This window comes from Mobula birostris, chromosome 6, assembly GCF_030028105.1.
Source record: "Mobula birostris isolate sMobBir1 chromosome 6, sMobBir1.hap1, whole genome shotgun sequence".
NCBI lineage: Eukaryota > Metazoa > Chordata > Chondrichthyes > Myliobatiformes > Myliobatidae > Mobula > Mobula birostris.
The window spans coordinates 31358622-31502800 of record NC_092375.1 but is presented as its reverse complement, the minus strand read 5'-3'; the positions used below and the strand labels follow the sequence as shown (position 1 = coordinate 31502800).

At 40.5% G+C, this 144179-nt stretch overlaps 3 protein-coding genes across 6 annotated transcripts; 1 reads left to right on the top strand and 2 right to left on the bottom strand.

Annotated features, from left to right (window-relative positions):
- Positions 1 to 12691: 12691 nt before the first annotated feature.
- On the bottom strand, positions 12692 to 23227 carry vgll3 (vestigial-like family member 3). 4 transcript variants are annotated; one of them, XM_072262224.1, is made up of 5 exons: positions 22890 to 23227; positions 21091 to 21331; positions 19397 to 19879; positions 16537 to 16641; positions 12692 to 14143 (listed from the first exon to the last, which is right to left on the bottom strand). In XM_072262224.1, exons 1-5 carry the CDS (start codon positions 23007 to 23009, stop codon positions 14100 to 14102), a joined length of 993 nt encoding a protein of 330 aa, XP_072118325.1. In that variant the 5' UTR covers positions 23010 to 23227; the 3' UTR covers positions 12692 to 14099. The 4 variants fall into 4 exon arrangements, with proteins under 4 accessions (XP_072118325.1, XP_072118327.1, XP_072118326.1 ...); XM_072262226.1 differs by having other exon boundaries at positions 19397 to 19876; XM_072262225.1 differs by having other exon boundaries at positions 21091 to 21328.
- Positions 23228 to 90804: 67577 nt separating this feature from the next.
- Positions 90805 to 116587, top strand: LOC140198900 (charged multivesicular body protein 2b). The gene is made up of 6 exons (XM_072260112.1): positions 90805 to 91107; positions 99186 to 99277; positions 99612 to 99806; positions 110091 to 110193; positions 113589 to 113695; positions 113819 to 116587. The coding sequence occupies exons 1-6, from the start codon at positions 91074 to 91076 to the stop codon at positions 113927 to 113929; spliced, it is 642 nt and encodes a 213-aa protein (XP_072116213.1). The 5' UTR covers positions 90805 to 91073; the 3' UTR covers positions 113930 to 116587.
- A 6056-nt stretch (positions 116588 to 122643) lies between these two features.
- pou1f1 (POU class 1 homeobox 1) lies at positions 122644 to 131560 on the bottom strand. Its single transcript, XM_072262223.1, has 6 exons — positions 131461 to 131560; positions 129501 to 129572; positions 126810 to 127055; positions 125021 to 125185; positions 123484 to 123544; positions 122644 to 122857 (listed from the first exon to the last, which is right to left on the bottom strand). The coding sequence occupies exons 1-6, from the start codon at positions 131525 to 131527 to the stop codon at positions 122644 to 122646; spliced, it is 825 nt and encodes a 274-aa protein (XP_072118324.1). The 5' UTR covers positions 131528 to 131560.
- Between the last annotated feature and the right edge of the window lie 12619 nt (positions 131561 to 144179).

The window sequence follows — 144179 nt, the reverse complement described above, 5'->3', positions numbered from 1 at the left end:
AGGGTAGGGTTTTACCTGAAATTCGAGAAATGGATGTTCATGCCATCCTATGATGGGGAAACAGAACTGAATGCAATACTCCAGATGTGACCTAATTAGAGTGTTGGATAGCTGCAACATAACTTCTCAACTCATGAACTGAACTCTGACCAATAAAAGTAAGCATGCCACGTGTCCATCAGACTGTGCTGCCACTCTCAGGAAGCTATCAGCTTGGTCCCCAAGATCCTTCTACTCATCAGCACTTAGGGATCTTGCCTTCACTATGTACTGTCTATTGTATTTGATCTCCCAGAGTATAATATTTCACATTTGGCCAGGTTAAATTCCATCTGCCATTTCACTGCCCATATCTGTAATTGATCTATATCCCAATGAATCCCCTGCCGGTCTTCTACAGCATCTAGTGCACCAACAATCTTCATATCATCTGAAGATTTACTAGCCCACCCATTTACCTCTTCAAAGCAGTGGTCCCAGTACAGTTCCCTGCAGAACACTACTGGTCACATATCTGAAAAGGAAGGGGGAAGAAGCCAGAATAAGAGAGTGCATGGAAGAGAAGTAGCTAGAAAGTGACAGGTGAAGCCAGGTGGGTGGGGGAGGAAGTAAGAAGCAGGGAGCTGATAGGCAGAAAAGGTAAAGGCCTGGGGAAGGAGAGGACAGTGGTTTGTGGGAGAAAGGGACGGAGGAGGGGCACTGGGGGAGGTGATAGCCAAGTGAGGAGAGGAGGAGATGTTGGAGGGGAGTGGGGAATGGATGAAGAGGGAATGGGAGGGGAAAATTACCAAAAGTTAGAGAAACCAATGTTCATACTATCATGTTAGAGACTACCCAGACAGAATACGTGGTGGTGCAACTCTACCTTGGAGTGGCCACATCGTGGTAGTAGAGGCCACTTTGAGAGCATCGGATATCGTAGTCAACCCAAGCAGACTTGCAGATGAAGTGTTGCCTCATCTGTAAGAACTATTTGTGGCCTTGAATAGACATGAGGGAGGAGGGGAATGGGAAGGTACTCAAATGTAGCCTCCTCTGCATTGGTGAGAGCCAATATAGATTGTGGGTTCGCTTTGTTGAGCACCTTCACTCCACCCGCAAAATGTAGGCTATCCCTGTGGCCAACTATTTTAATTCTAATCCCCATTCACTTTCCAATATGCCAGTCCATGGCCGCCTCTACCGCCACGATGAAGCCACTCTCCGGTTGGAAGAGCAACAAAGTAAGCAGATCATTAACTTTATGCGCTCTGCGGGTAGGTATGACTGGTGTGCTTCTAATGGTATTCTATTTACAATTTATCATGCTTTAATATGCTCTTGTCTGGATTATGGTTGTATGATTTATAGGGAGGTAGCTTGCTGAGTTTTATATAGGTTGGATGTTCTGCAGGCCAATACACTTAAAATCTGTAGTGCTGCTTTCTGGACCACACCTAGAAATGCATTGGGGATTGAACTAGCTGGGATGCTTCTCAACATGTGGAGAGAAAAATTGAGCCGTGCATACTGGACTTCTTTCATAGGGTGGGGACGTCCCATTTGATGTATTCTGTTTTAATAGATTGGTGGGAATATACTAGCAGAGATGGTAAGTGCTTTGGGTAGGTAATTAGAAAATATGTGCAGGAGTATGATAGAAACATAGAAAACATAGAAAATAGGTGCAGGAGTAGGTCATTTGGCCCTTCGAGCCTGCACCGCCATTTATTATGATCATGGCTGATCATCCAACTCCGAACCCCGCCCCAGCCTTCCCTCCATACCCCCTGACCCCCGTAGCCACAAGGGCCATATCTAACTCCCTCTTAAATATAGCCAATGAACTGGCCTCAACTGTTTCCTGTGGCAGAGAATTCCACAAATTCACCACTCTCTGTGTGAAGAAGTTTTTCCTAATCTCAGTCCTAAAAGGCTTCCCCTCTATCCTCAAACTGTGGCCCCTCGTTCTGGACTCCCCCAACATCGGGAACAATCTTCCTGCTTCTAGCCTGTCCAATCCCTTTAGGATCTTATACGTTTCAATCAGATCCCCCCTCAATCTTCTAAATTCCAACGAGTACAAGCCCAGTTCATCCAGTCTTTCTTCATATGAAAGTCCTGCCATCCCAGGAATCAATCTGGTGAACCTTCTTTGTACTCCCTCTATGGCAAGGGTGTCTTTCCTCAGATTAGGGGACCAAAACTGCACACAATACTCCAGGTGTGGTCTCACCAAGGCCTTGTACAACTGCAATAGTACCTCCCTGCTCCTGTACTCAAATACTCTCGCTATAAATGCCAGCACACCATTCGCCTTTTTCACCGCCTGCTGTACCTGCATGCCCACTTTCAATGACTGGTGTATAATGACACCCAGGTCTCGTTGCACCTCCCCTTTTCCTAATCGGCCACCATTCAGATAATAATCTGTTTTCCTATTTTTGCCACCAAAGTGGATAACTTCACATTTATCCACATTAAATTGCATCTGCCATGAATTTGCCCACTCACCCAACCTATCCAAGTCACCCTGCATCCTCTTAGCATCCTCCTCACAGCTAACACTGCCACCCAGTTTCGTGTCATCCGCAAACTTGGAGATGCTGCATTTAATTCCCTCATCCAAGTCATTAATATATATTGTAAACAACTGGGGTCCCAGCACTGAGCCTTGCGGTACCCCACTAGTCACCGCCTGCCATTCTGAAAAGGTCCCGTTTATTCCCACTCTTTGCTTCCTGTCTGCTAACCAATTCTCCACCCACACCAATACCTTACCCCCAATACCGTGTGTTTTAAGTTTGCACACTAATCTCCTGTGTGGGACCTTGTCAAAAACCTTTTGAAAATCCAAATATACCACATCCACTGGTTCTCCCCTACCCACTCTACTAGTTCCATCCTCAAAAAATTCTATGAGATTCGTCAGACATGATTTTCCTTTCACAAATCCATGCTGACTTTGTCCGATCATTTCACCGCTTTCCAAATGTGCTGTTATCACATCCTTGATAACTGACTCCAGCAGTTTCCCCACCACCGACGTTAGGCTAACCGGTCTATAATTCCCTGGTTTCTCTCTCCCTCCTTTTTTAAAAAGTGGAGTTACATTAGCCACCCTCCAATCCTCAGGAACTAGTCCAGAATCTAACGAGTTTTGAAAAATTATCACTAATGCATCCACTATTTCTTGGGCTACTTCCTTAAGCACACTAGGATGCAGACCATCTGGCCCTGGGGATTTATCTGCCTTCAATCCCTTCAATTTACCTAACACCACTTCCCTACTAACATGTATTTCGCTCAGTTCCTCCATCTCACTGGACCCTCTGTCCCCTACTATTTCTGGAAGATTATTTATGTCCTCCTTAGTGAAGACAGAACCAAAGTAATTATTCAATTGGTCTGCCATGTCCTTGCTCCCCATAATCAATTCACCTGTTTCTGTCTGCAGGGGACCTACATTTGTCTTTACCAGTCTTTTCCTTTTTACATATCCATAAAAGCTTTTACAGTCCATTTTTATGTTCCCTGCCAGTTTTCTCTCATAATCTTTTTTCCCCTTCCTAAATAAGCCCTTTGTCCTCCTCTGCTGAACTCTGAATTTCTCCCAGTCCTCAGGTGAGCCACTTTCTCTGGCTAATTTGTATGCTTCTTCTTTGGACTTGATACTATCCCTAATTTCTCTTATCAGCCACGGGTGCACTACCTTCCTTGATTTATTCTTTTGCCAAACTGGGATGAACAATTGTTGTAGTTCATCCATGCAACCTTTAAATGCTTGCCATTGCATATCCACCGTCAATCCTTTAAGTGTCATTTGCCAGTCTATCTTAGCTAATTCACGTCTCATACCTTCAAAGTTACCCCTCTTTAAGTTCAGAACCTTTGTTTCTGAATTAACTATGTCACTCTCCAACTTAATGAAGAATTCCACCATATTATGGTCACTCTTACCCAAGGGGCCTCTCATGACAAGATTGCTAATTAACCCTTCCTCATTGCTCAAAACCCAGTCCAGAATAGCCTGCTCTCTAGTTGGTTCCTCGACATGTTGGTTCAAAAAACCATCCCGCATACTTTCCAAGAAATTCTCTTCCTCAGCACCTTTACCAATTTGGTTCACCCAATCTACATGTAGATTGAAGTCACCCATTATAACTGCTGTTCCTTTATTGCACACATTTCTAATTTCCTGTTTAATACCATCTCCGACCTCACTACTACTGTTAGGTGGCGTGTACACAACTCCCACCAGCGTCTTCTGCCCCTTAGTGTTACGCAGCTCTACCCATATCGATTCTACATCTTCCCGGCTTATGTCCTTCCGTTCTATTGCGTTAATCTCTTCTTTAACCAGCAACGCCACCCCACCTTCCCTTCCTTCATGTCTATCCCTCCTGAATATTGAATATCCCTGAACGTTGAGCTCCCATCCCTGGTCACCCTGGAGCCATGTCTCTGTGATCCCAACTATATCATAATCATTAATAACAATCTGCACTTTCAATTCATCCACCTTATTACGAATGCTCCTTGCATTGACACACAAAGCCTTCAGGCACTCTTTTACAACTCTCTTAGCCCTTATACAATTATGCTGAAAAGTGGCCCTTTTTAATGCTTGCCCTGGATTTGTCGGCCTGCCACTTTTAATTTTCTCCTTAGTACTTTTTGCTTCTACCCTCACTTTACACCCCTCTGTCTCTCTGCACTGGTTCCCATCCCCCTGTTGTGAACTAACCTCCTCACACCTAGCCTCTTTAATTTGATTCCCACCCCACAACCATTCTAGTTTAAACTCACCTCAGTAGCCCCCGATTTAAAGTCACCTCAGTAGCCCCCGATCTTGGGGGCTTGCAGATTAGCTCAACTGTGGCCTGGCCAGGAGTTCCGCTGTGGAAATTCCAGATGTGGCAGTAGATTTTGATGTTAGTGGAGGATAGACAGGGTCTTGTGGGTGGTGTCAGGGTGTCTGCTCATTGATGGCAGCAATATATTTCCTTTTTGCCTATCTTTACTGATGGTTCTACAGACCCAGTTAGTAATTAGGTGGGCTCGGGGAGATTTATGCCCTCGGTAGGGAATATATATATCGAGGTAGGGAAAAGGCTGAAAGATGGGCGGTCTGTCTATGCAGCAGAATTTATGGCAATTATCATTAGTTTGCAATGGGTTGAACAAGTTAAGCCAAACAAAGTCGTGATCTGCTCAGACTCTACTTTGGTGCTGTGGAGCTTGGAACCAAAGCACTCAAGGAGACCTGATCTGTTGACGGAAGTGTATTATAATGTATATGTTCTGGAGAGTGCGAGAATAGTTATTTAGTTTTGTTGGGTACCTGCAAATGTGGATGTACTGTATTGGGTAATGAAAGGGCAGCAAAACAGCAAAACAGGCACTTACAGTACTGGTCTGAAATAGATAGTAGGCAGCTATTGATCCCAGGGGATCATGGGTTTGCATCTCTGGTGGACTGTGTCCTCTCCAGGGCGCAAGCCTGGGCAGGAAGTTTTGAAGAACCGGCTGTTGCCTGTGCAGTGGGTTCTCTCTCTCCACATCACTGATGCAGTCCAAGGAAAGGGCAAGCAACAACACAGCTTGGCATCAGTGTCAACGCAGAGGTTGCCAGAGTGAAGTTGTAAACAACATCAAACTCCCATAGGGACCCTGGCTCCGGATTTCTTCTTTGGGGTTTATTTCCGAAGCCTTTCCCATGGGTGGGTATGGTCGCAAGGCAGCGAATGTTTAAAATCAGAGTTTTCCTTCTCCTGGGCGGGCTGCTGTCCTAGGCTGACGAGCCCCATCTACCCAAAGCAATTGTCTTTGAGGCACCATCTTTGCCCTTTCTCTTGTCAGTAGAAACAGTTCCGCCAGGCCGAGTAGCTAAGCCACATGTAAAGGCCAAGAGTTGGACTTGGTTCTCGGAGGTTGTTAAAGAAACATGCCATTTGGAGCACTTTATAGGTAGTAGGAGCTTATCCCCACTACCACCCTGGCTATGACAACCTTAGGAACCCTGAAGTAGATACGATAATTAATATGGGAAAAGACAAAGCCAAATCTTGCATTAGGTTATCTAGGATTGGGAAATGACAGAATCTGTTGGATAGGGAGGTGGTATTACAACTTGTTTCCATCAGACAAGGGGAGGTGCCTTTTGGGAAGGAACAGGAGGAAGGCATGTGGTTGACGAGACTGGGGTTTGGACGTACCAGTTTGCACTCCACTTTGGCACTTGTTCATAAGCATGGGAATGAGGGGTGTGATTTCTGTAAGGTCCCGGAGATGGTGGAATATGCCACCACAGTGTGCCACAGATACTTGTTGGAACATGGGAAGCTGTTTAGGCAATTATTGGGTAGATCTGGGCTGTCTAGTTTGCAGGATACTCTGGCACCTAAGGTAGGGATGAATAAATTGTGTAGGGACCTGGTGAACTTCTTAATTCAAATAGGTTTATGGGTGGGGACAGGTACGATTTGATCCCCATCATTTCTCCCTTTATAATTCATCACAGTAGGTGGTAGTAATGCACCTTCTTGACAGGTGCAAACTTCATTAGCATAACAGAAGAAAAAGATTTTAATTGCTCCACCACTGATAGCTATGAATTCAGTTGCCAGGAACCTAAGTTCTTGTGTCCTCCCTTTCAATGCATCTGCCTCTCCACCTTTCGTTCACCTTTAAAGTGCCCCTTAAAACTTACTATTCTGAACACGTACACAATTGATGGTAACACCTAATATCTCCATATTTAGGACACTGCAAACTTTTCCTATTAAGAATACTTGTCTTTTTAAAGGTACTAAATAAAAATAAGTTACCTTTGTTCCAGTGTAAATCTGGACTTAAACACAGCAAAATAAAAGGCTTGATTTCATTTCTATTTATTTCACATTATCTTTGGTCCAGCTGCCAGTATTTACATTTGACATTTAATTTCATGTGCACAGATAAATATTTCCACACAGCAGATCAATCTAAAGTAAACAATAAGACAATGATCTTGAGCTTGAAACTAAACATTGAGTAAACCTTGAACATGTTAATTCACAATTATTTATGATTTTTATGTACAAACAGAAATAGAAAACATTAAATGATGGGTGAGATAATATAACAGATAAAATTTACACACAAGTGATTTGTAGAGCCTTGCGCATGGTGAAAATATACACTATATGGACACATTTTTAGGTACACCTGAACACCTGCTCATTAATGCAAATATCTAATCAGTCAATCATGTGGCAGCAACTCAATATATAAGAACATGCAGACATGGTCAAGAGCTTCAGTTGTTGTTCAGGCTAAACATCGGAATGGGGATAAAATATGACCTAAGTGACTTTGGCCGTGGAAAGATTGTTGGTGCCAGATGGGGAGATATGAGTAGCTCAGAAACTGCTCATCTCATGGGATTTTCACCAATGTTCTCCAGAGTTTACAGAGAATGGTGCAAAAAAAAAACAAAAATAAAACATCCAGTGAGCAGCAGTTCTTTGGATGAAAACACCCTGTTAACGAGAGCAGCTCAGAGGGGAATGGCCAGACTGGTTCAAGCTGACAGAAAGGTGACAGTAGCTCTCATGACACACATATTACAATAGAACAGCATTACATGCAGAAGCGCATCTCTGAACACATATGTTGAAGCTTGAAGTAGACAGGCTACAGCAGCAGAAGACTACACCAAGTTCCACTCCAGTACCTAACGAATTGTTCCTCTTATATTATTGTTATAGTATTACTGTTTTTATTGATCAATTTTGCACATTATTGTGTATGTTTGCATGCATCACAGCATATTGGAAATAGATAGTCAGAAGTGATTATATAATAACTATTCTATTATGCAATAGTACCATTAACTATTGTTTGTTCTGCTATAAAACAAGTAACTAAATTTGTATTCTGGATTATTTCGATTCTAACAATGATGCCAGCCATAAGGGCCAAGTTACTGAAGACATTTTTTCCAACTTGCATTTGGAATCTTGCCATAAAGGCAGTAATGACTATACAGTAATACAAAAATAATCTCACCAAGTCATTCATAAATTGTTCTACGATTACATTGTAACTATGTCAAAGCATATGTCTCCTGCCCTGGACGGAATGCAAATTTTTCCACCGTTGTATAAGAATTGACACAAAATTGTTGTTTTTTATTATTGGGAATGTATCTGTCTATTTCTTTTAACTTGGTTTAATGTCCATATTAGTGCAGGGTCTTCTATATATATATATAGCCGTAGAAACAACAGTTAAAGCTCTGTGAAGCAACTGCCGGCTGCACGCACTAATTAATTTAGGGAGCGGTCTTGCAGTCTTTTTGCTGTTTTTGGCCTGCGGATTGGATTGAAGTTATTGGCGCATTAAATAAACCAATGAGAAGTGCGGGCACTAAATACTCTAAACTCAACTTTGATTCGCAATTAGAAGCTAATTATTGTCGGTTTATTAGCTCAATTGATTAGAGCAGTTACCAGCAATGCTGAGAGTGCAGGCCTTGTCCCGAATATTCTGATGTACCTTGGCTGGCTTTGTGGATTCCGTCCATAAACATGCCTGTCTTTTATTTCTCTGCTGAAAGTAAATTAAATTTTTTAAAGAAGTATCCTTCATAGCTTGAGCCTCAAATCAAGAAGAAAAGAGCTTAAGAATACTAAAGTTTCTGCAGCTACTCAAAATGATTATTTAATGAGATCCAGTGTGGAGTGGTAATGAGGCATTTACACAGTACAAGTTGCAGTCAGTTACGGACAGTCTTGGCAATGTGAACTAAAGCGGGCGATAGGTATTTCGACATTCCCGACAATGTAAAATAAAGGAATTGATTTGTTCCCCATTTAAAAGACGTTACAGATCAGTAAAACTGGAAAGATAAACTCTGCCATTCTATTTTAATAGATAGTCGATAGAGGCAAAGGATTACATGACTCTAATACGGTATCTTACTCGAATGAAATTTGTAATTAATTGATGCAAACAGCTATCATATTGTATCGGGAAACAACAGACTGCTACTAAAATAATCTCTTTTTTTCGCTGCTCACCTTCATATCACCAACTGCATACTAAAATGCTACTTAGATATTATACGTATGGACTGTTTACATCATGTTTGTAATACCAACCTTTTTAAATCGTGCCTCTTTAGTTGGTGATGCTATGTAATACCATAGTTTTGCTGCGTGTCATTATCTCCAGCACGATATGAAATAAGGAATTGTGTACACTGACACAAATTTCACCACTAATAGAGCCTTCAGAATATAAAGGAGCATTTAACCGATTATTGAGAGCTATCGGACCTCGACCCCTAGCCAATCCTGGACCACCCAATTTCGGCTCAGCATTTTCTACCATTGTTACAAGGGACAAACACAGTGAGGGGCACAATGGCCATTCCACGCGCAGAGCTCTGGCTTTGCCGATAATTTAAATAGTCTGGGTAAATAGCTCCACACCGATTGGTTGCATTTTATTTTTGTCCAGTCGGGCGATAGTTGGACGTGATGTTTGATAGCAGCATTTTACCACTTGTGACCATGTTCCATTGTGTACGCTATTTATTTACAAATACGCACAAATGAATCTGCGCAGATGCACGCTTCCACCGTGGATCAGAACTGGTTAATCCAGCAACGGCACCTTAGATCATAATTTATTACCGTGCTCGCGCCCATTCTGTCTGAATGCAATTTAGTTACACATTCCACAGACACGTATTAATTCATAGACTTTGCAATAAATTTGACAGAAGTGGGAACTAATATCAGATGTACACTTCAGTGAAAATGCTATGTCAATACAAGGTAACTGCTGGGGCTCTGTTTTAAGCGCAGTCAGTGCGGGGTTGAAACACACAGCTGCACCGTTTACACGTATCTGGATCCGTGGCTTCCACAGAAATTGTCGGAAGGAAATATTGTTCTTTGCTTTGAATTAAGAATGAGAATATGCTGTTCATTCTGCACACCACTTAAGGGTTTGCCCTGTGGTCCGTCCAATTTATTTACTCCCCTGAGGTGATATTCTGCTGTTTCAGGATACCAAAGATGATTTGAGCAAATTCTCAGGATTGTTCTCAAACATTTTAAAAGCCAGTATGATGTCTGTCGGTCTTCAGGTCTCCGTTGGAAGCACGTGCGCCCCGAGATTTTCCCCTCAGAATTTGCATTTATTTGAACAGACTCTTTTTTTCACGTGTCACGGTGCACCTCATCTCCCTTTGAAGGTAAGACACCTTCTCTATGCACAGTTGAAAATAATTTGTTTTTGAGAAGTTCGGAGAATTTGAAATACTTCCAAGAAAGACATTCTTGCGGAATGCTGCGAGATCTAAATGAGAAAATAATGAAACGCCCTTTTCCGTGTAGAAGCTTTGAATCTATATAGCGTTTACTCGCCCAAATGCTGTTGTAAAACAGGGCTCACTGGTTGGAAGGTTGTGTGCGAGTCCCAATAAAAAACTGTTAATAGTACACCACATTCAAGATACTAGAACATTTATGAATGGGAATGTATTTATACTGTTACCAAGCGAATTGTCCGCGGATCACGTTGGTTTTAGAGAACTGACCCAGAACAAATCTCCCTGGACGCAATTTCACTCGCTGGATGGACGTTTGATCATGAGGCGTTTGTGAAAGGCACCACAATGCTCAGAGACATGTGCACAGCTGGAAGTAGGAATATCTGATAAAGCAAGCCAAAAGGGGGGCAAGCGCTGCTTATTTAAATATGTTCAATTTTCTCTGAAACTTCTACTATTGCCCAATTCCCAATGCAGTTCACATCTACCCAGTGCTTTTGAATGTGGCCCGCGGAAGATCACGCTGGGAAACAACCTGTTGGCTCACGTGAGCGTCAACGGTTCCAATTTAAACACGGTCTGAATCCCCATCCACAGATCGTCTCCCATAGAGTACTGAGGCTTTTTCACTTTTCTGAGTGATAACCTTAGATTCGTACGGCGGCTCACTGAGCCGGCGCCGAGCGTCAAACACCCACTTGCACGAGAAACTTCAGAGCTTTAATCCAAAACGTCGACCCTTATCCCCCACAGACGCTGCTCGACCTGTCCAGCAGATGGTTTATTGCTCATATTTTATTCCCTTCACTTTTATCTTTCACAACACGAGGAACGTTTACAAATTTGCCATGGAAGTTTATATGATTATCATTATTTACCTGCTTGTCATTCATATTTCTTCCTTCCAGGTAGTGTAATTTTTATTGTGATTAAGCTGATTTTTCTGTTTAACAGACTGATTACGATGATGAAAACGTTCACGTATTTGAACGGTTACATTGAGAAACAAAGATTTTTGTTCTCCAACAGTGGGTCTGGTCGCGTTTATAAAGAGGCTCCAATTAACCAGAGTGTTCTTGGGCGAGATAATATCCTTAAAATAAATGACGGGAGGGGTGTGGGGCTTCGTGAGAAAATTCGAAAAAGAATACATTAAAAAACTAGGAAGCACATGTAGAACCGAGTAATGGTTTAGTTATAAGAGCAAATAGGTCGAAGTGATAGGGAAAAAGTATGGCGCTGGAGGCTGAGGTAATAAAATGGGCAATGTATAATAAGGATAAATTATATTGTAAATAATACGGATAAACAGGGATACATATATCGACAACAAAATTGAAAGGTTTTTATCTGATAGCTATCGAGGAGATGCGGTTCCAGTACGGTCGAAGGGCAAATATTTCGGAGTTAAATTAATATCGCAGCTGCACGGAGCAATGGGATTATTCAGCAAGTTCGTCACGACGTATTTGATCTCTCTGGTGTACAATACAGGTTTTCCCACGCAGCAAACCACGGCAAGGCTTCCACCAGTATTGTTGGTAAACGCATGCCATTGCATACGGAGCAGTTAGTTGCATCAAACCAATATTAAACAGGACCAACCAGCGTTTTCGGTCCCGGTGGGGTATTCAGATTTGGCCAGACTATGACCAGATCTCAGTTCGTGTTGCTCTGAATACGGGGACTTTACACTTACACGTTACTTAAAAACTCCAACATTTATAAGTCTTCTATAACCTCAGTATGTTCATTGTTGGAAGTTGTTAAACTAAAGGTTATTTAAGTCCGACACGGTGTTCCTTTTAAAATGGTTGAAGCCACGTTACTATGCCGTTTTTCACAAAAATATGCGGCCCTTTTGAGGTTAATTCTTCCTATGTATGGTGTTTAATAGTTTGATCTTCTCTGTCTGCACTGTTTTAATGTAACAAAATACCGCTCATTGACACACAAACCATGGACAGCTGCAGAAATTTCAACGGAGAACAAATTCATAACAAGCTTTTGTACGTCCCGGCAGATGGTTTGAATCTGCTCCGTCAACAATTGCTTCGCCGAGGGAACCACACTGCTTATTGTTTCTGTGTAAAGAAAAATGACTAGATAGTTTTTTTTTCCCCTCTAGAATCGTTTTGATTGGTTTTGGAAAGACCGCGGTTAGCGTGATACTACAGTCTAGAAGAGAATAGTTATTTTTAAGTAAAAATTGAACCAAGGCGCGAAGTTGCTGAGAATTTGTTTTCCAGAGCAGAAGGCTGCAGTTACAATAACATTGTCCGTTGATCAGAAGTTGAAAGATCATACATGGAGTTGTAAACAAAGTTTTCATCATTTTTATTAACGAGTTTTGTATTTTATTATACAAATACTGAAATTCGCAGAAAGAATTTTGCTACAAAATGTTCCTTTTTGAATTTTAATACGCATTTTCATTATAAACAAAGAACAATATATGTAACATCTCGGAAAGAATATGTATAACACAGAATCCTGGCTCCATTCATTAAAAAGTGTCTACTTTCTTTCTTTTATAAAATTTCCAAAACTGATGATAGTGTTACCATGTCATATGTTACAGGGTGTAGTTGGGTTGGGGTGGGGGTGGGGAGAGGGAAGGAGAGAAGGAACTCTGAAACATCATTCCTTCCCGGAAGTATTTTATCTTTGAACTCACTGGCAGATGATTTATCGGTGCGTCACTTTTACTTTTTCTTCTGCTTTTTTTTGTTTTTGGTTCATCTACTGGACCACCGACAGAATGCAGTCCGTGTAAAAAAAATATAATTCCGTGCTCTTCCCTATAGTTGAAAAACATCACGTTGTCATCTCCATTAACGAAGAATGGCTATAATTCCCAAATTACAGATTGATTTTAAAAGCTTATAAGACCAAAATGATTCAATTGTACAAACAGACCAAAGTAAAAACATTAATGATCACGTTATTGGAATGGAAGGTTCCATAGCCTTCTAAAAGATGAATCTATAAGTTTTCCTCTTTTGAAGACGCTATAAAATGTTGGAAATATATCAGAATGTCTTTTCCATCCTAACAATGTAAAATATGCTGAATCTCAAAAATCAGGGCCATTGTGCATCTCCTATGGTAAATAAAGAAAATGAAAAGAGTTTAAACCTGCTTTTTTAAGGACATGGTAAAAGTGCTGTTGCAGTCCACAAATGGTTAAACTATATTTAAATAAGTAAGAAGAAATGCAGAAATCCCTGGTAGTGTCATATTACATTTTTAAACAATCACAGTATTCGAAATTTATTTTAAAAATCCAACACTTCACATAATTCTTAAAACATAAAAATAAAAACATTTTCTGTTGTGCCGCATACAATATTCCAACCAGTGCTTCACCTTCAGAAAATGTACAATGCAAATGTTCACTCCTCTTGTGTTTATGATCCTCTAAGGCCATCAAATATTATGTAACTCCATTATGAAACACATTGTTAGGCACTGAAAATGTGTATTTTTTTCTAGTTGCAATAATAATTATTGATGCACTTCATCATTCTTCAAATACGACACATGCCAACAGTTTGCTTTTCCATTTACTTTAAATAAAAAAGCTGGCAGCTTGTTCAGAATAGAATCCCATTGTTTTTTTCCATCAAAACAATCCTTCTGAAGGTAATTGTTCCAGACCAATTCTATTCCATCAGATATCATGGTTATATTAATTTCTTTAGCGACGGAAAGATCCACCATAGAAGGGGTTCATACCCAGATGAAGTAGAGACATTTAAGAGGTTGCAGAACAAAGTAAGGGAACTATGGGCTAAAACCAAGTGTGCTCCTTGCTTTTCTCTTGATGTAGGAGTCCTGAAAAAAAGAATTGGAAGTATTTTAGCAATTGCTTTAAAATATAATTTTCTAATTTATCAGCAATAATCTTAAAATTATCTATACTCTATTGGAACAAAATATTTTTATAAAAATTGACCCTCAAACTGATTTCAAAAATGAAAATCTTTAAGCATTCATGGGATAAGAAAGGGTTAATCATCAATTTGCATCCTCTCATAAGATCAATCACACAGTTCAACGTTAGTTAACTCCATAAATGGTTCAGAATATAGAGAAAGTCTCAGATTGTATCATCCATGAGTCTGAGTATCAAAGTGATTGATGACTTCACCGTTGTCATTGTGTGAACCTTACTTTAAACTACAAACAAACTGCAGTACAGAGTCATGTAAATTGACCTTATTTATTCCTTATGACCTCCAAGGGGATCACAACCTTAATGACCCAGAGAGCTATATTTGCTGGAGCCAGGGCTTTATGCTTTGGCTCTTGGTAGAGTCACCCATGCCAAACAGATCAAAGGGTAGAGGACAGACTAAGAGTGGTCCACCAGTCCTCTAGGTTTGGGGGTTCAGCTCAGGGCTAACAACCCTGACTGGTAAAGTAAAATGGTTATGGAAACAACAGTGAAGAATCGTTCTGCATCTGAGTGTGATGGTCTCCATTTGGGACTTATGTGACTGACAGTTGTGAAAACTGAGAGGAAGCTACCGACATGAAGAAGGAAGCTCTGAACACCACCAGAGATGAAGGACCATCATTGCTGCCCTAAACGCTGGTGGTGTAATGGGGAGTAAGTAAGCATTCCTTACGAGTTACTCTGTTCTAAATGGGATCTTGAATTCATGAGAAGCAGAAAAAAATAACTAAAGACCAGTTAGGACAGCTAAAAATTAAAAAGGCAGGTGACAGAGCAACTATGCAAGAGAAACTCTTAAAATTTTAAGCTGGAACTTTGAAGGGAAGTTTTCTGTGGGGGAGGGATGAATAAAGCAAAGGGAATATCTCTGATTGGGTGAGACCAAAAGATCGAATGTAGCAGATACAGTAGCAAATAGAATGAGATTATGCTTCTATATATATATATATATATATATAATGTGTTGTGAAAACTATGGTATATGCACTAGTATGCACTAATAGAAAAATGGAAATTTGAGCCAATATCATTTTATCAATATCAGAAAAGATATTGGCCCAAATCTGCAGAGAACCACAGCAGAAAATGTAGAATTTCCACACAATCTGATAAAGTGCAAGATCCAGACGTTATGTTGAAAGGGCCAAAGCTGAGTTTTCACATTACACTGAAGAAATACCCTCTGGGATCTTGCCCCTGGTCAGACCCAGTGCTGGATTTGATATCCCATAACTTTTCTGGGGATTGTGGATCTATGGGTCAGGAGGCGATGGGAAAATACAGCATTGTGCAAAAGTCTTAGGCACATATATATAGCCTAAGACTTTTGCACAGTACTGTATATTGGTTAAAATAGGAAGGACTTGAGAAACAGAAATAAAATTACTTAGCTTTGTATTAGCTCAGTAGCATTATGAGTTATTTGGTAACTGGAAAGTCATAATATACAGTACTGTAGATGGTTTTAGTTTTGTTTTGAATTCAATGTTTTCATTAACTTTAAAAAATTTATTCACTTTAATTTTTCAAATGTCTTGGAATATGTGGAACACATAAAGACAATTAGAAATTGCTCGCAGATTTACTCTGAAGCCAAGGCTTTGCCAGCATTCAGAACTTTCAAAATAATTTTAAGATGGAGCTTCTCATTGAACTGCAAGGGCTCTGCTGCTGCTGAAATCAAACCACTGGAATTCTGGGCATCTAGATCAGGTAGGAATGGATATGAGGAGACTTTGGATAGTGATTCCAGGTAAGAGGAGATATTAGCAAGACTCGCATGGATAATTCTGCAAATCCTCATAGTCTGTCCCTAGGCAACTGAAGGAAATTGCAAAGAATAGACTAAAGCACTGGAAAAGCTTTTTTCCTAACATTCTTGGATATCTAAAATGTGCTGTAATGGTTGGAGGGCAATTTTTCATTCTTCTGTTGAAAATAGAACAGAAATGTAATTTAGCTTGTTATGACATTGATAGTAACATTTAATTTAAGAAAACCTATAAAATCATAATTTTAGAGAATTTGTGGAACTTTGAGATTTAGAAATATAAAGTGATGTTGAAATGCATTATAGATTTTTAACACCTGCTGATCTTAATACTCTAAAACTATATACTAAATGATTTAGATTGCTAAATGGAAAACAGGAGGTGGGTGTAAATGGATTTTCTTGGGAAGCTCATTAGAAAAGTGCATGATATTATTATGGATGCAAAAATCAGTTGTTAAGCAGAAAATAGAGATAGTATACAATTTAATTCTTAACCTGAAATGTGAACTCTGTTTCTCTCTCCACAGGCACTGCCTGATCTGCTGAGTATATCCGTGTTACTTTGCGTGTGTGCATGATGCCAGTATAAATGCAAAGTATCTAAAATGAAGAACAATTGCAAAAGTTATAGTCCAGAGTCATTGCTTTGTTACGGTATTTCTGTTTCTTAATTTGGGCTTGGACTTTGAGTTTAATATTAACATCTAACAATGAGCCAAATCAAAGTGGTTGATAAACAGCAAGAAAAATTATAAAAATCTTTAGGACAGCCAGCAGATGGACAGACTGCTGGTAAGTGTAAAATGGAAGAGTGTGATTTATGGTGTAGAGAATTGATCTGAAAGTTTGGTGTAAAAAATTATAATATGTGCAGAGGAACAAAATGAAACATGTTCAATATGTACTGTCAATATTTGAAAGTGAGAATTTAATTATCAAAATGCATTGAACATTTTGTTTTAAGATGAATAAAGTACAAGACTGATTAGTGTAAAATTTGTAGAGCATAATTGGCTGTAGCTATAATAGTTTGCAGGGAGGTATTCACTGAGGACAACATAATATTCAGATTCATTTGAGAGAGCTCAAAAAGGAAACAGCCCATGCTTGTGTACAGTAAGATCCAAACTACATTCAATCTTAGGCTGATAAGTGACAAGTAACATCTATACCATGCAAATGGCAAACAAATTACTATTTGGAACATGACCCATGGTATTCAATGGCTTTTACTGAGTCTTCCACCACTCTTGGTCATCAATGAACTGAAACTCATTTGGGCTACCACATAAATATTGTGATTGCAAGAGCAGGTCAGAGTTTGGGTAGCCTGCGGTGAGTGCCTGCTCTTCTCATTCCCCAGCACTTATTCACCATCTATAGGATACAAGTCAGGGATGTATGTATGCTGCTCCAGCCATACAGAAGAAACATAGCACTATCTAAGACAAAGCAACCCACTTCATTTACACCGATCTCCACACACCAAATATCCATTCCCTCTACCAACAGTGCACTGTGGCTACAGTGTAAGCCATCTACAAAGTGCACTGAAATTATCTGCGTAGGTTTCTCTGAGAGGGTAGCTATGGTATTTACTATCAAGAAGGTCCACGGTGCATGGAGACATCAACACTGCAGAATCTGCTCCAACTCATTAATCATTCTCGGGTGAATTTCATTGTACCTTTATCATTCTCTGGATCAAAATCATGGAACTTCTCACACAATTGTATGGTGGGAGTGCCTTCACCAGAAGAATGACCCATCCCTAATTGTTAGGGTAGTCGAAACTGACTTTGCCTGGAAAGTCCACATCCTAAAAGACGGTGAATAAAATTTGTTTTGGAAGGATATTAACATATTACAGCATAACTATGTGAATCTTGAGAGGCCAAAATTATGATTTATAAGGGTTATTTCTATTCAACTGGTTATCTGAGAGTTTTATAAAATCCTTAAATGTTTTAAGTGAATTGAATTGACTTTATTTCTTACATCCTTCACATACATGAGGAGTAAAAATCTTTATGATATGTCTCTGTCTAAATGCGCAAACATAGTAATTTATAATAAACAGAACAGTCAATAGAGGTGGCATGAATCCAAAAGTATTCTCGCTGGACAGAAGAAACAAGGGCGTTAGTTTAAAATAAAGATAAAATGATTAACAAGGGTTGTAACAAAAAGCAGTCAGGATTGTTTGAAAAAGACTGTAGGATGTTGCCGGGTCTTCAGAACCAGAGTTACAGGGAAAGGTTGAAAAGGTTAGAACTTTATTCCCTGGAGCGTAGGAGAATGAGGGGAGATTTGACAGAGTACACAAAAATTATGAGGGGTATAGACGGGATAAATGCAAGCAGGCTTTTTTTTCCACTGAGATTGGGTGAGATGTTTAAGGGGAACGTCCGGGGGACAACTTTACCCAGAGGTTTGTGAGAGTGTGGAATGAGCTGCCAGAAGAAGTGGTGAATATGGGTTCGATTTCAACATTTAAGAGAAGAAATGGAATGGAGGGGTATAGTCAAAGTGCTGGTCAATGGGATTAAACAGAATAATAGTTTGGCATGCAGTAGATGGGCCAAAAGGCTTACTTCTGTGCTATAGTCTCTGGCTGCAGGATGGTTTGTGGTAAATCTGGATAAAAAGGAATGACATGAAGCAGAAAAGTCGCAAACATGATTATGAAAGCACAAATCCAGATAAGTTACGCTGAATGGATTTTGAAGTACTGTAAACTTTGATTCATTTTATAACATTGATTGCAGCCTGTACCATCTCATTTTTGCTATTCTGTGAAAATATTTAAATAAATGTCTTTCTGATAAATAAATTCAGTTTCCATCTTTCATCTGCAACTATGAGCAGGAGCACAAATTGAGATTGACACTGCAATAAAATATTGAAGAAATGCATCTGAAAGTGGTATCTTTCAGATATTAAATCCCACCAGCTCTTGCTCTCCCGGGTAGATCTGAAGTAATATTTCAAAGAAAAGTAGTATCTTATGGTGGACGATCTTTCTCCCTCATCAGCATCACTAAAACATCGTCTTGTCATTTGGATGAGTGGAGCTCTTAGAAATCGGCTGCATTAATCCCTTACATTATAAGTGATAGAATGTGTAAAGTGATTGGCTCTAAAGTACATTAAACCGTCCAGAGGACAAGCGGAGGGGTTTGGGCAGGGTGGAAGGCAGTTATGCTATGCAGAGAGTTCAGAATATAAGCATTTCTTTTTTACACATTCCATGACAGCTTTAATGAAATGTAATCTTACGTGAAATAATATATGAAATAACAACTGAAAAGGTACTGTTAATATTTCGTGCCACTAATTATTATAAGCTTCTCACCTGCGTCAACTCCCTGCGTAACGTCCAGGGTTCCATGAAAGGCTCCAGTCCACGGCGAAGAAGCCGCTGCGGCGGTGGGGTCTGTCTTTGTGATCTCGCCTGGCCCTGCAGCAATCCTAGCTGCCCTCACCGACGGCACCAACAATGACCCATAACGAGGGTCCAGATGCGGGTTATGATGGTGGGCGTGGGCGTGTGGGTGGTGCACGTGTGGGTAAACGTCGTGCACAAGTTGGTAGCTGGAACTCCCTTGCGTTGCCAACGTGTAGGGCCACGCCTCAGCATTTGGTGGGGGCGCGCTGGGCTGGTGCAGTCCATGTCCAGGCCAAGCCATGGAGTCGTGGGAATGAAACACACCGCCAGTCGCAGCAGAGAAATCGGGATGACTCCCACTCAGACACGGTGGTGCCGGGGCCTGGTAGGTGCTACTCCAAAAAGAAGCAGGGAAACTGTTCTTCTGATTTGCAGAAACCGGTAATCCTTCTGGAGTCGGGGGGGGGGGCGGTGGGAAACACGAAATTTATATGTTTTGTATTTTGTTTGTAAAGTGCTACAATGTAACTACAAAGTCTTGAGCAGGAGAATGAGAATGTATGATAGAGATGATATTCTGTTGAACAAAGGGGCGAATGGATATCTACATGGTGCTTAAAGCTGCATTTTTAAAAACACACACACAAATCCTCGCAAACACGTCTAATCTAAAAATATTTTGAGAGTTATAACGTAATCAAGAAAACAAAAGCTGATCCAAACTCTCTAAATCCTCCCTCCCATCTCTATCGGTGGATGACGCCACTGATGGGAACTGAATTCGAATGAAAGTTAACGTGCAACTACGGTCTTGGAATAAAACACTTCATCTTTCGTATCTATAGTAACTATAGTGTTTAGTGGTCTAATCCAAATCATAATTTGCTTAACTGCTCATTGCCTTCATCGTCCTAAAACAAAGACGTAAAATTTTAGATATATGAACCTATTCGGAAATATTGTTTGCTAAAACTGGATCAGTCCAATATGATGATTGCGAGTTGGCTCTGGGAATTAAGTCTTTCCGGTTGCTACACACAGAATCGGTTGTCCTGGTTGTTTCAATTAATTGTGTAATCTCTTGAGTACAAATTATCAATGGCCCAGTCGCTAAAATACGTTAGCAGAAAGATAGGACACTTTCTGGTTAAGAGTCGTCAGCATAAATGGATCTTTGTCAGATTTACAAATTACAGTCAGGGAAATAAAAACTCCTGAAAATATCAGTGCTATACTTAAAGTACGTGTCCTTTCCAGACACTGCCAGAAGTAAATAATTTTCTGGCTACCTACTTTGTGAACTTGTAAACTAATTGTTGTAAATATTGTTTGGAATTGGCGAAAATAAGTTTTGTCCACTTTCTCGCCTTTTGCTGGATGCGTAATATTGTCAAATGGTGGTAAGTAAGACCACATAATATAATCTCTATCATAGGGATCTGATCTAATGTTGGACCTTATGTATAATTCTAACGATCTTTTTTTTTATTAAACAGACTTCTGGCGCGGAGTATTCCAGGATGTTTTTGTCTCCTACCACCGCTGTAAGTTCGGGTCGACAATGTTTTCTTCTAACTAAAACGTCCATGTAAAATATTTGCCAATGACAGTTCATTGGGTTCGTGTGCTTTTTTTTTGTTTTCATGTGTTGCTGATCCTACCTTTCCATAAGGTGCTGGATGAAGCGCGGGTCTTCGAGCTCGGGTTCTCCGCGTTGAAGTGGCTCAGAGCCCTGCTGAAATGCTCATCCACCACGGCGCCGATGTCTCCCTGGAAATATGTGAGCAGCACGCATCTGGAACTTATGTACTCTGCCTCAGGAGGCTGCTCCTTCTCGTTTTCTTTGCCCTGCGAGTTGCCCTCCATTGACTCCTGCATCTTGCCGTACAGGGCTAACTTCTGCTGCGGGGACACAGGAGCCAAAGGCAGTTCAGGCACAGCCTCACCCTGGCACATCAGCAATATCTCGTCACGAAACTTCCTCCCAGTGCTCCACCGGCCTGCTGCGGGAGCAAGTTACGGCCTTAAAGTATTGCGCCCCCTCCCCACCCACCCACCAGCCAGCAAAAATGGACAACTAATTCCTGGGTATGCACAGCAGAACATTACAGATAACAGGACGCATCAAACTAGAGCGTGAACCTTCTCTATTTCTGAGGTTAAATGGAATGCAGGAAGATCCATAAGCAATGGGTGTTCAAAATATGTCAGTGATCGGTTTTAGTGGAATTCTTACTGGACAGTATTATAAAAGTACTTTCATATAGCCGGTGGATCTGTATTACTGGAAATATACATGAATCCCATATCCCCAAATGAGTTACAACAATGCAAATGTTCAAGGTGTGTCTTTACCTCGGCATTGCGTGTGCACCGTGTTTCATGAGAAACACTTGTTGAATTATTTATTTTTAAAAGGAAAACAGAACTCAAGACCTTAAGTTCCCCTCCTTTCACGTTGAATGCAAGGTTTGCCTGCTTTATGTTATCTGGAATATCGTTTCCCAGAATACCCAATCTCAATCTGTCCAAAATGTGTCACTTTCCCACGGTTTGTTACTGTGGTCCAGCGAGTCTGCTGCCAGAGCCAGTCACATCTTGAATAAGTTTAACGTGGCATTATGTCCGGTGGAACGGTAGCACTATCCACATAGCTCCGCTGTTAAACACCGCCGTGTTATCCTCGTTTACCTCTGTCATTATCCATGTGGACTACCCATTTTAGTTATCTAGATTTGCTTAATCGCCTATTTTGTGTTACAGGGCGTTACTGTGTCCATTTCAACTAAGCTTGTTGATCGATTTCATATTTACTCCCTGTGGGGACTCGTTTAAAATGACTGATTTGAATATCACTGCAAACTATTTGTAATATTGGGTGGCGGGGGGAGGGGAGAGAATTTAAGGGCTCATATCGAATCCATCTGAATTGTGACTTTACACCGCACTATTACTGAAATTGGCAATTTATTTATCCTGTACTTTACTCCATTTCACTGAACAACACTATCTTAAAACTATCGGCCCACTTATCAATTTTAGTGTGACGTTTTGATCACAGAAAGCGCATTACATCAAACTCTTTGGCTGTTATGTCCTGAAATTTGCATACAGGAAGACAAATCAGTTTCTTTCAGTCGGGAATATTATATACACTAATTCTAACTGCCGGTTTTTTTAAAGTTTCTGAAAGTACTTTTGGTCTTGCAGCTAAAACTTTATAGAGAACACACCCCTCCGACCACGGGCTGCTATGCGGAGAATTTCAGCGCAAGCTTGTCAGACATATCAAAGAGATCGCGTAATGTGTTGTCAAACGGAATGAAGAAACCACAGCGGAATGTGACAGCTGACTCGGAGCCAGTTTACAAGGCAGCTGCGAACTCGCCTCTCCTTTTTCTCTGTCTTCCTCCCTTCGGCCAGTTGGTCTCAGTCGGAGGCATTTCAGCTGTTTTCTTACCTGCTGGGAGTGGTGGTGGTGGTGATGGTAATAAGCTGCGGTGTAGGCGGCTGCGGCTGCTGCTGGGAAGTACTGGTGCGCTCCATAAGACTGATGATACATAACATCCAGACAACTCATGACCGACCTGATCACCCGAATTGAACGGTGGCAACAAATGCAGCTTAAGCCTCAGACTGGTCGCGATACACACATCCTCGCTTTCATAAGTTGTACGCTCGAGAAGGGGCACAGAGACACAGAGAGAGAGGGGTGCAAAGTATTAACATAAACACAATGCGAGTACCCTCCCCGCCTGTCGGCTGCTGGGACTCTGAAAAGTTTGCAGCTGATTGATCGAAGCATCAGCAACCCCGCCTGCACAAACTGGGCTCACTTCTGATTGGCCAATACATGATCCTTAATAGTACGTTTCATTGGGCAAAACATCGAGAGGCCCCTCCCATTTGCAATACAAAAGAGTTTCAACTTCATCTTTAGGTACTCAGGGTTTTATTCTAAGCACTAACCGAAACTATTATCACAAACAAGCCCCGGTTCTGTTACAGATGCAGTTACAATTCAGTACAAAACATTAAATGTGTGCTTGTACGTTTAATAAAGGATCATCAGAGAGTGCTCTATGTTTGCCTTCAAAGTTTCTGAAAAGGTGCTGGATGAATGGTTTCGAAAGAGTCGGCAAGTTTAGGGCAATATTGGCAGTTATGATGCGAAGCGTCGCACGATAACGTTGCCGCGAAGAACATTGTTCGTGTCGTAGGTCGGAGTTTCCCGGGCAGCTTTGAATCACATTGAAGACATTGGCATTCGAACTCTGCAGATCGATAACTTCTCGATTCCGATAAAGGGTTTCAGCAACTGTTTATTCCCCTCCACAGATGCTGCCTGACTTGCTGAGTTATTCCAGCATTTTGTGTGCGTTGCTCAAGACCCTTCCCTGAGTCAGGCAGAGTGTCCGCAGCCGTAATTTTACGTATCGGCGCATTTAAGCAGCTTGATTTCATACACGAAGGACCTAGTGCCCGATTTAGGTAAAGGGCCTAAAGATCTCCTTCTTTTCCATTATGACATTGTAAGATTTCCATTTGAAATGCCTAAAACGAAACACGCACCCAACTCATTTCGTTTGTTGCTTTTTTTTGCTCGAACAATGCGATAATTGAATTTCAGGACTTGGTTTCATTACAGTTTAATTGCACCAAATTGGTAACTCAAAGCTACAATGAAATGTTTTGATTCCTTCCTCTCCAAATAAATTCTCTTCCTCGACCTCCCCGTTCTTTGCTGGTATTGCAAAAATGCGTCCTCTCCTACAGCTCTGCCTGGTGGTGTTGCAGCCGAACTATAGAAGAGAAAATCTGCAGAAGCTGGAAATCCAATCAGCACACACACACACAGCTGGAGGAACTCAACAGGCTAGGCAGCTCCTATGGAAAGAGTACTATCGACGTTTCGGGCTGAAACCCTTCGCATAGAATGGTTTTAGCAGAGGAGGAAGTCCACCTTATCTACATCTGTTCTCTCCTAGAGAAACGTTCAAGTTCTATCAACTAGCCGTTTACCCGTACCCGCTAGTATCACATTAGCAGGTCGTATCTTCCAGGTTACAATCATATACTGCACAGAAGTGGTTCTACTTCTGTCATTAGTTCCCACCCGCTATTATACACCAGTCGTTTCTAATGCCTAAGCTCCCTCCACCAAAGCCCCTATGATCCACCCTGGTCACACTTATCATCATTTTATATTCTATCAAATTCCGCCCCCCATCTTTTTTTTTTAATTTCTTCCTTTCTCCAGCGATGCAGGACGAGCAATCCCCGACAATCCCGATTTAACGCTCACCTAATCATAGGAGAATATATTATTCACGGGGCCAATTAACCTATCCGGTAGGTCTTTGGACTGTGGGAGGAAACAGGAGTACTCGGGAAAATGCACGCATTCTGCTGGGAGGACGTACAGACACTTTACAGAGGAAGCGGGGATGGAACTAAAATGCACCGAACTGTAATAGGGTCACACTAACCACTACGCTACTGTGGCGCCCAGTCTCTCAGAAGACAGAACATACAGCACAGTCCAGGCCCTTCAGCCCGCGATGTTGTGTCAAACTTTTAAACTACTACAAAATCAATTTGCCCCTTCCCTCCCAAATACACCTCCAGTTTTCTTTCATCCACTTGCCTAAGTGTATTGTGAATGTCCCTAATGTATCTGTCTTTACCACCACTCCTGACAGTGTGTTCGATTAACTTATCACTTCCTGTGCAAAAAAAAACTACCTCTGACATCTGCCCCATACTTTCCTCTAAGCGTCTTAAAATACAAGTATGTCCTATTCTATCAGCCATTATCATCTTTGGATGGTGGTTTTAGGGGTAGGGAGTGTCTCTGGCTGTCCACTTAAAGAGGATAACTGCACTCATTCTATTTCTGGTGCCCCACAACTGATGGTCTCACCTCAAGGATTCTTTATCTTGTTATTTCATGCTCTGGTTATTTATTGCTATTTATTTGCATTTTCACTGTTTATCGATCTGGTTTAGAGTTATTGTTCTATAGATTGGCTAAGTATGCTGTTCAGAAAAAGAATCTCAGGGTGACATGTATGCACTCTGATAATAAATTGTACTTTGAACTTTATTATCTTGTATACCTCTCATCCTCCTTTACTCCAAAGAGAATAGCCCTAGCTCACTCAACCTTTCTTCATAAGACATGTTCTTTAATCTCTTCTCCAAAGGAAACAGAACCTTCTCTTACTTAGCCTTTTAACTGCAGTACCTCATCTCATTTTCTAAAATCATCTCTATACCCTTTCTTACACCTTCACATCTTTCATATATTGTGGTCACTAGAACTGAACACGGTCCATTGTTTGAGGCAGTTTTATAAAAATTCTGCACAACTTCCCAGCTTGTATACTGTTAGTTCAGCTTATAAGGTACAGAATGTGTCTGTATAATTCACTGATTCCTCAACTTGCCCCACCTCTCCCAATGATTTCTGCTCCCATACCTCCAATTCCTTCTGCTCCTGCATCCCTTTTAAAACAGCACCCTTTACTCTGTATTGCTTCATCTCATTTTTTCCTAACAGAATGCATCACCTCAAATATCTCTGCATTAAAATATTTGGTACGTGCCTCCACATTCCAGACGACCATAAGTCACAGCAGCAGATTTATAGGCCATAAGACCATAAGACCATAGGACATAGAAGCAGAAGTAGGCCATCTGGCCCATCGAGTCTGCTCTGCTATTTAATCATGGCTGATTCTTTTTATTTTGCATCCTCAACCTCAGTTCCCAGCTTTCTCCCCATAACCTTTGATGCCATGTCCAATCAAGAACCTATCAATCTCTGCCTTAAATACACCCAATGCCCTGGCCTCCACAGCTGCATGTGGCAACAAATTCCACAAATTCACCACCTTCTGGCTAAAGAAATTTCTCTACACCTCTGTTTTGAAAGGGCACCTGAGGCTATGCCCTCTTGACTGAGACTCTCCCACTATGGGAAACATCCTTTCCACAGCTACTCTGTCCAGGCCTTTCAACTTTGAAAGGTTTCATTGAGATCACCCATCCTTCTGAATTCCAGCGAGTACAAACTCAGAGCCATGAAACGTTGCTCATATGATAACCCTTTCATTCCTGGAATCATCCTTGTGAACCTCCTCTGGACCCTCTCCAATGCCAGCACATCTTTTCTAAGATGAGGGGACCAAACCTGTTCACAATACTCAAGGTGAGGCCTCACCAGTGCCTTATAAAGCCTCAGCATCACATCCCTGCTCTTGTATTCTGGATTTCTGGAAATGAATGCTAACATGACATTTGCCTTCCTCACCACCGACTTGACCTGCAATTAAACCTTTAGGGTGTTCTGCTCAAGGACTCCCAAGTCCCTTTGCATCTCAGATTTTTGGATTTTCTCCCTGTTTAGAAAATAGTCTGCACATTTATTTCTACTATCAAAGTGCATGACTATGCATTTTCCAACATTATATTTCATTTGCCACTTTCTTGCCTATTCTCCTATTCTATCCAAGTCCTTCTGCATCCTGCCTGTCCCCTCCACCGATCTTCATATCATCTACAAACTTGGCAACAAAGCTATCTATTCCATCATCTAAATTATTTATATACAGCATAAAAAGATGTGGTCCCAACACCGACCCCTACGGAACACCACTAGTCACTGGCAGCCAACCAGAAAAGGATCATTTTATTCACACTTGCTGCCTCCTACCAATCAGCCAATGTTCTAACCAGTAACTTTCCTGTAATACCATGGGCTGTTAACTTGACATGTCCACAGATCCCTGAAAGTTGCCTCACAGGTGGATAGGGTAGTTAAGAAAGCTTATAGGGTGTTAGCTTTCATAAGTCGAGGGATAGAGTTTAAGAGTCACGATGTAATGATGCAGCTCTATAAAACTCTGGTTAGGCCACACTTGGAGTACTGTGTCCAGTTCTGGTCACCTCACTATAGGAAGGATGTGGAAGCATTGGAAAGGGCACAGAGGAGATTTACCAGGATGCTGCCTAGTTTAGAAAGTATGCATTATGATCAGAGATTAAGGGAGCCAGGGCTTTACTCTTTGGAGAGAAGGAGGATGAGAGGAGACATGATAGAGGTGTACAAGATAATAAGAGGAATAGATAGAGTGGATAGCTAGCACCTCTTCCCCAGGGCACCACTGCTCAATACAAGAGGACATGGCTTTAAGGTAAGGGGTGGGAAGTTCAAGGGGAATATTAGTGGAAGGTTTTTTACTCAGAGAATGGTTGGTGTGTGGAATGCACTGCCTGAGTCAGTGGTGGAGGCAGATACACTAGTGAAGTTTAAGAGACTACTAGACAGGTATATGGAGGAATGTAAGGTGGGGGCTTATATGGGAGGCAGGGTTTGAGAGTCGGCACATCATTGTGGGCCGAAGGGCCTGTACTGTGCTGTACTATTCTATGTTCTATGTTTTATAAGCAGCCTCATGTGTGGCACCTTGTCAAAGGCCTTCTGAAAATCCAAATATGCAACATCCACTGTTTCCCCTTTATCGATCCTACTTGTAATGTCCTCAAAGAATTCCAACAGGTTCATCAGGCAGGATTTTCCCTGAAGGAAATCACACTGACTTTGTACTATCTTCTCCTGTGTGTCACCAAGTACTCCATCACCTCATCCCTAACAATTGGCTCTAACATCTTCCCAACCACTGAGGTCAGTCTAACTGGTCTATAATTTCCTTTCTGTGGCCTTTCTCCTTTTTCAAAGAGTGGTGTGACATTTGCAATTTTCCAGTCCCCTGGCACCATGCCAGAGCCCAATGATTTTTGAAAGAATTTGGCCCATCCAGTCTGCTTCACATTCCATCATTGCTGATTTATTATCCCTTTCAACCTCATTCTTCTGTTTTCTCCTGTAACCTTATCTTTACTAATCAAGAACGTATCAACCTGTGTTTTAAATATAACCAATGACTTGGCCTCCACAGCTATCTGTGGCAATGAATTCCATAGATTCACTACCCTCTGGCTAAAGAAATTCCTCCTCACCTCCGTTCTAAAGGGATGTCCTTCTATTCTGAGGATGTGCCCTCTGGTTCTAGATTCCACTACTATATGAAACATCCCATCTATCTCCACTCTATCTGTGCTCTTAAATATTCGATAGATTTCAGCAATGTTCCCTCTATTTTTTTTTTACAGTTGAATGAACCAACCGTTGCTCTGCATAGCAATTTTTTATACATACTGAAGACTGTGCACCACTTTGAGAAAGCATTATCTAAAAGAGAATTCCAGCTGTGCAGCAGGAAAGGCTATGTGTGCAGGAGCATTTCAGTTACTGTGCAGCCATGCACCCGCTCAGCTTTGAAGGAACAGTGGATTTCAATGAGATCCTTCTCGTTCTTCAAAACTTCTGTGTCTATAGGTCTTGAGCTATCAAATGCTCCTCATACAATTAAGCCTTTCATTTCTGGAATCGTTCTTGTGAGCCTCCTTTGGACCCTCTCCAATGAGAGCCCAGAGTTTCTTAGATAAGGTGCCCAAACCTGCTCACAATATTTGAAGTGTGGTCTGACCAATGCCTTGTAAAGCCTCAGTATTACACTTTGCTTATATATTCTAGTCCTCTTTAAATGATTGCTAATATTTTATTTGGCTTCCTTAACAATCATGTATTTATATCCTGCTGCGGTTTATCATTATCCTCTTTGCAATTCGCTAAGTATTGTGTCATCGTCAAATATAGAAACTGTGGCTTTACCCCTGCCCCAAGTGTGGGGTATTAAATAAATCAGAAAAAGAAATGGTCCCAACAGTGATCACTGGAGAACGTCATTATTCACCTTTTGCCATCAGAAAAACAACCATTCACCATGACCCCAAAACAAAAATGCCTAAAGATCTCAGCCAGTCAAGCAACATCAGTGGAAATAGATTGCAGTAAGCATTTCAGTTCATGGACACATTTGCACAGTTGGTCAGTTCCACATACCCATTTCAGAAAAAGCCCACCCATTAATTGGATTGCTTTTCCACTGGTGCAGCTTGATTGGCTGAGTTCTTCCAGAATTTCAGCTTATGTTGCAGATTTCAGAATCTCTAAGTTCAAAGTAAATTTATTATTGAAGCATAGCAATGTCTCCACATATTACCTTGAGATTCATTTTCTTCCAGGCATTCACAGTAGAACAAGAGATATAATAGAATCAGTGGAAAACTACACACTTGCAAAGACCAAAACAACCAATGTACAAAAGAGGACAAGCTAGGCAAGTACAAAAATAATTAATAACAAACAATCAGATAAATAAATTATGCTGAGAACATGAGTCATAGAGTCCCTTAGAAGTGAGTCCATAACGGGTGGACCCAGTTCAGAGTTGTGGTGAGTGAAGTTGCCCACACTGGTTCAGGAGCCTGATGTTTGGTGAACTGTACAGCCTGATGGTGTGGGACTCCTGTATGTCCTTCCCGACGCAGCAGCCAGAATAGGGCATGGCCTGGATGGTAGGGGTCCCTGATGAATCTGCAGTTTTACTTCTTTTCTCTTCAGCAGGGCCGTCTGTGGTCTGTTAATTAGTCAACTTTGTATCCAGATTATATTACTTCTTTTGTGCTACACACCTCTTGTTGCTGTTAAGTCTGTGATATGGCACTGTATCACATGGTCCCCTACTTGGTGAAATTGTGTGAAGGGATCCATTAGGGAAGCCAGTATAATCAGGTTTATAGGGCTACCTATTAAAGCATTGTTGTAAACTAATATGCCCAGGTGCCAACAACAAACAAAAAACACAATTACAACTCTGCTCCCCATTAATATCTATTGTTGGTAGATTTAATAATATCTGGTTAACAATATCTATTATTACATTGTGTGTGATTAATAATGTTGCATATGATTGATACTAAAAGGGAAATTAAAACAGCAAATAATGGGGAAATTAATTAGTGCTAATTAGAGACAAATGATTTTGTTTTAAGTTAAAGTGATGGTTCTTTAATAGTTTTTAAAAACTTTTCCTTCTCAAAAATAATTCATCTTTCTGAAGGCAAATTCATTCTGAATTTGACATTTTATATATTATTATGCTCAGCTTAATCTTCCTAGGTACTTGTGACATATTTCAAATAATTAAAGTAATGAAAATGGAAATCTAAGCAGAAATATGATAAATTTAATGTATCAATTGTTAAAGCATTAAATATATAAGCAGGACAGAACGAAACAGGTGAATAAATAATTACATTATGAAGTTTTTCAACTGGTGCTGGAAATGTTAAGCTTTAAAATAGGGGATAGTTAATGAACTTTAAAACACAAGAGATTCTGCAGATGCTGGAAATCTTGATCAATACACCCAAAGTGCAGGCAGTACACAGCCTGTCACACTAACAAACTCATGTTTTGCCTGACATGTCCTTGGCTCAAGTTATGTTAATATTTTAATTATCCTCACCTTGCATTTATCAAGATTGAATTACATCAGTTTATTTCTTCATCTCTCTACTTACCCTTTGAAATAATTACTTATTTTGTAGGTGGTATCAGGGTTTTGCAGGCTGCTATAGGATGCAGGAGGAAACTAAACTTACAACTTTTAACTTGGCATTGGCAACTTAACCACTTGGTTTATGACCCATCCAAAGTTTACTTCAGTTTTGGAAAGGAAAATAGTTGGGTTGTTACACAGGCGGGCACATCACAAATGTCTGTTTTACTATACACAAGTAAAGTCTAGATTTACCTGAGGTAAGTTAAGCTCAAATGCTGTCAAAAGAAGAAGCAAGGGTGGAGGTCACTGTAAAAAGATGGTGGGAAGGAGGGGAAGTCAGACCAGGATGAGGAAGAGGGATAAAAATGGGATGGGTGTCAGGGGAGGCTGGAAAAAAGGAGAATACGGGAAATGGCTGGAGAGTAAAGGATAAGAAAAGTATCACTGTAAGGAATACAATAATATTTTCTGCTAAGATACTTTATATACTTCTCTGCCTTATACCTGGAGATTTCTCTGGCCTATCCATCCCACCTGTCCATCCCTTGCTTACTTTCTTTTTTGTACTTTCTCTTTAGATATTTTTCAATATTTCCTTGCAAATATGGAAGAGAAATTAATAGCAACACTTTCAATGTGACAGGCTGATTTTAAAAAAAAGGAATATTGGAAAAATATTGCAGAAAAAGGGAATATTACAGTGGTATGAGAGAGGAACAGGCCCAAGTCAATTGGAAAAGTAAGCTAGATGGAGGGACGGTAGAGCAGAATTGGATGAAATTCCTACAAGAAATAAGGAAAGTGCAGGAAAAATATATTCCAAGAAAAAAGAAAATCATGAGTGGAAAAATGGCACAAATGTCATAAATGTAGTTCTGCTGTTTAAGAAAGGCGGGAGGCAGCAAAAAGAAAATTACAGACCTACTAGTCTGACATCGGTAGTTGGAAAGTTATTGGAGTCGATCCTCAAGGACGAGGTTATGAAATACCTCAGGTGCATGACAAGATAGGCCCAAGCCAGCATGGTTTCATGAAGGGAAGATCCTGCCTCACCAACCTATTGGAATTTTTTGAGGTAATCTCAGATAAGATTGACAAGGGAGAGGCTGTGGATGTTGTGTATTTGGATTTTCAAAAGGTCTCCGATAAGGTACTGCTTAATAAGATGAGAGCCCATGGAGTTACAGGAAAGATATTGGAATGGGTGGAGCATTGGCTGATAGGCAGAAAGCAAAGGGTGGTAATAAAGGGACCCTATTCTGGTTGGTTGCCGGTTACTAGTGGTTTTCCGCAGGGGTCAGTGTTGGGGCTGCTCCTTTTTACAATATATATCGATGATTTGGATTATGGATTAAATGGTTTTGTGGTTAAGTTTGCGGATGACACCAAGATAGGTGGAGGAGCAGGAAGAGTTGAAGAAATGGAAAGGTTGCAGAGAGACTTGGTCAGTTTAGGAGAGTGGGCAAAGAAATGGCAGATGAGACACAATGTTGAGAAATGTACAGTTGTATATTTTGGAAGAAGAAATAATTGGGCAGATTATTATTTGGATGGGGAGAAAATTCAAAAATCGGAAGTGCAAAGGGACTTGGGGGTCCTCGTGCAGGATACCGTAAAGGTTAACCACCAGGTTGGATCAGCAGTAAGGAAAGCGAATTCTATGTTGGCATTCATTTCAAGAGGAATAGTGTATAAGAGTAAGGAGGTGTTGATGAGGTGCTATGAGGCACTGGTGAGACCTCATTTGGAATAATGTGTACAGTTTTGGGCCCCCTATCTTAGAAGGGATGTACTGATGTTGGAGAGAGTTCAGAGGGTATTTACGAGGATGATTCCTGGAATGCAGGGGCTAACATATGAGGAGCATTTGTCGGCTCTTGGACTGTATTCGTTAGAGTATAGAAGAATGAGAGGGGATCTCATAGAAACATTTCGAATGTTGAAAGGGTTGGACAGAGTAGATGTGGAAAGGCTGTTTCCCTTGGTGGGTGAGTCCAGGACAAGAGGCCACAGTCTTAGAATTAGAGGGTACCCATTTAAAAGAGAGATGAGGTGAAATTTTTTTAGACAGAGGGTCGTGGATTTATGGAATTCGTTGCCACATACAGCTGTGGAGGCCCGATCATTGAGGGTGTTTGAGGAGGAGATTGATAGGTACCTAATTAGTCAGGGTATCAAGGGATATGGGGAAAAAGCCGGAAATTGGAACTAGTTGGGAGAATAGTTTAACTCATGATGGAGTGGCGGAGCAGACTCGATGGGCCAAATGGCCTGCTTCTGCTCCTTTGTCTTGTGATCTTGTGAAATGCCTATGGAATATATGTCAATATATTCAAAGGAGAAAAAATAATTAAATCAGCCACATCAGAAGTTTTGGAAATCAAATTCAGCTTAATAGGGTTCATATCTCTCTGTTAGGTTTGAAATGTTGAAAAAATTGTAAGTTTAAAACCAATCCATGATGTAATTTATAATTTAAGGGTCTACTTTGAGATTTTAAACTGAGGCCCCACCTACTTGTTCATGGGATCACCAAAGATTTCACAGTACTGAAACAAAGAAGCAAGACTGACTGGTTGTCTTGCCCAGCAATTATCCTTCAACAAGCTGCACCATGAACAGTGATTAGGCATTTATCTCATTTCCTTTTTAGGACTTTGTATGCAAATTTGGCTGTTCGGTTTGTCTTAAAAGCATAATACATTGAGAAAAGAAAAACTGATTTAGGTAATTAATTTTTGTCTTTGTTCCCAAGTTATTGAAAACTTCCTTAAAATAGAAAACTCGCCAAATAAAAACCATGAAAGACACAAAAAAATCATTTGTAAAAATATTTATGTATGCCATTGAAATATGCCAAAATGCCATACTTGCTTGTAAGTCTTCGAATTCCTTCAAATATTTCAGCAGTGCTAGTCACCCATCAGTGTCCAAGGGAATTACTGAAAACAACTGGAAGATGATGTAATACAATTCATACTAATTGAAACCTCATCAGAGAAATATTTTGAAGCATCATGTGTTTAGTTTTGAAGCTACTTTCACTAAAAAGCACAATTTATATTCGTTTATGAAGTATCATACAATTATTATTTCTAATTTGATATATTTTAATTAAATACTGAAGTTTAAAGTTTAGATTTCTCTAAGGACCTTCTCAGATTGGATAGTTCCTGACAGACCACGATTTTTCATTCGTTTTATTCATTATTGGGATGTATGTGCCAATTTTAAGACATTTATTGCTAATTCCCGATTGGCCTTGAATTGATAGTTTTGTCAGACCAGTTTCAATGAGGCATTTAAGACTCAACCACTTACTGAAAGTATGAATAAATTACTCAAGCAAGGTATGCAGATTTTCTACCCCTATTGGGTTTTAATATCAATCCAATATTTTCATAGTGAATATTATTAGTAATATATTTCTGTTCAAATTTCTTTAACTGATTGAATATAAATTGCCTAGATATTTTCGGTTCTGATGCAGGACATTAATCTGAAACATTAACTCTGTTTTCCTTTCCACAAATGTGGCCTGATCTGTTGATTATTTCCAGCAATTCTTTTTGATTAACATTCCACCTAAGGTTTCATTTAATGTCTCTAACTCATAGGCTGCATAGACTAGGGTTGCTGGTTTAATGTAACAAATGGCCATACACTATGTGATAAGCAAAGATCAGTTTAAAGAATTTTCTTAGATATTATGAAATATGGCTCTTTTAAATTGAATTTTCTAGAACAACGAGAAGGAATTAAGATTAGCATATCTTCAATTAAACACATTACTATCGTACTCTTTGACATGACTTCATTAGGAAACAATTTTTATTTCAAAATTTAAAGTTAAATGATAAAAGAAGAACATAAGGGTTTTCGAATCTTTGGCATTATTTGGATAAAGTAGACCCTAGTTCAACAGACATTGCTCCTATTTAGTATATAACATGCAAATCTTTTTCTTCAGGTAATTTTTATTATTTAGCAATATCTATTCTTACTTAAAATTTCTCTTTAAACTTGGACTTTAACCAAATACGCATGAACATGTGTAAAATATTTTAAAAATGCAATTATAGGTTTGTTTGTTGAGTGTTCATTCCCCACCCAAGAAAATTAAACACAGAAGAAACAAATCTATTTTTAAAATGGAACTTTTTTTTTCTCTGAAATAATCTTCCTGGGGCACATCTGACTACTGGCTACTGTCTAAATATTAGTTGATTCAAAATTAGTTACACCATATCTTAGTGTTAAGGAGAAAGCTATATAAATTCTTTGACTAGCTTTATTTGTAGTCACAGGAAAGCAGCATCCATCAGCAAGGACCCCCAAGGCCATGCTCTCTTCTTGCTGGTGCCATCAGAAAGGAAGTACAGCAGCCTCAAGTCCCACAGCATGAGGTTCAGGAGTAGTTACTACCCCTCAGTCATAAGGCTCTCGAACCAGAGGGGATAACTTTACTCACCCCAACACTGAACTGTTTCCACAATCTATGGGCTCACTCCTAAGGACTCTCAATGTTCTCAATATTTATTACAAATTTATTTTATTTATTTTGTATTTGCACAGTTTGGTGTCTTTTTGGTTGTTTGTCCATCTTTATTGGGTGTGATTTTTCATTGATTCTACTGTGTTTCTTTGTACTTACAATGAATGTCCTTCAGAAAATGAATCCCAGAATAGTATATGGTGACATATATGTTCTTTGATAATAAATCTACTTTGAATTTTGAACTTTCCATCATTGTATTCATAGAATTCCTGAGATTTGGAAATGAAATAGGAAATTGGCTTGGAGTGGTATTGTATTTAATTTTAAAAATACACTTATGTACATTCAGAATTTTATTGCGATAGAAATACCAGAAAATGCATCATGTTAAAGTCAAAATTCTTTGGAATTTCCTTCGACTGCCTAGCCAATACATCTCATATTTTACAATCACATCCAGTAATTTCTAATTCAAAAACTGCCAGTAATTATACTTATGCTTCTGCAGTAGAAGTGATTAAATACGTAAGTATTAATCTAAAGTTTAAGTATGACAAATCTATATCCCTTTGCAGATCCATTGAGAATTTTATACAATGGATCATTCAACCTTCATTTCCTATGCTTAAATACTTGAAGAAAAGTTTTCAGGGCTATGGTGAATGAAAAACTGACCTCTTCTGGATAGTTCTGTGGGTGGCAAATGGTACAGATGGTAGAACCACTGCCTCACAGTGTTAGAGACACAGGTTCAATTCTGAGTATGTGGAGTTCGTGCATTTTCCCTGTGTCCATATCCCTGTTTCCTTCCACGTCACAAAGATGAGTGGATCTGTAGGTTAATTGGCCACCATAAATCCTCCCTATGTAGTTCTACGTAGTTCTCCCTTCTACATAGTTGAGTGTTAGTGTCAGGGGAGAGTTGATGAAAATGTGGCAAGAATCATAAAGTTGGATTATTGTTGAATTAGTGTAAATTGCTGCCTAATGGTTTGTGCAGACTTGATAAGCCAAGGGACTATTCCTGTGCTACTTTTCTCTATGATACAATTACATCTTCAAAGCTGTTATTCACATATGTTGGGCTGACTGGCCTGTGTGCTATGTGATTCAATGTAAGAGTTTTAAAACAGTTTATTTATTTCATTTCATTCCGATTTTAGCATTTGAAAGATATTTTCCTCCTCTCTTTTAAAAGGTGTGATCCATATTATTTTAATTTTCTTCTGAGAAAAGCATGTCGTGTTGTAAGAAAACTCCATGTACCAAAATATCTTTGGCTATGATATTAAAGTAATAATTTATAGTTACATTGCAGAGCCAGTGAGAATAGCTTCCCCATTTATCACATTAGTCTCACAGCGAAAACATCTCAACTATCAGTCCTGATGAAGGGTCTCGGCCTGAAACATCGATTGCTGAGTTCCTGCATCATGTTGAATGCACTACTCAAGATTGCCAGCATCTGCAGAATCACTTGCGTTAGGCATAGATGTTGTTTTAGAGTGTCAGCTTTTTGGGTTTTTGAATCCATTGGTCAGATTTTCTAGATCTGAAAGTCTGCAAGCCATAGACTCATTCTGTTACACCACGTGAGAAAGGCAAGGAAAGGAATGTCTGCTCTAAGTGAGTTTGTGTAGCAAGATATCCAGGTAGGGAATCATAGTTATTTATATTAACACACCTCTTTCCAGTTATTGCTATTAGAAAAACCACTGGGCTCCAAGGGAGTATATTTCTCAGCTACCTGAAAGGACCTCTGTTCCTCCTTTGTCAGAACCCTCCAGAAATCCCAGTAGCCAGCACCTCATTTACATTCTCAACACAAGGAGCTCTTGTGGCTTTCTGCTCATAGCTAACATGTGTAAAAAAAAATCTGATCAAGAAAAACAAAATGCACTAAGGAGTATTTGAATCAAGAATATTACATTGCAACTTGCACATTGAAATCTACTCTGTGGTGAGAAGCTGCATTTATGATTCAATTCAGTTAACAGTATAACTACAAAATGTTACTCCAATTTTCTGAATCAAAGCAGTTAAAGTAATGTGTTGTCCACAGATAGCCCAATGTGAGTTTGCACATCTTTTGATGCAGTGATAATGTAAGTATTCTTGGACAACACATTAATTCAGCTTTACTATAAGCCAGCAGTCTGACCAGTATTTGTAGAAATTGATATATGATATGTAAACCAAGTTGGTTCCATAAGGTTGTCATAGCCAGGGGAAGTAGTGGGGATAAGCTCCCACTACCGATTAAACGTTCCTAATGGTGTGCATCTCAAATAGTCTCTGACAACCATGTCTAGCTCCCAGCCTTCATGTGTGGCTTAGCTTTTAAGCCTGGAGAAACCATTTCTAGTGACAGGAAAAAAGCCAAAGCCGGGTTACTGGCGTCTTAAAACTAATCACTTAGGGCAAGTCAGCTGTGGTTGGCAGCTCATCTGGGAGAAGAAAAGCTCTGATCTCAAACCTCCACTCCTTGCAGCTATGGAGCAATGAGTGGAGAAGGCTTCAGGAGGAAAGCTAAGGAAAAATCCAGAGCTGGGGTCCTTAAGGCAACCCTATATTGAGTTCAATGCTGACTGGCAACTCTTGCGAAGTTGCTGGTGCCAAACTGTACCTGTCTCTGCCATTCCTTTGGATTCATCAGCTTTGTGGAGAGGGAGAGCCTGCTGCATGGACAACAGCTTGCTCTCCATATTGTACTGCCCTGGCCTGCATACTGACTTGCACAGACAACTATGATGCAATATCCGTGGTTAACCCTGATCAACGGAGGGACTACAAACCAAGCTAGAATGCTGGCTCCACCTTTCACTGAGCTCAAAAGACATGCCTATACTGTATGTACTTGCTTAAAAGACATGCCTATACTGTATGTACTCACTTCTATGAGCTACACCATCACACCCCACTCCACTACCACTAGTCATATATTTTGAACCAGGGCAGATACAGGTGGCATATAGACCAAATTTTGGATACCTTAGCAGTCATTTACATTTTTATTTGCCTATTTTCCTAAGACATAGGAGCAGAATTAGACTATTTGTCCCATCGAGCTTGCTCTGCCATTCTATCATGGCTGATTTATTATTCCTCTCAACCCCATTCTCCCATCTTCTCCCTGTAGCCTTCAATGCTCCCGCTAATCAAGAACCTAACAACTTCTGTTTTAAATATACCCAATGATTTGAACTCCACAGCTATCTGTGGCAATGAATTACACAGATTTACCACACTCTGGCTAAAGAAGTTCCTTGATGTTTCTTTTACAATTCTTCATATTTAAACCAATGATTTTTGATAACCATCTAAGACTCACAATGTCCCTGAGCTATATGATGCAATCCTAAACTCCCGGAGGCTGGGGATTTGATAAGGCTCTATGTACATATAAACCTCATTGGTATCAGAGAGCTAATTCATCCCTACCTCTGGGGAGATCACAGCATGGGTTTAAGAAGCTACTGCCTCAATAGCTTACCATAAATCACATTTAAAATGATGAAGAGTATTCAAAATCAAAGGATGGTCCACTTGTAAATTGCAGCAGCCCTGACCACCTAATATGAAACCGCTAATATGGATTTGGTAGGTCCATGAATCTGTCTGACAAACTTTTGTTAGCCTTTTTGAGAATAGTACAAAGGGATTAAGTAATTGTAATTGCCATATTTGGACTTTCAGAAAGGTTGTTAATAAAATTTCATGTGGAATACATTTAATGTAATGGAAGCCACTGGCTTTGCAGAAAATATTGAATAAAGTAAACAGAATAACAGAATAATTTCCATTGGTTAAGTTTCCAACAAGGTCATAAATCCATTCTTTTAGATGTGTTTTTTTAAACCTTTATACTAATATCAGCTTGGAGAGTAGTCTTGAATCAAGTCTCCTAAGGTTTATTGCAGCCAAATCTCATTGTTGCTAATCTGTAAGCCCGTCCACATTGCTGAAGGGGAAAACGTAGAATAAGTTATAAAGCTGGAGAATGTATAAAAGCTTTCCAGAGCAGTTCAGATCAACTATATATCAGGCAGACAAGCAGCAACATTGATAAATGTAAACTGTTACACACTGTTGCAATGGTTTGCATCATAACGACACAATGAATGGAAATGACTTAGTAGAAACATGCATAGAAAAGGACCTGTGGTGAAGTTAGACTCATTAGTTACAATGTCTAGACAAACTCTAGACAACGTGTTGAAATAATTTATATAGTGGTTGAAATGCTAGGACATATACACGTAAAATAACGTCTCTGAAATGTTATGATACAATGACCAGGCTTCATTTGGAATGTTCAATCTGGTTACAACAAAACAAAGAAAAACTTGTAATTGTATACTTCCCTTCACAAACCTTTCAGAATATCCTAAAATAAAGTCCTTTATGAAGTGTAGTCACTATACAGTGAAAACAGTACACAGTGGGCTTCAGTGAACAACAATGTGATGAGAAGTTGTAACACACACACAAAATACTGGTGGAACTCAGCAGGTCAGGCAGCATCTATGGAAAGGAATAAGACCTTCATGATAAATCATCAAGGCACAAAATAAAGTCTTCGAAATGTTATGCCACAATGATCAGGCTTTATTTGCAATGTTCAATGTGATTACAACAAAACAAAACAAAAAAACTAGTATTGTTCCTTCTACATGCCTTTCAAATTAGGTATAAAAGGTATAAGTTCCTCCAGCATTTTATATGTGTTACTCTGGATTTCCAGCATCTGCAGACTCTTGTGCTTAGGATTTGAAGAATCTCTTGTTTTGTGACAAGAAATTGAAGGGGAATAAATATTGGCCAGGAGACTAGACTTAATTCTGGTTTTGTTTATTATTGTCACATGTAGCGAGATAGAATGGAAAGCTTGTTTTGCATACTGTTACAGAGATCATGGTGGACTGAGTGAGAATAAGGTAAAACAATAACAAAACAGAATAAAGTGCAAAAGCTACCAGGAAAGTACAGCACAGGTAAACCATAAAATCCAAGATCATATAAAGTCATCATTTTAATATTTTTTTCTGCTTTTCTTCAAAATACCAGCACAGGGCCGTTTACATCTACCAGAAAGGGCCTTGGTTTTCATCTGAAATACATTAATGTTGCGTGCTTCAGTGCTGCACTCCCTGAGGAGCAGAACATCAACTTGGATTTATAGGGTTAATTTTCTGACTCAGACTTTTTGAAGTAAGAGTGCTACAAGATGTGTCACTGTTGAAGTGTCCATTGAAAGGATGCACATAAGAGTGGCAAGACACAGGTCCACCTTTTAATATGATGATATGGAATAAAACGGTATCCTAAAGTCTGATTAAGCATATAATTAACTGATAAAATTTGCAGCTCTTGATTTAGGATCCGATTTCTATGTTCATTTTGTGAACAATTTCTTGGAATTTTAAATGCAGACAGTATTTTTAACTCACAAGGAATTCCTGCACAAGTAGACATTCAGAAGATCAATTTGTCGGATGACTTTGAGAGGAACAAGTAAAAGACTAGTCAAGAATTGTAATATTTTAGAGAGATTTTTAAAGGTGAAGAGAGAAGTGGAGGTCACATGCTGGGATTGCAAACAGAAGGATGGAATCAGCAGAAGGCTGAAGTAATGGAAGTTGGATAGTCATAGTCATAGTCATAGTCATACTTTATTGATCCCGAGGGAAATTGGATGCAGAAAGAGGCACAAAAAACATTTCGGACACAACATAGGTGAGAACAACTTGCAGAAGTGTGTGTGATAGAAGAACCAAGCAAATTAGAGAAAAAGACAAGGATTCCAATGTTACACACTGTAGACACAGAAGTAGCGTAGGTCAAACAGAATTTGTATGATGATTTTGAGGTTTTAAAATTAATTGATGCCAAAGAGTGAGTAGACTCTACTCTATGCCCCTTTCGTGAGAGATGAAAATGGGTAAGACTGGCCAACAGGGCTCTGGTGAAGCTGTATAGGCCAATCCCCTGTTCAGTGGATACAATGGATTACTGAAACACTGATGAAGTCCAGTCATACCATAGACTTTGTGAGAAGGGGCTTACCATCGAGTGAGCACATGATGCAGTGCAACGAATAACATCAGGATCCTGTGCAGGTGACAACTCCTTTGTCACCAAAGTCCATATCTACCTTGGGCATCTGGTAGTGAGAAGCAACACGCACAACACGCTGGAGGAACTCAGCAGGTCGGGCAGCATCCGTGGAAACGAACAGTCAACCTTTCAGGCCGAGACCCTTTGTCAGGACTGAAGAGAGAGGGGGCAGGTGCCTTATAAAGAAGGTGCGGGGAGGGTGGGAAGGAGGAGGCAGGTAGGTGCCAGGTGAAAAACCAGTAAGGGGAAAGATCAAAGGGTGGGGGAGGGGAGGCAGGGCGGTGATAGGCAGGAAAGGTGAAGAAGGAATAGGGGAAAACACAATGGGTAGTAGAAGGAGGCGGAACCATGAGGGAGGCGATAGGCAGCTGGAGGAGGGGCAGAGTGAAACCGAGATAGGGGAAGGGAGGGGGAGGGAATTACCGGAAGTTGGAGAATTCAATGTTCATGCCCAGGGACTGGAGACTACCCAGATGGTAGATCAGGTGTTGCTCCTCCAACCTGAGTTTGGCCTCATCATGGCAGTAGAGGAGGCCATGTATGGACATATCCGAATGGGAATGGGAAGCAGAGTTGAAGTGGGTGGCTACTGGGAGATCCTATCTGTTTTGGCAGACGGAGTGGAGGTGCTCGACGAAGCGGTTCCCCAATCTGCGTTGGGTCTTGCCGATGTAGAGGAGGCCGCACCGGGAGCACCGGATGCAATAGATGACCCCAACAGATTCACAAGTGAAGTGTTGCCTCACCTGGAAGGACTGTTTGGGGCCCTGAATAGTGGTGAGAGAGGAGGTGTAGGGACAGGTGTAGCACTTATGCTTGCAGGGATAAGTACTGGGTGGGAGATCCGTGGGGAGGGACGTGTGGACCAGGGAGCCGCAGGTAGTGAGAAGAATGTGAGATAGGAAAATCTACCATCATAGCTAACAAGATGAAAAGATACAATCTGTCAATTCCTATATGGCTCTGAAACATGGAGAACAAGAAAGAGGACACTACGGAAACTGCAGGCTTTCATCAACCACTGCCTTACAAGGATCCTAAACACGAGATGGATTGACAAAGTAAGCAACCAGACACTGTAGGAAAACACCAACCAGGAATCCAGAGAAATACAAATACACACACGGAAATGGAAGTGAATTGGCCACACCTTGAGGAAGCAAAGCAACAACAGGCAGAGTTATATTAATGTTCTTTATATAAAATACGTGAACTTCAATGCAAGGCTCACAGATTCATGATGTTGGGTTTGATGCAATATTGCTTACTAATGAGCTGCAGTTGCTAAGATTTAGCTCAATAGGTGTGGTCTTTCAAGGGACAAGACACAGGTCAAATAGCATTCTTGAAGCTACAGGAGAGAGCAGCTATTGAAGGAATAGTTGCTGCAATGATGAGGAGGGAAGTGGGAAATTGCTTCCAAGAGGTTGGAAGGAATTTGACATTGTAGATAACCAGAAGGAGTCACTGTTCAAGGCTGCAGTATAGAGACTTCCCAGGATACTTGGAAGGAGTTTTCCAGGGAGATCTCTGCAAAGAATGAACATGGTCAGAATCAGAATCAGGCAGATTATCACTGACATACATTGTGAAATTTGTTGTTTGTGGTAGCAGTACAGTACAAGACATAAAAACAAAGGTCTATGTGTGCCTGCACGTTAAGCCAATGTCCTTTCCTGCTCTACTTACCCTGCCGGACGATGCTGAGGATGTTCTACGAGTCTGTGGTGGCCAGTGCTATCATGTTTGCTGTTGTGTGCTGGGGCAGCAGGCTGAGGGTAGCAGACATCAACAGAATCAACAAACTCATTCGTAAGGCCAGTGATGTTGTGGGGATGGAACTGGTCTCTCTGACAGTGGTGTGTGAAAAGAGGATGCTGTCTAAGTTTCATGCCATCTTGGTCAATGTCTCCCATCCACTACATAATGTACTGGGTGGGCACAGGAGTACATTCAGCCAGAGACTCATTCCTCCAAGATGCAGCACAGAGCGTCATAGGAAGTCATTCCTGCCTGTGGCCATCAAACTTTACAACTCCTCCCTTGGAGGGTCAGACACCCTGAGCCGATAGGCTGGTCCTGGATTTATTTCATAATTTACTGGCATAATTTACATATTACTATTTAACTATTTATGGTTCTATTACTATTTATTATTTATGGTGCAACTGTAACGAAAACCAATTTCCCCCAGGATCAATAAAGTATGACTACTACTACTACTACTTTATTTACAAACTAGAGTTCTCCTCTTGTTTAATACAGAGTTTGCTTGATCTCCTGAATGCAGCTGTGAACACCCAAATGTGAGACATGGCAGGGATTTGCTGTAACTTGCTGGAATGATACTGAGACTATAAAAATGAGAGGATCCATCATGGGAAAACCAGGCAGGGCATACATATAAAGCTGTATTTCAGGTTGTAAGATTGCAGTTGAGAATGTTAGCCTTAATTAATTAGTATGGCATTAGGGAAAACAATTGATAAAATCTGGTTGAGTAAGAACTGGTTTTATTCAGACTACTAAATTGTAAATATCATTCCAAACCAATTCCACATGCTGCACAACAACCAACATTATTTGGGTAAGTTTAAGAATGAAAAATGTGGAGTTAAATTTTCAGACAGGCTGATCCCAAGAAATGGACGCAAAAGTATTCTACCCTGAGTTAAGCTGAATTTTTATTGAATTCATATATAACCCAACATTTGCAATGCATAACTTGGAACAAGTGAAAAGGATGGGAAAAAATACTCAACAATTGGGGCATCTGTGGTGTTTTTCTATTGCCTTCTGTGTTTGAGATATCTAGTACAGTATCTGATAAAAGTAATAGTTAATAAAGCCAGGAGTCAAATAATTAATCATGAAGAATATGAACTGAAAAAAAGATCACTGGTTTATCTTTTGAAATTTGAAAAACACTGAATGTGAAAGCACAACATAGGTAAGCAATCATTTTCAATTCAGTCACATAATTAAGAGCCAGAGCTGCCTTTTGAAATAAATAACCATACACAAAAAGAACATATAAACAGCAGTCTAGCTGCAGCCTCTTTTATGCCAAAGACCAATACCATCAAGCAAGGGGTCCATGGATCCTAGATTGGGATCCCCTGATCTACATGAATTCCAATGTGCACAAGTAAACTAATGGAAGGAGAGGAGACTTAGACAAAAGATGGATAATCGTTGGTAACTAAGAATGATGAATATAATAAATGATTATATTTTATATTGTATAATTCATATGAATTTATAATTATATAATTTTATATTATATAATTTTATATACATACTATAGTATCTTGGAAAAGTTCTCAGTATGAAACTATTACAAAGATTATGCTGGATGTTAAAATGGGCAGACATTTTATGTCACCTAGGCTATTAATCTCTAACGCTGTTTAAATTTGCAAATTACTTCTTTTTTTCAATTAAATTACAATATAATCTATGGATTTTAGTTTTGCTTTGGGTAGAGTGCAGTCACTCAAAGAGGTTGCTAAGATACGACTTGAGTAGCTTGAGGGAGCAAAGTGGACCTGTATCACAAAATAATATACTAATATGTTTATTTTCTGATCTGTCACATTAATTTATCTGTGTTCAGCCAGATGTTTGCACACACCTAAAGAGAACACAAAATGGATTACCTAAGGGGTTGTTGTCAGTGATGGCAATCTACGTATGTGTCCTTAGTACAAATGGCCTACAAATTCCCCTCTTGATCAATGTAGAAGTGTTGTATATGACTGTACTTGGGGCTGGGGGCAGGGTTGACCCAAAGTGTTTAGCATTGGACTTCCCTAAATTATCCTGTGCACTGAATGATGATCTGTAGACTGTACTCAAGTACTCTGGCCATGATTTGCTACTGGCACCCATCATTATTTAGGCTTATTGTTTATATTTTGTGCAACAATGCTAAGCTGAATAACTCACAGAAATGTAAATGAAATATTTGGGGGCTGAAAAAGCAGGTAAAGCAAATGTACATCTATCAATCCAAACAAGTTGAAGAATGGTGGAATATGCAAGGATTAAAAGTAGGTGCAACTTCAAAAGGGTGCCTTTTGTCAATTCAATTTTAAAAAGAGAGCAGGGACTCAAAGATTTGATGAACAGACAAAGACAAACTGGAAAGGAAAGCAAAACAAAAACTTCTATAATAGGAGTTGTTAAAATTGACACATCATTGAAAGATCTGAAAAATAAAATTAATTAAATATGTGTCCATTTTAAATAATTACAAACACACTCCTTTCATTATCCAGATCAGTTCCAGCCTTCCATGACATGGTCTAAAGGACAACATCAGCTGATCCTAGATGACCCTAAACTCCTGAAAACTATTGTGCTGATGATCTTTACAACCATTATAGTGCCTATACTGATTACGTTTTTCTGTTAATTTTGGTCATACCAAAAGTTCATTGAAAATGTTCTAAGTGAAACAGCGTCTGTAAGCCCTATCTATATTTCAGGCAGGGTTATGATTCCTTGCTGGCACATGGAGATGTGAATAAAACAGGAGGTGTGACCGTACCCCTGCTGTGCAGCCTGATGAGTTTACATTCCTTGAACAACTCCTCCTCATCCTCTTCCTTTTCCTCCATGGAGCATGTTCCATGGCAGATGTGAGCTGATGAAACATCAAGCCCTTGAGCACAGTCACAAGACAGATGTTGGAACAGGATCAGCATTTGAGCATATTGATGTAACGAGAAGTTAGTAAGTAGGAGTAAGCAGTGCATCTACAACTTGCCCTGCCTTAGTGTGTGCATCTAGCATTTATTGATTGAGCCACATTATGATGGCAACAGATGCTAGAGTGAAAGTACATGTGTTAGGATGAAGTAATTGCCTACGTAGAGCACAGCAGCCATCAGGAACTCCAAAGTGATAATTTTTTGGTAGTTGTGTATGGCCGGATCTAGGGATTACCGAAAGTAGCTATGTTTTAATGTATTCTGCATTGAACTTCCTCCTTGCACCTCTGCAGAGTCCATTTACTCTTAAACCTCATCTATTAATATTGGACAATTAGCTTTCACTCTGTTCCATTGATACAATGAAGGTTTGCAAATTACAGTAGGAACGTTTGACACCTCTGATCTTCTCTTTGTCGTGCTCGGATGTGGTGGTTTTGTCTCACTCTTATTCCGCTGACCTGGAACATCTAATGATCAAGTGTCGACTATTCTACTCACCAAGAGAGTTCTCCTTTGTGACCCTGACTGCAGGTTACATACTGTCAAAGGCCTACGTTGAGCAGGTTCTTGATGTATGGTATGCTGCCATCAGCAAACAAGAAACCACCTAACCCACCACCTTTCATATCATCGTTGGGGACTTTAAGCAAGCTAATTTGAAGAAATCTCTGCCCAATTATCATCAACATACCACCTGCACCACCAGGGTCCCAGTACACTCGACCACTGCTATACTCTGATTAGGAGTGCCTGCTGTTCCATGCGTAGATCGCATTTTGGGAAATTTGATCAGTTGGCTGCCCTCCTCCTACCTGCATGCAGGTAGAAGGTAAAAGGGAAGGCTCCTCAGATAAAGACAACAAAGAGGTGTTCACAAGAGGCAGAGGAGTGGCTATGGGATTGTGTCGTCGGCGGACTGGGCCGGTTCAAGGACTCGCCAAAGGATCTGAACTAATACACTACGTTCGTCACAGACTTTATAAAAACTGTCATAGATGAGTGTGTCCCCAGAATATCATTCATAGTCTTCCCCAACTAGAAACATTGGATGAAACATGGGGATCTGCAATCTGCTGAGGGCCAGATTCATGACATTCAGGTCTAGCAACCAAGTAAAATACAGAAGGTCCAGGGATAATCTCTGGAAAGCCATCTCATGGGCAAAGTGTCAATTCTGGGTCAAACTTTAATCACTGAATGATGCTCGACAGCTGTGGCAGGGCTTGAATGCTGTTAACCCCTACAAAGTGAAACCAAGCAACAGAGGTGACAACAAGGCTTCGCTCCCAGGTGAGCTCAATGCCTTTTTTGCTCACCTTGATGCCAAAACATGGAGGCACCTTCAAGGACCTCCACAGTCCCCGATGACCCTCTGATTTCCGTCCTTGAGGCTGACATGAGAACATTCTTCATGAGGATGAACCACGGAAAGCATCAGGCCCATACCTTGTACCTGGCCGAATACTAAAGACCTATGCTGATCAACTGGCTGGGGTGTTCACCGATATCTACAACCTCTCACATTGGCAGTCTGAGGTATCCACGTGACTCAAGCAGGCTTGAATTATACCATTGCCTAGGAAGAATGTGGTAAACTGCCTCAATGATTATTGTCTAGTTACACTTACATACACTGTGATGAAGTGCTTTAAATGGTTGATGATGAAACATATCAACTCCTGTCTGAGAAACAGATTGGATCCACTCTAATTTGCCTGCTATCTCAACAGGTAAATAGCAGTTGCACTTAATTGGCTCTTCACTTAACCCCGGAACATCTGGACAGCGAAGGTGCATGCATTAGGATGTTCTTCATTGACTATAACTCGGTATTCAATATTATCATCCCCTCAAAACTAATCAATAAGCTTCAATACCTCCTTGTGCAACTGGATCCTTGATTTCCTCACTTGCAACCAACAGGCAGTTTGGATTGGCAACAGGATCTTCTCTGTAATCTCCATCAGCACAGGTGCACTACAAGGCTGTGTACTTAGTCCCCTGCTCTACTCATTTTATCCTTATGACTGTGAAGCACAGTTCCAATGCCATATTTAAATGTGTTGATAACACCATTGTCATTGGCCGAATCAAGGATGGTAATGAATCAACATATAGGAGGGAGATAGAAAATTTGGCTGAATGGTGCCACAACACCAATCTCTCACTCAAGGTTAGCAAGACAAAGGAACTAATAATTGACTACAGGAGCAGGAAATCAGAGGTCCATGAGTCAGTTCTCATTGGGGTTCAGAGGTGGAGAGGGTCAGAAACTTTAAATTGCCCTGTGTTATCATCTCAGAGGACACGTCTTGGGCCCATCATGTAAGTGCCGTTACGAAGAATGCAGAGCAGCACTTCTACTTTCTTAGAAGCTTGCGAAGATTTGGCATGGCGTCTAAAAGTTTGATAAACTTTTATAGATGTATGGTGGAGAGTATATAGACTGGTTGCATCACAGCCTGGTACGGAAACATCAATGCCTTCGAATGGAAAAGCCTACGAAAAGTAGTGGATGCAGCCCAGTCCATCACATGTATAGCCATCCCTGCTGCTGAGCACATCTACCCAGACCACTGGCGCAGGAAAGCAGCATCCATCAACAAGGTTCCCTACCATCCAGGCCATGGGCAGTCATTACTGCTGCCATCAGAAAGAAGGTACAGGAGCCTCAAGACCCACACTATCAGGTTGAGTAAAAGTTATCACTCCTCAACCATCAGGCTCTTGAACCATAAGGGATAACTTCACTTGCTCCCAACACTGAACTGTTCCCTCAACCCATGGGCTCACTTTTAATTACTCTTCATCTCAGGTTCTCAATATTATTATTATTATTTTCTTTTTGCATATACATAGTTTGTTGTCTTTTGCAAATTGACTCTTTGCCCGTCCTGTTGAGGTTGGTCTTTCATTGATTCTATTGTGTTTCTTGTATGTACTGTAAATGCCTCCAAGGAGATGAATCTCAGGTTTGCATATGGTAATATATATGTACTTCGATACATTTACTTTGAACTATGAATTTTTTATTCTTCAGTAGTCCTTCAGGATCAAAGGTGACTTGCTTCCACTTCGGTCGGCTCAGAACATACAGAACGAATAAGGTCAATGGGGGATCTGCAAACACTTAAACTAGTGTGTCAGAATTTTCTTAATGGGACAGGCAGTTTGTGAGATGCAGCACCTTTTTGGACCCGTCCTAGCATTGACATTAACGTCTCAGCTCACCAGTGGTACGCTTTTTAAATATCTGTCATATGCTTGTTGTATTTGCATTCAGCACTTTTTGAATATTGGTTATGTAGGGTTCAGGGAAAAAGGATGGTTGGAGGGTGGCATTGAATATTGGTCAGCAACGTTAGCTTGTTGGAGAAGAGTCCTGATGAAGGGTCTCGGCCCAAAATGTCGACTGTACCTCTTCCTATAGATGCTGCCTGGCCTGCTGCATTCACCAGCATTTTTTGTGTGTGTTGTTGGAGATGAACCTGGTCTCTCACAGCATTCTTCTCTATCGAAATAATCATATATTGTGTTCTACTTCATTATTCAGGAAATATACTTCCCCAGGTGTAACAGATAATACCTTACAACACCTTATTACAGCAGTTAGCACATCAACTCAACATTACTATAATTAAATGAGGACTATGTCCTTCCTTATACCAGTGCCACAAATCTGAGTTTGGAACTTTTGAACTGTGAGTAAAACTGCAATGGGAGACTCACAGGTTGGATGAAAGGAAATCTCCACATGACAGTAGCTCAGAATCTCAAGTGTTGTAAAACTGGGAGATTTAAGGTTCATATCATGTTCTGGAAAGGTGAGGCCCGTGGCTTATTTCAATAGGGTGGAGACTGGGATGAAAACCCAGTGGTGAAAAGTAACCAATCAGAATGTCAGAATGAAGCTAGATGCAAATCTCAGACAACCAAGTTTGTTCTGAGTTTAGGGTTAGATCAGCGCTGAGTGTAGGAATGCAGGGTTATTCATACCCACGCTGAGTGATAAGGAGTCATCATTTGGGACTGGAAATTGAGAGTTGCTGGAATCGTTGGTGACGTGGTAAGGGAGAGGACAGTGACGTAAGAGGAATGTAGCTGCTGGTGATGTGGAGGAAATCAATGTCATGTGGGGACTCTTGGGGAGGGTCATACAGGAAAAGGATTGAGGTTGATGGAGGATGAGTGGATATGTTAAGGAAATGCAGGTGAAGTTTAAGTAGGCGGCGGGTAGAGATGCGTGTCTACCAAAGGAGGTGTAAGGTGCTCCTTCCCACTGCTAGTCTGCAGGTCACCCTTGAGCAAGGTGTAGCATTTCCTTAGCCCCTTGATCAGGGTCACGTGAAGCAATGGGAGCTGGTGGTGGATTGTTGTACGAGCAGCTGGTGCATACCACAAGTCCTGGTTATACAACCAATGCCGTCAGGCAAACAGTCTCTGAAGAGTATTGATAATGACCGGGTTCACCTGCCTTGTAAAGACACTGCCCAGAAGAAGGCAATGGCAAACCACTTCTGTAGAAAAACTTGCCAAAAACAATCATCGTCATGAGACCATGATTGCCCATGTCATACAACACGGTACATAATGATGATGGTAAAGCAATGGTGATGGAGGAATGGGAGAGGATGAAAGTGCACTCATGAAAGGAGTGATGTTGAAAGGAAGGAGTACAATGAGGGGGTGACTGCAATTCAGTTGAGTTAGTGTTGAGGGAGAGTCATTTAGGATAATTTCAAAGAATAAAGTTATTCCTTATTAAAAGCAAGGAACCAGTCTCCAAGGTGAAGGATTCAGGGTGTTGTGACTGTTTTCTAGAACTCTGACCTACAGAATGTTTGCTTTAAGCTTAGCATCAGCTGTAAAGGTAAGTTTTATATATTTACGCATCCATGCCTCAAATCAAAGCTTTTCAGAAAGTACCACAAAATGGATGCCTGTGTGGTTATAGAGAGAGCGGCTGCTCTTATACATGTTCATTGAAGGATACCAAATTGAAATTACATAGTGGTGAACAGTTGTTTCCTATAATGGTTTAACACACACATAGTGGTAGTTCCCAAATTTGGTATTGGGATCATTCTATTTCAAGATTCAAAGATTCAAGATTCAAAAAACTTTATTGTCATTCTAACCGTACATCAGCTCTGCAGGGCAGAATGAGACAGCGTTTCCCAGGAGCAGTGCAATCATAACATAACAAACGCAACACTAAATAATAAACATAACAATAAATAGTAAAACACAACAGCCACATATCAGTTAAAATCAAGTTATAAGTGTCCAGTGCAAGTTAAAAGTGTCCAAAGCAGAGTCAGGTGGAGCAGCTATTTAGCAGTCTGACTGCCTGTGGGAGGAAGCTGTTTAGTAGCCTTGTGGTTTTAGTTTTGATGCTCCTGTAACGTTTGCCTGATGGCAGAAGAACTTTAATTGGTTATGTAGGGAATAATTACAAAGCTTGTGGAGTGTACAATTTAGAAATGCAACAGACGATGAGAGGATATAACAAACTTCAGGAAAAGATGCAAGAACTAAATTGGATTTTGATACAAATCATCCACAGATCTGCATGTAATGAACTTATTGCCCTTGGTACTAGCCAGGCACAATATTAGGGCTGCCAGTTGATTATCATAACATAAGCATACAATCCATGTTAATTAAAGCATCAATTGCCTCAGTGCATTGCCATTGTCCAATTTCATGAGTGTTTTTTCACCCAGCAATAAAGCCCAGCTGAACCACCTTATAGAAAAGGCTCATTGTGATTATAGCAAGAGGGTGGAAATCACCCTCTGAGAAGATGGTGGAAGAATTTCAATATTGGCATGGATTTTGCAGTCAGTGGTGAACAAATGGCAGCAGCTGTTCATTCCACAATACACTTGGCCACGGACTTCCTACGTGTCTTTTCAAAGGAATGTGGATCCTGGATGCAGTTGTAGCATCCTCTACAGGGGATCCAGGAAAGAAAGGATAGATTTTGTTAACCAGCTTACTGAAAGAATCCTTACTCAGGTAAGGGCACTATACAGTATAGCTGTCAACAATTAACCTCAAACATATCGACATCCTGTGGGGGTGTGCCTTATACTGATTGTCGAAAGGTGCTTCTGTTCTGATTGGTTAGTTTAGAAAATGTAGCTGCTTTTCCCATTGGATAGCTGCCTGGTGTCTAGTTTCAATTATCTTAGGTATATACAATAGCACGTGGAAAGGGCTTGCTCTCTTCTCCCTTTCTTTAAGGCAAGGATGCACATAAAAACTGGGGAGATATGCCCTGTGTGCAGTCTTAACTAGATATGTTTTCTTGAATGTACATATGTTTCTTGAATATTCAGCCTTGTGGTGTTTGTAACTTGGGGAACATGAATGTTTGGTCGTATTTTACTACTTGTAAATAAATGATCAATATATCTATTCGCAGAGAATACTTTCTGTATCACTTGCCAGACCCGCGAAGCTGCATTGATTGCAGTGTAGATAGTCCAATGATTTAGGAATCAGTTTTCTGCGTTCATCCTACAATTAACAAGCTGCTCATTAGTCAGGACCAACACGAAGGGACACTATAGTTAGTATCTATCTTTAGTTTAAGTTAGCCTGCACTGCTCAAAGCTAAAAGCAAAACCAGGGTAGGACTTGCACGGTGAACTGTAGTGCCCTTGAAAGCGGTGTCACAGGTAGATAAGGTCATAAAGAGAGCTTTTGGAACATTGGCTTTCATAAATCAAAGTATTGACTATATAGTTGGGATGTTATCTTGAAATCGTAGAAGACATTGATGAAGCCAAATTTGGATTATTGTGTGCAGTTCTGATCACCTACCTACAGGAAAGAATTCAGTAAGATTGAAAGAGGGCAGAGTAAGTGGACAAGGGTTTTGCTGGGACTTGAAGAACTGAGTTATAGAGAAAGATTGAATAGGTTATGATTTTATTCCCTGGAACATTGGAGAATGAGGAGAATTTGACACAGGACTTTCATATGAAGATAGACTGGATGAACTGGGCTTGTACTCGTTGGAATTTAGAAGATTGAGGGGGGATCTGATTGAGACGTATAAGATCCTAAAGGGATTGGACAGGCTAGATGCAGGAAGATTGTTCCCGATGTTGGGGAAGTCCAGAACGAGGGGCCGCAGTTTGAGGATAGAGGGGAAGCCTTTTAGGACAGAGATTAGGAAAAACTTCTTCACACAGAGAGTGGTGAATCTGTGGAATTCTCTGCCACAGGAAACAGTTGAGGCCAGTTCATTGGCTATATTTAAGAGGGAGTTAGATATGGCCCTTGTGGCTACGGGGGTCAGGGGGTGTGGGGGGAAGGCTGGGGCAGGGTTCTGAGTTGGATGATCAGCCATGATCATAATAAATGGCGGTGCAGGCTTGAAGGGCCGAATGGCCTACTCCTGAACCTATTTTCTATGTTTCTATGTTTCTATGTATATATATAAAATTGTGAAAAATATGGGTAGGGTAAATGCAAGCAGGCTTTTCCACTGAGCTCTGATGAAACTAGAACTGGAGGTCATGGGTTAAGGGTGACAGGTGAAATATTTAAGGGGAACCTGAGGGAGAACTTCTTCACTCAGAGTGTGGTGGGAGTGTAGAATGAACTGCCAGCAGAAGTGGTGGACATGGATTTGATTGCAATACCTAACAGAAGTTTGAATAGATAAATAGATGGGAGGGGTACGGAGGGCAATGGTCTGCGTGCAGGTCAATAGGACTAGGCAGAATAACAGTTCAGCATAGTCCAGATGGGCCAAAGGGCCTGTTTCTGTGCTGTAGTGCTCTATGATTCTAGCTTGACAACTGAGCCTGTTTTGGGAAGTTGTGAAAAATGGAGCAACATGAAATGAATCGGTCCATGGTTTTCAGGAACTGTATCAGAGAGCTTTTCAGAGGAAGTGTAAGCCAAGTGAGATTTCCTATATCTGCAGATGGAAATCAGCAGGTGCAAAAAGTCATGGAAATTCTGATGGAGACCTGAAATTCCTGACTCTGTTTCTCTCGCTATGGATGCTGACGGACTTGTCGAGTAGTCAAGGTATTTTCTGGTTTTGTTTTGACTTTTCATCATCTGCATCTTTTTACTCTAGTGATGGGAGCTAGCAACAGCTGATACTCTAATTCTCCGTTCTACTCCCACTCTGACCAATCCAATGCCCCCTGCATTGCTACAGTGAGGCCCAATGCAAGCTTGAGAAGCAACACCTCATTTTCTGTCTGGGCACATCTGGATTCAATAGAGAATTCTCCAACTTCTGATGACTTTCATTCCCTGTCTATATTAGAACGGGCCATCTTAGTTGTAAATCACTTGCTTTTGATATTGGCTCCATTTTTTGCTTTGTTTCCCTCTCTCCATTAGCGCATTCAGAACTGCTATTTGCAACACGTCACACTTGTCACCCAACCCCACTGCAAATCTGATCTGAAGCTATCACACATAGAGTAGTGTGCAAAAGTCTTAGGTACATATGTATAGCTAGGATGCTTTAGACTTTTGCATAATACTGCAGTAATTTTAGAAATTACATTTTACTGCTGCCACACACACAAAAATTCATGACATATGTGGGTGATGATAAACCTGATTCTGATATGGGTGGTCTCTGTTGAGCGGAAGAGAGCAGGGAGAGGGGAATCATGATTGGGAAAAGGTGAAGAGAGAGGAGAGGGAGCAGGAATCACCAGAGAGACATTCTGTCATGATCAATAAACCAATTGTTTGGAAACAAATTATCTCACCCAGTGCCTCAGGGCTTGAACCTGCGTAACCCTTGGTTCTTATTTTCTGCCACCAGTCCCACACACCTCCCATGGTGTTCACACAAAATACTCTGCAGATGCTGGGGTCAAAGCAACACTCACAACACACTGGAGGAACTCAGCAGGTCGGGCAGCATCCATGGAAACGATCAGTCAACATTTCTGGCTGGAACTCTTCGTCAGGACTGAAGAGGGAAGGGGTGGAGACCCTACAGAGAAGGTGGGGGGAGGGTGGGAAGGAGAAGGCTGGTAGGTTCCAGGTGAAAAACCAGTAAGGGGAAAGATAAAGGGGTGGGGGAAGGGAGGCAGGGAGGTGATAGGCAGGAAAGGTGAAGAAGGAATAGGGGAAAACACAATGGGTAGTAGAAGGAGGCGGAACCATGAGGGAGGTGATATGCAGCTGGGAGAGGGGGCAGAGTGAAATAGGGATAGGGGAAGGGAGGGGGAGGGAATTATCGGAAGTTGGAGAATTCTATGTTCATACCAAGGGGCTGGAGACTACCTAGACGGTATTTGAGGTGTTGCTCCTCCAACCTGAGTTTAGCCTCATCATGGCAGTAGAGGAGGCCATGTATGGACATATCCAAATGGGAGTGGGAAGCAGAATTGAAGTGGGTAGCAACCCATGGTGTTCCACCCTCGCCTTTCCCTACATCCTTTGCTCCTGCCAGACTTGCAAACTTGTTCTGCCTTCCACATTGACAAATAAAGTACATTGCAAAAATCTTAGGCAACCTAGCTGTATGCATTGCCCAAGGCTTTTGCACATTACTGTATTCCCTTTCTCCAATCAGCCCCTTGTGTACATCTTCTTTGCCAATTAAAAGTAACTTTTATCCTTCTTTTACAGTTCTAATTCAGGTTCTTCAACTTGAAACAATATTTTTCTGCAGATGCTGTCTGATCTTCTGAGTGATTCCAGAATGTTCTTAGTCCCTTAACATTCTTTTAACATACATTAGTGAACTGGACCTAATTATAGGGGGTTTGACAAAGAAGCTGACAGGTGATAGATAAAAAATGAAGAAGAAAGATGCAATTGGTCAGAAAAATAGCAAATAAAATTTAATTCAGAGAAGTATGAGGTACTAGATATGGGGCGGAGCAGCACTGGTTGGGGACAAACAACAAAGGCAAGGGTACTGAGTGGCTTGAAGGCACAGATGGGGCTTGCAGCATATGTTCAAGAGCCATGTGTAGTAGGGCAATTCAGAAAGGCGGTCTGTAAGCCATCCAACACACATCAAAGTTGCTGGTGAATGCAGCAGGCCAGGCAGCATCTCTAGGAAGAGGTAGAGTTGACAATCAGGCCGAGACCCTTCGTCAGGACCTTCAGTTAGTCCTGACAAAGGGTCTCGGCCTGAAATGTTGACTGTACCTCTTCCTAGAGATGCTGCCTGGCCTGCTGTGTTCACCAGCAACTTTGATGTGTGTTGCTTGAATTTCCAGCATCTGCAGAATTCCTCCTGTAAGACATCCCATTATTTGAAAAGAAATAGAGTATAAGAGCAGGGAAGTTATATCAGAAATGTATATAAGAGTAGTCGTGGACCATGGGAGAAAGGGAGGTGCTGTTTGAGAAGGATCTATAGATCTGGCTGTCACATTGCTGAAAATGTGGTTCCATTATATTTCTGCATTTTCTTACAACATAGAAGGCTATTCAACACACTGAGTCAACTCACAGAAAGATCCTATTTCCCAACTAATTTTCTTTATAAACTGATCCCCTGAAGGAGTGCCTAATTGCCCTCCTGTCCGTGGGATGAGGGAGGAAACTGGAGCATCCAAAGGAAAGCAACATGGTCACAGGAAGAGTGTGCAAACTCTACACAGGCAGCGTCAGAGGTCAGAATTGAACTTAGGTCACTGGAACAGGGAGGGACTAGCTCTACTAACTGTGCACTGTGCTACTCAAACTGCTTACTAAATCTCATGCAAAACCCGTCCCATCATGGCCAGCATCACATCCTTAATGGGAGTCCTGCCATCCAAACCAACCTTTTCTACTGTTCCTTCTCTAATTTGCCTTAATTCTCAGCAAATTCAGTTCCACTGATATTCTAATTCAGATTGAAATCTGTCAGTGAATGTACATCCAGTTATATGACAGTTATATCATCTAAACATATTTCAAGGCATATTCTCTGGAAGTCAACTGAATCACCATCAGAATCAGGTTTATTATCGCAAACACAAGGAAATCTGCAGATTCTGGAAATTCAAGCAACGCACACAAAATGCGGGTGAATGCAGCAGGCCAGGCAGCATCTATAGGAAGAAGCACAGTCGACATTTCGGGCCGAGACCTGACGCAGGCTGGGAGACCGTTTCATTGAACACCTATGCTCTGTCCGCCAGAGGAAGCAAGATCTCCCAGTGGCCACACATTTCAATTCCACGTCCCATTCCCATTCTGATATATCTATCCATGGCCTCCCCTACTATCAGGATGAAGCCACACTCAGGTTGGAGGAACAACACCTTATATTCCGTCTGGTTGGCCTCCAACCTGGTGGCATGGACATTGACTTCTCTAGCTTCTGTTAATGCCCCTTCTCCCCTTCACACCCCATCCCTTATTTATTTATATATATATATATTTTTATTTTTTCCTTTTTTTTCTCTCTCTGTCCCTCTCACAATAACTCCTTGCCTGTTCTCCATCTTCCTCTAGTGCTCCCCTCCCCCTTTCTTTCTCCCTCGGCCTCCCATCCCATGATCCTCTCCCTTCTCCAGCCTCGTATCCCTTTTGCCAATCAACTTTCCAGCTCTTGGCTCCATCCCTCCCCCTCCTGTCTTCTCCTATCATTTCAGGTCTCCCCCTCCCCCTCCCACTTTCAAATCTCTTACTATCCCTTCTTTCAGTTAGAACTGACCAAGGGTCTCGGCCCGAAATGTCGACTGTGCTTCTTCCCAGAGATGCTGCCTGGCCTGCTGCGTTCCACCGGCATTTTGTGTGTGTTGCTCAGGTTTATTATCACCGACATGTTGTGAAATTTGTTAACTTTGCAGCAGCAGTTCAATGCAATACATAATATAGAAGAAAAATAAATAAGCAAATCAATTACAGTATATGTACATTGAATAGATTGAAAATCGTGCAATAGCAGAAATAATATATATTTGAAAAGTGAGGTAGTGTTCACGGGTTCAATGTCCATTTAGGAATCGGATGGCAGAGGGGAAGAAGCTGTTCCTGAATCACTGAGTGTGTGCCTTCAGGTTTCTGTACCTCCTACCTGATGGTAACAGTGAGAAAAGGGCATGCCCTGGGTGCTGGGGGTCCTTAATAATGGATGCTGCCTTTCTGAGACACTTGTCCTTGTAGATGTCCTGTAGCAGAATTGGAGTGAATAGGAGCAAATTGTAAGGAGATCACACATCATAATTCCCTTGGAGGTTATGGTACCTGTCATGAATGGAACAGAAACTGGATAGAATTTAGCCAACAGCAGCTATAACCAATGATGATGAGAATAAATCCATTCCTAAACTTTGTATTACATTCTACAACATCCCCCAGTTCAACTGGTACTAATGTAATAGCCAATGGCTCAGCTCTGTTGCCCCAAGACTGGCTGCAGAACGAGAGGCTCAAACTGCTACTAACAAGGTTGTTGCTCAGAAAAGGGCATGCAGGATTGCTCAAACCGGCTGAGCAATCTGTCCCCCACCTGCTAAAGCACCACTTTAGAACAGTAGCAATGAGGTGTGTCCCCCTACCCTTGTTGTTCTGTCAGTATCATTATTACCATTTGCTAGACAGTTAGCCTGAATTGCTGCCTCCTATTCTAAAATGGTGCATTCTGGAGCTCGACCTGATTGAGGAATGGCTAATATTGTTCAATGTTAATATTGAGGGAGTTTGATAAATACCTGAAAAAGATACAGTTGGGGAAAGACAAGTATCTGTTTTGAAGAGTTAGCGTAATACTTTACAGCATCAGTGATCTGGGATCAAATATCACCAACGTCTGTAAGGAGTTAGTATGATCTCTCTGTGACTGCATGTGTCTCCTCTGGGCAGTCCTGTTTCCACCCATGTTCCAAAGATGTATGGGTTGGGGTTGGTAGGTTGAGGATGCGGTATGTTGGAGATGGAAGCATGGAGATATTTGAGGGGCTGCACACCATATCCTTGGCCTGTGTTAGTCATTAATTCCAATGAAACATTTCATTGTGTGATTCAATGTTTTGATATGTATGATAAAAAAAGCTAATCTACAAACTAATCTAATCTTTTGAGATGGACATTCTAAGACTTGTTGAAAAATGCATTTCTTGAATATTTACTTTAAAACACTTCAAACTGGCTGCTGTGTACAGTTGGGTACAGCTTCTGTTTTTAACATAATTTGGAAACAAATGATCTTCAAGAACTGTTGAATTTAGATACCTCAAACAAGCATTATAATTGATCTAATAGATGGGGCCAAAGTTTAAAAGAAGTGGTTGGAGTTTTCTGTTATAGTCTGGGCTTTATTTAGGCAACACTCCAGGTCTCATACAATCCTCCAGGGATTCAACCAGTTCAAATAATAAGTTTGTCAAGTGCCTTAGAATTGGAAACTTTAAGGAAAGGCAATGAATGAAAAATAAGTGGTGCTTAGTTTGCATATGAACCCTTAATAGATGAAGGACAAATCTCTTGAGATTTTTCCGAGAATCAATTTAATAAAACACATTCCCTAACAAATATTAGTTTCTTTTTTAACCTTATATTTTATAATTAATATTTTGATCACTTCTCAAGTCTTTACTATCGGATATTGGTCATAAATTATGGGAGAGTTTTATAAGAAAGCACCAATTTAATGAGAATGCTCAGAACTCAAATAAAGCTCACCATGTAGAAGAATTATAAATAATAACTTAGTATTTTTTCAATCCATTCGCACTACAAAGTCCCCATTATGGATAAGGTTCATGTAAGTTGGTAAAGTGGAATATCATGAAAGTATTTAGGATAATGGCTAGGTGCACCAGAAGGTGGTAAAATAGAGATCAGAATCTTGATATGATAATGGGCTGAATATTGCTGGTTTTGGTTAACAGTGCCAAAGAGAACTGCCCAGATCTTGATCTAATGCTCATCCACTGGGACTTACTAGGTTATGGATGCCACTGTATCTGCCTCCCCACTGAATTGCTGGACTGAATAAGGTGGTCCTATTCATTTTAACAGAGCGTGGACATGGGCAATGCTGAAGGCACCTAATTAATAATTTCACTATATTATAATACTTTATTGTTGGAATATTTTAAAAAACCTATTTACATTAATTTTACTAGTTTTTAAATGTCTCAGAATTTCTGATGTATTTAAAAACTGTTCAAAAGTGTCAGTTTTACTAGAAATTCAAGCTTCACGACAATCTTGGGTTTCTGTCAAAGCTGCCCAGAAGTACCTTGAAGACGGATTCTCAAGCAAACAGAACCTGAGACCCATTCACCAATAACACTCTATTGCCTGATTCATGGGTGTGTGCAGTCAATGAGATAGGCCCATCACCAGTTGCTCAGGTAAGTGAGATGGTAGTATGGGTGGCAATTCCTCGAATCAGGCCGGGTCCAGGCTTAAGTGGTCCAAGGTTCCTTCTGAGGGTGCAGCAATAATGAAATTGAGGTGACAGCATGTAATCGTGGGTGGAGTGAAATTGAGAATATTCAACAGCAGTGTGCCTTGGATCCAGTTTTCTTTCCATTGAATTAAACCAAAGGAGGAACAAGTAGATTTCCTTATGGGTGTTCAGTCCTCCCAGTTCATTTTGCCAGGGGTGATGATTGGTGCATCAGAAAATTATATTTAATGCTGGCTCCCTATGTTTGTATTGCCAAATGTGTGTTAAAGTTAGATTTGCTGTTGATGATGTGTACCAGAACCAGATAAATGTAGATGCATTGTGAAAAGCACAATGTTAAGCTACAGTGATGAGGGAATGAAATATAAGAGGTGATCTGCATGGACTTCTGCAATTGGCACCTGGATTTCCAATCCAGTAAAGTTATGTCTGTTTCACTTTGACTCTATATGGTTATTGCTCTTTGGATGTAGTCTGGTTGTAGGAGCTGAAACTGTTCCAACTTTGCATCCCTTTTAAATTATAGCTTTCTTATAAACTCTTTCAAGATGGATCAACTGTGCACACTGTCTATAATTTTCAAAGTCTAGTCTCAACATTTTTTAAGTCTTTTAGGCCACTTGTTTATTTATTTTCCTTTGTTTAGAGATACATTGTGGATCAGGGCCTTCCGTTACAATGAGCCACACTGCCCATCAACTCACCTATTTAACTCTAGCATAATCACAGGACAATTCACGATAACCAATTAAGGTACTGACCCATATGTCTTTGGACTGTGGGAGGAAGCTGAAGAATGAGACCCACGCACTCTCAGGAAGGACATACAAACTTCTTACAGAAGCCGCATGAAATTAAATTCCTTACTCTGATGCCCCTGGTCTGTAATAGTATCGTGCTAATCTCTGTGCTACGCTGGCATGCTGTTGTTACTGATGTACTTCCCCAATTTTCTGAAGTATGTGGCATCGAAAAACTGGATGCAACACCTTCAGTGCAGAGTTTAAAGAAGGCTTCTTCACTAAATGTTGCTGATTTTAATGACAGCTTTAAATGGGCACAACTGGTACAATGTGAAAATGAAGTAAATCTTGAGTTACTTTATGCATTCCACACCAAACTGCTTGACAAGCAGTTAATAAAAAAAAACAAAGTGCTAACATCATGGTGGGCATTATCATGTGTTGGAATTTATTTGCAAAGGAAAAATCAGGAGCAAGATGCTCTTTTACTTTCACGGGCCAAATGGCCAAAATGCACTATTTAGCATTAATTCTAAAGGTGTCATTCCCTTTGGCTGGTGTTGTTTTGGTCATGTGGAGGGAAAAGTTAAATTTTGTTTCAAATTCTGATATTTTTAAGATCTAAATTGAAGTCAGAAATGATTTTTTATTTGAATCCATAACTAAAATTTGAGACAAGGTTAAGTTTTAGGAATGTGTGCTCCTGGCATGGAGCCATACCCACAGGGAGTGCACATAGAGAAATCTTGGAAGTGTGTTCGGGATTTCCTGATATGCACTCCCAATGGGTGAGGCAATGTGCCAGGAGCACACATTTGTAAAATATATTTTCTAAACTTTAATCAAGATTATTTCTAACATTAAAACATTGCTGGAATTTTGGACTTGATATTAGAATTAAAATCTTAGCTCTCATTCAAGCATCAATATACCTGTAATTATATCTTAACTTTCTCTGTGGAAGGCTGAATTTATCCAAATGGTCACCTCTGGTTACAATCATAATTTAGAAGACACACAGCTTTTACTGCTCTTTCTTTTACGGGATTATATTTCTATCATAATTATATGGGTTGATCTGTTCTCTTGAAAAATTAGTTTTTATAAGGTCTTTCCATATTGCTATATTTTGTAGTTATTATACAATAGTTATTTGCCCTTTCAAATTAAGTTGTTATGTTAGATGAAACCCTCTTCTGTGGGGAATCAATTTTGCTTTCAATAACAATTAATCTATTTAGTTTTTTTAATTGTCTTATGAAAAAGCACAAATCAACTTTCCCTTTGACACGCAATTATATATCTGCTTACGGCATTAAAAGTACGTTATAAATTTTGCATTTCCATCTCCTTGGCATATTTAAGTATGAATTCTCAAGTGACAGTATTCTCAAGTGGTAGTATTTCTAGGAAAGATGTTTGTGATTTCAGTTACAGTTTGAAGCTTGATTATTGAAAAGTCACAGAATCTACCAATCTGGTTGTTTTAATCCCTACAAATAAACTATTCCGGCAAGGGCTGAATCTCTTTCACCAAAGCAATTTGTAGGTCACTGTTAGAGGGAAATGCTGTGTAGCACATTTGTATAACACATTTCTAGACTGCCCTGTAAACTAGTGAAGGAAGTTGATGGATTGGCACAGAATCATCCCTTGGACCTCCTTCCAGTTGCACACCATCTTGACTTGATTGCTTATTATAATTAATCATTAAAATTTTTGGAACTTCCTATAAATGTGTTGGGAAATTTCACCACACAGTGAAACAAGAACACAAAATAAACACTATCTTAGTAGTTATGCTCATGTTTTTAAAAGGAATTACAGAAAAAAATTAAGGAATTTCTGTAGACCACTGGAAGAACTTTAGTTGATAAGGCAGACAAATAGGATTGCTGTAGATGGATAAAAACATCAGCAAAGATGGGCTGAATGGTCCATTTCTATGCATGCAAACCTATGAAAATGATGAACATATTTTATCCTGACACATAAACAAGTTGATGAAAGGTAGCAGTTAGTCATTGCAGGAAAGAAGCTGACTCCTGATACTTACGGTCACAATGGTGTTGTTCAATATTTTGTCAATATGTCTGGATTATCATCACCATTTTGTGTCGTGTCGTATGACATGAGCGATCATGGTCAATGACCATAATTGTTCCTGATAAACTCTACCGAAGTTGTTTGCCATTGCCTCCTTCTGGGCAGTGTTTATACAAGATGGGTGACTCCAACCATTATCAAAACTCTTCTGAGATTGTCTGCCTGGCGTCAGTGGTCACGTAACCAGGATTTGTGATACAACCGTCCACCACCTGCTCCCGTGGCTTCATGTGACCCTCATTCAGGGGGAGGGGTGGGGCTACGCAGGTGTGACCTGCAGGCTACTGGAGGGAAGAAGAGCTTTATACCTCCTTTGGTAGAGACGCATCTCCACCCCGGCATCCTTCATTACAGCATTGAGAAACACTAGATCCAGTTATCATGCCCTGAAGTTTGCAGCAAGAAATAATGTTCAAATGGAGGAAATCTGATACAAATTCATGAATCATTTACTGCTCCACAGGCTGCAATTTTTGCCAGCATAATCATTAAAAGTTAATAACCTGATCAAAATTCCCCCCAATTTTCCCCTGTATGCATGAGATTGAAATGAATATTGATGGAGAATGTACTGAATGACCAGCTTTCAGGTCTTAAAGTACAAAATACTTGTGGATTGTCATTTGATTTAAGTAGTTATTTGAAACTGTTTCCCATAAGAATTTTGACATGCTGGTGTCGGCTCACTGCCCTGCTTTACGCCCTTGATCATTCTGACACAAACTAAGCTAATCCGGATACAGAGAGCCAACCTCACTAACTCTGGCCTCCATGAAGAGTTTCAGCACCTGCAGTAGTTCATGAAAGGATCCGTGTACCTGGAAATGGTTTAGAAAATTTCAATAGCTGACAACACCTAGTCCCAGTTCTGTTTGTTGACAGAAGTGCCAGAGTCATTAAATATCCAAAAGAATGAAAATAAAGAAAATGCTTTTTGGAAAATTACAAAGCTTTAATTAAGTATATTTAATTAAATGGAACGTATAATGTAAACAACTTTTACCGTGCTCTTTATTTTCTTCCACTTTTAAATCTTACACCATGTTTTGACTTTGTGTGGAAATCCCAGACCTACAGGCATGTGATAAACACAAGAGATTCTGCAGATGCTGGAAACCCAGAGCAGCACACACAAAATGCTGATGAACTCAACAGGCCAGGCAGCATCCATGGAAATAAATTAACAGTTGACATTTCATCCTGAAGAAGGGTCTCGGCCCAAAATGTCAACTGTTTATTCGTTTCATTGATGCTGCCATGCCTGCTGAGTTTTGCAAGCATTTTCTGCATGTTGCCCTACAGTCATTTGGACAGGTAAATATCAGTGGCTACGGTAAATTAGTTTGTATTTCTAGTAGCAAGTAATGCTAAGGTGCTGATTTTAAAAAAAAGTAACGTGGCAGACTTTAACACCATAAATCAATGAATGTTTTTCTTTTGTCTTGTTAGTTAACCCTCTCACTGTGTGATACCTCTCTGTCCCTTTATTAGGGAGAAAGAGAGAGAGAGAGAGAGAGGGGGAGAGAGAAAGAGCCTGTGGTATGTCAAGTTGTTGGGTGAATGATTAGTTTTTTGTTGTACTGCAGATCATGGTCTTGCTTGGGGCTTTGCTATTGGTTGTTTGGTAGATGGAAGGTGCTGATGCTTTTTGCTGAGGTAAATTGGGGGAAGGGGAGGGTCGTTGCTCTGCTGCTGCTTGTGCATGGGAGGGACGGAGTAGGGGGGCTTTAGTGTCCTAACGTTTTTCCTGTCATTCATTCCTTGAGGCACTCTTCTGTTTTCGGGGATGTCTGTGAAGTAAAAGAATTTCAGGATGTATATTGTATACATCTCTCTGATATTAGAAGGAACTATTGAATTACACTTCAGCATAGGTAAGTGGCAAAGAATCAAATGGGGGTTGACAGATACGTACGAGTGAGAATAAGGTGTACGGCAACAGGGGAAATGAGGCTCTGATGTGATTGCTTTGCTGTGAAGTGGCATAGACCTGCATGTAATATGTAAATAATGGGCTATCAGCTCTTTGTGCTTCAGGAAGTCTCATACTTGTTTTTGTGATTGGCCAAGCACAGAAGTCTGGGATGTTCCCAAGGTTCAATGAACAGGAGGAAATTTACAAGGATGAGGCCAGGTCTTGAGGACCTGAGTTACTGGGAAAGGTTGAATAGATTCGGACTTTTTTCCCTAGAGTGTAGAAAAATGAGGGGAGATTTGATAAAGGTATAGAAAATTATGAGGGATATAGATAGGGTTTTTCCACAGAGGTTGGGGGAGACTAGAACTAGAGGTCATGGGTTAAGGGTGAAAGGTGAAATGTATAAGGGGAATGTGATGGGGTCTTCTTCAGTCAGGTTTTTTGAGAGTGTGCAATGAGTTGCCAGTGGAAGTGGGGGGGCATGAGAAATTTGGATAGGTTTATGGATGGGAAGGGTATGGAGAGTTATGGTCCAGGTGCAGGTCAATGGGACGAGGCAGATTAATAGCTTGGCATGGACTGAAGGGCTTGGTTCTGAGCAGGTGGTGCTGTATGACTCTTGGGTCCATGACCCTCTAGTGAAAGGTAAGTGCAGATAAGAGTTTTACTTCAATCTTTTAAATTGCTTGCTAACATTCTAATAAGTTTTAATTATTTTTATTTATAAATATATAAATGATTTTTGTTTTATTTTATAGAATTTTGCTATCTATTCAAATATTTGATGAAAGGTCAGTGATTGGAAATATTAACCCATGTTTTGTCTCCATAGATGCTGCTTGACATTTTGAGTATCTTCAGCATTTTCTTTTTCTACTTCAGATTTGAAGCATCTGTAATTTATTTCTTGATATTTGTAAAAAAAAAACTGTTAAGAAGCTTTTGGCAGCCTTGTAGCTTGCAAGCTATGTGTAAGGGCATTCCTAGTTGATGGTCAGAACCCACCACACACTACCATACACCTATCCACTGTAAGTAATTTGCACATTTAGTCCTCCAATTTAGGACAAAGGGCAAGGATTATAGACAGGAAATCTGGGCAGCAAGCCAAGTCCAGGATGGTCATTTTCCTCCTTCTGTTCCCCTGATTGTGATTAGTGAGTTTAACACTAAATGGAACTCTACCTTGGACTTTAGGATCTCCCTGGAAATAATATCTGAAGCACATAAAGGGTTTCTTTACCCAGTTGAAATGTTATGACATCTTTGATAGCAAAATAGGCAGAAATCTACCCTTCCCACCGTTTAAAGCATAAAGATTGTTTTGTGCAATGAATGAAAATATGTTTCAGATGCATTAACAATTTTTGCTTTCAGAACAAAAATTTCAGCGCACAAAAAAATCATAATTTTATGGGGAAGAGAAAACTTAAAATTGTTCAAGACTAGACATTTTATAGTATTGTTGATAACAGCAGACAGAATCTTATCTTGTTCATATAACAATGTACTCTTTGCTATTTTACCAGTAATTAACCTGATTGCTTGCAGTAATATCAAGCCTAATGTTATTGTAAAAATTACCACTAACTCTGTCAACACCACCATTCAGGATAAGAGTGCATGTATTTACATGCAGGCATTTTCAATCTTCTTAACCAATTCCCGATGACTATGTGTCTTTGAAAAACCACCTGTTATTCTTTCGCTGTTTCAGCAGCCAGATGAAATGTATAAACTAAGCTCAAGCAAAGCAAAGAAATGAACAGATGTCAAAGTACAAAAAATACCATAAATCTTTTTGACACTAATTAGCACGGGCCAAAATATTATGAGACTGACTACAATTGCTACATTCTTTCATGTTTCTGAACTGTAATGAGAAAAGGAAACTAGTGAAAATATATAAGTAGTTCTGCCATTCTAGCTTTAAAGAATAGAGTGCAAGTTTGCAAATTTTTTTGTGTAATGTTTTCCATGGCCTTCAAGGCAATTGCTAACAGTTTAAGAGTTAAAAAAAGGTCTGTAGAATCAGGTATGGGCAGCATTCATCAATGACGCACCTCTTTAGCTTTCCTATTTTACCTTTCAAAACTTACGCTTGAAACTTGGGGAGCAGGCAGGTATGCCTGGAAATTCAATTGCATAATGCTGCTTTTATTCTGCACTATGTAATTGAAAATTTATTTTTCCATGAGTGAGATACAAAAGTGATCATTTCCATCTGTTGTGAAGAAAATGCAACTGGGTACTTCCTGTGGTGAGCCACTCTTGTCATCCTAATGTTATTTCCACGCCAGGCCTGCACGTAGTGATGTCATTCCCCGTGTAATACTCCGGTGTGGTTGAGTCTTACATACCCTCTGAGATGGTCTAGCAAACCACTCAGTTAAATCGTGATTGCTTTGTTAAAGTAATGGAAGAGTAAAACCATTAAAAAAAAATCACTTGATATAGAGCTGTGCAGTCCAGTCATGCACAGCAAATTGTCTCAGTCTAAGTGACCTTGCAGAGTCCTTCTCACCAACATCTAGGAGCTGAGGTCTAAACTGGGGAGGCCATTCGACAGACTAGTGAAGCAACAGTCTGATATAATCCCACTGACAAGACAGACCGAAAGGAGGTTGTGGAACAGTGGCATGCAAGTGACAAAGTGTGATCTTGGGAGTTCTCAACTTTGGCTTCATGGTATCATGTCAAACATAGATAGAGACATTGTCCTGATTATGACCAGTCATCCTTCCTCCTTCCGATGAATTAGTGCTGCTCTCTAAGAAGAAGCACCGAAACTTGCAAGGGCACAGAATGGAGTCTAGGTGGGGGATTTCAATGTCTATCTCTAAGAGTGGTTTGGTAGCACACCTGTTGATTAACTTGGCTCTGTGCTGTGACAGAATCAGCAGAAGGCATGAACTTACGTGAGATCAATTCTCAGCAAGCTTAGGTGAATCATCCGCTCAACACTTCTGATGAACATGATTAAAAATGCTTCTGTCTTACCATTAGCAAAGACATGCTGTGATTGCGAATAAGGATATTCTGGTAGCATCCTCCTCCTGTTAGCTGTATGAAAAATGACATCTGATGACAACACTATGGGTCATCAGAAATTTTGACCATGATTTGAACAGGTATTGTATTGTATCTCTCTTCAAATACACTAATTTTAAGTTCAAGTTTATTGTTGTCTGACTTATATGCAGCATATACATTCACACAAAACAATGTTCCTCTGGACTACCATGCACCCACAAAGCTTATATCACATTTAGCACATAAGCCAAAATTCCAGTTAAGTACTCCCTCATCCAAAATTCCAAAATCTAAAAACCTACCAGATCCAAATTTTTTGAGTTCTGACATGATGTTACAAATGGAAAATTCCACAAGGTACTGGGAAGGTTCCCAGGCGATTCGCAAGACTCTGCACATCACAGACATTTCTGAGAAGTGACCCCACATGTGTAATGTTTATATGGGAGGGGCAGACACAAGTCTGTCCGTTTGGGAGCTGGAATTGGATCAATCTTTGTCTGGCATCTTGTTCATAGCCGTGGGTGGTCTTGGTTTGCTTCACCTGATGGAGTCCTTGAATCACACAAGTCTCCACACATCAATGTATTGGTCCAGATTGAGGAGGACATGTGTAATGAACAGAAGTTAAAGAAAAATAGAAAAACACTGTATAAAGTGAAAAATGTAGATCTTGATTGTGTATCAAAAGAATGGACTGGTCAGCGTCAGAGTGAACATGTGCAGTGTAATGGTTTGTGTATCATGAAACAATTAAAGATATATCACAACATACTGAAAACTGAAGGTAATTGTGAATGCTCAGCAGATTGGTTGCAGAAATTTAACAAAAGACACTACATTTAACTTTTTAAAAATTCCAAAGATAAAACGAATGCCGATCACGAAGCAGCAGAGAAATTCATTCATAAGTTTGCGTAGATTGTTGGGTGGATTGTTGCTGGTTGTTGCTGATGGTAACGGCGGGAGGAGAGAGAGCAGTACATTGCGCGTGCACAGCCCTCCGGTGAAAAATGATATCGTGTCCATTAAATAGGGGCCGTGGACAATTCTGATCTGATGGGGAGGGACGTGAAAGTACAGAGGAACATCTGGAGAAATTTCTGAAACGCTCGTTCGCTGCTGTCGTTACTGCATGGTCGGGAATCTTTCGGAGGGTAGGCCTCAAAATCCCTGGCTTTGCCTGCTGTTGGCGACCGTGATTGAGGTTGAATCGTTCGGACAGAGATGGCGCTCAGTACTCGGTGTCAGACAGCTGATCAGAGCTCGAAGTTTTTGGATGACTCAGAATTGGACTGTGGTCGGCATGGCAGGGAGTTCTTCCTTCTCCCATCTGCGTGAGATGTGGGACATTTGAGAGACTTTGAACTTTTACTGTGCTCATGGACTTCTTCATCAAGTTATGGTATTGTTGCAGTGTTGTAACTATATGTTATAATTATGAGGTTTTGTCAGTTTTTTCAGTCTTGGTCTGTCCTGTGTTTTGTGACACCACACCGGAGGAAATATTGTATCATTTCTTAATGCATGCATTACTGAATGACAATAAAAGAGGACTGAGTGTCTTCATAATCTAAATCTAACACCAGAACAATTGTAAAATGCTAATTGATTTTATACTTTATATAAAACCTAAAAAAAAGAAAATACAAATACAGTGCAGCGTAACGATTTAATCAAAACACTGCATCATAAGTGGAGACTGAAAGCCTGCTGTTGTTTGCTTAACAGCTGTTTCAGGTATTTTCCTGATGCTGCTTTGCTACTTCTGTTACCCTGCACACATTATATTTTTGTTATATTATTGGTATGTAATAATTTTTACTGTTAAGTACATGCGTGTAATGAACAAGTGTAACACATAAATTCAAAGTTGGAAATGATGGCGATCCCAAACTATCTCATTATATATTCCAAAATCCGTAATCCAAAACACTTGTGGCCCCCTGCATTTCAGATAAGGGGCACTCAACCTGTGTTACCATAAATACATTAACAGAAATATATTTCAACATGAATGTGGTCCATAGCACAGGTAAACAATAATACACAAACAGTACAGTAAACAACTTGCTGTCCTAGTAATCAGACCTCAGTGGCAGCAAAGTATTCATTAGTCTCACAACCTGAAGGAAGAAAATGTGACCCAGTTTGGTAGTCCTAATCGTGATGCTTCTGTATCTCCTTCTTGATAGCACTGGATCAAAGAGATTGTGGGATGGGTGGTAGGAATCACTTCGGGACTTTTTCCTGCAACGCTCCCAGTAAATGTCACAAACAGGGGGAGGGAGACCCTGTTGATCCTCTTGGTGATTTTTACTATGCTCTATAGGGTTTTTATGAAGATATCTTGTAGTTTCTGTACTACACAATGATGCCACCAGACAGGAGACTCTCGATAGTGCTCCTGTAGAAAGTTGTTAGAATAGGGGATGGGAACCTTGCATGCCTCAGTCTGCTCAGAAAGTGTAGACACTGCTGTGCCTTTTCGACTAATGACAAGGTGCTGGGGGTCTGTTATGTGCACACCAAGGAAGCTTGTGCTCCTCCCTCTCTCCACAGCGGAGCCATTGATGTGCAATGGAGAGTGGCTGATCCTTGCCTTCCTGAAGTCCACAATCACCTCTTTGTCTCGTCCACGTTGAGACTCATGTTGTTGTTCTCAAACCATTTGACAAGCCTCTCTACCTGCTCTCTGTATGCCGGCACATTGTTGCTGATGAGGGCAACCACTGTAGTGCCTTCAGTGAACTTGATGATACGGTTTGAGCTGGATCTGGCAGTGCAGTTGTGAGTCAGTCAGTGTCAGCAGTATTTGTGCGAGACTCAAAGCATATTGCTGTAGGCCCATGCTTCTGGTGATCCTACTCGTTATGTCAAATTGTGAGAAAATAAAGCAGATTGCCCGTGTCTGTGTCTGAATCAGTGGGAGATGAGGGACTGCCGCACACTTGTCCTGACAGAAATGTGACTCCAGGACACCAGTCCAGAAGTTGCTCCAGGACATCACTCCAGAAGTGACTCCAGGACACCACTCCAGAAGTGACTCCAGGACACTACTCCAGAAGTGACTCCAGGACACCACTCCAGAAGTGACTCCAGGACACCACTCCAGAAGTGACTCCAGGACACTACTCCAGAAGTGACTCCAGGACACCACTCCCGAAGTTACTCCAGGCCACCTCTCCAGAAGTCGCTCCAGGACACTACTCCAGAAGTGACTCCAGGACACCACTCCAGAAGTTACTCTGGGACATTTCTCCAGAAGTTATGGGAATCTGAAGAACTCCACTCAACATTTTAAAATCAGTTTCTTTCCCTCTGCCATCAGATTTCTGAATTGTCCATGAGCCTATGAATACTCACTCATTTTTCATCCTTTGCACTATTTACAATATTTAGTTTGTAAGTTATAGTAATTTTTGATGTCTTGCACTGTAAAGGTGCCACAAAATAACAAATTTCACAAAATATGTCAATGATTTTGATCTAATTTCTTAACCAGGTAGTGGTCTTGGCCCTCCTGCATATACAGTAAATTAGTTCCGTATCATATTTAATTCTGTTTTGCATTGGTCCTATTTATCTTCTGTAGTTTTACCCAATAACGGTTTTTTAAGTTAGCCTGGGCAGATATTGTTATGCTATTTGAAAGCCATTTGGATCTAAGTTCAGAAACTTATTTGCTTTTTCTCATTTTTAAATATTACATTGATGTGGAGCAATTTATGAATCCTTTTAAAGATCTGTTCACATGCCATTAACTCCATTAACTAAATCTGTCTTGTTATTCTTTTAATCAGAGGCAATTCCTTAAATCTATTGGTTCATGGAAAAGAACACTTCCTAAAATTACTTCGGTGTTCTGATGCATCATCGGAACTATGCTTGCATTTATACAACTGTTGCATTTCACTACTTAAAGGCTTTGATTACATCTCCTTTCTTTTTCTGGTCTCCAGTGAAAACAAATTCCATTTCAGCCAGTTTGAGATTCCAAAGTCATAATTCTTCAGTTTGTCACTTCCAATACATCAGTGTTCTTTTTGAAGAGAGAGAGCCCGACATTTTCACAGAAAGGTGACCTACTGACATGAAGTCCAAGGTTAAAATAATTATCAAACTCATTCAATTTTCTTATATGACATTAACTTGGTGGGGGGGGGGGATCAGCTCTACTTAAGTAATGTGAAGATTATCAAAATACAACAAACCCTAAATGATTGATAATTAAATTATATTATTTATTCCTGAAATGACAGGCGGAATTTAATTCTGAAAAATGTGAGAAGGTGCATTTTGGGAGGACTAAGAAGGAGAGTATACACAAGATGAATGTTTGGACTTAAGGAAGTACTGATGAATGCAGGGACCTCTGTGTTGCTGTCCAGAGAGCCCCAAGGCAAAGCACAGGTCTGTAAGGTTTGAGATAGTAGATGGGTGATTGCAAGGAGAAGTAAGGTAAGCAGTTAGTGCAGCTTTCCCCTCTGGCCATTCCCCAAAGCAACAAGTATAGTTGGTTGGTGGTTGGCATCCGTCTGTCTCGAAGGACAATGGGCAATGATAATGATCATCACAAGCCTGGGCGGAAAGAATGCAGAGTGGAGCTGTCAAGCTCCCCCTCTCGGCCTCACCAGTGTAGAAAAAGAAAAGCTTATGAAGCAATATGTTTGGCAACAGCTTGGCTGCAGGAAGGATGTTCAAAGACATCCAGCTGTTTTCGGGGCTCCACTCCAGACTTGCTGTCTGGGTTTATTCCTGTAGCCTTCGCATCTCCCAAGGCTGCCCACAAGGCAGTGGGGCTATTTACCCGTAGCTGGGGATCTGGTTCATGAGCACCAAGCTGTGTCCACACACTGGTGGGCCTGCGTGCTACGTGTGCAGGGGCCAGACCTGCTGCTCGTCCTCTTTAGTTCAGCCTGAGTCCGAAAGGGGTTCAGTTTCTGTGTGTTGCCAGCAAGGAGGCGTTACGTGGGGCCTGCTGTTGGAGAGGCTATGTACTGGCTGGGGGAGACTTACACATTCATCTCTCCTTTGGATACTGGTGGGGTGGGGGAAATGACCTATCAGGGCACAGCAGCAGGAGCCAGTCCAGTGGCGTTGTGGCTGGCTCTGAGGCTCAGCAGAGAAGGGGAGATGCAGGCAGGGCGATTGTGTTAGGAGACTTAATAGTTAGGAGCCGGAGAACAGGTTCTGTAGCTTTGAAAGAGTAGCCAGGATGGCGTGTTGCCTCCCAGGGGTTATGGTCCAAGATGCCTCTGAGTGGCTGCAGAAAATTCTCAAGAGGCCGTGATACACATTGACATAGGTAGAAAGGGGGAAGAGGTCCTATGTCATGAGCATAAATAGTTAGGGAAGAGGCTGAAGAGCAGGACCTCCAAGGTAGTAATCTCTGAATTACTCCGAGTACCACGTGTTAGTCAGGGCAGGAATAGGATGATAGTACAGATGAATGAGTGGCGGGGGAAGTAGTGTAGGGGACAAGGTTTCAGATTTCTGGATCATTGGGGTCACTTTGGGAAGGTATGACCTGTACAAAAAGGACAGGTTACACGTGAATGCAAGGGCACCAAAATCCTTGTGGGCAGGTTTGCTAGAGTTGTTGGGGAGGGTTTAAACTAATTTGGCAGGAGGATGGGAAATGGAGTGATAGGGCTGAGGATGGGGCAATTGGCTTACAGGTTGATGCATTGTGTAGGGAGACTGTGAGGAAGGATGGACAGAAGATTAGGGAAAATTGCTGTCAATGGGATGAGTTGGAGTGTAACATGAGGGCAAAATAAAAAAAGGGTGAAAAGGACTGAAGGTGTTATATTTGGATGCACACAGGATAAGGTAGATGATCTTGCAATGCAAATAGAGATTGACAGGGATGATGTTGTGGGCATGACTGAGTCGTGGCTGAAAGAAGATCATAGTTGGGAGCTGAACTTACAACGATACACTTCATATTGAAATGACAGGCAGGTAAGCAGAGGGGATGGGTGTGGTTCTGTTGGTAAAAAAGAGAAATCAATTCATAGAAAGAGGTGACATATGAATTCTATCCTTGTGGATAGAGTTAAGAGATTGCAAGGGTAAAAAGACCCTGATGGAAATTATATACAGACTTCCAAACAGTAGACAGAATGTGGGCTACGGATTACAATGAGAGATAGAAAAGGCATGTAAAAAAGACAATGTTGTGATTATCATGGGGGATTTCAATACGTAGGTACACAGGGAAAATCAGGTTGGTTTTGCATATCCAGAGAGAGTATTTCTAGAATGCCTATGCGATGGGCTTTTTAGAGCAGCTTGTGGTTGAGCCCACTCAAGGAATGACAGTTCTGCATTGGGTGCAAAGTAATAACCCACATATGATTCGAGAGCTTAAGGTAAAGGAGTCCTTAGGAGGCAGTGATCATAATATGATAGAATTCATCCTGCAGTCTGAGAAGGAGAAATTAAAATCAGATGACTAAATATTACTTTGGAGTAAAAGGTATTACAGAAGCATGACAGTGGAACTGGCCAAAGATGATTGACATGACAGTGGAACTGGCCAAAGATGATTGACATGACAGTGGAGCTGGCCAAAGATGATTAGAAGGGGACACCAGCAGGGATAATGGTAGTACAGCAATGGTTGGTGTTTCTGGGGGAAATTTGAATGGCCCAGGAAAGATACAACTCAAAGATGAAGTATTCTAAAGGGAAGATGAGGCAACCATGTCTGACAAGGGAAGGGAAGTCAAAGACAGCAGAAAAGTAAAACAGAGGGCATACAATATCACAAACATTAGTGGGAAGGTGGAGAATTAGGAAGCGTTTGAAAACCAACAGAAGGCAACTAAAAAGCTATAAAGCGAGAAAAAAATGAAATAGGAAGGTAAGCCAGCAAATAGTATAAAAGAAGATACAAAAAGTTTTTCATATAAATAAATAGTAAAAGAGAGATGAGAGTAGATATCAGACCACTGGCAAAAAAAAAATGCTGGCGAGTTTGTAATGGGGGAAGAAATAAATGGCTTAATAACTACTTTGTGTCAGTCTTCACTGTGGAAGACACTAGCAGAATGTCAGAGATGCAAGAGTGTTGGGGGCAGAAGTGAGTTTCCTTGCTTTTACTAAGAAGAAGGTGCTTGGGAAGCTGAACATTCTGAAGGTAAACAAGTCACCTGGACCAGATGGATCTCAGGGCTCTGAAAGTGGCAGCTGAAGGGATTGTAGTAATGATTGGAAAATGGCAAACATTACACCGTTCTTTAAGAAGGGAGGGAGGCAGAAGAAAGAAAATTATAGACCAGTTAGCCTGACTTCAGTGGTGAAAGGATGTTGAGTCTATCATTAAGGATGAAGTTTTGGGGTACTTGGAGGCATATGATGAAATAGATCAAAGTCAGCATTGTTTTCAGAAGGTGGATAGACAAAAGAGAGTCAGTGGATGTTGTTTATTTGGCTTTTCAAAAGTCCTATAACAAGGTGCCGCACATAAGGCTGCTTAACAAAAAAAAGCCCATGTTATTATAGGAAAGATGCTAGCATAGATAGAAGATTGGCTGACTGGCAGAAGACAAAGAGTGGGAATAAATGGAGCATCATCTGGTTGGCTGCCAGTGACTAGTTGTGTTCCACAGGGGTCAGTATTGGGAATGCTTCATTTTATGTTATATGTCAACGACTTGATGATGGAATTGTTGGCTTTGTGGCCATGTTTGCAGACAATACAAAGATAGATAGAGGGGCATGTAGAGTTAAAGAAGCAAGGAGTCCGGAGAAGGACATGGAAACACTGGGAGAATGAGCAAAGAATTGGCAAATAGAATATAGCTTAGGGAAGCGTATAGTCATGCATTTTGATAGAAGGAATAAAGGTGTAGATTACTTTCTAAACGGGGAGAAAATTCAATTATCAGAGGTGCAAAGGGACTTGAGATTCTTTCTGTAGGATTTCTTGAAGTTTAATTTGCTGGTTGAGTCAGTGTTAAGGAAGGCAAATGAAATGTTGACATTCATTTTGACAGAACTAGAATATAAGCACAAGGATGTGATGCTAAAACTTTATAAAGCATTGATCTTGGAGTATTGTGAGCTGTTTTGGGCCCAATATATGAGAATGTATGTGCTAGCATTGGAGAGAGTGCAGAGGAGGTTTTCAAGAATGATTTTGGGAATGAAAGTGTTAAATTACAAGGCACAATGGGAATGAGAGGGATCTCATTGAAACCTATCAAATATAGAGAGGCTAAGATAGAGTTGATTTGGAGTGGATGCTTCCTATAGTGGGTGAGTCTCAGACCAGAGGGCACAACCTCAGAATAGAGAGACATCCATTTGGAACAGAGATGAGGAGGAATTTCTTCAGCCAGATGCTTGTGAATCTATGGAATTCATTGCCATAGACGGCTGCAGAGGCCAAGTCATTGAAAATATTTAAAGCAGGGGTTGGTAGGTTCTTTGGTAGTCAGGGTGTTGAAGGTTACAGGGGGAAGGCAGGAGAATGGTGTTGAGAAGAATGATAAATCAGCCATGAGGGAATGGTGGAGCAGACCCGATGGGCGGAGTGGCCTCATTCAGTTGCTATGTCTTATGGTCTAAGGTGATTAAGAAGGGATACTTGCCACCATCAATTGGGACAGAAAATATGAAAGCAGGGGTATTAGATTAGCTTTATTTGGTCAATGGTACATTGAAACTCGTCATTTGTGTCAATGACCAACACAGTCCAAATATGTGCTGGAGGCAGAGGGAGCCAACATAGCATGTCCACAACTTGCTAACCCTAATCCATACATTTTTAGAATGTGAGAGAAAACCCATGGGGAGAAAGTACAAACCCCTTACAGACTGTGGCAAAATTGGAACCCTGATCGCTGACTGAGGGTGCTATAATAGCATTACTACTACATCACATACTGCCCGTGAACGTTATACTGTAGTACAGCTACATAAATCATTAGTTCACCCTTAATATGAGTATTGTGTACACTTACACTCGCCATAGGAAATGAAGGATGTGATTCTAATGAAGAGGGAGCAGAGGAATCTTGTCAGAGTGTTGCCTATGTAAGAGTGCTTCAGATATGAGGTGAAACTGGATTGGTTGGGCTTCTTTTCTTTGGAGTAAAGAAAGCTGAAGGGTAACCTGAATGGGACATACAAAATTACTAGAAATATAAATAAGGTAGATGGTAAGAAACATTTTCCCTTGGTAGAGATGTCTATAACCAAAGGGTATGGATTTAAGATAAACAGAAAGGGATTTACAGAGGATTTGAGGAAGTTGTTTTTAAACCAAAACGGTGGAAATAAGGAATTTGCTGCTTGACGGGATGGTGGAGGAAAATACTCCATAACATTTAAAAAGTATTTACAGTATGAGCACTTGAAACACCAAGGCACACAGGGCTACAGTTTAAGTGCTGTAAAATGGGATAAATAAAGAAGGTAAATAGATAATTAAGGTGGCTTAAAAGGCCTGTTTCCAAATTATTTGATTCTATGATTTTAGTGAATATTTACTTACGACCTATTTTGGACAGTTACAGAGATATAGATTTTAAAGTAATACACTAATCAGATTGAGCAATGGTGAACAAAATTCGTCTGCTTCTCCATAATTATCTGCAGCTCCTTCAAAACTGGTGTCAAAGGCTCAGGGTTACAAGAGGCTGCAGAAGGTTGTAGGCCCACTCTGCTCTATCCATGGCACAACTCTTCACAGCGCTGAGGACATTTTCAAGAGGCAGTGCCTCAAGAAGGTGGCATCTTCCACAAAGGAGACAATCCAGGACATGTCCTCTTCACACTACTACCATGGGCAGGAGATACTGGTGCCTCAAGATCCACACTGAACTGGAGCTTCTTCCCCTCCGTCATGAATTCCAGGAATCCAGTCTTCCTTTTTTATGCACTTTTAATATTTACAGTTTTTTTTACTTTTACATCATCAGTGAATGATAATCTGATTTTGGTATAATACATGTTTTTCTGGCTCACTTCTGTTTCTACAATTATATTTAGACACTGGTGCAGAGCTTTCTACAACTAATGGAATATTGTCAATACTGACCTATATAGTAGGTTGGTACCATTTGTGTCACCTAGCCGGTCCCAATTCTAATCGGTTAAGTCTTGCACGTGGTCATTATCTCGCATGATGCAATGCTGTCACATGGTTGAGCCTGCACAAGTCCGCTTAGAAGCAATGGGAAAGACTTTGACAATGGGTTAACTCATGCTCCTCAACTTAGCTTACCGTTAATCCTGTGAGAGACTATAAATGATTATTATTAAATGATTTAATAAGAATGCTTCTTATTAAATCATTGAAAAACTAAAGATTAATACATTTTGAAAAGATCTTTAGTAGCATTAAAATACTTGAAAGCATCGCAAAACAATTGAGAACAGTTATATCAAGGTAATTTACATTATTTTGTAGTAATTATAATTACATAGTTCCATTGCTGCAGTTCCTCTCTTTTTAAATGGACTTGCTGTTCCTGCAAAAAGTCCATCTTAGCAAACCCAATGGGCAGATTCTCCAACACAACCGCTGGAAGTGCAACATATTCACTTTCCCCCTGAAGATTCCAGGACGACTCCATCATTTACATAGAATAAGTCTCAAGGGAAGAGTGCCCATTGGGTTGGAGACTCCATCGTTTGCCTGGGAATCCCAAATTTGGTAGTAAACGTTCTCAGACTGTGGTTCTGTGGAACTTCTGTCATTTCCCAGTAAGTTCTACCCCACCATGGATAGTGTAATCACAATGAATTATTAAGAAAATGCTGCCATCTGCTGGATAATTCACGATGGCAGAGTAAGGGGAATAAAGTGTCCGGTTATGGCTGCATTTACACAAGTTGGAAAAGGAATATTTTCAATTCAAGAACCACACAATGGGACCATTTAATCTGCTCTTTGGGTGGTTTGTACTCTCAACTGTAACCAGAATATTTTTGAAACTGCATGATTTGTATTTGTAATTGATTGGGAAAACATTATACTACATTAATGGAATCCTCTAAAGTTCTGTTACAAATTCTGGATAGAAGGAGTCATTCTGGCCACACTACTGCTAGTTCCACATGAGCCAGTTGAGTCAGATATTTGCCATTTATCACCAGCATTAAACAGTATCTGCTGTACTTCTGGTATGCTGTATGGATTATGAAAATAATCTCTTCACAAAAATATTACGAATAAATTCTCATTTGTGAAAGTTCTCATTACATTAATAGATGGTTGCCTCTCTGACTGGAGGCCTGTGACTAGTGGCATGCTGCTGGGATCAGTGCTGGGCCACATTGTTGTTTGACATCTGTATCAAGGATCTGGATGATAATGTGATTAACTGGTTAAGCAAATTTGCAGATGGCACCAAGATGGGGGTGTAGTAGACAGTGAGGGAGACTATCAGAACTTGCACTGGGATCTGGACCAGCTGGAAAAATGGGCTATAAAATGCCAGATGGGATTTAATGCAGACAAGTGTTGCACTTTGGTCGGACCAACCAGGGTAGGCCTTACACAGTGAATGGTAGGGCATTGAGGAGTGATGTAGAATAAGGGGATCTGGGAATACAGGTTCATAATTCATTGAATGTGGTGTCACAGGTAGATAGGGTTATAAAGAAAGCTTTTGGTACATTGGCCTTCATAAATCAAAGTATTGAGTACAGGAGATAAGATGTTATGTTGAAGCTGCATATGAAGTTGATGGGGCCAAATTTGGAGTGTTGTATGTAATTTTGGTCACCTACTTACAGGAAAGATGTATAAAAGATTGAAAGAGTACAAATTTACAAGGATGCTGCCAGAACTGGAGGACCTGAGTTATAAGGAATGCTTGAATAGGTTAGGACTTTATTCCTTGGAATGTAGATGACTGTGGGGAGATTTGATAGAGGTACACAAAATTATGAGGGTAGAGATAGGGTAAATGTAAACAGGCTTTTTCCATTGAGGTTGAGAGGGACTACAACTAGAAGTCATGGGTTAAGGGTAAAGATGAAAGATTTAAGGGGAACATAAGGGGAAACAGCTTCACTTGGAGAATCGTGAGAGTGTGGAATGAGCTGCCAGTGCAAATGGTGCATGTGAGCTCAATTCAACATTTCAGAGAAGTTTGGATAGGTACATGGATAGTAGGGGTATTGAGGGCTATGATCCCAGTGCAGGTCGATGGGAGTAGGTAGTTTAAATGGTTTGACATGGTCTAGATGGGACAAAGATGTTTTTGTGCTGTACTTTTCTATGACTCTATAACATAATACTTAATTGCAGTGGCATACGTTAAACTAATTGGGAATACAGTCAAATTAATATATTAGAACTGTACAGATTTGTTATTGTATGTATTTACTGTAATTTAATTTGCAATTGAGTTTCATCTGTGATTCAACATATGTCTATTTTACAAGCCTTGAAACTTGTAATTTACAGCTTATAAAGTTTCTTGAATAAGGATCAAATCTAAAAAATAATTACTGGTAAGACTGTAATCTTTGAACAAATGTATGGCACTACAATGGACATTTCTTAATAGTCATCCACTAAATGGTGCATTTTACCCTGAGGTCAAAGTCTGATTCAGTCAGACTGATCAAAAACATAATAGCCCATTGATTCCAAGGAACAATTGCAAATTGTGTCTAATATTGGTTTAGTGATAGGAAACAAGGTGTACAGATTAATTAGAAGATTTTTTTTAACCAAGAGTGCTCCATGGGCTTCAGTTCCTTGATGTTTGTAGTTTATATCAATGATTTAGTTTTAAAATACATCACTATGTGCAGATCTGATTGATGCATTACAGGGAGAATATAGAGCTTTGGAGAGGCTGCAGAAGACATTTACCAAGATGCTGCCTGGATTAGAAGGTATTAGCTAAAAGGAGGTGATGGACAAACTCCTCAGAGTTTGTCAGAAGCTGAGGGGAGACCTGATAGATGGTCATAAAATTAACAGAGACAGGGTGGGCAGTCAGAATCAATTTTTTTACCCAAAACAGTGGTGATGGAAGAGGATACGACAGCAGCATTTAACAGTGTTTTAGATAGTCAGATGAATATGCAGAGAATGGATCATGTACTCACAGAATTAGATTAATCCAACATCATGTTCGTCCCAGATATTGTGGCCAGAAAGGCCCTTTCCTTTTCTGTACAGTAATAAATAAGTTTTATAAATCATTTGCCAGCTATGGGAAAAGCTTTAGACAGTAGGAATATATTGATGACTAATCAGTGGCCGTAGAGAGTAAGGAAATGGATTTGGGAAGGTACAACAAGGCAAATGAACACAGCAAAATTGGGAGATTATTGAGAGGAGTTGCGGAAAACATGGAACTTCGAGAATACATCCACGGATTCCTAAAGGTAGCAGAGAGGGTCAATAAAGTTCAAAGTATATTTATTATTGAAGTATGTATGTTATATACAACCTTGAGATTTGTCTCCTTACAGGCAGCCACAAAACTAAGAAACCTAATAGACCCCTTTAAAAGAAAGAAAACCGTCAAACACTCGATGTGATTGAAAAAAAAACAAATCGTGCAAACAATAAAAGTAAGCAAATCTCATTCAGAATTGGAGATCACAAATGTGAGTCCACAGCCACAAAGCCCCTCATCACTTCAGCCATTTCAAGAACCCATTAGTTGCAGACCACAGTCTCAGAGACGAGTAAACCTCATGGAGAAGCGAGCTGAACATCGCCCGTCTCTCACCTCCAGCCCTGACACCCTGACCTAAGGTTGTTGAAAAGTCATTCAAAGACTTTTCTTTATTAGTCAAGGCATGAGCATGTAAGAACTAAATACAATGACACTAGTTTGAATACAGTGTAGTTCTGGTCACTACATTACTTGGTGATCAGTAGCTCTAGAGGGGACAGAGGAAATTTACAAGGCATGTTTCCTGGCATGAAAAGTTTTAGCCATGAGGGAAGATTAGAAGGCTGTTTTATTTGGTAAGTGAGTAAGGAAAGACAATTGAGGTATATAATATTATAAGGCATATTGATAGGATAAAGACCTACTTTCCTTAGCAGAGATTTATTTACCAGGGGATAAAGATTAACAGTAATTGGTATAAGATTTAGTAGGGAGATGAGGAAACAATTTTTATTCAAAGGGGTTGGAACTTGTTTCCTAAGAGGCAGAACTCTTCATCACTTTTAAAAAGTAATAGTATTTTCAATTGAAGAATCATAACCTGGTGGGCGTTGTAAGTAACCTAGTGCTGAAGAGTGGGGTTAGGCTGATGGATCTTTCTCACCTGGCACAGAGGGAATGGGCCAAATGCACTTCTTCTATGTCATAAATTTTCTGTTTTCTATGACATATCTGGCAACGTATTCCACAATTTCCATTAGCTGTACTTCATAACACAAAACTTTTTAGTGAAGATCATCATCAGTAAATGAAAACTTTGAAAACATCTCACTAAGCACATGAGTAGCATCCTCCTCCTTCAATCTGGCAACTATACCCTCTCTTTTATTTGACGTAATAAATATTCAATTAAATAACTTTGAACTGAACAATGCATTACTCTGGTCTAATTTTGCACAAATATTCATTATAACTTTCTTTATGCTGCACAACTTAATTTCTATCAAGCTAGATATCTGACATGTAGTTAATAACAACATAAATTTAAACTGATAACAAGCATGTTGGATCTGTAAATGTCACAGCATTGCACCATAGGTTTTAGCCTTGAGACTACAACATGCAGCGTTGTTTTTGTTGCCGCTTCATGGCACTTAATAGAGACCCTATGGGGAATTCGAGAAAAATCAATGTTGCTGTCAATCTGATACGTTGTTTAGAGAAATACAGTGATTTTGGCTTGGTGAAGAATGGAGGAAATAACAGAACTTATCACATTTTTCATCTAAGATATCATTGTTAAATTGCAACTATTACACTTCAAGATACCAAAAGACATCAAAAGTAAAACTAGACAACATCAATGCTTTTTTAATTTCCTGAACTTGATAATCCAGTCTCTCTCTTTGGGTTTAGGAACCATGGAATTTCAACGCAGATGTCAAACTTATTAAACTGCTCTCAATAAATCCATCTTCCACGACCTCAGGATATGTCTGGTTAGATCATTTCCCAAAGGGAGCACCTAAACAGTTGCATTAAAGAAACAGAATAAGATACACAACATTCCAAATCGGCTGTTGCACAAAATAACACTGTTCCAAACCCAAACTATATGTATGTTTTGTGATCACAAATCAGTTATATAAATGAAAAATGCTGCAGATGATTTTTATAACATTATCCCGGATACAGAGGCACAAAAATGTATAAACACGAGAATGTCTGCAGATGCTGGAGATCAAAAGCAACACACACAAAATGCTGGAGAAACTCAGCAGGTCTGGCGGCAAATATGGAAATGAATAAGCAGTCGACATTTCAGGCCGAAACCCTTCTTCAGGACAGAGAAGGAAGGGGGAAGATGCCAGAATAAAAAGGTGTGGAGAGAGGAAGAAAGCTAGCTTTGAAGTGATAGGTGAAGCCAGGTGGACGGGAAAGGTCCCGTTGGGTCCCGTTGATTGGGACTCCCATACTGTTAGGGGTCTAGATGGTTTAGAGTTTGTAAATTGTGTTCAGGAAAGTTTTCTAAATCAATATATAGAGGGACCAACTAGAGGGGATGCAATATTGGATCTCCTGTTGGGTAACGAATTAGGGCAAGTGACAGAAGTCTGTGTAGGGGAGCACTTTGGTTCCAGTGATCATAACACCATTAGTTTCAATTTGATCATGGACAAGGATAGATCTGGTCCTAGGGTTGAGGTTCTGAACTGGAAGAAGGCCAAATTTGAAGAAATGAGAAAGGATCTAAAAAGCGTGGATTGGGACAGGTTGTTCTCTGGCAAAGATCTGATTGGTAGGTGGGAAGCCTTCAAAGGGGAAATTTTGAGAGTGCAGAGTTTGTATGTTCCTGTCAGGATTAAAGGCAAATTGAATAGGAATAAGGAACCTTGGTTCTCAAGGGATATTGCAACTCTGATAAAGAAGAAGAGGGAGTTGTATGAAACGTATAAGAAACAGGGGGTAAATCAGGTGCTTGAGGAGTATAAGAAGTGCAAGAAAATACTTAAGAAAGAAATCAGGAGAGCTAAAAGAAGACATGAGGTTGCCTTGGCAGTCAAAGTGAAGGATAATCCAAAGAGCTTTTACAAGTATATTAAGAGCAAAAGGATTGTAAGGGATAAAGTTGGTCCTCTTGAAGATCAGAGTGGTCGGCTTTGTGCGGAACCAAAGGAAATGGGGGAGATCTTAAATAGGTTTTTTGCGTCTGTATTTACTAAGGAAGCTGGCATGAAATCTATGGAATTGAGGGAATCAAGTAGTGAGACCATGGAAACTGTACAGATTGAAAAGGAGGAGGTGCTTGCTGCCTTGAGGAAAATTAAAGTGGATAAATCCCCGGGACCTGACAGAGTGTTCCCTCGGACCTTGAAGGAGACTAGTGTTGAAATTGCGGGGGCCCTGGCAGAAATATTTAAAATGTTGCTGTCTACGGGTGAAGTGCCGGAGGATTGGAGAGTGGCTCATGATGTTCCGTTGTTTAAAAAAGGATCGAAAAGTAATCCGGGAAATTATAGGCCAGTGAGTTTAACGCCAGTAGTAGGTAAGTCATTGGAGGGAGTACTAAGAGACAGAATCTACAAGCATTTGGATAGACAGGGGCTTATTAAGGAGAGTCAACATGGCTTTGTGCGTGGTAGGTCATGTTTGACCAATCTGTTGGAGTTTTTCGAGGAGGTTACCAGGAAAGTGGATGAAGGGAAGGCAGTGGATATTGTCTACATGGACTTCAGTAAGGCCTTTGACAAGGTCCCGCATGGGAGGTTAGTTAGGAAAATTCAGTCGCTAGGTATACATGGAGAGGTGGTAAATTGGATTAGGCATTGGCTTGATGGAAGAAGCCAGAGAGTGGTGGTAGAGAATTGCTTCTCTGAGTGGAGGCCTGTGACTAGTGGTGTGCCACAGGGATCAGTGCTGGGTCCATTGTTATTTGTCATCTATATCAATGATCTGGATGATAATGTGGTAAATTGGATCAGCAAGTTTGCTGATGATACAAAGATTGGAGGTGTAGTAGACAGTGAGGAAGGTTTTCAGAGCCTGCAGAGGGACTTGGACCAGCTGGAAAAATGGGCTGAAAAATGGCAGATGGAGTTTAATACTGACAAGTGTGAGGTATTGCACGTTGGAAGGACAAACCAACGTAGAACATACAAGGTTAATAGTAAGGCACTGAGGAGTGCAGTGGAACAGAGGGATCTGGGAATACAGATACAAAATTCCCTGAAAGTGTCGTCACAGGTAGATAGGGTCGTAAAGAGAGCTTTTGGTACATTGGCCTTTATTAATCAAAGTATTGAGTATAAGAGCTGGAATGTTATGATGAGGTTGTATAAGGCATTGGTGAGGCTGAATCTGGAGTATTGTGCTCAGTTTTGGTCACCAAATTACAGGAAGGATATAAATAAGGTTGAAAGAGTGCAGAGAAGGTTTACAAGGATGTTGCCGGGACTTGAGAAACTCAGTTACAGAGAAAGGTTGAATAGGTTAGGACTTTATTCCCTGGAGCGTAGAAGAATGAGGGGAGATTTGATAGAGGTACATAAAATTATGATGGGTATAGATAGAGTGAATGCAAGCAGGCTTTTTCCACTGAGGCAAGGGGAGAAAAAAACCAGAGGACATGGGTTAAGGGTGAGGGGGGAAAAGTTTAAAGGGAACATTAGGGGGGGCTTCTTCACACAGAGAGTGGTGGGAGTATGGAATGAGCTGCCAGATGAGGTGGTAAATGCGGGTTCTTTTTTAACATTTAAGAATAAATTGGACAGATACATGGATGGGAGGTGTATGGAGGGATATGGTCCGTGTGCAGGTCAGTGGGACTAGGCAGAAAATGGTTCGGCACAGCCAAGAAGGGCCAAAGGGCCTGTTTCTGTGCTGTAGTTTCTATGGTTCTATGGTTCCATGGCTGGAGAAGATGGAATCTGATAAGAGAGCAGAGTGGATCATAGGAGAAAGGGAACGACTAGGGGACTGAGGGGAAAGTGTTAGGCTGATGAGGAGAGGTGAAAGGGCAGTGTGGGGAATAGAGGAAAAGGGAATGGGGAAGGGGAAAGATTTTTTTACCAGAAGGAAAAATTGATACTCATGCCATCAGGTTGAAGGCTACCCATAAGGTGAGCTCTTCCACCCTGAGGGTGGCCTCATCTTGGCACATGGACTGACAAGTTGGAATGGAAATAACAAGCAGGGTGGACAAAGGAGGGGCAGTGGATGTCATTTACTTAGATTTTCAGAAGGCATTTCATAAGGTGCCTTACATGAGGCTGTTTAACAAGATAAAATCCTATGGCGTTACAGGAAAGTTACTGGCCTGGATAGAGGAATGGCTGATAGGCTGGAGTCAATGAGTTGGAATAAAGGGGGCCTTTTCTGGTTGGCTACCAATTTCTAGTTATGTTTGTCAATGGTCAGTATTACAACCGCTACTTTTCACATTGTTTGTCAATAAATTAGATAGTGGAATTAATGGCTTTGTGGCAAAGTTTGCAGATGATATGAAGATAGGTGAAGTGGGTAGGTAGTGCTGAGGAAGCAATGTGATTGCAGCAGGACTTAGACAAATTGGAAGAATGGGCAAAAAAGTGGTAGATGGAATGCAGTGTTGGGAAATATATGATAATGTAATTTGGTAAAAGGAACAATAGTGCAGATTATCATCTAAATGGGGAGAAAGTTCAAACATCAGAGGTGCAAAGGGGCTTAGGAGTTCTCATGCAAGACTCCCAGAAGGTTAGTTCACAGGTTGAGTCTGTGGTAAAGAAGGCAAATTCAATGTTGGCATTTATTTCAAGGGGAATAGAATATAAAAACAAAGGGATAATGTTGCAGCTTTATCAGACACTAGTCAGGCTGCACTTAGAGTATTGTCAACAGTTTTGGGGCCCATATCTCAGAAGGGATGTGTTGTTATTGGTGAGAGTCTAGAGGAGGTTCACGAGGATGATTCTGGAAATGAAGGCGTTAACATATGAGGATCGTTAGGCAGCTTTGTACTCACTGGAATTTAGAAGAATGTGTGGGAATCTCATTGAGACCTACTAAATGTTGAAAAGAATAAATAAAGTGGATGTGGAGAGGATGTTTCCTCTCGTGGGGGTATTGAGAACTAGAGGGTCAGCCTCAAAATTGCGGGGTGATCTTCTAGAACAGAAGTAAGGAGGATTTTTTTCAGCTAATGATTGGTGAATCTGTGAAATGCTCTGCCACAGACTGCAATGGCGGCCAAATCCATTTAAAGCAGAAGTTGATAGATTCCTGCTTGGTTGGGGCACCAAGGGATTTGGTGAGAGGGCAGATGTATAGGGTTGAATGGGATCCTGGATCAGCCATGATGAAATGGTGACATGGACTCGATGGGCTGAATGGCCTAATTCTGCTCCTATGACTTATGGTGTAATGGGAATGGGAATGGGAATTAAAATCTTTAGCCACCGGGAAGTTCTGCTTGTGGATGCAGCAGAGATGCCCGACGAAACACCTCTTTGCCTTTTGCATCACATGGGCTTGCAATGCAATTGTATGAATGTTGTTGATCTGAGCAGGTAATGAACGTACAGATACCTGGCATCACCCTCAGGATCACTGCTGGCATAAGAAAAGTCAAAAATGCTACTAGTACTGGCTAGAATGAGCAAAATTGCCATTACTATGGTGCCTACTGTCAGACATTAATAATTTAAATTTAACATATAATCTTGCCAAATCTTAAATATTACCAAATGTCCTCAAATGCTCAGTTGAACTTCATCAAACTTATGTAACATTAAGCCACATGATGAATAGGTGCAGCTTTCAAGCTGTGTAAAAAATTCAAGCTTGAAGCAATGGTTGATCTGTGCAGCTGTAAATAGAATGGGAATGGTAGAGATACATGTTTAGGGAGGGAACGCAGCATTATCAACAATATTAACGAAAGTGGAGTCTGGGAAAGGAAGTCCGGTCATCAGCAGTTGGTGGGAATATAGTTGAATAAACTGGGGATGAGGTTTCACCAATGAGGGAAATAGGAGAGGAACTAGAGATAGAGGCAATCAATGGACAAATATTTATGAGAAGGTTTGGCTTTGTGGTTCAATGGAAGGAGGAAAAAGACTCATGAACAAATACTATTGGAGAGGAAGCCAATGAACTCACATTTGTTACTGGAGGTTAGAGTAGGGAAGTTTAAAAAGGTGGTCTGTAGTGGAGAAGATGACCTTTGAATAGTATTTGTTTTGGTAGATAAGAGCTGGGATTGCATAATCAAGGTATGCATGAAGATAAACAGCGAAAGCACTTATCTGACATGTACAGTACTGGAAAAGGTCTTAGACACATTTGTATAGCTAGGGAGTCTAATACTTTTGCATAGTAGTGTAACAGTTTTATGTATTGCACTGTACTGCTGCAAAAAAAAATCATGACATATGTGAGTGAGAAAAACCTGACTCTGATATGGGTCTCTGTTGTGAATGAGAGTGAGAAGGGGGCAGGGAGAGGGGAATCATAGTTTGGAAAAGGGGAAGGGAGCAGGAAGCACCAGAGAGACATTCTGTAATGATCAGTGAACCAATTGTTTGGAATCAAGTGACACTGCCTGGCATCTCAGGGCTGGGCGTGTCTGCACCTGTGCCACCCTCGCTTCTGGCACTCCTCCTCTGCCACCTGTCCCACACCCCACCCGCGTGCTCCATCCTCACCATTCCCAACATCCTTTGCTCCCGCTAGATTTCCAGACTCTCCTTCCAGTCCATATTGACAAATACAGTACTGTGCAAAAGTCTTAGGCACCCTAGCTAATATATACCATATGTGTTCCTAAGACCTTTGCACAATACTGTAGTATGTACAGGGGATGTGACTGGGATAAGAAAGTGTAATGTCTTAAAAAGGACAAAGGCAAAGGGAAAGCAAGGATGTGATTCAGAAGATTGGTAGCTGCAGAAACGCTGTAAACAAAGTGCCAAAAATTAGACCACTGGGAATTTCAGAAGGATCTGATGCCTGGGCAGCCAACTGTAGTTAAAATATTTACTGAATGTTTCATCACATTCTCTAGTCAACTGTCCTGTCCAATCCTGTCATTTTTTCCAATTTGTAGTGTTTTTAAAACTTACAGAAAAGATCAGAGAAAACATTTTAAAAGTATATTTGAAAGACCTTATTTTTCCTCTCTATTCGTTCATCTTATTATTCAAGAGATTCCAGAATAATCCTTGTTTGTGACCTTACATTAAATCTCATCTCACCCCTCTTTCAGCTTCAGTCATTACTGTCAAAGAACAGTTTTGAATGATCACCTGAGCGAGTAAATTCATTCATTTGTTATGTGCCATATCATACAACATGGGCGATCATAGTCTTTCTATGACCATGATTGTTCGTGGCAAATTTTCCTACAGAAGTGGTTTACCATTGCCTTCTTTTGGGCTGTGTTTTTACATTCGGGTAACCCCAGCCATTATCAATACTCTTCAGTGATTGTCTGCCCAGCATCAGTGGTCATATAACCAGGACTTGTGACTTGCACTAGCTGCTCATATGACCATCCATCACCTGCTCCCATGGCTTCACCTGACCCTGATCAGGTGGGGGGGGGGGGGAACTAACCAGATGCTACACCCTGCCAAAGGGTTACATGTGGGACAGTGGATGGGAAGAGCACCTTACACCTCCTTTGGTAAAGACATATCTCCACCCCACCACTCCTGAGCAAATAAATTAGTGGTTTCAAAGTAAAGGGAAAACTACGTTATAAAGATGAGATAATGTGGTTCATGTTTTGTCTTTAGGATTAACATTCAGTTATTCCTTAAGAATATTACCAAACAAAATTTGATACCCAACCACTTATTGAATGTGCATGTTTAAGTGAAAGCTTTCCTGCTTGCAATGGCCTGTATTTCATTCAACATTACTAGAAACATCAGTAACTATACAGAAAGTTCCACCGAAAGTAACACTCTTAAAAGCCTGAAATTGATTCTAGCAAATACCATTCTAGATTTATTTACCTAATTTAGCGATCAAGCATACGGAATAAGAGATAAAAATGAGCCATTGGTATTTTGTTGTTTTTTTCATAAAATATTCAAGGTAAACATTGCGCAATAACCAAAGCTGCATTTGATTTGGGTGCAACCTACTCCGGTCCACCCGGACCTCATATCGCCCAGGGAAGCAGTTACGCGACTCGCTAACATCGGTCATGGGATTCGCTGGTGTCTTCCCAACCGCCAGGGGGCGGGGTAATGCGGCTCCCGGAGAGTGAGCGTACAAGAAGGGGCTGGCTGTATTAGCGTCCTCCCAGGCCCAGGGGGCGTGGCTGTAGGCGGTGACCAAACTGGTTATGGGGAAACTGGGAATTGAGGAAGGAGAAAAAGAAATAAAGGAGCGGAAACAGGAAGGAGAGAAGCATTAAAAAAAAACAAACGAGCAGAAACCTTGCTAGGCCGGCTAGCTAGCCGCTGCTGAGACTGCAGCAACACTGCTAAGGCCACGGGTGAGGCCTGAAGTGGAAGAGGGGCCGGCTGCTGGGTCCAAGCTCGTCGTTTCCACGGTGACGGAGGCCTGAGCGCAGAGGGAACATGTCGCTGTTTGCGAAGAGGAAGACGGTGGAAGGTGAGCAGCGGTAACGTCCTTTTAAGCGGTGTAATATATTGCCCCACCGGCCTGGCCCGAGCCACAGCCCGATATTCAGGATGGATCTGATCATAGGCCCGGCTGGGATGTGGTTAAACGAAGGGGTGAGGTGGTAATTTTAAGAAGGTCCTTCATTATCTAGCAAACAATCTTTTGAATGGGTCAAGAGCAGCTCTATAGAACTGCGCGTCTTTCTACGCCTTAAACAAAAGATTGTTAACATATTCTCAGTAATTGAAACACTGGTGTTGTGGTAGTGAATTTCATTGATGTCCATCGGAAAGCTAAAAGTGAAGAAACTTTTATTAAAAGCTCTGGGACATATGCCTCCTCCTGCTGGGAGTAAGGTATTAATGGCAGGACAGTTTCGTAAGATTGAATCACTGAAGATTCGAGAATGAATTATATATGCGGGTCATTTAGTTTACTGTAAAAGTTCCCGTGTTATTGTTCTCCTTTTACTCAGTCTTTACAGTGCCACAATGTTCTACTTGTTGGTTTCACCTCCCTTGATTTTATAATTCCCAATTCACACCTTTTCTAATCGTTTAGCTCCCATTGACTCGCCCTAGGCCAAAAACTTTTTGTATCTTGTATTAAAAGCTGAAAACATCGGGGTGGGGGGGGGGGAACTTGGATCAAGCAGTATATGTGGAAAGAGAAACTGTTACGTTTTAGGTCAAAGACCCTTCATTAGCTGAAGTTCGTTGCTCTTCTATTTAAATATCAACTGTTTTTCTACCAACAGGTGCTGCCTAACAGCCAAATGCATCTTGTTTTTATTTTGCATTTACAGCAGTCTATTTTTCTTTTTCTTTTTACTGCCCTTGATTGTACCTAAGGGTTTGCTCATTCATTACTTTGTTCCCAGTTGTCTTATTTATAACATGAGATGAATCCTTTTGGCTTCCTAGATATACACAGCTGTTCCATAATATCATGGATGATCTTTTTCCTCACCACTACAGTTCCAGTTTGGCACCATGTTCCTTAATTCCATTTAGATCTAAAGGTCCACTAATCTTGATTTTGAATATGCTCAGCCTCCACAGCCCCGTGGGGTAGCTGGTTCCAAAGATGCACCACCCTCTGGTGATAAAATGACTTCTGTCCTGAATGGCCAGCCTCTATTTTGAGATCTTGACCACTAGCTCTGGACATCCCAACCAGTGAAACAGCAACTCCATACCAACACTGTCAAGCTCCACTTGCATTTTGTATGTTTTAATAAAATCTTACTCTTCTAAACTCAAGAGAGTTTAGGTCTGTGACCATTCATCTCTCTAGCAATCAGCTCGATGATTCATAGCTATATGCACTCAATGCCTGGATAAAGTGTTGAGACCTGTACAGAATGTGGAAATGCTCTTTATTACCACCTCCTTCTGTTAGCTGTTTAACTACCCACCATTATTTGCAATAAGATTTTGGTAGGACTGCGGAGTGTGATCTATTGACTGAAGATTGCTTGGGGTCTTTTGTATCAGAACCAAATGTATTTCCTGATACAATCTCCTTCAGGACCCTATAGAATTGGAGCAAGATTTCTCCCCTTTGGTACTTCAATTATTTATGGTTAGGATGAGCAGGTACTTGTTTAAATTGATGTTAATCGCTTTAAGAGTAGAGCTCATGAATAAAGGGGAATCATCAGAAAATTACTTGGAAGTGCACTTATTCTGAGGTGTGTTTTTTTAAAATTTGAACCTTCAAAATGAAGTATGTCCAGTTCTGGTGTAGCAGAGTTAAGTGATGTTCAGTCAACCAATTGCACTAAAGCCCTGCAGGTCTACCAAAATCTAGTTGTGAATGACAGTGGGTATTTGAACAGCTAACAGAGGAAGGAGGTGCTAAGGACATTCCCATCCTTAACAATCATGTGATTCAACAAAAAAGTGCTAAAGAAAAGGCTGATACTTTGTTTCAGCTGAAATGTTGAATGATTTAAATTGACTTCCTTTGGACAGCTTCCATACCCTTCCACAAGAAGACTGAGATTGGAGAACATCCCAACTGTAGTACAGTTATGCCTCTAGCCAAGCTCTTCCAGTACAGCTGCAATACAAAAGTGTGGAAGGTTGCCAGGTTATGAGCTATTTACAAAAGTCAGGACAAATCCAATCTGGCTAATTATTGACCCTTCATCAACAAAATGATGGAGGCTTTCATCAACAGAATTATCATTGCACTTAATTCACCAATAACCTTCTCAGCAATTCCCAGTTTGGGTTTCACTTGTATTGTTTTACTCCAGACCTCCTAACTGCCTTAGTCCAAATATGGGCTGAAGAGCAGAATTTCAGAAATGAGGTGAATGTGATTACCGTTGATATCGTGACTGGGTTTGACATTGAGACACCCTGGTAAATCTGAAATTGAGGAGCATTAAAGGGATCTCAGTGGATAGTGTCAAGGTTGAGACAGCAATAGAAATGGATTGATAAATATAAATGTAGCGGTTACTTGAAATCAAATTAAAACTGCTCAGAGACTAAGCATGCGGATTGACACTGTATGACGTGCTCCAAATAATGAATTTCCAGAGTTCAAAAGAGTACGATTGAACCTTTGTTCATCTTTGCTGTTTTCTTAATAATCTTGTAACAATAGAAAACTAAAACTAATGATATAACAAAATAAGCTGTAGCAAAGTTAGTGATCGTATGCGTATTTTAACAGTTCTTAAGCAGTCAACAAAAAATATCCCCACCCCCCCCTTCCCGGTCTACTCCCTAGCTCTAACTAGATTAAACTGAGTTTAAGACAAAATATGAATATTCTACACTTATTCCCCTCTACCATGCCCCAACCCATGTGATAGATTACCCATAATAAAACGTGCAACACAAAATACAGTACAGACTGGCAGAAAATAGATGGCTCCTACAGTAAATAACATTTGCAGTTAACAAGTACCAGGTAATGATCAGCTCAAACAAGAGAGTCCAGCAGTCTATAAAATGGCAATACCATTGCCAAATCCTCCTCCATCAATACCTTGAAGATTCTCATTAACTCAACTGCATCAGCCATGTCAATAATGAGTACAAGAGCAGATAAGAGGCTGTGTATCCTGCAGTGTCTTACACTTAACAGCCCAAGACCTATCCACCATCCACAAAATGCATCAGGAGCATGAAACGCTCTCCACCTCCTTAGATGAGTTCAGTATCATCCAGGACAAGGCACCCCCACTTGATTGGGAACCTATTAACAGCCTGCACGTTTATGAGTCCCATCACTGGTGCTCAGTTGGCAATAGATTTGCACCATTTACAAAATACACTCATTGTTTGCACAGGCTTCTCTGACAGCATCTCCTCAGAACTGAGGGGCTTCAGGGTCCCTATGCCCACCATCCTACTAGCTAATGTGCAAGCCATAGAGAACAAGGTGGATGATCTCAAAGGGAGACTCACTTACTTCAGGGAGATGCAGAACTGCTGTGAATTCTGTTTCACTGAGACTTGGCTCTCCCCTGCCACCCCCGACTGTGCCATCGGACCAGAGGGTTTTTCGATCCATCGGATGGACCGTACGGTGTCTTCGGGCAAGACGAGCGGAGGTGATGGCTGCCTACTGATCAACACTGCGTGGTGCTCGGACACAGTGGCATTGACGAGTTCCTGCAGCCCGGACCTGGAACACCTGTCGGTGAAGTGTCGGCCCTACTATCTGCCACGGGAATTCACCTCAGTCATACTGACAGCGGTCTACATCCCGCCCCCCAAGGCGGATGTGGAGTGTTCTCTGAACATACTGTATGCCAACATCAGTGAACTTGAGACCAGGTATCCGGAGGCTTTGCTCATTACAGCCGGGGGCTTTAACCAGGCCAACCTCAGAAAGGTGCTGCCAAAGTTATACCAACATGCCTCCTGCCCCACTAGAGGCCGGAGTATACTTGACCACTGCTACACAGCAGTCAAGAATGCCTACCGTTCTGTCCCACGACCTCACTTCGGAAAATCGGACCTTCAGGCCGTACTCTTCCTTCCGGCTTACAAACAGAAACTGAAGTGGGAGGTCACGGTGTCAAAAGTAGTGTTGTGTTGGACGGAGGAAATGGATGAGGTCCTGCGTCACTACTTTGAATCAGTGGACTGGTTAGTATTCAAGGACTCGGCAGCTAACCTCAATGAGTATGCCTCAGCTGTCACGGACTTTATTTGAAAATGCACGGAGGACTGTGTGTCTCTCAAGACGATCCGGGTATTCCCTAACTGGAAACCTTGGATGAATTATGAGGTCAAGTCCCTTTTAAAGGCTAGAGCTGCGGCTTTTAGGTCCGGGGATACCAGTCGCTACACGGAATCCAGGCGTGAACTCCGGAAAGCCATTCAGGGCGCCAAGGGGCAATATCGAGCCAAGTTGGAAGCCCAGGCTAAGCAAAGGGATGCCAGTAGACTATGGCAGGGTCTAAATGAGATCACTGGGTGCAAAGAAAAGGCTGGGAATATCAATAACTGTGGCGCTTCTCTTCCTGATGAACTTAACATATTCTACCCAAGATTCGAACAGAAGAGAGTCCTGCTCCCTCCGGATGAACCGGACCTGGTGGCATCAAGATTCATCGTCACCGAGGAGGACGTTAGAAGGGCCTTCCTAAAGATAAATCCAAGGAAGGCGACGGGCCCAGATGGCGTTCCAGGACGGGTTCTCCGGGTCTGTCTAAGCGAGCTAGCTGGAATGTTTGCTGACATCTTCAACTGCTCCTTGCTTCAGTCTAAGATCCCTTCGTGTTTTAAGAAGGCAACGATAATTCCAGTGCCGAAGAAGAACAAGGTGGCATGCCAGAATGACTATTGACCTGTGGCTCTGACATCAATTGCTATGGAGTGCTTGGAGAGATTGGTTATGGCACACATCAACCACAACCTACCGGTCAACCTCGATGCTTTGCAATTCACCTACCGGAGCAACAGGTCAACAGCAGATGCCATCTCTCTGGCCCTACATTCCTCCTTAGAACACCTGGAGAATAAAGATGCATACGTAAGGCTCCTTTAATACAATCATTCCAAATAAACTGATTCCTAAGCTCTGGAACCTGGGCCTTATCACTCAGATCTGCAGCTGGATCTTCAACTTCCTCACAGACAGGACCCAGGCTGTAAAAATAGGGGACAAGCTCTCCTCTATAATCACTCTGAGCACCGGTGCCCCACAAGGCTGTGTACTCAGCCCCCTGCTGTACTCACTGTACACCCATGATTGTGTAGCCAAGTTTCCATCAAACTCAATACACAAGTTTGCTGATGACAGAACAATTGTAGGCCGTATCTCGGGTAATGATGAGTTTGAGTACAGAGAGGAAATTAAGAACTTGGTGGCATGTTGCGAAGACAATAACCTTTAATACAATACTCACTTTACACCGCACGCTGTCGGAGCAGTGCTGCCAGGATAATCAAGGACACGACCCACCCAGCCAACACACTTCTCGTCCCTCTTCCCTCTGGGAGAAGGCTCAGGAGCTTGAAGACTCGTACGGCCAGATTTGGGAACAGCTTCTTTCCAACTTCTTTCTCAACGTCAGCAAGACGAAGGAATTGCTTGTTGACTTCAGAAGGTGTAGCGGACCGCACAACCCAATTTACATTGGTGGTGCGCAAGTGGAACAGGTCAAAAGCTTTAAGTTCCTTGGGGTCAATATCACAAATGACCTGACTTGGTCCAACCAAGCAGAGTTCACTGCCAAGAAGACCCAACAGTGCCTTTACTTCCTGAGAAAACTAAAGAAATTTGGCCTGTCCCCTAAAACCCTAACTAATTTTTATAGATGCACCGTAGAAAGTATTCTTCTGGGGTGCATCACAACCTGGTATGGAAGCTGTCCTGTCCAAGACCGAAAGAAGCTGCAGGAGATCGTGGACATGGTGCAGCACATCACACAAACCAGTCTTCCGTCCTTGGACTCAGTTAACACCACACGCTGTCGGAGCAGTGCTGCCAGGATAATCAAGGACACGACCCACCCAGCCAACACACTTTTCGTCCCTCTTCCCTCTGGGAGAAGGCTCAGGAGCTTGAAGACTCATACGGCCAGATTTGGGAACAGCTTCTTTCCAACTGTGATAAGACTGCTGAACGGATCCTGACCCAGATCTGAGCCATACCCTCCAATATCCGGACCTGCCTCTCGGTTTTTTTGCACTACCTTACTTTCCATTTTTCTATTTTCTATTTATGATTTATAATTTAAAATTTTAATACTTACTAATTTTTACTATTTTTAGTATTTAATATTTGTAATCCAGGGAGTGTGAAGCGCAGAATCAAATCGCTGTGATGATTGTACGTTCTAGTACCAATTGTTTGGCGACAATAAAGTATGAAGTATAAAGAACTACAGATCCTACCACCAAGAATGACAAGGGCAGTGTGTGCTTGGGCACATCACCATCTGCAAGTTCTCCTCCTAGTTTCATACCGTCTTGACTGAGAAATATCTACTGGTTCTTCATTGCTTTTGTGCTGAAACTCCATTCCCAAAGGGACTGTGGAGGTACCTTTGTGAGAAGAACTGCAGCAGCTCAAGAAGCAGCTTGCACCCACCAAATTCAGAGGACCAGGGATGGGCAATTTAATGCCTGCTTTGCCAGATCCTGATAATTAATTGTTAAAACAGTGTTAATAAATCCTATCACAGAAGTCGTGCTCTTCATTGGAATAATGAGCTTAGATCTTTGTTTTAAAGAAGAATTTCATGAATCATTCATGATGAGATTTAGTGTGTTGTTGAGAGGTGACTCATTCTGGGCTTAGTCACTTGCACATGACTTAATTATTTTATATGTAGTAATTGAGAATATCAGGAGATTGGACCACAGATTACAGCACTCCAGCATGAGGTATATCAAATTAATTACTGACTTTTTTTGCTCGAGTATGATTTGTGGTTAAGAGTCCCAACAACACTATTGGAAAATAGCTAAATCATCGAACTTGAACTTAAAATTTTCAGACTAAATATGCATTCAATTTAACAAGGATATGCACAGATTGAATATTGGTTGTGACCTTTCAGAGTTGTGAACTGTAAAGAAATGTACAGAAGTACTGCTGAAGTTCAGCCAGTTAGAAATGTTGTAGTTGTGCCAGCTATCAATTTGGCTTCTTAACCTCAGTCCATCTCTTAGGGTATTGGATCATTAGAACTGTAACTTTCTTAATGAGTCAAAGTGGATGGATGATTGTTTATAGTAATCTAGAGTATTGGCTACCTGACTGGCTTTAGAATTTAATTTCATCACCATGTGGAGTCATGGGATCATACAGCACCAACATTGGGCCTTTCTAGGTCTGCATCTACACTAGTACTATTTGCCTACATTAGGCCTGTGTACATCTATTCCTTTTCTCTTTAAGTACCCATCCAAGTGCTTTTTTACACTTTGTATCTGCCTCTGTCACCCCTCTGGTATATTGTTCTATTAAGCCACCACTTTCTTTGTGGGGAAAAAAACTTAATCCCTTAGATTTCCTTTAAATTTCTCCTTCCTTGCTTTAAACCTATGTCCTGTAACATGAGGCTTCCTGTCCTGGAAAATTGACACTGGTAGTCTATGCCCCTCATCATTTTTAAACCTCTATCCCTTAACAACCTGCATTCCAATGAGAATAAATATAGCCCATCATTCCAGACATCTTGTTGAATCCATTCTGTACTCCCTCTGTTGCTACCTCATCTTTCTTGTAGTATAGTGACAGAGTTGTACACAGTGCTCCCAAGTGTTTTCTTCCTTCAGGATCAGCGATCTCATCTTTCTTCGAGAGAGAGAGAGAGAGAGAGAGAGAGAGAGAGAGAGAGAGAGAGAGAGAGAGAGAGAGAGAGAGAGAGAGAGAGAGAGAGAGAGAGAGAGAGAGAACGAAAATGAATGAATTTCAAGTGCTGATTTCTTTCCTTTTCAAAAATGGTGAAGCAATTTACAGGGATGAGTTGCACTATCTAATCATAATAGATGTTAGCAAATGACTAATTGTTGATTTTATCTGAGATGAAACAACATTGATAACTGTGCTATTTTGTTTAAAAATTCTCAATTTCCTTACAGATGTAATAAAGGAACAGAATCGAGAGCTGAGGGGTACTCAAAGATCTATAGCCAGAGATAGAGCAGGTTTAGAGAAACAAGAAAAACAGCTGGTAAGTAGATTGGAATCACCTTGATAAAAATTCAAGATCAAATGTGACAGTAGACATCTAGCATTCCTCTACATCAGTATAAATATTGATGTGGCTAAGCCTGAAATTTTTGACGCTATCTCAGAGATTGAATCTTGAGAGAAGTAGCCAGATTTAACCACTTGGTAAATGCTTGATGTTTCTAGACTGTAACCTGTTAAGGTATTTGTATATAATGGATAGTCCAATTCTTAATTTACAGTTGCAAATAAAGCGATTGTATATTTGCAACATGCTTTAGTTTTAGATTTCTTGTTTTATGTCAGTTTATTAATATTTATTTGAATTTATTTAGGAAATGGAGATTAAGAAAATGGCCAAGGCTGGCAATAAAGATGCCTGTAAGATTCTTGCAAAGCAACTTGTGCAGCTGCGGAAGCAGAAGACCCGTACGTATGCTGTGAGTTCGAAGGTCACTTCTATGTCCACTCAGACAAAACTAATGAACTCACAGATGAAGATGGCTGGTGCCATGGCTACTACAACAAAGGTATATTTAAAAGTATATACAAGTAACATCTTCAACAGTGATAAAAGTATAATTAATTTGCTTATTGATATTCCTGGGAAGACTGTGATATATTGCCCATTGTTGGATTTTAATGAGTAGAGTAGTTGCAAGTTTGCTGATTTTTATCGGTTGAGGTTAACATTTATCAGAATTGAGTAATGCACCCTTGTCCTATTAGAATGGATATTGATATTTGCCATTGTCCACTTGCAATGGAGTTCATTTTTTTTGCCTTGCAATCTTTGGTGCTAATAGTGGAACAAGAGGAGTTGCTGCTTTAACTGTTCTGGTGATCTGTGACAGATGCTGATCTCTGATACTGTGTGAGTTTGCATATTCTCTTTGTGAACACGAGTTTTCTTTGGGTGCTTGAAAGTCTGCTTCTCTGTTGTATCTCCCTGTGGCTGGAATGCTTTTTAAGTCGTCCTGAATTCAGTCAGAAACAGGTTGATGTGAAGATGTTATTTTTCTGGAATTGAGAGAATTGGTATGTTTTTAGCTGAGGCTGTAGCCAGTGACCCAGATGAAACCATTAATGCTGTCAATATCTTTGTATTTAGTTCTCTTGCTGGGTTACTAACCTGCAGGTAGAATAAGCAATTAGAAAGGTTAATGGAGTGTTGGCCTTTATTTCAGAAGAATTTGAATACACAGGTTGTGTTGTATTCTCTAATTATATAGGGCCCTGGTGAAACTGTTCTCTCTACCTAGGGAAAAATAGAGTGCTTTGAATGTTTACCAAATTGATACCTGGGTTGATGGTTTTGTTGTTTGAGGAAAGATTAAACAGACTGGATCTATAAACTCTTGAGTTTACAAGAATGTGAGGGAGTTCCATTGAAACATACAAAGTTACTAACGGCCTTAACATCAGATAATATTCCTTGCAGGTGTGTCTAGAACCAGAGATCGCAATCTCAAAAAAAGGTATTGCTCTTTTAGGACAGAGATGAGAAACAATTTCCTTCCCCAGAGGAAAGCAAATCTTTGGAAATCTGTATCCTAGAAGGCTGTGGAGGTGTAGTAGCTGAATATATTCAAATCAGAGACTTGTAGTTCTTTATTAATAGAATCAAGGGACATAGTCATGGTACGGGAAAGTGACGCAGAGCTTGATGTTGTTGAATGGAGGAGCAGGCTCGAGGTACTGGATGATCTAATCTTGCATTTCTTTTATGTCCTTGTGCTCAAGAAGATGGAGATGCTTGCAGCCACCAGCTCAGATGGCATCATTGTGTGTAATTTAGAGGATAACATAAAGCAAGATAGACAGTCTGATGAGAAATGAATTGGCTTGCAACTAGGTTAGGGGGGTCAAGGAAAGGAGCAGCTCTCATGAGCAAGAAGTCATGCACTAGTTCTGCTGTAGGTGACTCCGATAAGGGCTTTGAGATGTTAACGTAACAGTCAATAGACTGAGTAAGGTTGATGAGTATGCACAGTGAAATTTATGGTGCTTTGATTGGTCTGTCAAAAAAATTGTGTTGAATGTCATGGTGGATTTCAGCATCAGTTTGCACAAGGCTTTGCACAATCACTTAGGTTCCATCTTTCCCATGTTGGAATCGTTGGTTAAATTAATTCAAACTTTCATGGACCCAACCATATTCAGTGTCTGACATTTCTTATAGTATTCTCCACTGGAAGTCAGTAGCTTTTAACAACCTTTGCTGCAGTCATTGGGGTGACACTGGACTTGGGCAAGCATTAGGAGAATGTTTAAGAATAATTAATTTGTTTATATGATTATTTTGTTTAGCTTCTATTTGTGTGTTGTGCAGTGACTGGAAAAATTAGGTGGTGGAGTGATTGGTTAGTGATATTTCATTTGAATTAGTTTTTTTAAAATAGATGTTTGAATGGTACGAGGTTATTGAGACTGATTTCTTTTCCTGCTGAAGTTCCTGGTGATCGCTTTGTAAATTGACAAATACTGAATCATTGTGAATTTTGACACACATGGTGGTGTTATGAATTCAACAGAAACATCATCTCAGCAGTTTTTGTGCCATGTCAGACACACTTCATGTGGCAGCTAAGCTTTGCTGTGTGAATGAGATCAGGATTACATGCTTGAATCATGGTAGCCCTTGCTGCCTAGCATCCACCCTCTTGTTTTACATGGCAACCAGGGTTGTGGAGAACATATCAGAAGATGGTCTTATGTGTATAGGAACCACTGAATTGACTAGAGGTAATAAAGTCAGGAAAATATTTTTAAGTAACACTCACAGCATAAAAAAAATAACATTTTTATTAACAGTCAGAAATGCTAGCTTTTGGAAATTTAAGCTTTGCTGTGCACCTTCTTCACTGAAAATATAGATACTGTGGCGACCCACTTTCTACAGAAGCGGACCGGCTCACAAAATAGCCTGCGCGTGGGGAGAGACTTTTGTAATGTACCTCTGACGTCATTTCCGCCCGGAGAGGGCTGGAAGGGAACTGCTTAAAAGCCAGTGCCATGAAGTTTGAATAAACGAGTCTCGAGTGCGACTTACAGACTGCGTGTCATTATTTCTAGCTCTGTGTGTAGCACATCGCTACATTGGTGACCCCGACGGTCCAAACGGGATTTGGACCGAAGATGATCGACTCCTCTTCATCTGTTCACGCAGTTTTGCTAAAACTGCCAACTTTCTGGACGCTGCAACCACGCGTGTGGTTTGACCAAGCAGAAGCCCAGTTCCAGATTCGGCAGATATCTTCGGATTCCACACTTTGCTATTACGTGGTGAGCTCCCTTGACCAGGAGAGAGCCGCACAGGTTGGGGATTTCATACAGTCACCCCCTGAAGAAGGCAAATATGCAGCATTCAAAATGCTGCTCTAAGAGACCTTTGGCCTCTCACAGCGCGAGCGAGGTGCCCGGTTGCTGCACCTGGACGGTTTGGGAGACAGGCCGCCGTCAGCATTAATGAACGAGATGCTGGCCCTGGCTGAAGGACACAAGCCCTGCCTCATGTTTGAGCAGGCGTTCCTAGAACAACTGCCCGAGGACATACATCTGCTGCTGGCTGACGCAGATTTCAGTGACCCCTGGAAGGTGGCGGCCTGGGCAGACTTGCTGTGGAAAGCCAAGAGGGAGAGCGGGGCGTCCGTCGGACAGATTACCAAGCCACGCGCCCAACAGCAGGCCAGACCGGGCCGGGCAACGGAGCGCACACAACCCAGAGGAAGGAGTCAGGAGGCCAATGAACAGTGGTGTTTCTACCACCAGCGGTGGGGCACAGAAGCCCGCCATTGTCGCCCGCCCTGCAAGTTCCCGGGAAACGCCAGGGCCAGCCACTGCTAATGGCTGCAGTGGTTGGCCACCAGGACAGCCTCCTGTACATCTGGGACAAGCAGTCTTGGTCGACACTGGAGCGGAGATCAGCGTCTTACCCCCGACGGGGTACGACACCCGCAACAGGGCGACGGGACCCACCCTGAGGGCCGCAAACGGCAGCACGATTCGGACTTACGGCACGCGCACACTGCAGCTACAGTTCGGCGCCAGCTGGTTCACGTGGGACTTCACACTGGCTGCCGTGGCCCAACCACTCCTGGGGGCGGACTTCTTGCGAGCCCACAGCCTGCTGGTTGACTTGCAAGGGAAAAGACTGGTCCATGCTAAGACTTTCCAGACATTCTCCCTGGGTGAAGCCAAGTTGCCGGCCCCACACCTGGGCTCCATCACGTTGTCTGACAACGAATTCACCAGAATCCTGGCGGACTTTCCATCGGTTCTGGCACTGCAGTTCACGGCAGCCATGCCCAGACATGGAGTTAAGCACCACATTCCGACCCAGGGACCACCCCTCCATGCCCGCGCACAAAGGCTCCCCCCGGACAAGCTCTGCCTGGCGAACGAGGAGTTCAAGAGGATGGAGGAATTGGGGATCATACGGGGGTCCGACAGCCCATGGGCCTCCCCCATACACATGGTGCTCAAAGCAGCCGGGGGCTGGAGACCATGAGGCGACTACCGCAGACTGAATGAGGCTACAACTCCAGACTGCTACCCGTGCCGCACGTACAGGACTTTGCAGCAAACCTGCATAGGGCAAGCATCTTTTCCAAAGTAGACCTTGTCCGGGGATACCATCAAATTCCAGTGCATCCTGAAGACATCCCCAAAACAGCACTCATCACCCCGTTCGGCCTGTTTGAATTCCTCTGAATACCGTTCGGCCTGAAGAATGCCGTACAGATGTTCCAACGACTAAAGGATGCAGTGGGACGCGACCTGGACTTTGTGTTCATCTATTTGGACGACCTCCTCATAGCCAGCAGTAGTCGTCAGGAGCATCTGTCCCACCTCCGCCAGCTCTACTCCTGCCTGAGTGATTTCGGCCTCACGATCAACCAGGCCAAATGTCAGTTCGGACTCGACACTATCGACTTCCTGGGCCACAGGATTACCAAAGACGGGGCAACACCTCTGCCAGCCAAGGTAGATGCGATCCGCCACTTCGCCCGGCCCAACACAGTCAAAGGCTTGCAGGAGTTCGTTGGTATGGTGAACTTCTACCACTGCTTCCTCCCCTCAGCAGCCAGTATCATGTGCCCTTTGTTCACCCTGATGTCGGGTAAAGGCAAGGACATTACTTGGGACGAAGAGTCTGCGGCCGCTTTCGTTAAAGCCAGGGAAGCCTTGGCAGATGCCGCGATGCTGGTGCACCCCAGAACGGACGTTCCAACCACCCTCACAGTGGATGCATCCAACACAGCAATTGGTGAGGTGCTGGAGCAACTCATCGAGGGGCGTTGGCAACCCCTGGTGTTCTTCAGCAGGCACCTACGGCCACCCAAACTCAAGTACAGTGCCATCGACCGGGAGCTGTTGGCACTATATCTTGCAATCCGGTATTTCAGGTACTTCTCAGAAGGCAGGCCATTCACCACGTTCACGGACCACAAACCGTTGACCTTCGCATTCACGAAAGTGTCCAATCCCTGGTTGGCCCGCCAGTAGCGATATCTGTCCTACATCTCCAAGTACATGACGGACATCCAGCATGTCTCGGGAAAGGACAACGTCGTGGTGGACACACTCTCCAGGCCAGCTATCCAGGCCCTGTCCCAGGGGGTGGACTATGCAGCACTGGCGGAGGCGCAGCAGGCAGACGATGAGATGCCCAGCTACAGGACCGCAGTCTCGGGTTTGCAGCTGCAAGACTTCCTCGTAGGCCCAGGTGAGAGAACCCTCCTGTGTGACGTGGCTACCGGCCAACCTCGCCCCATCGTCCCGGCAGCCTTGCGGCGGCGAGTTTTCGACTCCATACACGGTTTGGCACACCCATCTATCAGGACAACCGTCCGGATGGTCTCCAGCAACTTCGCAAACAGGTCAGCGAATGGGCCAAAACGTGCACGCAGTGCCAAACGGCCAAGGTGCAGCGGCACACCAAGGCTCCGCCGCAGCAGTTCGAACCCACCCGCCGGAGGTTCAACCACGTTCATGTGGATATCGTGGAGCCCCTGCCAGTGTCGCGAGGAGCGCGGAACCTCCTAACTATGGTAGACCGGTTCACGAGATGGCCAGAGGCAGTCCCGCTCAACGACACCACTGCCGATTCCTGCGCCCGAGCGCTGATTGCAAACTGCGATTGCGAGCGCTTCGGGATACCGACCCACATTACCTACGACAGAGGCGCCCAGTTCACCTCCAGCCTGCGGTCAGCTGTGGCCAGCCTGTTGGGAACATAATCACACCACAGTCTTACGGACTACCACCCACAGTCGAACGGACTAGTGGAATGCTTCCACCGTCACTTAAAGTCGGCTCTCATGGCCCACCTGAAAGGGCCTAACTGGGTGGACGAGCTTCCCTGGGTCCTGCTTGGAATCTGCACAGCACCCAAAGAGAATCTGCACACCTCGTCGGCCAAGCTGGTGTACGGCGCACCCCTGGTAGTCCCAGGAGAGTTCATACCAGCCTCAAGGGGGCAAGAGGAAGAACCCGCAGCAGTCCTGGACAGACTATGCGAAAGGCTTGGCAACCTGGCCCCTGTACCGACTTCACAGCACGGACAGATTCCGACCTGCGTACCCAAAGACCTGCAGAACTGTAAGTTTGTATTCATATGAAGGGGCGCACACCGTGCACCGCTACAGTGGCCGTACGAGGGGCTGTTCAAGGTGATCAGTAACAATAAGTCCACGTACGTTCTGGACATTGGGGGGGAAAGAGGAGGTTTTCACGGTGGACCAACTCAAACTAGCCCATGTGGGCTTGGTGTAGCTGGTCAAGGTTCAGGCACCGCGGCGCAGAGGCAGACCGCTCAAACAGAGACTGATCCAGACTGTGGACATTGGGGGTGTATCGCCGGTTCTGGGTGGGGGAGGGGTTATGTGGCGACCCACTTGCTACACAAGCGAACCGGCTCACAAAATAGCCCGCGCATGGGGAGAGACTTTTGTAATGCACCTCTGACGTCATTTCTGCCCGGAGAGGGCTGGAGGGGAACTGCTTAAAAGCCAGTGCCGCAAAGTTTGAATAAACGAGTCTCGAGTGCGACCTACAGACTGCGTGTCGTTGTTTCTAGCTCTGTGTGTAGCACATCGCTACAATACATTTCCACTTTATCAATTATGTGAGACCCATAATACTGCGCATCCTCTGCATCTACTTTGATTTCTATTCACTATAAAACGATAATGCTTTCAGTTCCACTTGGAAAAAAGATACTATGTTTCATACTAATCATTTAATGTCTTATCTATGTAATTTTGAAAAATTAGTTTGCTAATAGAAAAATAGAAACATAGAAACATAGAAAATAGGTGCAGGAGTAGGCCATTCGGCCCCTCGAGCCTGCACCGCCATTTATTATGATCATGGCTGATCATCCAACTCAGAACACCGCCCCAGCCTTCCCTCCACACCCCCCGACCCCCGCAGCCACAAGGGCCATATCTAACTCCCTCTTAAAAATAGCCAATGAACTGGCCTCAACTGTTTCCTGTGGCAGAGAATTCCACAAATTCACCACTCTCTGTGTGAAGAAGTTTTTCCTAATCTCGGTCCTAAAAGGCTTCCCCTCTATCCTCAAACTGTGGCCCCTCGTTCTGGACTTCCCCAACATCAGGAACAATCGTCCTGCATCTAGCCTGTCCAATCCCTTTAGGATCTTATATGTTTCAATCAGATCCCCCCTCAATCTTCTAAATTCCAACGAGTACAAGCCCAGTTCATCCATTCTTTCTTCATATGAAAGTCCTGCCATCCCAGGAATCAATCTGGTGAACCTTCTCTGTACTCCCTCTATGGCAAGGATGTCTTTCCTCAGATTAGGGGACCAAAACTGCACACAGTACTCCAGGTGTGGTTTCACCAAGGCCTTGTACAACTGCAGTAGTACCTCCCTGCTCCTGTACTCAAATCCCCTCGCTATAAATGCCAGCATACCATTCGCCTTTTTCACCGCCTGCTGTACCTGCATGTCCACTTTCAATGACTGGTGTATAATGACACCCAGGTCACGTTGCACCTCCCCTTTTCCTAATCGGCCACCATTCAGATAATAATCTGTTTTCCTATTTTTGCCACCAAAGTGGATAACTTCACATTTATCCACATTAAATTGCATCTGCCATGAATTTGCCCACTCACCCAACCTATCCAAGTCACCCTGCATCCTCTTAGCATCCTCCTCACAGCTAACACTGCCACCCAGTTTCGTGTCATCCGCAAACTTGGAGATGCTGCATTTAATTTCCTCATCCAAGTCATTAATATATATTGTAAACAACTGGGGTCCCAGCACTGAGCCTTGCGGTACCCCACTAGTCACCGCCTGCCATTCTGAAAAGGTCCCGTTTATTCCCACTCTTTGCTTCCTGTCTGCTAACCAACTCTCCACCTTACCCCCAATACCGTGTGCTTTAAGTTTGCACACTAATCTCTTGTATGGGACCTTGTCAAAAGCCTTCTGAAAATCCAAATATACCACATCCACTGGTTCTCCCCTATCCACTCCACTAGTTACATCCTCAAAAAATTCTATGAGATTCGTCAGACATGATTTTCCTTTCACAAATCCATGCTGACTTTGTCCGATCATTTCACCGCTTTCCAAATGTGCTGTTATCACATCCTTGATAACTGACTCCAGCAGTTTCCCCACCACCGACGTTAGGCTAACCGGTCTATAATTCCCCGGTTTCTCTCTGCCTCCTTTTTTAAAAAGTGGAGTTACATTAGCCACCCTCCAATCCTCAGGAACTAGTCCAGAATCTAACGAGTTTTGAAAAATTATCACTAATGCATCCACTATTTCTTGGGCTACTTCCTTAAGCACTCTGGGATGCAGACCATCTGGCCCTGGGGATTTATCTGCCTTCAATCCCTTCAATTTACCTAACACCACTTCCCTACTAACATGTATTTCGCTCAGTTCCTCCATCTCACTGGACCCTCTGTCCCCTACTATTTCTGGAAGATTATTTATGTCCTCCTTAGTGAAGACAGAACCAAAGTAATTATTCAATTGGTCTGCCATGTCCTTGCTCCCCATAACCAATTCACCTGTTTCTGCCTGCAGGGGACCTACATTTGTCTTTACCAGTCTTTTCCTTTTTACATATCTATAAAAGCTTTTACAGTCCGTTTTTATGTTGCCTGCCAGTTTTCTCTCATAATCTTTTTTCCCCCATAATCTTTTTTCTCCTTCCTAATTAAGCCCTTTGTCCTCCTCTGCTGAACTCTGAATTTCTCCCAGTCCTCAGGTGAGCCACTTTCTCTGGCTAATTTGTATGCTGCTTCTTTGGAATTGATACTATCCCTAATTTCTCTTATCAGCCACGGGTGCACTACCTTCCTTGATTTATTCTTTTGCCAAACTGGGATGAACATTTGTTGCAGTTCATCCATGCAACCTTTAAATGCTTGCCATTGCATATCCACTGTCAATCCTTTAAGTGTCATTTGCCAGTCTATCTTAGCTAATTCACGTCTCATACCTTCAAAGTTACCCCTCTTTAAGTTCAGAACCTTTGTTTCTGAATTAACTATGTCACTCTCCATCTTAATGAAGAATTCCACCATATTATGGTCACTCTTACCCAAGGGGCCTCTCACAACAAGATCGCTAATTAACCCTTCCTCATTGCTCAAAACCCAGTCCAGAATAGCCTGCTCTCTAGTTGGTTCCTCGACATGTTGGTTCAAAAAACCATCCCGCATACATTCCAAGAAATCCTCTTCCTCAGCACCTTTACCAATTTGGTTCACCCAATCTACATGTAGATTGAAGTCACCCATTATAACTGCTGTTCCTTTATTGCACACATTTCTAATTTCCTGTTTAATACCATCTCCGACCTCACTACTACTGTTAGGTGGCCTGTACACAACTCCCACCAGCGTCTTCTGCCTGTTAGTGTTACGCAGCTCTACCCATATCAATTCCACATCTTCCCGGCTTATGTCCTTCCTTTCTATTGCGTTAATCTCTTCTTTAACCAGCAACGCCACCCCACCTCCCCTTCCTTCATGTCTATCCCTCCTGAATATTGAATATCCCTGAACGTTGAGCTCCCATCCCTGGTGACCCTGGAGCCATGTCTCTGTGATCCCAACTATATCATAATCATTAATAACAATCTGCACTTTCAATTCATCCACCTTATTACAAATGCTCCTTGCATTGACACACAAAGCCTTCAGGCGCTCTTTTACAACTCTCTTAGCCCTTATACAATTATGCTGAAAAGTGGTCCTTTTTAATGCTTGCCCTGGATTTGTCGGCCTGCCACTTTTACTTTTCTCCATAGTACTTTTTGTTTCTACCCTCACTTTACACCCCTCTGCCTGTCTGCACTGGTTCCCATCCCCCTGTAGTGAACTAACCTCCTCACGCCTAGCCTCTTTAATTTGATTCCCACCCCCCAACCATTCTAGTTTAAAGTCACCTCAGTAGCCCCCGCTAATCTAAAATGTGTTCAAGCCAACTTCAATATCGTAAAGGAAAGGTGGGCACCTGTTTATGGTTTTTTCATGTCTGGGGTTTTTCATCGCCACCTTCTGCTGGTGGATATCTTTGCCCAAAATTATACTACTTTCATTTTATATGGAGATTATTATATGAGTAATGGTGCTTTAGAAACCAATTGTAACCTTTGTTTGAATCAGACCCAGTGTAAACTATGTAATTTAAGTGGATACAGAAGGATTGTTTTTTTTTCAATTTAGAAATGCTTACTCTTCAATAACTTTTATTCTAACATGTACTGAAGTAAATGTTTACTCTTTTAGGGAAAAAATGTTTTGTATTTCAGACAATGCAAGCTGTGAACAAGAAAATGGATCCACAGAAAACCTTACAATCTATGCAAAATTTCCAGAAGGAAAACATGAAAATGGAAATGACAGAAGAAATGAGTAAGTACTAACGTGTGTTGGGCTGTATTTACAAAAAAATGATATGACGATATTTGTCTGCTATTTGGGCTTTGTGATTTTCTGTACCAAGCAATGTAACTTGGTGAAAATAAAAAATAAACAGACTAAGTAGAAACATTGCAGGTCATTTGAAATGTGAATACTTCCTGAGGTCTTTCCTTTCCAAGCAATAAAAATTACAGGTAGAGAACTTCTCGTGAAATTTATTTTATACTCTTTATCCTTTGTATATATTGCTCTCAAAATGTGGGGTGGGGGAGGAGAGGGTGCAATTTCACAGAGAACAACTTTTTTTAAAAGCATTGATTATTGAATTATTCCCTCCTTTAATATGGTACCATCTGAAATGCATGTTGCAATTTCGTAAGTGGGCTTATTTTAAAATCTTGATGTTTCTGTATTAGTAAGGTGGTCTTGTCCAAATGAGTAATATTTAAAATTCAGTAAGAATTTGCTATTATAATTGGTAGTAATGAACTTTCAGTGCACAATATTGAATGATCCTCTATATCACTGCTATTGACCACAAAGTTTTTGACAACTTCTCTTCATTTGCTTGTCTGCAAAATAAAGTTGAAGATTAAAATTTCCAGTTTTTATAGAAAACATCATATTGGTCTTCAGAACTGAAAAGAGGTGTCTGTGTTCCGTTTTTACGGTGGTGCAGAGGTGAAAGGGGTAGGTCGGGCAAGATATGAGAACTGGAAGACAAGAGCGGTAGAATGATGGATGGCAGTAGAATCACGGATAAGCTAGAAATGGAGATTAGTCCCTTGTATGAACAAGATTAATAACAAACATAAGCTGAAAGTGATCTGTGAGATGTGTTGGATAATTATGTGTTATAAATATAGATGAATCAGTTATGTTTATGAATTGCATAATTGTATACAGTATGTCTTTAAAGGAAATGCCATGAGTGCATTAAGTAATATGATTCAACAGTTTCCTAAATATAATCGCAACAATGGAGAGAAAAAGTCAATGCCTTAAATATTAACAGAATCACGATTATTATCACTGACATATGTAAATTTGTGCAATTCATGAAATGTGTTGTTTTGTGGCAGCAGTACTGTGCAGTGCATTTTTTTAAAAAAAACTAAGTTGCAATGAATTTTGTTTTAAAAGTAGTGCAAAAAGACAGCAAAATAGAGAGGAGGTGTTCATGGATTTTTGGACTGTTCGGAAATCTAATGGAGGGGAAAAAGTTGTTCCTAAAACATTGTGTGTGTGTCTCTCCTCCCTGATGGTAGTAATGAGAAGAGGAATGTCCTCAATGGTGAGAGTCCTTAATGATGGATGCTACCTTCTTGAGGGTACCCACTTTTGAAGAAGTTCTCAATGATGGGGAGGCTAATGCCTATGATGGAGTTTGCTGAGTCAACAATCTTCTGCAGCTTGTATCGATGCTATGATTGGAGCTTCCAAACTAAGTGATAATGCAACCAGTCAGAATACTCTCCACAGGACACTCAAGGCTGCTGCGCAGGTTGACAGTGTTGTTAAGAAGGCGTATGGTGTGTTGGCATTCATCAACCGTAGGAAGTATTGTGTTCAGTTCTGGTCAGCTCACTACAGGAAGGATGTGGATACTGTAAGTGTGCAGAGGAGATTTACAAGGATGTTGCCTGGATTAGAGGACGTACCTTATAAGAACAGGTTGAGTGTACTTGGCCTTTTCTCCTTGAGTAACAGAGGATGAGAGATGACCTGATAGAGATGTATAAGATGAGGAGAATTCATCATCTGGATAGCCGGAAGCTTTTTCCCAGGGCTGAAATGGCTATCACAAGGGAACATAGTTTTAAGGTGCTTGGAAATAGGTACCTGAGGGGATGTCAGGTGTAGGTTTTCCACACAGTAGTGGGTGCGTGGAATGTATTGCCAGCGGCGGTGGTGGAAGCGGATACAATAGTCTCTTAGATAGGTACACAGAACTTAGAAATATCGAGGGCTATGTGCTTGGGAAATTCTGGGCAGCTTCTAGAGTAGGTTACATGGTCAGCACAACATTGTGGGCTGAAGGGCATGTAATATGCTTCAAATTTCTGTCCTATAAACCTGAAACAAATGATATTATTTTGTGTATACACAGTAATTCGTGGTAACAAACACGCAAATAAGCCTCACCTGTACATCAGTGGAGCAGCGACACATCGCAGCAGCAGTGGAGGGAAGCAGGTGCTGGTTGCCTCTTAGAGGAGGGACCAGGCTGTGGGTCCACCTCTAACTTTGGCTTCTTCAAGTAGGCGTTGAGATTTGACTGCCTTTTCTTACGTTTCCTCTCACGAAACTGTTCTCTGTAGCAGGAAATCATATTGAAAACACCTCTTGCTTTTTTTTTGCATTATTGCTTTGTTCCCAGTCAGGGTCATTATCAATAAACTGGCCCATGATTTATGTGATCATGGTGACCACTAGTGCTGAGGAATTTATTTTTTGGTGAGGTTTCTTGCTGGTGTTTCCACTTCACCAGCGATGCATATACTATAGAGGTTACTACACTCTTTAAATCTATCAAACGAACTTCTGCTGGCTGTGAATGTTACTGACGTATCTTCTTCATCTTGAATATGTTTAAAGATGCTTCTGGCCTTTTCCATTATTATCAGCAGGCTTAGAGGCATGTTTTGTTGTGTTTGGTTATCCACCCATATATTTAGTCTATTTTCCATTTTTATTTCAAAGAAATGGGTCCTTGAATAAGCCGCCTTCATTGATGATAACTTTGAATTGTCGTGGCAGCAGTTTTATTTTATCTGCATTGTTTTAGTAATTGGTCTGATCATCAATGTATCCAATTTTAGAGGCACCAACATCAACCTGACGCGCAACAGCTTCCAAACGCCATATTGCTTGCAATTTCACATCCATGCTAGTGCTTTTCCTAGACATCTTGGATGTACTACCCTCACTAGAAGTTGCAGGCTTTTTTCCAGCCATTATGGATGGGGGGGGGTAAAAGGGAATAAATTGGTGAGGGACAAGATTGTTTACACACGCAGGAGGGACAGAGCATGAACTAATACGTGGTTGGCTGTGAGTGGCTCTTGTTGGCTGATTGAATGTTTATTGTAATGGCTGCTGTTGAGAAGTTTGAAGTGTTTAGAATGTTTGTCATTTAAAAAGTTTTTAATTGAGAATTGATTAACTGCATTGTAACGAAACAGCACTATGTGGGTTCTGTGTGAACTAGGATAAATAAGGAAGCTGAAGTCGATACAGCATATCAGCCATGATATTGTGAATGTCAGTGCAGATTACTAATCTGTTACTAGTCATATTCTTATTCTTTTAGTTAGTTTCAATTGTAATGTTCCTGTATATAATCAAGAGAATTTTAATAGAATTGAACATGTGGTTTCTTGCAGTGAATGATACGTTAGATGACATTTTTAATGAGTCAGGAGATGAAGAAGAAAGCCAAGACATTGTGAACCAGGTGTTGGATGAAATAGGAATTGAGATTTCTGGAAAGGTATTTACCTGTTTCATTTTCACTAGTATCTTTTTTCATTTACTTATTCATAATTCAGCTTTTAATTTTTTTTAATCTAGTACACTGCATGTAAGTGAAATCTGGATTTATTTTCCCTAACAGATGGCGAATGCTCCATCAGCAGCCAAAGGTCTACCTACAGCTTCAACATCTAAATCTACTATTTCAGATGAAGAAATTGAACGGCAGCTGAAGGCTTTGGGAGTGGACTAATTGATCTACTTTTTAAGAGGAGCAGAGGATTTTTTTTCTGTTCCTTGGGGATTGCCTTTTAATTAATTTGGATTTACTTTAAAGTGGACATTGGATAGTTGCAGGGAACAATGTGGATATCCTTGTATAACTTTAACAATATGCTAATTTCTAAGTCTATAATCTAAAAACACACCCTGCCTACCTTAATAACACATTGCTGCTTTTTTTAAAAAAAAAAACATCTGGAGGATTTCTGGAGTGGAAATAATGTATGTGTGATTACGAGTGATTTATACAGTATGACTGAAATGTACATCAGAACACTGTACTTAAATTGTGTGGCTTCATTTCACGTAACAAGCCATTAGTTACAGTTGCCAATAAGGTAGAAAAGAAATGCAATAATGTTTTAACAAATATTCTTGTGTAATCTAAATTTACATCTCAGTGGACAATGATGCAGGCAAACAGTGGAATATTTAAGAGTGCTTTCATATAAACTGAAACCATTGAAAATTATTATACACTTCTGGTCTTATTAAGATATAACTTTTAAGGGTGATTTTGGGATGTTATGCAGAAGTTGCATTTTTACAACATGGATTAGCACTGGGGTTGAGTTTTGATTTCTTTCGTATCCATCCAGATTTCTGGTGGTATAAGTTCACTGGAAGCAGAAAAGTAACCTACAGTAAACCCATACTTAAAAAGTATTCAGAGATCCATATACACAGGATAATCTCTGTAAACACAGGATAATCTAAGGTGCATGGAAAATTAACTATGTATGTTCAAAAGCACAGCATAACTGGCAAATTAGTTCGATTTAAGCATCACATTTTGTAGGTAGGAGACTGAGAATCTTTACAGTTTAACAATGGCCCATTTAATCCTGGACATGAAATACGCTGTTTGCAATAACCAAGATATAGTAGATCTATAATTGCAATCTGCATGTGGTAATGTGTACTAAGAAGTCTCCTGACAAGTTTAAGAAGTGGCAGTTTGGATTGGTCACAGGCTTGTGGGAATGATAATGCTTAAATTCATTTTATGTCAAATGATGTTGCAGTGGCTGTTAAAATATTTTACAGGCCTTGTTAAGTAAACTACTCCACCTTTCACATTGCTGTTTCATTTGTGCATACTGATGCAGTATTTTGAGTATGATTTGAACATTTTCATTACTTTTGAAAATAAATGGTGATTGCAGGAGCAATGTATTTTCTTTTTTGAGGATCCAGTTATGTTCCTCGCTCACTAGTCACTTTTACTAGCAACTACTTGTGAAGTAAGTCTTAATGATGAACACTTCTGATTCCTAGATTAAGCAGTTGGAAGAAAATGCATTCTTTGTGATGTTACTGATTTTTGTAGATGTTAAGTGAATATTGATAGGTATACAGTTTATCTTTGATTTTAAACAGAAGACTGCTATTTGCTCTGGATTAATGAAATAAAACTGTTCAACTGGAGAAAGAAACTTCTCCAAAGAAAAGAAGAAGAAAAGGTAGAAAGTTAAAACTAAATAATTACCCTACTTTGTTTTTGGATGCAAGGGTCCGGATGAGCGCTGCGGTAATGTAGATAGAACTCCTGTGACCTTAATGTTCTAATAATTTAAAAAAATTGGAATAGAGCTGGTGTTTATTTGTGGGCATTTTTTTTGCTTCAGTTAGATTAATGGAAACCTCTTCATAGATTAATAATAAACAAAATTATTTACTGTGAGCAAGTCCACACCATGAAAGTATATTTTTTGAGTGAGTCCAGATTTCAGTGCAATGTTTTAACTCAAATGTTGTAGCAATCCAGTCACATCAAGAGACAATTAGGAGTGAGGCAATAAAGCTGTCAGAATGCTCACACCCTGTAAATGCATTTAAAAAAAAAAGGATACAGGGCACAAATGGAGCCTGTTCCATTTTTTCTTTATTTCTTTGTAAATATAACTTAAACCATGAGTTGTTTATTCAAATAATTCTTAAACTGTCCATGATGGTGTTTTTTAAAATCAGGTGCATAAATTTAACATTTTCACTATTCTTGAACTTTGTACAATTACAAGATAAATATGGAAGAAAGTATGTTTATTACATATTTATTATTCTATTCAGAACAGCTTTGTTTACCTATTTTCTGGTAAAAGAATACAGGTGCCTTCCTATCAAAACACATCTTTCCTGGCAGCACGGATTTTCAGATTGGATCTCTGTTTTAGTTTTTAATCTATTTTTCTTTCAGTACAGTTAAGTAGAGAAGCAACTTTTTTTGCTGAGTTCATAAACCACAATATAGCAGACATTTTGATGCTATTATAAAATTATAAGTTGACACATATAACTACAAACACAACAATTATGAAGAGTGTTTCACAAATAAGAGAAAATCTGCAGGTGCTGGAAATCCAAGCAATAACCAGAATACTGGAGGAACTCTGCAGGCCAGGAAGCATCTATGGAAAAGAGTAAATGTTGACTATTTAATCTTCCATGGATACTTCCTGGCCTGCTAAATTCCTGCAGCATTTTGTGTTTTTTTTCCTAAATGGAAAAAAGTTAGAAAATCTGTTTAAATTATAATCATTGTTTGATTACTTTGTTAAAATCATTGGGATACTGGCATCTATATGAAATAAATTCTGGTCCTTGTTTTATAGGACCATTGTTGGAATTATATATGTGGCAGTTATTTAATGCATAAGTTAATTCAATGTTATTTCTTGTAATGATAAATTTTGTTATCCAATAGAAACTGTACAGTCTTCACTTCAATATGCCATGCTATTAATTCTGGTCATGATTTTGCTTTTTAGAGTAGATTTAAAGTGCAGTAAACCAGTTTGCTAAATTGGATTGCGTACTTCCTATCACTTGGGTTATTGGTGATGATTATGTTCCTCCCTTGGTCACTCAGAATAAGCCTTAAGAGATGAATAAATGAAAATCAAAAACCTAATGGTACTGGTAATGTGAAATAAAAAACAAAATAAAAACAAAAAAAAACAAAATGCTGGAAATATTCTACAAATCATGCTGCATCATATTTATAGTCTTGTGTTCCTCCTAAGTAACTTTAAAGTGTGTGTTAATGTGTGTACCGATAATGTGTTGGTAACTTTATTTATCTGCCTAACATTCTAGAACTGGCTATGGTTAGTGTTGTTAATGATATTGCCTTTTAATATTAATTGCAATGTTTAAAAAAAGAAAATTGCTAATCTGTGGAATACTTTCCATATCTGGTCTTTTAAACATTTAAAATTAAAATTAAGAATGGACGAGGAAAGTAAAAACTACATTGGCAGAGATCATCAAATTTTGAAAATGGCATAGTGGTATACTTTCAGTAATGAGAATGCCTTTACAAGAAATTGCTGAATTGCTTTTTTTTTCTAATTTAAACTAGTTTTGTTCCTGGGTGATTTCTCATAATTCTGCCACTTCCTCCTTTTTCTATCTCCTTACACTCTTATTCCCTTTTTATTGCCTAAATATGTGCCTGTTTCTTATTACATATTATTTCTTCTAATCTGCCTTTATTTGTTTACAATTCCGTCTCGCTGTCTTTTTGTTCCCTTTCCATGTTCTACTTCAAATGTGATAGAGAGCTGTAGCAGGTGGGGGAGTTGCACTATTGATCTTGGAGAATGTTACAGCAGCACTAGAGAGCCCAACCTGTGAGGCAATATCGGTACAGCTCATGAATAAGAAAAGGGCAATTAGTTTGATGGGGTTTTGTTACCGGTGTCTCAGTAGGCAGCAGGAGATAGATATAAACAGATTATGGGAAGATGTATATGCAACAAAGTAGTGGTAATGGGTTTCTTGACCAGTTATGTAGGTAGTCTAACCAGGGAAGAGACCGTACTAGACCTTGTATTGGGAAATGAGCCTGCCTTAATTGTTTTAGTGGGAGAGAATTTTGGGAATAGTGATTGTAACTGTAATATTTCAAAGTTATGGATGAGGATAATGAATGAAATTTATTTCTGTCAGTACAAACATAACAAAGTATCATTTTCAACGATGATTTCATAACAATGATTTCATAGGACAAAATTACAACAAAAAACACACATATTCTTTAAAACAGACTGAAAGGGTGTAGGCTGAAGCTGCAGCTTATTATGCCTACCCCTTTTACTTATACAACATATTTAACATCAATCATCACATCAAAACAAAAAAATTCATAATCTTTTAACACATCCAATTCCAAGTATCATTTATTTACATTGCTCCCATTCATTTTAAATCATGTGTTCTATATTTGTTCATTAAATCATTTTAATTATTTTTTTTAAACTTAAGTGTGGTGCATATTTTTAAATTCTCACTACAACTGTTCCATAGATTCACCCCTCTGATTGAAATACAATGTTTTTTTTTACATTTGTTCTTATCCTTTTTATGAAATGTACAAGTTCCTCTCAAATCATGTTGACTTTCTCTCATTTTAAACAAACTTTGGATACTTTGTGGTAGCTGTCCATTTTTTACTTTATACATAATTTGTATTATTTTAAAATCTTACAAAATCTCTGAAATTTAAAGTGTTGAATAAATAGTGGATTGGTTGGCTCATAACTTATTTACAATTTGTATGACTTTCTTTTGGAGTAGAAAAATTGTATTTGTTTTGTATGTATTTCCCCATACCTCTACACAGTAAGTCATGTCTGTGACTATAAGTGAACAGTATAATGTATACAACAGGAATTCTGCAGATGCTGGAAATTCAAGCAACACACATAAAAGTTGCTGGTGAACGCAGCAGGCCAGGCAGCATCTCTAGGAAGAGGTACAGTTGACGTTTCAGGCCGAGACCCTTCGTCAGGACTAACTGAAGGAAGAGTGAGTAAGGAATTGGAAAGTATAATGTATACAAAGATTCCTGATTTAAGAAATCTTTCGCTTGGTACAGTATTGCAATAGATTTTGACATTTTTGCTTTTACATAATTTGTGGTTTCCAGCTTAATTTATTATCTATTACCACTCCAAAAAAAATTTAGTTTCAGATACCTTATCAATTTCAACATGATTTATTCTAAATTTACTATATGAGTTTGGTACATGGTTTCCAAATATTATGAATTTAGTTTTACTTAGATTCAGTGATAATTTGTTAGTATCAAACCATTTCTTTATAATTTTTCTTTCTCCACTGTATCCAAAAGTTGTTTCAGATGTTCCCCACTACAAAATATAGTTGTATCATCAGCAAATAATATACATTTTAATTATATCGTTTATATACAAAATGAACAGCAATGGACCAAGCACTTGTGCTTGTTCCTTGTGGAACCCCACAAGTTACCCTCAAAAGTATTGAATTCAAGTTGTTTATATGTACATATTGTACTGATATCTGTCTTCCAAATAACTACAGTACTTAACCAGTCATGTGCCACCCCTCTAATACCATATCTTTCTAATTTTGTTAATAATAATTTATGGTCAGTGGTGTTAAATGCTTTTTTTTAGATCAAGGAATATCCCCACTGTGTATTCATTTCTTTCTATAGCGTTTGATATTTCTTCTACAAAATCTATTAATGTTATTGTAGTGGTTCTGCTTTTTCTGAAACCATATTACTGTTCACAGAGTATATTATGTTGTTATGAAATTATTTAACCTTAAAAATATTTTTTCCAATATTTTGGAAAACTGTGAGACAACCTGGAGGGGATTGAAGGGTTGGTAGGTGTGCTAATTTGGGGGAAGGTTAATTGTAACATTATTCATGAACTGGGAGAATACATTGGGATTGGCTGTTATTGAATTAATCCACTCCTGATGGAGAGCTATTTAAAGGTAAACTGGTCAGAATTCATTCCAAAATGAAGCAAATGACAGTATTCAGGAATTTTGAATGATGAGAGATGTTTTACAAGTTTGCTCAAAAAGAGAAAGGAAGAATGTTAAGTTTAGGAAGCTAAAATCAGATGGTGTCTTTTGAGTTGTCAAAGGGAAGCAAGAGTGAGCTTAAATAGGGAATCAGGAGGGCTAAAATGGGCCATGAAATATCTTTGCCAGGTAGGATTATGGGAAATCCTAAGGTATTTTATACATACATTAAAATTAAGAGGGTAACCACGGAGAGGGTGGGTTCATTAAAGACAAAGTAGGGAATTTATGTCTGGATACAGGAAGTGGGTGAGGTGTTAAATTAGTGCAAGGTATTTGTTTCCATGAAGTATTGGAGAAGATTTTTGGGGACAGGGTTTGCTCTCATCTGGGGGGAGAAAACATAGGCTGATTAGACAGAAGACTACATATGGTGGAAATCTGGAGCAACACACAAAGGAGCTGGAGGAACTCAAGGGGTCAGGTGTGACCTCTCCTGTACAAAGCTATGATTATTGTTGTTTAATAGATTTATTAGATTAATGAGTATGGCTTTGTGCAAAGGGTGTTATTTCTTCCTTGAGTTTTTTTTTCTAGGAGATGACAAAGGTGACTGAGGACAGGGCAGTGGATGTTACGCACATGGACTAGTAAAACTTTTTGACCATCTCAGAGTAGGCAGATTCAGAAAATTAGGCAAATATGATCCATGAAGACTTAGTAGATTGGGTTCAAACCTGGCAAATGGTAATGGAGGGGTGTTTATACAGAGTGGAGGTATGTGACCAGTGATATTTTGCAAGGGTTAGTGCTGGGACCTCCTCTTTGTGATGTATATCAATGATTAGGATTAAAACAGGTAGGTTAAATAGTAAGTTTACTGATGACACAAAAATTAGTGGAGTTATGGATAGTGAGGAAGATGTTCAAAGAATTCATCAGAATATAGAACATTTTCAAATGTGGACAGAGAAATGGCATAAACCAGACCAATGGAGCTGGTGTGTTTTGGAAAATCAAACTCAATAGGAAATAATACAGTAAATGTTAGGGAGTCTTGGAGTCCCTGATGTGCAGATGGATATTAGGGTGCAAATTCGCAGTTCACTGAAAAAGGCATCACAATGAAGAGGGTGATAGGAAAGTGTACAGCAAACTTACCTTCGTTGATTGTTGTGTTGAGTATAAAAGTTGCAATTTTGTTTCAATTGTATAAAACTTTGGTAAGGTCACATTTGGAGTACTACATTCAGTTTTATTTGCCACATTATGGGAAGAATGTGAAGGTTTTAGAGAGTGTGAGAGATGATTCACCAAGATATTACCTGGATTAAAGAGAATTAACTATAAGTAGAGGATGGACACTTGAATTGTTTTTTCTGGAGTGTTGGAGTTTGAGGTCCAACTGATAAAAGCATTAAAGTAACTGGGCTAGATAGTTTTGCTTCTGCATGATGGAAATGTCAGATGCTGGAGGCCTTGAAGGCATAGGTTTAAAGCTGTGTGTGTGTGTGTGTGTTTGGGGGTGGGGGGGATGCATTTGATGGTGAATTCAAAGAACATTTACAAGACAATTATTTTACAGAGTGGTAGGTGCCTAGAATGCACTGACAGTGGAAGGTGTAGACACTAATGCAATAGTAATATTTAAGAAGCATTTCAACAGGGTCATAAGCAGGCAGTGAGTGGAAGGATATAGACCATGTGCAAGCACTGCATTGTTTTAGATTGGCATAATGAGATTACAAACACATAAGTTTTTGAATGACATTTCAAACACAAGATTTTGCAGATGATGGAAATGCAGAGTAACCCACACCCAGATGAATTGAGCAGGTATAGCAGCATCTACAGAGAGAAGTAAACCTTTGTCATTTTGGTCCTGATGCAGTGTCTCAGCTGGACCTGTTCCTGTGCTGCTCTGTTTAGCATTCTATTTGTTCATTCTCTTTTTGCTTTAGTGGTTGACATTAAAGTGAAGAACTTGACATTTTAATGAAGAACTTTATGGGTCATCTTTCATTTGGAAATGCACTGAGAAATGATCAAAATTGCGTGTAGTAAAATAGCATGCAAATGCATTTCAAAAGTGATAACTAGACTATTTTGAAAATACTGTAATTTTTAATAAATAGACATTTATTCTATTCCATTAATTTTAATGTACAGTGCAGACCAATTTCCTCAGCTTGTATTTTCATTTCTCATACCAGCATGTAGTTTATCTCCTAGAATACTATTTCCCCTGTAGGTTAATTAAAGTGAACTGCAATAAAGTACTAATAAACTAATCAATGTGGTTTATGATATAAATATTTTCAAAAATGGATCTTGGGATATTTTAAAATTACCCTATTTGATTGACTAAAGATGCTGCAATATGTTGATATGGAAATAAAAATTAGCAGGATAGAAATCTGATTTAAAAGGGAGAGTCACTGAGTATCAGAGCCACACAGCAAAATATTTTAGATTTCCAATCAGTTATGGTGGTATTTAGTATTACAGAGAAATCATATGGTTTTGTACTAATATTTATGCTTAGGAGCCACCAATGCATGTATGGTGGCTGAGGATAGATTCCAGTCCTGCTATGATATTGTTTCTTCTACCCAAGCAAATGAAATGAATCACAAGTATTCTAAACGGTTAGCTATCTGAATATTGGGCAAGAGATTTGGTAGAGCTGAAAGTCTGCAAATACAAGAGGCAGCATAAATTGTGATCTACAGTAGAGCTACTAGGACTTGATGTTTCAATCCCTATGGAATAAATCAAATGTTTTGAGGAAACTCTAGTAATCTTGTTAATACACTTTAATCTATAGCTTGGATATTTTGCTGTTTCCAGGCTTAAAAATCCGGGTTAGAATATTGAGTTTTATCTACAATCAAGGTGCTCTTTGAAGGAAAAACAAAATGAATTGTAGTGTAAGCTTGTCTTCACTCGTTTTTCCCTTTGCCGTCTGTTACAGAACCAGACTCGTATGACTTCTTTCTCCAGGTTTAGACTTTCTGCCATTTGCATGATCTCCTGGGAGGAAGGTTTACTTTGATGTCCAAAGTGTGTCTCTAGTGTTTCTTTTGCAAGCATGCTGATGATACAAAAGCAAATGTATAGACTAGTTCAATCTGTGCTTGCTGTATAATTTATTATACTATTTCCTTAATTTTGTACTTGTCAATTTCCTGTGAAGTAGCAGTGTAAACTTGCCCTTTAAAGTTTTGCATAACAAATTTTGTTTTCCTGTAGTGGAAAATATTCAACATACATGTAGTGTAGAAAGGTAAAATCCAAGCATATATTTCAATGGTTTTGCAAATGTCTTGCTTTAGAAATTTTTCCCCCTCAACTTGCATCTATGGAAGTTGCATCAGTATTTAATTAGCTTGTCACAGGCATATAATGCTTTGTCCATTTTTGATTTTTAATGGGAAACCCCAAACTATCAATTTCCCAGTTTTTTTTAAACTGTAGAGTACTAGATTTGCTAAGTGTCACAATGAACATGAAATTTGCTATCATAAATGGTGCAAAAGTTTATATTCACAATTTTGCCCCATTTAAAAGAAACTTTAAATTTATAAAAGTTGCTCTTAACCTTTTCATGCACAAGACATAATTTCAGGAAGATTAGCCTGAGTTTGTATTTTTAAATGAATGTACTTTTATGTGGAAAACACATTGTTCCTCATGAGAATATTTAACTATTATGCTCACCTGATTGTAGTCCTTCTTTTTCTTTTCCTTTCAGTTGTTCCTGCCCTTTCATTATTTAAAACTGCGAGGAAACAGTAACAGAGTACAATTTGCATTCATCTGCAAGAACTTGTATCCATTCTCTTCTTTGAAAACTTTGGTTAACTTTGGGTAAGTTACATGGGCATAAACCAGATCAAACTCCAATGCTTGTAGCATATTATTTGCTGGCTTCTGAATATGTTCCCACATTCAGTTTTGGCAGTGTGCCTTGGCAGTTTAGTGGTCTTGAAGCAAATGCTGTACAAATTGCTGAATATTACCAGGACTACAAGGATTAAATTACCAAAACAGATTACATGCTAAATTCCCTTGACGATTGAAAATTAATGAATATGCCAATTCAATTATTTGGTAGAGTAGAGCAATACTACTTTTATTAGAGGTCCATAACATTAAAGTTAGAATTCAATTATTCAGTGAGTAATGCAAGGAAGACTTCATAGAAAGGGTAGAGTTCTGATTCCCCAGAATTTTCTTCAGTTTGTTGATCAGAACATTTTGAAAATGAGATGGAATTGTTTAAAGCAACAATGAAGTCAGTAAAAAAAAAATGCGATAAAATTCAGCAATGATCAAGCTGAATGGAAGGACAGGTGTATGGGCATTCCAGGTCTGATTTTTCAAATCTTCCCTGCTGCAATAATAATCTTTAATAATCGACTCCAATAACTTTTCAATAATCTATCTTCCAATTCTGTTGTTTTGATCTTTCCGGAATTGGTGGCAATGACCTCAGTTATCAAGGAATTCCTTTGTTTTGAACTGTCTTGCTTTTAAATTGCTTCATAAAATGACCTCTTCAGGCAAGAATAGTTATCTACCCTCTACTTAAATTTAAGTGAATTTTCACCAGGTATTAATGGTAATGATTAAATTTTACTTTCAATTTTCTGATAACGCTCCTGGAAAGTACCTAAAGAAATCTCCCTTATTAAAGGTAATGTATAAATTATAGTATACCCAAACGGGTTATATCTACTATTGTATTAAAAATCTATATAACCACGTGTTTTTTTTGCTTTAATTACAGCAACATTTAACCATTCTTGAACTCTCAGCATTCTGAGGATCTTGTTCATTTTCAAGTTAGCACATATGATTTAGGAAAGGCTCCTACAACAACAAATATCCATACTAGCAAAATTTAACATTTAAGAACTGGGGCAAATGATTGCAACGAAAAAAAATACTGCAGGAACTCAGCAGGTTAAGCAGTATCTATGGAAGGAAATGATCGTTTAGAATATGGTACATTCTAACAACACCTAATTGTAGTAGGAGGAAATTACCTATGTGTTGGGAGTTAAAGGAATAGAAAATTGTTGATGGGGAAGAGTTGAAATAAATTCAAAGAAAACTAATGCATATATATTTATGCAAATAAGTTGGATATCTGGTATATCAAAATGAAACTTGAGAAATTTAATAATTTAGTGATTAACAGAAATAATTGTACTCCATTGAACAGAATTAAAAAAAATCGAGAGACACATACCTCCTATTTGTTCTGCTTCATCTAACCATTTGGAAAGGATTGATTTAAGTTTGCAAGCATTTTTAAAGCTCAATTGTAAATTTTCAAAGCGACAAATTGTTGTTTGGCTAAATTCTGAGCCATGCACAGCAGCAAGCGCCTCTCCAACATTTGTCTGTGTGTAACCTGTGGTGAGGAAGGAAGAAAGGTGGCCTCAAGGGAGATTATCAATTGAGGCAATACAGTGTAAATATTAAATTTGCACGCACTTGTTTGGAACTATGAACTTTAACCCTGCTTGAAATTGAACAGTTTTACAAGTAACTGAAGCTAATTAATTTCCAATTCGCACATTTCCACATAAGGAAAGGAATGACACATTCTTACTATAATTTTTATTCTTGGCTTAATTTATAAATTGGGAGTAAATATACAAAAGTGCAAAAAAGGATGTATTTTGTATTTGGATTTAGTTATATTAAAATGACAAATAAACTCTCAAGTCACAAACAGGGCTAGGTTTTCGAACACCGAAACATGACATTCAGCTGTTATACGACAATTTAAATGAATCCTACACAAATCCCATTTTATTCTCACCACATTGAAACCAATTTCCCACAGATAATACCATTCACTTTCACTCAAGGGACAATTTACAGTGTTCGATTGAAATACAAGTTTATTTGTGTTTTGGAAATGGGAAGAGCGGAAGCACCGACGCGAAACCCTCCTTTCAGTTTGGACTAGATTTTAAGCCCAAACTAAATATAAAATACTGCTGATGCTGGAAGTCTAAAATAAAGACGGGTAATACTGAAAAATCCCACCATCATCTGTAGAACTACAAACAGTTAACCTTTGAGGTCGATAACCTTTTACCAGAGGTGGAAAAAAAAGTTGGAGGTACAACCAGCAAAATCCTTGCGTTTAAGTTCCATGCACTGCAGGGGAAAAGTTGTTTTCATGTCAGGGTGGGGTATTAGCTTTCTTTTACTACTCTGTACTCTGAATCGTTTTCAGGTCCTTACTTTGTCGGCCCCAGAATGTCATCGGATTTCTAATCCCATCTTTGAATCACTAATTCATGCATCATCATTATAGTTTCACATTTGTTTCCCTCTTTACGTTGAAAACTCAGCGTTATAAAACAAGACCTTATCACTTGTAAATTTACCTTGTTGAATGAATTGTGAATATAAAATTATTGCACTTTTGGAAATAGAAATGCGAATCTAAGCTCCCTTATTACTTATGTTAAGATAGGGTAAATTCATAGAACTACAAAATAATTCGAGGTACAAGCATCAAAATCCTGTTTTCTGTATTAATTGATTTTCATCCTATGCATTATTATTGTTTTCATGCAATGTGTTATTTCTCCAATAGAAAATACTCATGAACTAAATTATCTCAGGATTAGAAATGTAGGTATAAACTCAGATCCTCAAAAGAAATGATGAATCTGATAAACGCTGACAACACTGTCCTCCTGTCCACATTGTACACGTTTTTATTTCACAGCTGTTCCTTCAGGCTCTAAATAAGTAGTTAACAAAGGTCGCTGACATTTTGAGAGAGTTTTCAAACAGAACCTCCGATATTCATTTTCCTTACTGTTGAAACCCCCCCAAAAATATCGTTAACGCATTCTTAAACATGATTTTCAACTTTTTGAACTGCAATGTACGCTTAATCCTTTGCACGTTCAAAAGGATGATTTTATCGCAGCACCATTTGAGCCAAAGTATCCGCGGCATTTTAATCACAAAATAATCGCATAATTAACAAAACAGTGTTTATTATTTACCCAATTTTATTCTTCTTAATTTAAACTGAGCTGCAAACATCTCTAGTTCTTTGATTTCTGGCGAATCCGCTGCAACCGGGTCCTCGGTACTTTTATTCTTTTTTCGGAAATCTTGTTTGAAGTCCACGGCAATGGATTCCTCGCATAGGACTGACTGATGTAAGGAAGTAAATCCGTGGCCCAGGTTACAGGAAGAGGTACTCAATGCATGGTCGGGCAGTTTATACAGACACGGAGCAAGGCCACCTGCTCACAGAGACAATGCCGCTAGGTTGTTAAAAACACCCTTTGAAATGGAAAATAACTTACTATATGCGCGAAGCTATACATCTTATCAGGCAGTAAAGAACTTGATCAACCATTTTAGCCCTAGCTGCTGCGCGTTTTTCATGAAGTTTATCTTTTGAATGGAATTCTACAACATTAGTAGAATTGTTTACTTGCTTTTAGAAGTTTCACACCTTATTTGAGACATAAAAATATTACCATCCTTATTAAGGTGTAATATTTCTAATGAAGTTTCACCCGTAGACGTTTCTAATGAAGTTTCACACGTAGACGTCACTATTCCAAATTGTCAAAATACCAGAGCCACCACAAAAAAAAATCGTAGAACAAATGATTAACTTTGAGGTGGGAATCAAAATAGTAATTGGAATGAGAATATACATAATAAGCGACTGTAGAGTATTGCATAGCCTGATCCAGACTTATTTATTTAAGTACTACAGTCTCCGATATACTGTATCTATATAGATAAATATTCCTTTTGGACTTTGTACTAGAATGGTGAGTGTCAGACAATGTACAATGACCAAACATGTTTTCTCCTTTGCAGCTTGCCAGTAGTTTGGTATTCTACCATAACCCTATGTATTGTATTAACTATTGTATACCTGTCCGACGGTTCTACCCCGTTCCTAATTTGTACCTGAATTCTCCGTGCCTGGCTGGTACACGTGTTTATTTAATTTCCTTCACGCTATCATTCCCTAATGGTTATCGCTATCGTTCAACACAATTTTTAGTTTAAAAATCGAATCTATGTGTTTCAATTATCTTCAGAACTGTAAATAAAATAATTTAATATATTCCGGTACACTGGACGTTAGCTGGATTAAAGGTTCAGAAAACATACTTTCACTTTCAAGGAGTACAACTGATGTTCCCCGTATTATTGATTTACTTATATATTAGCTTTTTGTATTTGCTCAGTTTGTCTTTTTTTGCACGTTGACTGTCTGTTCAGTCTTCATCTGTAATTTTTCATTGATTCTATACTATTTCCTTGTTCTACTGTGAATTCCTGTAGAAAACGAATCTCAGGGTAATATATGACGACATGTACTGTAGGTACTTTGATAATAAATTTACTTAGAACGTTGAAATGCATCTACCATCCTATCAATTTAAACGCAGTGATTGCTTAGCTTGAGTTCGTAGTGCTTGTTCCACTTCTGTAAAATGCAAGGCAACTGATCAATTCTCAGATTACCTTCGTAGCTCCTCGTCTTGAACTGATGACGACGGAAGAATGTGCCCCATATTTTCTGTGAATTTTGTGTCAAAATTTGGAAATAGGCTCATCTTCACGTGAAAATTCTTGACTGACTACCTATTTGGCATTAAGAACTTTAAATTCTGTTGCCGGAATCGATGACAAAATTGGCAACAATTTCAGTGCAACACTTTGGAACACGGCTACCGGGATATCAATACGTAGAGCAGATTGAAGTTCCTTTTATTGGGGGGGGGGGGGAGAGTCAATGAGATATAACACACTCAAAATGCTGGAGGAACTCAGCAGGTCAGTCAGCATCTATGGAGACCAGCTTCAGGCCGAGACCTTTCATTCCTTTCCATAGATGCTGCCTAACCTGCTGAGTTCCTCCAGCATTTTGTGTGTGTTACTCTGGATTTCCAGTATCTGCAGAATGTCTTGGGTTTTCGTTCAGATCTAAACTTCGTAATAAAAACCTGTTGTCACTGTAGCCGAAATCGTGCTTCTTAACATTTTAGTCATTTGATTGTAGAGCGAATATAAGGTTCATTTAACCACTTCTCAACTCTTATGGAGGTAGTTAGCACTCCATTTTCCACCACTCTAAAGTTGATTGAGAACAGCATCAATTGATGGGGAATTTGAAATGGACTAAAGAATCTGACAGTTTGTCTTCAAAATCGTTTTCATTGCAAGCGCCCCAACTTCCTCACCCCGCCGCTACGCTACACTGATATATGGGTAGAAGGAGTTCTTCTTGCCCCCCCCCCCACAACACACACACCCCTTGTCCATCATTATAATTCATTATAGTCTTCCAGTCATCACATTTTAAAACAAACCTGTAATCACTGCGTCACTCTCTCCTGATTGTCCCGAAACCGAGTTGCGTTCCACAACACTTCTGACTTCCGGTCGCTAATCTGGTCAAATAACCTTACAAGTATGGGCATTGCTGGGAGTGCTGGAATCGCAAATTCGGCATACAGTATTGGCCGATTTCATTCCGCGTACTTAAAAAAAACTCGTGCACGTACGCGTGGCGTTTGTGTTGTGATGAGGTAACTACTGAAGATCAATTGCAAAGCCGTACTGGAAAGCTAGGAAGATTATTACATCCAAACCGTGCTTTTCAGAAGCAGAAACGTAATTGTAATAGCAACAGCAAGAGAAAGGTATATTCACCTTACCCGTCATAACCCCATAAGGAGATTGTTGACTCCCATAATGGCAAGATGGCATGGAGTAATGGAGTCCGGTGGATGTATTGGCCAGAGACCCCGGGGGGAGGTGCATAAAGGAACATTTGGCTGTTGACAGCGGTTGTATCGGGGATAAAACCGATGGGACTAGTTAGAAAAAGCACAGCGTATGAAAAACCTAATTTAGTAATAGTTTCAAATAAAACAGCAAAAATCTCCAATTTCAAAATGTTCTTCGAATACCATTCTAAATCTATAATTATGACAATTGATTAATTGAAAGCTTTAATATTTCTGCTAACATGCTCTTCAAAAGATAGTGCTAGGAATACACGACGACTGTTTACAATGTAGCGATCGAAATGTTTTCCGCATTTAGATGTCTTAAAGATAAAATAATTTGCATAAAAGTCAATTAACACGATTTAATGTAGAGTTATTTTTAAAATGACAATATTATCTATAGATATACAATTCGTGAACTAGGTGTTTTCTTTTAGTTACTGTACCAATATGGCTCGTACTTTTTCCAGTAGCCCACGTTATTCGTACGACGTCAGATAACAACAACTAAAATTAAACATTTGTAAAACTTATTCAACGAACGTTTCCTTTGCTGAAAGTTTGTCGCAAGATACTCAACCTTTAATAAGGGTTGCAGGGTGGAATCTTCCTTCATGTTTGAGCAATGGGGCTTGATCAAAACGAAGGTGGAATTACATAACCCTCTCAAAGCGCAAATCAACAAAATCACCTTTAATTGCAATCTCTGCTGCGACGTAGACAAATTGCCCACAGCAGGCTCCCGCAAAATGACCAAATTATCTGTTAGAGCTTGTCGGGGGAGAATAAAAGGCGCCAAGACGTCAAGGACAAACTTTTGATGTTGCCTAAAGGCGATGACTTTGACGTCCATCCAGATTAAGTGACGTTTAACAGAATCATGCAACGTGCAATTACCTTGTATTATTTATAAGTCAACTTTTGTACATCTGTCAATAGCTGCACAAAATCTTATATTTAAGCCAACGCATAGCCATATCGTTGGTTTGTATACCGAGGCTGTAACTTGCTTTTAATTCCTCGCTCTCCTAGCTCTGCTCCCCTGTTCCGTGAACTATTATTGAAGGTTTGCTTTTCGTACCTCGGCTCCAACTCCCACTTTAAAATCCCAGTTTTAACCAAGGCTTTGACCATCCCTATTACTAAGCCATTAAGCATCTTATCATTTTGGGATATTTACTTACAAAGTTAGAATGTGTAGCGCAAAAGTTGCAGTGCGTAATGTTGGTGTATCTCGCTAAAAGTGGTTTCACATTTTTAAGGTGCCTAAAATTTGATAACAATCCTTATCTCTTCGTCAGTGTGGGCAAAGTGCTCTGACCTATCTCCCAGCCCTGATTAGTTAACCCATACTCTAATTAAGACCATAAGATCTAAGACATTAGGCCATTCAGCCCATCAAATCTGCTCCACCATTCCATTTTGGCCAATTTATTATCCCTCTCAATCTCATTCTCCAGATTTCTCCTTGTAACCATTGACACCCTTATTAATCAAGAACATATCACCCTCCGCTTTAAATATAACCAATGACTTGGCCTCCACGACCGTCTCTAGCAGTGAATTCCGCAGAATCACCACCCTCTAACTAAAGAAATTCCTCCTCATCTCTGTTCAAACGGGGAGTCCTCGTATTCTGAAGCTTGCCCTCTGGTCCTTTTTGCCCACGAATGGAAACATCCTCTCTACGTCGAAACAATCTAGGCCTTTCAATGTTCGATAGGTTTCAATGAGATCCCTCCTCCCACCCCCCATTCGACCGAAATCCAACTAGTACAATTCCGGAGCTATCAACTGCCCCTCATAAGTCAACCCTTTAATTTTGTAACCTATAGTGTAATGAATAAGATTTGAATGGGAACAAAGATTTTTTTCTTTAAGTTACCTGTTGAAACCACACTGATCCCCTGGTTGGGGCCGGAGAGGCACTCAGCGGCATTTGGATGGTGCATTGTCAGTAGCAGCGAGGTCTCTGAACTAAGAGCTGTGAAGTAATTCACATTTTAAATTGTCATCCTGCAGAACTAATTATGCAACAACCAATTTTCAAAAATGCTTTCTTTTAGCCGTACTGTCAGGTATTTACCTTCCCTCTCATTTGCTGATAGCAGACGGTTCCTATGATGGTGGACCCCAGTACATCTACGTTTACAGAGTGGCTGAAGATGTGCGTGGCTCCTACATTGCGCACGTCGGTCGCGTGCCAGTATTTATAAGGCAATTTCACTTCTTCATTAATTTTAATGGCCTTTCCCTGCGATAATGGCCTATCCCACTCTTATAATCCGCCACCAGCATCTAATCAGGAAGGCTAAGAAACTCGACACCGTGCTTGCAATGAAACGAGGAAATAAACACCGTTAGAAATCTGATTAGCTTCGTACAGTTTAGGTAATCAAATGGAATAGATCCTAATTTTGCTTTCAAATAACAAAAACAAATTTCTTGATGATATGGCGAAAATCTTCAGATGGCGTTTCTAATTGTGCTTTTTCCCCCCCATGAAAGTAGCATCATTAGAAAAGGGGAATGGACTCAAAGTGGGTCTTATCACAAAAATTGCAATTTTAAAACCTACTGGTTCTGCTGTTTCCATTCTATGAGCATTTTAATGAAAATTCGTTGCAGCCATTCTGCAAAGGCTCGTTTTAAAAATTTTCCTTTTTTTCAGAACTGCTGCCTCCCATTAATCGCTTTGAGATAAAATTTTGGAACAAATCAAGCGATTTCAATTGTGAAAACTAATGGTGTTATTTAATGAACGATTAACACTCATTTTGTAGATACGGTCCTGCTTTGTCTTTTAAGGACCATAGTTAGGAGCCAAGGGTTCGTGCAGTTCAATTTACTGTACACCGGAAGATTTGACATCTGTTTTCGAGAGAAAAGTGATCTTCCTTATTTCCTAAACATTAAAATAACTAAATTCAGAGCGTGCAAGTCATCTCAATAAATCTAGACAGGTCGGTATCCAAATCCCTAATTAGGCTTCCACTTTTGGAACACAGAACAGTACAGCACAAGAACAGGCCGTTCGGCCCATAATGTTGTACCGACCCAATTAAATTAATAGTCAAATGAGTAACAAGTCTAATCTCTTCTACCTATACAATGTCCATATCTTTCCATTTTTCTCCCATTCATGTGCTCACGTCTCCTTTGAAATTACCCCCACTTACTACGAAAGATATAATTAACTTCACATTGGTGCCAAGCAAGTAAACACCATAATATAAATTAATCTGAACACCGTTAGTTTATGAGACGTAGTTAAGAATAGGGAGTCTCAATCTAACATCAAGGAGATTCATCCCTGAAACGGTTCCTCCCTCTAAACATGCTTTCCGGAGTGCAGCAAGATTGTTTTTTTTTATCAGTGGTGTGTCAGGAACGTGACTGATGTCTCCATTCTAATTCAATGGGCTTAAAGAAGATAAGGGCCGGTTTGTAATCCTAGGCAGAATGGTAAGGTTCATCGGAACCTTGGTTAAATTTTGGTTTAAAATCAGGATTTAGTCGATTCGGAACAAAATATGTTAAATTAATTATCACCGCATGTTTTCAAGCAGTTTCCTAATTACATAGGGTCAGGTCACTTGTCTGAGTGCTACTGGTACCATGTAACCCAGTACTACCTGTCGCATGGTCGGGTCGTCCGACTATAAACCGGCTCCCCCACCGGGCTTGCCTGGTGAGGAGGGTGGCTAGACACCCAGCAAGACCAAAAAATGAAGGCCTGTCAAAGGGCGGATGAACCCTTTCGTAGGGTCGACGGCCATCTAGCAAACACGTGCATCGAAGCTTGGTCTGGCCATTCACTGCAACAGAACTTCCCCCAGCTGTCTTGGACCCCACCATGCCGCTGGATCCAGGAGGGTATGTCGAGATCCGAACTGTGCAACCCCCTACTCACCTAAAATCCATTCACGCACACGCTGTTCCTTTCTGAGGAGTGGAGTATCCTAAACCGCACGAACTGACTGAAAGGAACAATCATCATCCTATGGGATGGATAGCGAGAGAGAAGGACATACAATTTGAGATCACTCAGGTCCCCAAACCTAGCATTAGCGTTTCAGGTCGATGACAGTTCTGGTGAACGTTCATCACCCTGATCAACCCGAGGATCTTAATTCTATTTCTCTCTCTCTCTCTAGGGATGCTGACTGACCTGATATGTATTTATGATTGTATATTTGTGTTGCATGTCCAGCATTTGCACTTTTTGTTAAGCTGATACTTTGGTTGCTGTGTTCCTACTATTAGGTTGGGATCTCTATTCTTCATATCCTGCACTGTACCCACTGCTGTCTGGAATTCCCTCACCAGGTCATAGCATCATAGAGTCAGCTAACTTACAGTACAGAAATAGGCCCTTCATCCCAAGTGGTCTATGTCGACCATGATTTCCATATCAACTGGTCCACATTTGGGCTATATCTCTCTGAACCTTTCCTATCCACGTTCCTGTCCAAGTACCTATCAGATGTTAATGTACTTAACTCAATCACTTTATCTAGCAGCTTTTTCCACATACTGACCACCATCTGGGTGAAAAATTGCCCCACAGGTTCTTATTAAATTTCTCCTCTCTCACCTTAAGCCTATGGCTTCTACGTTTGGATTCCCTAACCCTGGGAAAAAGACTTTGCACATTCTATGCCCTCCATAATTTTACACATGTCCTCATTCTTCTACACTAAAATTAAAACTTGATCTATCTCTCTCCATAACTCTTGAGTCCTGGTAGCGTCTTCATAAATTTCTACTGCACTCTTTTCAGTTTAATGCATCTTTCCTGTAGCAGGGTAACCAAAACTGGATGCAATATTCCAAATGCAGTTTCACCATCGCATTGTACAACTGCAACATCACATCCGAATCTCTACACACACTGATCTGACTGATGAAGACCAGTGTGCCATAAGCCTTCTCTACCACTCTGTCCACCACCACCTGGAACATTATTTTCAGAGAATTATGCACTTGTATTCCTTGGTCCCTCTGTTCTATAACACTCTCCAGGGCCCTGTTGTTCATTGCAAATGTTCTGCCTTCATCTGTCTTCCAAAAATGCAATACCTTGCATTCATCTAAATTAAACTAGTTTTGCCATTCATTGGCCCACTAAACCAGCTGGCTAATCTCTCTGTAAATCCTGATAGCCATCTTCACTTCAATGACACCATCTTTTTTTAGTTTCATCTGTGACTTATTGACAAAGCCTTGTGCATCCAAATCATTGATATAGATGATAAATAGCACCGACCCTTGGGGAGCATAACTAGTCACCAGTCTGGTCATGGACCTGCAGTTCTTCTTGCTCTTCCACTTCCACTTTATAGCCCTTCCGTGAGCACCCTGCTTTGAAGTCTAGCTTAATATATGAATGTAGAATTATGAGAAGGAGTAGGCCACTTAGCACCAAGCCTGCTTCACCATTTAATAACAGCTCAGCTGATCTTAGCTTTGCAGTTCCATTTTACTTTTCAATTATCAGCCTACATCTTACCAAAAATACTCCATGACTTTGGTTCTATTAAACATTCATGCCACTCTGAAAGAAAACGATTTCTAACTTTAGGCTTTAAATTATAGAAAAATGTTTTGTTAACAGGCTCTATAATAAGCAGTTTGAACAAGTCTGAATGTGGGAATAAGCAAGAGGAATAGCAGAAGTTTATTGAAGTTAACTCAGGTATACATGACAACGTTTATGGCAATTAATTTGGGTTTAAGTTTCTGGTGCTTAACTTGGCTATAAGCAGGTATACAAAAGTATTTGAATTATCAAGGTTGAATCTCAGGAGATTTAGGGTTTGAATGAAAAAATATTACAAAAGCACATGACAGAAACTAAAACTCTACTGGGAAACAGAAATGGAGTGCTCAATCACGTCAGTTGACAACTATTTCTCTATTGCAGGAAGAAGCAGAATTATTCTGTTAGCCCTGTAATGTTATGCATTTTATGCATTGAAATCAATATAAGCATTTATTTTGAGAGGACTCAATTATAAAAGCAAGAATGTGATGTTGAGGCTTTATAAGGCATAAGTCAGACTGCACTTGGAGTATTTTCAGCAGTTTTGAGTTCCTTATCTGAGAAATGATGTGCTGTCATTGAAGAGGATCCAGAGGAGGTTCGTGGGAATTATTCTGGGAATTAAAGGGGTAATAACCGATTTCCCACCGGGATCAATAAAGTACGACTATGAGTATGACTATGACTATGACTCTGTATGAGGAGTGTTTGTTGGCTGTGAGCCTGTACCCACTGGAGTTTAGAAGAATAAGGTGGGGGAGGGGGGATCTCATTGAAATCTCTTGAATATTGAAAGCCAGAGGCTGGTGAATATGGTGAATCAGGGCGGCTGAGGAGGCCAAGTCATTGAGTACATTCAAAGCGATGGTTGATAGGTTTTTGATTAGTCAGGGTGCCAAAGGTTATAGGCAGAAGCCAGGAGAATGGGATTGAGAAGGATAATAAATCAACCATGATGGAATGGCAGAGCAGACTCAATGGGCTGAATGGCCAAATTTGCTCTGATGTCATATGGTCTATTACACATTACACATGATCAACAGATAAATTAATTAACTTTCCTTTATAGAGCAATTAATATTGCCTCTGGGCAACCTATGGTAGAAAACAGCCAAATAATACGTTCTGAAGAGTGAGTAACATTAGATTAATGTCTTTCTGCCATTTCTGGAAAACTAAAGGAGTGCTCATTTCAGGCAGAGGATTTATTCCTTCAAATAGTACCATGAGGGCTTTTGTACCCATTTGACCTAAACTGAGAGGTGAAGTTTTGCATAGGAGTGCCGGTCCAGTTCTATGAGATGAGATTTGTAACCACAATATTTAACTCTAAGTCAAGATTTCTACCAAACAAGCCAACCATGTTCAGTCTCCCCAACCCCTACCTGGATAAAATTATAACTCATTGAATATTGAAAACACAAAGGTAATGAAAAGTCAATCATGTAGATGGATTAGGCCAGTACTTCACCTTCAATCACTGGCACTTAGTAATACCATTTTCATTTTGGACTTTTAACTGTTCAATGCTCACATCTGCTGTCCATTCTTACTTCCACTTGAGAAGATAGTGCATTACTGCAGTAGGCAAGTTTGCAACGTCATCTGGAGAAGGAGTTTTGTATTGGGGGGGGGAGAAGTGCACAGCAGTCTGATATTATTATTAGCATTATGAACAACTATGACTGGTATAGATGAAGGATGCCAAATCACGCATGATAGTTAAAGATTATGAAAGCATATAATTCAAATTGACTACAGATACAGAGGATGCCATCTGGGATTTGGTTAGGATTACTTTCTTTAATAGTAATTTACCAATCTGTCTTCACTTTAGAAAAAATGTAATTTGATATAAGAAGTTCGGGAAAACCTGGTTGTTATTCTTTTTTTGCAATTTAATGTGCATTTCTTATTCTGTTTGAATGTTGAATGTTTTTATGTTACAACACTTTATGGTTCAGGTTAAATCTAGTGTATGACATCTCTTTTCTTTACACTTTTATACTTCGACTTACTTTTATATTTCCACTTACTGTTGGGAATCATTACTCTAAACGATAATCGAAATCAAAATACCACAGATGCTGGAAATCAAAACTGAAAAAAAAACCGGCAATACTTATTAGGCCAGGCAGCATTTGTAGAGAAAGTACTGTAACAGTATTAACATTTCCGTTGTTTGAGTTTTGATGGAAGATCAACCCCGAACGTCATCTGAGTTTTTTTTCTCTCTCTCCACGGGCGTCGCTTCACGGATCCTGTATTTCTAGCACGTTCTGTTTTATTCCTGTTGATTAGCTTTATTTTTTTAAATTAATTTAACATACTTGGTCGAGTAGTGGAAGAAAGTGTAATCCGTAGCAAAGTTGGCTCTGCATCAGTAGGAACTGCCCCATTAGCATGCTGCAACGGAAGAAGAGCGCCAACCCACAGTTCAACTCCCAAACTCAGCTATTCTACCACGAGTATTAATGCCTTGAGCAGATTTAGAGACTGTATCCACCTCTCTGCCGACATACTGGAACTGTCACAACTACCAATGTATTCATATAGTTTCATACTACATTAATCCAGTTTTAATTAAGTTTACACAGGGCTCACGGCTCAGTTTAACTTTGATGTTGACGGCTATAAAAGTGCACGCCTGGGGAAGATTAAGAGCTTTTGACAGGAGACAATTCCCATGGTCAAGAACAAATGGCGTTGCGCTCGGTGGGTGCAGTAAATTTATTATTCCTCGCTTACCAGCTATTGAATTATTTTAAAAATAGACTATCTAAAATAACATTAGCGCTTCACAAAGCACTTTAAACTAAATTAGAAAATGACGTCTCTCGCATTAAAGCCGAACGCGGTGCGGCAGATCGTGTCTCTCAGCACCTGCCCGCAGAGTGGGAGAAGAGAAGGCAAACTTCTCAATCGAGGATTTAAACGACCGGGAAGAGACTGATTCTCACAAGTATCAAAAAACAGTCTCAAAGGTGCTGGTTCAAGTTTCGTTAAATCAAAAATACAATCTTTTCTCAGCTGTTACACGCTTTACTTTTCTTCAATTCTTTTAAAAGTTGATTGTTATCGGTATCATAAAATTATAGGTCTTTTCACGATCGAGGAGATCATTCGCTATTCTTTCTAACCCCATTTTTTCTGTCCCGTATCGTGTGTGCTAAATACTTTGTTGAATATTGAAGAAGCAGAGTGTGACACACATGAATGCGACCCTCATGTCGAGTACAACAGTCTGGTGTACAGTACTGGATGAGCGATATCAGGCATTTTAAATCGTCCTGAGACCGGGCCTGATCAGCGATTCTAATCGATTTTCAACTCCCTTTGCACTTATTCGACTGCGGTGTTTGGTTAAAAAAATACATTATTAGTTCTGTACACTTGGTTGGAATTCCGATTTCTTTCGGCTATTGAAGAATGGGAGTGTGCAAACTGTAAAACATTTTAAAAAAGTATTTCACTTATATAACGTAGTTGAGATGCAAATACTTGCTTTGAAGAACAGTAATTTATCAGCCCAACCCAACCAACCCATCTTTTTAGAAATGCAGGTTTCCAGATTTCGATTGGAACACATTTTGTCAACCTTCGTCTTCATAACGTCAAATTTAATACTATTCATATTTGCCCAATAAATAAATTTCAATTGTAATGTTTTTACTAAGTGTATTTTTTCACTATTGAAGTTGCCTCAATTATTACATTAAAATTATTATAATAAGATAAGAAATCATGGAGCATTAATTCATTTAATTCACAGTCTGTATTAAAAGTCTTACAGTACTTTCTGCTACTTCCAAAATATGTTATGTTCAGGGCAAGAAAATGTGATTATAAAGGATGGTGAAATGTTCAGCTACAGATACAGATGGTTGTTATTTTGTATCTCCTCTTGTTTTCTCTCTCCTAGCACATATTTTACTCCACTGCTGAGATTCAGCTCACTATTGGCAATGCCAAGTCAATGCAGGGTTTTCCAGTGGCCCAATCAAATCAGGAGTGAGAAGTGAGGTGATTCACAGTTTGGTGAGTGAGATTTATAAAGGAGCATTCATGGGCTTTGATATTTTCTGGTAGTCCTATCAAATCAGGAGTGAGCGAGGAGGCAACTGACAGGTCAGTGAGTGAAATTTAAAGAGGGGCATTCTCAGGCTTTTGGCATTTTCCAGTGGTCCAATCAAATCACAATTCATTAGCAAGCCAAATAAGAATAAGACAGAGTCAAGTGGAATAGCCATTGTGTGAGTGGGTAGTATTAGAGTAGGGAGGCTTTGGCTGATCAGGTTTCAGCAAGAACAGACTTCGGTGAGATAAGTATCTGGTATGTTTATTCTTTATTCTTCATTCTTTGTCTGTTAGTGCATAGCTAGAACAGTGAGAAAGGCTCTGGGGTTTCTTGTATTCTTTATGCGAGATGTGGGATTTCTGGGAAATCTCCAGCCTCACAGATAACTATATATGCACCAGGCACATCAAGTTGTATCTCTTCAGAGAAATAGAACTACAAATCGATGACTTTTGTCTCATATAAGAAATTGAAGAGGTGATAGATATATGCTACAGGGAGGTAGGGACCTGGGTAATTGTCAGGAGAGAAAAAAGAATTTAGCAGCCACTATAGAGTACCTCTGTGGCTGTTCTCCTCATTAATAAGTATACTGTTTTGAGTACTGGGGTGGGTGAGGGTGGAGTTCGTGGCTCTGGGGTGGGTGGGGGTGTGGTGTTCGTGGCTCTGGCACTGAGTATGGTGCTGTGACTCAGAAGGGAAGGGTGGAGAAGAGGATGATGGTAGTGATAGGGGATTCCATAGTTAGAGTGGTAGACTTGAGATTCTGTGGACTGAAAGAGGATGGTATGTTGCCTCCCAGGTTCCTGGATCAGGGATGTCTTGGATCTGGTCCATGCCATTCCAAAGGGGGGTGAGGAGTAAGCAAACGGAAATCTTGGTACATATTGGCACCAGTGACATAGGTAGAAAAAGAGAGGAAGCCCTGGAGAGAGAATTCAGGGAGCTAGGTAGAAAGTTGAAAAGTAGCACCTCAAGGATAGTAATCTCCGGATTGCTGCCTGTGCCACATGCCAATGAAGGTAAGAATGGGATGATTTGGCAGGTGAATGTGTGGCTGAGGAACTGGTGCAGGGAGCAGGGCTTCAGAATTTTGGCTCATTGGGATCTCTTCTGGAGAAGGTATAACCTGTACAAAAAAGGATGGGTTACACCTGAACCTGAGGGGGACCAATAACTTTGTGAGCAGATTTGCTAGAGCTGTTGGGGAGACTTAAAGTAGTTTGGCAATGGGATGGGAACCTGAGTGATAGGTCTGAGGATGGGGGCAGATAGTATACAAGTAGAGAGAGTGTGTAGTCAGACTGTCAGGACGGACAGGCAAATGATAGGGTAAAATTGCACTCAATGGTTGCAATGTAACATAAAAGACTACAGCACAGGAACAAGCTATTTGATGCACAATATTATGCTGAACCAGCAACAAAGCAAATCAAAACACCCAAACACTAATCCTTCCTACCTACACCATGGCCATATCCCTCTACCTTGCTTACATCCATGCGCTTACTCAAATATCTTTTAAAAACCTCTAACGTATTTGCCTCTTCCACCATACCAGGCAGCACAGTCCAGGCAGCCACGACTCTCTGAGTAAAAAACTTAAGTTTTTTACCTCTCATATCCCCCCTGAATGTACCCTTTCTTACCTTCAATACATGCCCTCTGGTATTAGACATTTCAACCTTGGGAAACAGATACTCTCTGTCCACTCTATGCCTCTCATAATCTTGTAAACCTTCCCTCAGATCTCCTCTCAGCCTCTGACACTCCAGAGACAAAACAAGGGGACAAAATCAAAAATGGTGACAAATACAGGACTGAAGGTGTTATATTTGAATGTAAACCATATATGGAATAAGGTAGATGATGGAACCATAGAACCACAGAACATTACAGCACAGAAACAGGCCTTTTGACTCTCCTTGGCTGTGCTGAACCATTTTTCTGTCAAGTCCCACTGACCTGCACCTGGACCATATCCTTCCATACACCTTTCATCCATGTACCTGTCCAGGTTTTTCTTAAATGTTAAAAGTGAGCCCACATTTACTACTTCATCTGGCAGCTCATTCCACACTCCCACCACTCTCTGTGTGAAGAAGCCCCCCCCCCAACGTTCCCTTTAAACTTTTCCCCCTTCGCCCTTAACCCATGTACTCTGGTTTTTTTCTCCCCTAGCCTCAGTGGAAAAAGCCTGCTTGCATTCACTCTATCTATATCCTCAGGGAATAAAGTCCTACCCTATTCAACCTTTCTCTGTAATTCAGTTTCTCAAGTCCCAACAACATCCTTGTAAACCTTCTCTGCACTCTTTCTACCTTTTTAATATCCTTCCTGTAATTTGGTGACCAAAAACTGCACACAATACTCCAAATTCGGCCTGCCTTATACAACAGTGTTGTATTACTCTTGTAATACTTGCAGTACTGTTAGAGATTGGCAGGTATGATATTGTGTGCATCTCTGAGTCATGGCTGAAAGAAGATTATAGTTGAGAGCTTAAGACCGATATATAGGGACAGAATTAGACCATTTAATGTACAAGGATATATATTATATTGAAAGGACTGGCAGGCAGGTTGAGGCTCTATAGGTAAAATGAAATCAAATCCTTGGAAGAGGTGACATAGGATTGGAAGGTATGGAATCCTTGTGGGTAGATTTAAGAAACTACAAGGGCGTAAGGACCCTGATGGGAATTATATACAGGCTTCCACTGGAAGGTAGAAAAGGCATGTAAAAAGGGCAATGGATGATAGTCATAGGGGATTTCAGTAAGCAGGTAGATTGGGAAAATCAGGTTGGTGTTGGATCCCAAAATACCAATGAGATGAATTTATAGAGCAGCTTTTGGTTCAGCACACTGGGGGATCAGCCATTCTGGATTGGGTGTTGTGTATTGAACTGGATTTGATTAGGGACCCTAAGGTAAAAGATCCCTTAAGAGACAGTGATCATAACGTGATAGAATTTACTCTGTAATTTGAGAAGGAGAAGCTATAGTCAAATACATTAGTATTATGGTGGAATAGAAGGAATTAAAGAGGCATGAGATAGGAGCTGACCACAGTTGATTGGAAGAGAACACTGGCAGGGATGACAGCAGAGAGGCAATGGCTGGAGTTTGTGAGAGCAATTTGGAAGGTGCAGGTTAGATACACCCCAAAGAGGAAGAAATATTCTAAAGGCAGGATGATTCAACTGTGGCCAACAATGGAAGTCAAATCCAACATGAAAGCAAAAGAGAGGGCACATAATAACACAGTGATTAGTGGGAAACAGACAGAAGGCAACTAAAAAGTCTATAAGAAGGGAAGAGATGAAATATGAAGGAAATCTAGCGAATAATGTCTAAGAGGATACCAAAAGTTTTTCTCATGTATATAAAGAGTAAAAGAGAGGTGACAATAGATATTTGACTGCTGGAAAATGACTCTGGAGAGGTAGTAACTGCAGACAAGAAAATAGCATTGAATTGAATAAGTATTTTGCATCAGTTCTCACTGTGGTAGACACTAGCAGTGTGCCAGAAGTTCGAGACTGTTGGGGGTCGAAGTGAGTACAGTTGCTATTACTAGGAAGGAGATGCTTGGGAAGTGGAAAGGTCTGAAGGTAGATAAGTCACCTGGACCAGATGGGTTACACTCCATGATTCTGAAAGAGGTGGCTGAAGGAGGCATTAGTGATGATCTTTCAAGAATCAATAGATTCTGGCATGGTTCTGGAGGACTGGAAAATTGCAAATGTCATTCCACTCTTCAAGTAAGGGAGGGTACCGAATAAAGGAAATTATGGCCAGTTGGCTTGGAGTCAATTGTTAAAGATAAGGTTTTGGGGTACTTGGTGTACAGGATAAAACAGACCAAAGTCAGCATGCTTTCCTTAAGGGAAAATCTGGCCTGACAAATCCGTTGGACTTCTTTGAGAATATAAGAAGCAGGATATACAAAGGAGAATTGGTGTATGTACTTGGATTTTCAGAAGGCCTTTGACAAGGTACTACACTTGAGGCTGCTTAGCATGATAAGAGCCCGTGGTATTACAGGAAAGATACTCACATATTCCTGATTGGCAGGAGGCAAAGAGAAGGATTAAAGGGGGATTTTTCTGATTGGTTGCCAATGATTAGTGGTGTTCCACAGGGGTCAGTATTGGGACCGCTTCTTTTCTTTGTGTGTCAATGATTTTGATGATGGGATTGGTGGCTTTGTGGTCATGTTTGTGGATGATACAGAGGTAGGTGCAGGGGAAGGTAGTGTTGAGGAAGCAGAGAGACCACTGAAAGACTAAGACAGGTTAGGAGAATGGGCAAAGACGTGGCAGATGGAACACAGAGTTGGGACATGCATATTCATGCACTTTGGTAGAAGGAATAAAAGCGTAGACTATTTTTGAAATGGGGAGAAAACTCAAGAATCCAAGGTTGAATGGGACTTGGGAGTCCACCTGTAGGATTCCCTAAAGGTTAACTTGAAAGTTTGGTCAGTGGTGTGGAAGGCATTCATTTCGAGAGGACCAGAAGATAAAAACAGGATGTATGCTGAGGCTATATAAGAAAGTGTGGAGACTTAACCTGGAGTATTGTGAGCATTTTTGGACACCTTATCTAAGAAAGGATGTGCTGACATCGCAGAGAATTCAAAGGAGGTTCACAAAAATGATTTTTGGGAATGAAAGGTTTATCATATGAGGAGTGTTTGATGGCTCTAGGCCTGTATTGCCGGAATTTAGAAGTGGGGGGGGGGGGGAGATCATTGAAACCAATTGAACGTTGAAAGGTCTAGATAGAGTGGATGCGGAGATGATGTTTCCTGTAGTGGGGGAATCTAGCACCGGAGGGCATAACCTTTGAATAGAGAGACGTCCATTTAGAATGGAGATGAAGAGGAATTTCTTTAGTCAAGGTATGGTGTGTCTGTGGAATTCACTGCCACAGGCAGCTGTGGAGGTCTAGTCATTGGGATATTTAAATGGAGGT

Coding starts and splice junctions, on each gene's coding strand:
- vgll3 (XM_072262224.1), bottom strand. CDS start 23,009: ATGAGTTGTCTGGATGTTATGTATCATCAGTCTTATGGAGCGCACCAG. Junction 16,642..19,396: donor TACGCAGGGAGTTGACGCAG/GTGAGAAGCTTA, acceptor TCTTCATTTTAG/ATACTTTGCATTTATACTGG. Junction 14,144..16,536: donor AAACAGAGTTCACATTTCAG/GTTAAGAATTAA, acceptor TCTTTTTTTCAG/GACTCCTACATCAAGAGAAA.
- LOC140198900 (XM_072260112.1), top strand. CDS start 91,074: ATGTCGCTGTTTGCGAAGAGGAAGACGGTGGAAG. Junction 99,807..110,090: donor CCATGGCTACTACAACAAAG/GTATATTTAAAA, acceptor TTTGTATTTCAG/ACAATGCAAGCTGTGAACAA. Junction 113,696..113,818: donor GAATTGAGATTTCTGGAAAG/GTATTTACCTGT, acceptor TTTCCCTAACAG/ATGGCGAATGCTCCATCAGC.
- pou1f1 (XM_072262223.1), bottom strand. CDS start 131,527: ATGCACCATCCAAATGCCGCTGAGTGCCTCTCCGGCCCCAACCAGGGG. Junction 129,573..131,460: donor GATCAGTGTGGTTTCAACAG/GTAACTTAAAGA, acceptor TGGCCAATACAT/CCACCGGACTCCATTACTCC. Junction 127,056..129,500: donor TCCTTATGGGGTTATGACGG/GTAAGGTGAATA, acceptor CTCTGTGAGCAG/GTGGCCTTGCTCCGTGTCTG.